The sequence below is a fragment of the Macaca fascicularis genome, chromosome 6 (genome assembly GCF_037993035.2).
Source record: "Macaca fascicularis isolate 582-1 chromosome 6, T2T-MFA8v1.1".
Classification (NCBI taxonomy): domain Eukaryota; kingdom Metazoa; phylum Chordata; class Mammalia; order Primates; family Cercopithecidae; genus Macaca; species Macaca fascicularis.
This window is the reverse complement of record NC_088380.1, coordinates 157,991,672-158,100,000: the sequence shown is the minus strand read 5'-3', so window position 1 is coordinate 158,100,000 and position 108,329 is coordinate 157,991,672. Positions and strand designations below refer to the sequence as shown.

Sequence of the window (108,329 nt, the reverse complement as noted above, 5' to 3'; positions counted from 1 at the left end):
GCTGTATTACATAGATACTACAAACATTGGTTCTGAGCCTGGGCAAGAGTCAAGCACTTATTGAGCACCTACTGTGTACCAAGTTATTTCTTACACATGAGAGACAGCATAGTAGAGTGAAAAGGACCTTAGATTGGGCATCCCAGTGGATTCTCATCTCAGCTCTGTGTGACCTTGAATAAGTCCTGTTCCTTTTAGAGCTCCAGATTTCCCCATCTCTACAGTAAAGAGGTTATAACAGATGAGTGGTAGAGGAGCCCTTCCAGTAAAGATTATAGGTTAAAAAAAAAAATCCAATAGATAAAATATAAAAGGAGAGCATCTGTATTTGTAGTTAAGACAGGGGTGGGAGTTGCCTGACCTTCCAAAACCTGCAGTAGGCTCCCTCTCACCTCTCCAAAGCGGTCGCTTAGGTATCTGTGAAATTCTAGGACTCCAAAGCAATGGCTTGTTTCTGAGCTGCCTTTTTGCAGGCACATTCAGTGATTCTAAATTTCTCCTTTCGTTGCAGGTGTCTCAGCCATCCTCATCCCCCGCCTCGACCTGGTCATCTCCTTGGTGGGCTCCGTGAGCAGCAGCGCCCTGGCCCTCATCATCCCAGCCCTCCTGGAGATCGTCATCTTTTACTCTGAGGACATGAGCTGTGTCACCCTTGCCAAGGACATCATGATTAGCATCCTGGGCCTTTTAGGGTGTATATTTGGGACATACCAAGCCCTCTATGAGTTGACCCAACCCATCAACCATTCCATGGCCAACTCCACAGGTGTCTATGCATAATTATCTGTTTTTAGTCTAATAGCTCTCCCTTCTTCCCATCCCCAGTTTGACTTCCATGTGGATGTTATATACCTTCATCAAATCCCAACATCTCTATATTAATTAGTGTCTTCTTTATCTTTCCAAGAGAAATGCAGAGAAAAGTTAGCATTGATGTCTCTCAGGTTACACCTTTTTTGGTTTTATATTTTTTGGATGGCCTTTTGTACCTCTGAACCAAAATTAGATTCAACTATTCGTATTATCAGCCTCATTTTATGGAAAAGGGATGCCACTTACCCCAAGAGCCCTTGAAACAGAGACCAAGCATAAATACAAAAGTAATGTTTTCTCCACACTGCAGTAGCTGCCCTTAAAGCATCAGATTTAGAAAAGTGTGGCTGGGCACCGTGGCTCACGCCTGTAATCCCAACACTTTGGGAGGCTGACGTGGGCGGATCACAATGTCAGGAGATCCAGACCATCCTGGCCAACATGGTGAAACCCCGTCTCTATTAAAAATACAAAAATTGGTTGGACGTGGTGGCAGGTGCCTGTAATCCCAGCTACTCAGGAGGCTGAGGCAGGAGAAATCATTTGAACCAGGAAGTCGGAGGTTTCCATGAGCCGAGATCGCACCACTGCACTACAGTCTGGTGACAGAGTGAGACTCTGTCTCAAAAAAAAAAAAAAAAAAAAAAAAAGAAAAGTGCATGTTGGGCAAGGGGAATTTTCTATTTACATATTCTAAGTAGAAGAGTCACAGAGAGAACACAAACAGAACTCAGCAGTAATTTTGTCCAACCACTGTCTCCACCACTGATTTCCTACTGGCCCTCAGGCAAGTTCCTCCCCATCTCTCAGTCTATGAAGTGAAGGGCTGGACTAATGGATTATTAAGGACTCTATCAAGTCTGATATTCTGAAAATGAATAAAAGAAATTAACTTATCCACCAACCACAAAAAACTGGCTGTGCTAGTGTTGGTGAGCAGGTGGAGTAACTGAAATTCCACACCCTGCTATGTGGATAGAAAGTACTACAATCAGTTTGATAAACATCTTGTAGTCTTTTTAAAACGTAAACATATACCTACCACATGATCCAACTATTCCACTCCAGAAAAAAGAAATATATATCCATAAAAAGACTGGTACAAAAATATTCACGATAACTTTACTTATAAAAGCAAAGAAGTTGGAAATACTCTAAATGTCTATAAACAGGAGAATGGATAAACAAATTGTGATGTATCCATACAATGGAATATCCCTCAGCAAGGAACAGAAACAAACTGTTGAAATACACAATAAAATGTATGAATCTTAAAATAAGTATGCTGAATGACAAAATCCATACCAAAAAAAGAATACGAACTGGATGATTCTATTCATATAAAAGCCTGGAAAATGAAAACTAATCTGTAGTAACAGAGAGCAGCTCAGTGGTCAGTGGAAGATGAGATGGGTGAGAGGGAGGGATGGATAACATGTTCACTGTCTCGATTTTGAAGATGGTTTCACAGGAGGGTACACGTGTCAAAACTTATCAGTTGGATACTTCAAATATGTGGCATTTATTATATGTCAATTATACCTCAATAAAGCTGTTAAAAATAGAATATGAAACATGATTCCATTTTTTTAAATCAGTTACATGCATACAGTCAAATAATTTTGAATACTCAGCACATTGTCATAGGAATTTTCACCAAGTGGGTTGAATTATGAGTAAAATTTTACACTTTTTCTTTTATGTATTTATATATTTTTAAAAAATAGAGACAGGGTCTCACTATGCTGCCCAGGCTAATCTCAAGCCCCTGGGCTCAAGCGATCCACCTGCCTCAGCCTCCCAAAGTGCTGGGATTACAGGCGTGAGCCACCGTGCCCAGTCAAATTTTTATATTTTTCTTTTGCTTGCCTGTGTCGTTGCATTTTTTAAACAAATAATGTATTGATTTCAGAACTAAAGAAAATTTATTTGAAGGGGGAAAGTATTAATGACGATTTGTTTCACTCTAGTAGAAATGCCACCTTCTAAAAGCTTTTCATTGTAAACTGTAACACCAATGAAAGTATAACTCTACAGTATAATGAATATTTGTAGAGTATCAATTTTCAACTTCACCTTCTATTAGATGATTGATATTATGACCTGCCTAACAGGTATTTCAGCTGGAATTAGCAGCATTCCCCCTTTGTAACATATCGTCCATTCACCAATGGTCAGAGGCCAAACAACAGCCTCTTAGAGGAGATGTGAGGTAGCTGTGTTATCATGAAGGAGAGGCAGCGAAGAATATCCTACCACTAGATAGAAAGCTATCAGCCAAGATAAAGTCTGTGCTCTTTTGGGATCCAGACCATGAACTTGGAGAAGGAAAGGCTTTGAGGAACATATGGAAACCTTACTATAGAATATGGAGCAATTATCCTCCTCATTTTCCAGATCTCAGCTAGCACTTCCTCAGGAAAACCCTTTCTGACCTCAGCCACTAACCCAGATTCTGCATAAATGTTCACCCCCTTCTCCTGTACTGCAGTTACATGACAGCAGGTTTGTGATGGTTAATACTGAGTGTCAACTTGATTGGATACAAAGTATTGATCCTGGGTGTGTCTGTGAGGGGGTTGCCGAAGGAGATTAACGTTTGAGTCAGTGGGCTGGGGAAAGGCAGACCCACTCTCAATCTGGGCAGGCACAATCTAATCAGCTGCCAGTGTGGCCAGAATATAAAGCAGGCAGAAAAATGTGAAAAGAGAGACTGGCCTAGCCTCCCGGTCTACGTCTTTCTCCCGTGCTGAATGCTTCCTGCCCTCAAACGTCAAATTCCAAGCTCTTCAGTTTTAGAACTCGGGCAGGTTCTCCTTGCTCTTCAGCCTGCGGATGGGCTATTGTGGGACCTTGTGATCAAGTGAGTTAATAAACTCCCCTTTATATTTTTGTTAGTTCCACTAGTTCTGTCCCTCTACAGAACCCTGACTAATACAAGGTTCATATCTTCTTTTTCTCAAAATGAAAACTTCAGCAATATATCTTTAAAACTTTTATTTTGAAAAACGTTAGACTTTCAAAGAGTGGCAAAAATAATAGTTTCCATGTATCCTTCACCCAGCTCTTCCTAATGTTAACATCTTACATAACCACAGTACAATGATCAAAACCAAATAACTGACATTGATGAAATCCTATTTCTGGTCCTTTTTCTAATCCAGCATCCAAATCGGGAATCTCACAATGCGTTTAGTTATATTTCTTTATTCTCTTCCAGTTCATGACTGTTCCTCAGTCTTTCCTTATTGTTCACGGCCTTGGCACTTTCAAAACGTACTGGCCAATTATTTGGTAGAGTGTCTCTCAGTTTGGGCTTGTCTGATCTTTTCTCATGATTGCACTGAGACTGCACATTTCTGACAATTCCGCAGAAGTGACATTGCGCCCTTCTCAGTGCATCATACTGGAAGGTACGTGGTATCAGTATGCCTGGAAGGTACATGGAAGGTACGTGGTATCACCATTAGTGGTGATGTTAACTTGATCACTTGGTTAAGGTGGTTTTCTGTCAGGTTTCTTCACTATAGTGACTGTTTTTCCCTTTGTAATTAGTATCTTGTGAAGAGATCTTAAAATCATGCAAAATCCTGTTTTCCATCATACTTCTATTCACTAATTTGGCATTCATAGGTGTTTGTCTGCAACAACTATTCCTAGGGTGTTTGCCTAATGGTGTTTTTTTGTTTGTTTTTGAGATGGAGTCTCACTCTGTCACCCAGGCTAGAGGTCAGCGGCACGGTCTCGGCTCACTGCAACCTCCACCTCCCGAGTTCAAGTGATTCTCCTTCCTCCGGAGTAGCTGGGATTACAGACGCGCACCACCACACCTGGCTAATTTTGTGTATTTTTAGTAGAGACAGGGGTTTCGTCATGTTGGCCAGGCTGGTCTTGAACTCTTGACCCCAGACGATCCACCTGGCTTGGCCTCCCAAAGTGCTGGGATTACAGGTGTGAGCCACCGCACCCAGCCATTTCTTCTATTTCTATCGTTCCTTCTACATTTGTGATTCCATTGTGTATGGGATTCTATAGTGTATTTTTAGCCAGTGGACTATAACCCATTATTGTCATTATTTTATTGCTCAAATTGCCCAAGATTTGGCCACTGAGGGAGGTTCAATTTGGTTCCTGTGTCCTTTCAATATGTCCCCCATGTTGTCGTTACCTACCATATATTTATTTTCCCAATTCTAATATACACGTAAAGGACTTCCTGAGTTGCTAATTTTTGCTTCTGTGAAAAATTTGCTAACTAGACGCTGGTATTTGTGTACTGTTTCTTTTCTCTTTCAAGTATCCCATCAAAATGCTATAACTTCTTATTTTCCTTGCCCACCTCCTTCAATGTGGTTGTATTCTGCATTTGAAATACAGTTAAGTTCATCTGTTACTGTTTGTATTTCATTTTGAACTCTCCTCATATCCTGGTTGACTTTAATTACTTTTGGGGGCATGAGAAACATTACTATGGCTCTAAGAGTCACAGTTAAACAAAATATACTCAGATACACTCGGCAGTGTTCCATCCCTACCTCCTTTATACCATTATGATTTCTCCTTTCTTTCTACTCTACACCCACCTACCATCCACACAGCTCATTACTTTCTGGCCAATCTTTCCTTATTTACTTTGCATAAACAAGCAGATACATGTTCTTACATCTCCTTCTTTCTTACATAAAAAGTACCACATTCTATTTTTTGTACTTTGCTTTTTGCATTTAATGTATCTTGAAAATAACTCTATACCGATTCATAAAGATCTTCATTTTTTTTTTACAGCTCAGTAATATTCCATGTGAGTATGCCATGGTGCCATGGTTTACTCAGCCTTTCTCGTGTATATGAACATGACTTTGCTTCCAATATTTGCAGTCACAGTGCTGCAATGAGTAATCTTGTGCATCCGTATGTTTGTACTGTTGGAGGTGCATCTTCAAGGGAAATTCCCACAGTGGAAATTGTTGTGTCAAAGGGTAAATGCTTCTGCAATTTATTAAGCACTGACAAATTCCCCTCCAGAAAAGTCATACTAGTTTGCATTCCCACCAACAGTGATGACAGTGTGTTTCCCTATAGCCTTGCCTAACAGAATGTGTTGTTCTTTCTTTCATCAGTCTGAGAGATGATAAATGGTATCTCAGTATTATCTCAATTTACATTTCTCTAATGAGTTAGTTCGAATATTTCATTTTAAAGAGCCATTTTATATCTTTACATGAGTATGTGTGTTCATGTCTTTTCCCAGTTTTTCTATCAAGTTTTTGGTCCTTTGTCCCTTAATTTTTAATTCCTTATATAGTAAGAATACTAACTATTCATCTATGATATAGGCTGGATAAATTTAGTCATTTGATTTTATTGTGTTTTTACCAAGCATTTTTTTTTTCTCTTTATGTAGTCAAATGTGTCAATATTTTGTTGCCACTGGATATTTCCACCACGTTTCCTTCTGTATTTATATGGCTTCATTTTCTTTCATTTGGATCCTGGACCCACTTGGAGTTCATTCTTGCATATGGTGTGAAGTATAGGTCTAACCTCAGCTTTCTCCAAGTGGCTTTCCAGTTGGCTCAGCACCATTTATTAAAAAGTCTGCTTTGACCTGCGCTTGAAGATGCCACCTTTAACTCCTCATCCCCCACCCCTAAGAAACCTCAAGGAACATATGACTCAAGAGCAGAGCAGACATAAAAAGATTAACTGAGCTACTGAGATTCGGTGAAGAATGTGAACTAAAAAGCAACTGTTGAGAATAAGGCTGGAAGATCCAACAGAGAGAAACAGCTGTGAAGGTCATTGCCAGGCGAAGTGTCAGAGCCCCAGCATTGAGAAGTGGTCAACTCGTGGGTGGGTAAAAATAATTCACCAACAACAGTATAGGTTTGAAAAAGGAAAGGTATTAGAAAGGAAGAATGCTGCAGAAGACTGCGGTGGGGCGCCCTGGTGAGAGGACTGAGCATACCACGGTGGATTTTTCCTTAGGGATATTTATGGACCTTAAAGCAGGACCTTAGGGTTGCACAGTCAGTTTCAGCATCGCATTCCGGAGATGTACAGAAATTTTAGTTACTTTTTTTTTTTTTTTTTGAGACAGAGTCTCCGTCACCCAGGCTGGAATGCAGTGGCGCGATCTCGGCTCACTGCAAGCTCCACCTCCCGGGTTCACGCCATTCTCCTGCCTCAGCCTCCAGAGTAGCTGGGACTACAGGCACCTGCCACCATGCCCAGCTAATTTTTTTTTTTTTTTTTTTTTTTTTGTATTTTTAGTAGAGACGGGGTTTCACCGTGTTAGCCAGGATGGTCTCGATCTCCTGACCTCATGATCCACTCGCCTCGGCCTCCCAAAGTGTTGGGATTACAGGCATGAGCCACGGCACCCGGCCAGAAATTTTAGTTACTTGTAAGGTTTTTTTCGGGGAAAAGAAATCTGGAACCAGATGCCTGCTTTAGATAATAGGAAAGTCTAATTACTTCTTATTTTCCCCAGATAAGGAGTTTTGCCTCTGCATGGCCTGTTTGATAGTCACCAGGTGGTCTTTGCTCCCTTTTAAATTCCTCAGATAAAAAGATTTTGTCTCTGGGGCCTGTTCAATGGTCACCAGGTGATTTTCACTCTCCGCAGTCATGATGTGATGGAAAGCAAAATAGCAAACGAGGGAACTGGATGGCGATGAAGCAGAGACAACAAGCAAGCTCCTGCGACATAAGTAGAAGGGTCCGTCCCTGGAATCGCCTCGGCTCACCTGTACCGTTCCAACAAACCCTTCCAACCAAAAGAGCCCCACCCCAAAAACACTTTTGAAATGTGATCAGTGAAATCTGGAACCAAAGCAAGGGAGAAACTGTCAGCAAGTTAAAAAGATTTATTGCTATTCCAGGCTTCAGATGAGCCCAGAACTCAGGGCTGGTGTGTGGTTCAGAAGTTGTTATGGTGTAACAGGGTGGTAGAAAAATCCAGGCAGTTTGATGTCGAGGCCACCCTCTCTTCCTTGGACCCCTGCTCCAAAAGCAGCTGCTGGTGAAGCTAACTCTTGCCCATCTGCCTCATTCACCCGACAGGACTCTGAGACTGAGGCAGCCACAGCTCACAGGTGAGAGGCTGTCCATACCTCTCCTAGCACTGGAAGTGCCTTCTCCTTGGGACCGGACTCTATGGCTTTGGCCCTGTGGAGGGAGAAATGGTGCCACAGGAGTTGTCTTAAGAAGACAAAGCATGCACGGTCTGAGATCAGAGGTTGTGAAGTGGCCACCCATGAGCCAGTCCATTTGGGATACATCACACCGCACAGCTTTTTAAAAAAATCATTAGCTGCCAATCTTTTAAAATGGTAAGATTTCATATACAAATCTGGATTTTTGGCTTCTCTAGGAGTAAACAATGAAACTTTTTTTTTGAGACAAGAGTCTCACTCTGTCACCAGGCTGGAATATTGCCAGTATCTGGCAATACTGGGCCCACACCATTCTTATGTGGCACTGACTGGTCATAGCTAGGTAGCAGTTGTCTTCACAGACTCGCTATGCACTCTCCAACTTACTCCAGTCCTTGTCACCCTTAATTATATTTCCAACTGGAGACCAGGCCTCAGAGGCCTTGTATCAATGGGCACATGTGCTGTGACTTTCTGTATAAGAAATATTTACATTGTAATAGTATCTTTACTCAAAAAGGAAAAATCAGCTGGGTGTAGTGGCTCACAACTGTAATTCAGCACTTTCCAAGGCCAAGTGAGCAGACCACGAGGTCAAGAGATCGAGACCATCCTGACCAACACGGTGACACCCCATCTCTACTAAAAATACAAAAATTAGCCAGGCGTGATGGTGGGCGCCTGTAGTCCAAGCTACTTGGGAGGCTGAGGCAGGAGAATCGCTTGAACCCAGGAGGCGGAGGTTGCAGTGAGCCGAGATTACACCACTGCACTCCAGCCTGGTGACAAAGTGAGATTCTGTCTCCAAAAAAAAAGGGAAAAGTCGAAATCAAGCCTGGAAGCAACTTGTTTCTCATGGTTCTTGTCACTCATTTAAGTCTCTTGCTAAGCCCTGCGGGAACCTGAGTTTGTAAACAACGGAGCACCCCTAATATCTCCCCCAAGGGATTCCTCCCCCCGACCCTACCTCTCCAGGATACACTGCACCCTAGTATTAATTGGGCAAATCTAGAAAGGAAATTAAAATTAGTCACAGAAGTTAAGGGAGGAATAAACTAAGAGCAAATACTTTCGCCCCTTCATTGTAACAGGGGGTTGGAGGAGAACAAAAACGTTAATACTCTCACTTTGCTTTTAACTTAGTGACAAAAAAAAAAAGAGTGAGAGAGAGAAAGTCATAAAGATTCTTCAGGTCCTAAAACACTCTGGTTCCCATTCCTTAACTGCTTTGGAAATGAACGAGGCTCTTTAGAGAGAAAGAGCGAATGTTAACCGGGATGAGTAACGTGGTCAGCCCAGCAGATGCCCCGGGCTATCAAGAACTGCCCAACTCATCCTCCCTTAGGTCAGGGCTGCTTGTCCCAGCCTAAAATGTAAGTGGCACAAAATGATTTTCAGTGAGCGTAGCGGACTCATTGTAGAAAGAGGATTAAAGGGGGGCAGAGAGGGGGAGTTTGGCCTTGGCAAACACAAAACAGAGGAAAAGTGACCTTCCTCACACTGCTCCATTCTGCTGTGGCAGATGCCACGTTATACGCCCTTTAGAGAGGCAGCGATCTTGATGCAGCCCAGACGCTTCCCACGGTTGCTCAGGATGCTCTCTATGCGGTAGTTCCCAGTGGTGAGCCAACTGGGCAGCTCCAGGTGAGGCACAACGAATTCGCTCTTGGGCAGTGAGTAGGTTCCCTGTGGGAAAGCCAGTGGACAGCCAGTCAGTGGGAGCCTACTGATGGGGTCTTTCTCCTAGAGCCACTGCTAGGATTGTAGCCATGAACTACCACCCCTCTTCCCATTCTCGAAACCACCACATAAGATTAGAGACTGCCATAGCACTGTACAGCATGGATTATTATGGGAAAAGGGCCCTGAAGATCATGTCTAAGTTCAAGTCTCCCATTTCATAGATGGATAACTGAGGCTCCCGAAAGATAAGTGATTCCTGATAGGTCACACTGGCTTACAAATCCAGAGACATGCAGATCTGAAGGAGGAGAATGCAAAGACCCTTCTCTCCAAACCCCATCTCTTTAGCCACAGGGGTAACGCTCTCTCCTCCCTAAGTACTTACTTCTTTGAAGGGACAGTGGCAAGGAAGCCCATAGGTACGCAGGGGCTCTGGGCAGGGCTCCCCAGTAGGAATTAACATGTCAAGTACATCACAGAAGTCTTCAAAGGTACAGCTGCCAATGTAGTCTGTGCATGGGATCTTGATCCAGAGGCCAGCCACTTCCTTCTCCAGAACTAACTCCACCTGGTAAAAAAAAAAAAAAAAAAAAAAGGTTTGAAAAAGGTTATAAGTATAAATTCCAGGGCAAACATACCAGCTCTTCTGTCTCTTCAAAAAAGCAGCAATATAGTTTAATCAAAGAATTTTTAACTGGATGAGATCTTAGAGACAGTCTGTTCCAGGAATGGCAACACTGTGGCCCATGTGTGAGTATAGTGTATTATTGTGCCCATGGCAGACATTAATAATCAAATGTGAATTTTCCCCCTACACTGAACTATACATAGACTTAGAATTCTTTTTTTTTTGTATCATGGCTCACTGCACTCACTGCAGCCTCAACCTCCTAGGCTCAGCTGATCCTCCTGCCTCAGCCTCCCATGTAGTTGGGAAACACAGGCAGGCACATGCCACCATACCCAGCTCACTCTGTATTTTTTGTAGAGATGGGCTCTCACTTTGTTGCCCAGGCTGGTCTGGAACTCCTGGCCTCAAGCAATCCTTCCGCCTCGCCTCCCAAAGTGCTGGGATTACAGGCCTCCCAAAGTGCTGGGATTACAGGCCTCCCAAAGTGCTGGGATTATAGGTGTAAGCCATCATGACCAGTCCATAGTCTTAGAATTATTTAGGTGGTCACTACCCATTGATTGACTCTAACACTTGCATTGAAATGCACTTGTCATCTAACTGCTAATTGGTTAACTGTGGCATTGTTTCCTGGGCTTTCCTTCTGAGCCCAGTCTCCGCCCCAGAATCCTTTTCTGCATAGGACTTCAGGTAGTTACTACCAACTGATGAGCTGGTTACCAAAATGAACCCAACTGGCTGCTCCTGGGTCACATTTTCTCTCTACAGCCACAGAAGACAGAATGAAGAACAACAGGAATGTATAGAAAGATCACCTTGGGACTGGTATAAAATCATAGCTAGGTTACAACAGATGGAGCTACCGCAAGGAGTAGGGGGCTCCCTGACTCAGCTGGGAAAGCTACAAAAGACTTGTGCCTGGAGTCGAGCTGGGTGAGAAGCTCTAGAGCACACTTCACACCTCCATGCTGTCGTGACTTTGCTCCCGTTTTGGAGGTTGAAGCTGACCAGGAGGAAGTGGCCAGAATTTCATGGCAAATGTCCCAGTTGTGCCGGGCACGTGCTGAACAGTCACCATGTATTAGTTGCCTCTAGTGTCAAATGAGTTGTCCTTTAGAACCATGTCCATCACCCACCAAAGGTATCAAGGTAAAATTCTAAGGAAAGAGTACTAGGAAATTAGCTTTCTCAAATATCTGATTCCTTATCGGCGTTATGGCAAGAAATCACATTTTTAGGATCCCTTTCAGCTCTGACATTCTAATATTCTAGGAATCCCAGCCTCTAGGCTCACTTTATTTGGGGCTCTGTTTCTAAGAGATAAATCCTGGATGGGCACTTATATCCTCAGAGGCTGCTGGGCTCAGGCTGGTTCCCAGGCCACAGACTCAAGTCTTCCAGATGCCCCAGATGTCGAGATACTAGCTGCCTTCCTGCCTTCCTCCAGGCCCAGAAAGAACAAAGAAGTCAGCACATCCTGTGTTCTGAGTGGACAAATTCAAATTGCTCCTCTCACTGGCCTCATCTGCTGCTAAGACATACCCATTATCTCCACCACTGGCCACACAGCACCCTCTCAGCCCTCCTCTCTCTCATCAAACCTGCTTCTACCCCGCTGCCTAGGAAAAGTCAGAGGGCCTAGGTTGGAATGCTAGTTCTGCCACTTCCTAGTTTTATTGTCCCCTTGGGTGAGTTGCTTAATCTCTCTCAGTGGCCATCCCCTTACCTTTTTTTTTTTTTTTTGAGACAGAGTTTCACTCTGTCACCCAGGCTGGAGTATAGTGGTGCGATTTTGGCTCACTCTAAACTCTGCTTCCTGGGTTCAAGTGATTCTCCTGTCTTAGCCTCCTGAGTAGCTGAGATTACAGGCATGAGCTACCACGCCTAGTTAATGTTTTTGTATTTTTAGTAGAGATGGGGTTTCAACATGTTGGTCAGGCTGGTCGCAAACTCCTGACTTCAAATGATCCACCTGCCTCGGCCTCCCAAGGTGCTGGGATTATAGGCGTGAACCTCAGCCTCACCTCATCTTCAAAAATGGGATATTTTAGAGTGCCCACCTCTCTCACAGGTCCCATTGAGAGGGAAATACAAGCACTTCGCACAGTGCCTGAAATCAAAAGCTTCCTCCTCCGTGATTTCTGCCCTGCCTTTTTCCTTAGCCAATACTCTCTCCTTGTGTCGCCAATACCGTAATGAGAATGTTTGAACCAGTTATGCCCTGAGCGAGAGCACGCAGCAGAGGAGGACAAGTCCTGCCAGCGATCCTCCCACCAGGCTGGAACCTGTAGGGCTGCATCTACCAGAAGGGGTAGTGCCTCCCTCATCTCTACTTCTACCCCCAGCACAGGACCAGCACGACACAAGAAGTGTACTGAACTGAAGTCAACAGAGGGTTCTAAGGCAGCAGCCACGCCTACCATTCGGAAATTACAAATGATGGCTCATTTCTGATTCTCAATCTATTTGCTACTATGACTCAGAAAAGGAAGCGAGGCGGAGTAACGAGCCCAGGCATGTATATGACTTTGGGTGCTGGGGGAGCCAAGTTATCAGGCCTGAAAGGCTGGAATAAGACAAATACAGTGACAATTTACAATTCTCAAGGATGGGAAAACCAGGGTCCCACAGGCTGGAACTTGAGGGAGGGCTGGGCAGTGGCTATGCCGGATCCCATGGAGCAAGTCAAAAGAGAAAAGGGAGCTCCTGAGCAGGCTCCAGTCTTACCCATGGCCATGGAATTTGGGATATCTAACTTTTAAAAATTGCGGCTGGGGTCAAATCCACCCAGGTCGCAGATTTGACTTTTGATTAAAGAAATTTCACTACAGCAAGATCAGAGGAAGAGAGGATGGCAGCTGCTTTCTTGGGTTTGGGCAGTCACTCTCCTCTGGGCCTCAGTGTAACAAGGGGTCGAAGCCCCACGGACCCCAAGAGTGCTCCAGGCTCATCTAGAGCTTAGTTCTGGGCAGCTCTCATAAGCGGGTCTGCTGGGCAAGGGGAGAGTTCTGGAACTGAATCTGCAGCACTCCTCTCCCCTCCCCTGCAAATACACCAAGCACTAAATCTACCTCCCTGCCAGTAAAAGCTCAGGAACCAAACCCCAAGATAAACACACCAGCTTTGTCCATGCTAACAACTAGCTTTGTGACCTGGGGCAAGTTGCAACCTTTCCTGAGACCCTTTGTGCCTCATCGTCTCTTCTCCCCAGCAAGTGGTCAGAAGAGCTTTCATCTAATAGTTGATATGCACATATCTGAAAAAAGAACTGAACCAAATATATATATATATATATATATATAGAATAGAAATATTGGGGGCTGGGCGTGGTGGCTCACTCCTGTAATCCCAGCACTTTGGGACGCCAAGGCAGGCGGATCACCTGAGGTCAGAAGTTCGAGACCAGCCTGGCCAATGTGATGAAACCCCATCTCTACTAAAAATACAAAAATTAGCCAGGCGTGGTAGCGCACACCTATAATCCCAGTTACTCTGGAGGCTGACGCAGGAGAATCCCTTGAACCCAGGAGGTGGAGGTTGCAATGAGCCAAGATTGTGCCACTACACGCCAGTCTAGGCAACAGAGTGAAACTCCATCTCAAATAAAATAAAATAAATAAATAAATAAATAAATTGGGGAAAGAGAAGGAGCAGAGGGGATCTGAGGCCAATTTTTACTAAGCACAAGTGACAGTAAAGACAGAGGAGGTTATGTAGGCCCAAATTTATGACAGGTAAGGAGGCAATGGAAAAGAAGAGTAGCAAGTAAAACCCATTTTAATGATTTGTGAAGAAGCCAGGAAAAGCAGGCTGAGGGCAGAAGAGGGGGTTTGCCAGCTGCTTGTTTCCAAGTCAGTTGCATAGCCCTGTCCCTGGAAACGCCATTAGTGGTTGCATGGTGATGGCAGCAGAGGGAGCATGGCGGATGGCCTACCAGGAGAGCCCACACTCTAGATTCAGTAGAGGGAGCACACAAATAAATGTGTGTGACCCTGGCAGAGAAACAGTCCAGTGTCCATACATAGGGAATGATTCCATCCTTTGGCCCAGATCCAAGGGTACAGGGCTTGACCCCCTATCGCTTGAGGAACCGTAATGGAAATACAATGACTCTGCTAGGAAAAGACTTGGTAGGAGGTGCAGGGGAGCTGAAAGCCGCCACATATCCGGGACTTGTGTCTGGGTCAAGAGGCTGCAGGATAAGACAGATACTAATCGAAATGTTCACAAGATCTAACATGTACTGAGCACGTCCTGGGTGCCAGGCCCTGTGCAAAGCACTCTCTACATTATTTTCTTTTTTTTTTTTTTTTTTTTTTTTTTTTTTTTTTTGAGACGGAGTCTCGCTCTGTCGCCCAGCCCAGGCTGGAGTGCAGTGGCGCGATCTCGGCTCACTGCAAGCTCCGCCTCCCGGGTTCACGCCATTCTCCTGCCTCAGCCTCCCGAGTAGCTGGGACTACAGGCGCCCACAACCGCGCCCGGCTAATTTTTTATATTTTTAGTAGAGACGGGGTTTCACCGTGGTCTCGATCTCCTGACCTTGTGATCCGCCCGCCTCGGCCTCCCAAAGTGCTGGGATTACAGGCGTGAGCCACCGCGCCCGGCCACATTATTTTCTAACTCAGGTACTGCTCAAGGAAAGCCCATAAGGTAGGAGCTGTGATTAAGACAGGTCTAAGGGTAATGACAGAAACACAGATTCCAAATCAGGAATCTTCTAAATAATTAAGACAAAACTGGTACCAGAATAGATCTGGATCAGGAACAGACTGAAGGGCATAGAGGAACAGCATATAAAGGTAGCAATTTTAGCTAGAGAGGAAAGGACCATAATAAATGGTGTTGCAATGGATATATGAAAAGTCTTCATTGTTTTCTAAGAAAATATAAAAATATACACCCCTAAAATAGTCAATGGATGGAAACAAACAGGTCATTCCCAAAGTAAATACAAAAGGCAAATAAACTTATGAATAGACATCTGCGCTCACTAGGAATGATGCAAGTTGGTTCAAACATTGGGAGGCACTTTGGCAATAAGTATCAAAAGACCTAAAAACTGTGTATCTAGATAATCAGAAAATTATAAAAAGATGTACTGTAAGAATAATTTCTACAAAGGTGGTTATTATAGCAAAACAAAAAACAAACAAAAAATACTCTGGCCAGGTACAGTGGCTCAAGCCTATAATCCTAGCACTTTGGGAGGCCGAGGCACGCAGATTGCCTGAGATCAGGAGTTCAAGACCAGCCTAGCCAACATGGTGAAACCCCATCTCTACTAAAAATACAAAATTAGTGGGATGCAATGGCAGGTGCCTGTAATCCTAGCACTTTGGGAGGCTGAGGCAGGAGAATCGCTTGAACCCGGGAAGCAGAGATTGCAGGGAGCTGAGATCACACTACTACACTCCAGCCTAGGCGACAGAGTAAGACCCTGTCTCAAAACAAACAAAGAAAGAAACAAAACTTACCCTGGAAACAAACTAAATGTTCAACAATAGATTGTTATACAAATTATGAAAGATCCACATCAGAATATTTCTGCCATTAAAAATGATTGGGTGGACTGAGCGAGGTGGCTCACGCCTATAATCCCAACATTTTGAGAGTCTGAGGCAGAAGGATTGCTTGAGTCCAGGAGTTTGAGACCAGCCTGGGCAACACAAGGAGGCTCTGTCTCCATATAAAAAATTTAAAAATTAGGTAAGCATGGTGACATGCGCCTGTGGTCCCAGCTACTCAGGAGGCTGAGGTGGGAGGATCCCTTAAGCCCAAGGCTGCAGTAAGCCATGATCACACTACTGCACTCCAGCCTGAGCAACAGAGTGAGACATTGTTCTAAAATTACAATAAATTAAAATAATTAAATAATGATTGGGTTATATACAACTCAAAAAATTGACTAAGTAGAGTTACCTAATCCTTGGAAACAGATATGGAACATATAGTATGATGAAAAAAAAAAAAAAGCAAGTATAATAGCACATCTCATATAATCCCATGAGTATAAGTGTATATATATTTACAAACACATAAAAATTCTGACTGGATATTTAAAGAGCAAACACTGACTATCTCTAGGATTTAGATTACTGGAGGACATTTACAATGAGCACTGCCTATTATACACATCCATTAAAAATAAATATGTATGTCATATATGTAATTGTATGGGGGAAAGTTGCAAAGAATATCCTGTAAGATGTTAAAAGTGCTTACCCCTTATCACTAGGTAGTGAGATTTCAAGTGATATTTATTTATTTATTTAGAGACAGAATTTCACTCTGTCACCCAAGTTGGAGTGCAGTGGTGCGATCTTGGCTTACTGCAACCTCTGCCTCTTGGGTTCAAGCAATTCTCCTACCTCAACTTCCTGAGTAGTTGGGATTACAGGCACATGCCACCACGTCCAGCTAATTTTTATATTTTTAGTAGAGATGGGGTTTCACCATGTTGGCCAGGCTGATCTCAAACTCCTGAGCCTCAGCCTCCCAAAGTGTTGGGATTACAGGCATGAGCCACCACACCTGGCCTATTTTATTTTATTTTTTGATGACTTCTGTTTTCTAAAGTAACTACATATTACTGGCTAATTGGTATATCGATTTTATAATTAACAACAAAACCGAATTGGCCAACCAGAGTAGTCAGACAATAACGAGCCATTGGCCATCAGGCCCAGAGAAGGCCAGGACGCTCCTGCCAGGCAAGGTATCCATCACTCCTGCCCTCACCAGGAAGTTGCTGGCGCTGACATCAGAGATTCCTTTCAATCCCATGATCCTGAGATTCCATGAACCTGTGAAAGAGTGTCTGAATCTACATGTCCTGTACTATTCTCTGGGAATCCAGGATTCTGAAATTCTTCACCGTTCCCCAAGCATACATGCCACAGTGCCCCTGCTGGCCAGACCTGCACCTCCCCTTCCCTACCCACCCCCAGGCTCACCTTCAGAGGAGAACTCAGAGGAACACTGGTGCTGCCCACGACACTGACAGTCACATTCCCAGGAATGAGGATGGGGTCAGGCTCCAGAGTCAGGCTTCTGATCACCGCAGGGTCCTTTCCTTCATCACAGTTATCCCAGGAGAAGCTACCAAGCTGGGATGGCCGGGGACAATCAGGCAGCAAGGAAGGAGGAGAAGAAAAAGGTTGAAAAGAAACTATCACAGATCACAGGAAAAACGAGCTCCTGGCAGCGTGACCTTGGGTGAGGCACCCCCGTCCCTGAGCCTCCTCTATGAGGTTCCATACCTATGAACCTGGGATAACACTTGTCCTACTCATTTCATAGGCAGGACTAAACTAAAATTCTTAAAAGACATAATATCCCAAAAGTATACTGTAAATTATAAGGCAGGATATGACAGACCTGGAACTTCAAAACCGGAGACTGACCTAATCGTCCTTTGGTGGGCACCTTCTCTGACTTCCCTCCTCCCTGCTGCCCGCTCCTCTCCAGCCAGCCTTGGGATCCCAGCAGAGGGCAAGCTCCTGGAGGATTCAGCTCTGCAGCCCACACCCAGGACCTTGTTCATGTCACACCCCATGCCCAACCCAGAGCCAGGAACAATGGGAAACACAAAACACAATGGGAAATCTAACGGCATCTGAAATCCCACTCTCAAGGGGCAGGTGATTAACTCAGGAAGGAATAGGACACTCATGAAAACATCCCCAGTGGATCACTTGCTGATGAATAATCCCCAGTGAATGGACTTCCCCAGTCCTAACCAGTGTCTTCTTCCCATCCCACTTCTCAGGTCATGTGCCCACGAGGGTCACCCGCCACCCCTCTGCTGAGCTGCTCCTCCTGTTCCTCCTCCACATCCCCCAGGTCTCCTGATTCCACCACCACTACATCTGCATGTGACTGCATGTGACCACCAATCTGCACTCCAACAGGACCCTGTGTAATTTTTTTTTTTTTTTTGAGACGGAGTCTCACTCTGTCACCCAGGCTGGAGTGCAGTGGCCGGATCTCAGCTCACTGCAACCTCCGCCTCCCGGGTTCACGCCATTCTCCTGCCTCAGCCTCCCAGTAGCTGGGACTACAGGCGCCCACCACCATGCCCGACTATTTTTTTGTATTTTGTTTAGTAGAGACTGAGTTTCACTGTGTTAGCCAGGCCTGTCTCGAACTCCTGACCTCATGATCCCCCCGCCTCGGCCTCCCAAAGTGCTGGGATTACAGGCATGAGCCACCGCTCCCGGCCTGTCTGATGATCTTGAACACCTCCCACACCGTGAAGACTCTCTGCCCACCCACTCGCACCTCTCCCAGCCCCCTGGAGGCCACCTATGAGAGACTGTTGGCATTCCCTCCATCCACACCCTGTCTCAGAGAGAAAACCTGCCAGTCCCACACCCCCAAGTTGATGCCCACCTTCAATACTCCCATCACTGACTGGATCAAGATGGATCACTTAACCCCAGCTAGGCTGACAGATTCTCTCTGCCCAATTTTGGAATTAAGGCATAAAAGGCTGGGGATACAGGGTTTTTGTGCTGTCACTGGATCCTAAGTTTTGGGTTGAGGCCAGACCATCTAGATCTGTGATCCATGACCAAGCAGAAGTTAATGAAGGGATAAGAGCTACAGGCTCTGTTGGTCTGTGGAAAACGGAACAGATGAAGTCCCACTTCCCTATCTATAAAAGCAGTATGGAGTAGCAGTGAAGGGCACAGCTTTGGAGAGACATGGGTGAATGACAACTTTAGCCAAACAGCCCGGGGTGGAAATCATATTTCTGCCACACTTACCATGTGATTTTATAGGCCAATTTCACCTTTGGAGTCTAAATTTCCACATCTTTTAACTGGAGGCATTTCTACCTTCCTCTCCAGGATGTTGCAAGGGCTACAGTATGTATGTAAAGCTCATAACCCAATGCCAGGCACAACGCACGCGAGCCGGCTCACTAAATGGGAGCCATCAGCATCCTAGCCTCCGCTTCCTGCCGGCAGCTCCATGAGATGTCTTGTAGCTCTGTAATAAACTTCCCCTTTAGCTGAGCTTTTAGGAATGGGTTCCTACCCCTTGGAATGAAAGGTCATGTCATGACTAAGAAAGGCAGGACAGGATAGTTGCCAATAAATGTTTCCTTCAACAATCATTTCACAAATATTTATGGAGCAATGATGATAGGCCCTGGGCTAAGTACTGTGGCAAGAGTGGTAAACAATCACACCTGGCTCCTGCCCTGCCTTGAGGAGCTTACCGTCTAATATAAATAAATATCACCCACTGTGATTTGTGAGTGCCACAAAGGAAAAGAGCAGAAGGTAATGCTGACAGCAACAAAGGACTCACTTAGATAGGGTGGTGGGGAAGTGATACTTAAGCTGGACGCTTGGGGGATGAGGAGTCAGACATGTAAGTGCAGGCCAGGCTGAGGGAACTCAGGCAAAGGCCCCGAGGCACAAAGAAGCTTGACTGCTCTAGGAACTGGGAGAAGGCCATGGGCTAAATGTAGTGGATGAGGGACCCAGATGAGGTTGGAGGGGTGGCAGGGTCATTTAATGCAGGACCCCACAAGCCATAATCGGGAGGTTGCTTTTACTATAGGTGCGTGGAACCCCACTGAAGGCCAGTGCTACACTGTGATTTGTGGTTGTGAACAGACTGAAAGTGGTCAAGGGAAAGAATGCCTGGAATTAAGAGTCAGGCTGGAGGGCAACATGGGAGCAGGACTAGTTTTCTGGGTGGGGCTGCTTCACAGATTCTAAGGCAGTCTGATCCACACAGAGGATTGATTCCGGGCTGGGGATGGGGGTAGGGTATCCAGAGTCCAGAGTACCTATTGGAGAAGAATCCCTTCCCCTCTCCTAAGCTCTCCTTTCCCCAGGTCCTGGGGGAGACGTAACAAGATGGCTTCCTAAGGGTAGTGCCCGGCTAGCTGTCTCTGTAGTGACAAATTCTGCTGCTGAGTCCAGGCTCATAGGGAAAGGGAGGTGTCATGGATTAGCAGTGCCCACCAAGGCCAGGCTGGTCACCAGATATCTGTCATCCCAGCCTAGGCCAACAAGTGGGAAGGGGTGGCACAAGACGGAGGGGAAAGGCACAGCTCTGGAGGCAGAGATATGGGTACTACAGGTATGAGTTAAAACCCAGCTCAGCCAGTCTCACTAGCTGAGACCATGGCTAAGTTAACCCCTTAGAGGTTCAAAATTTCCTCATTTATTACGTGGACATAATGGTATCTTCTCACGGGACTATTGTGAGGGCAAGATGTTTGTATACAGAAAGCACAGGGCACAACTACTCAAGACTGTCAGGCTCATGAATAAACAAGGAAAGACTAAGAAGCTGTCATAGGCCAGAGAAGAGTGGGGACTACAATGATACGTGTCATGAAATGGCAATGCAGTACCCTGGATTGGATCCTGGCTCAGAAAGAGGGCATTAATGGGAAAACTGGTGAAATCCAAACAAAGTCTAGAATTCAGTTAACAGTAATGTACTAACGTTGGTTTCTTAGTTTTGGAGATATGTACATGTAAGATGCTAACAGGAGAAACTGAGTCAGGATTATATAGAAATTCTATATTATCTCTGTAACTTTTCTTTCTCTCTTTCTTTTTTTCTTGAGACAGGGTCTCACTCTGTTACCCAGGCTAGAGAGCAGCAGCCACAATCTCAGATCACTGCAACCTCTGCCTCCTAGGTTCAAGTGATTCTCCTGCATCAGCCTCCCAAGTAGCTGGGACTACAGGTGTATGCCTGGCTAATTTTTGTATTTTTAGTAGAGACAGGGTTTCATCATGTTGGCCAGGTTGAGGATGGTCTCGATCTCCTGGCCTCAAGTGATTTGCCTGCCTCGGTCTCCCACAGTGCTGGATTATAGAGGTGAACCACCACGCACCGCTGCAACTTTTCCATAAACCTAAAATTATTCCAAATCTTTTTTTTTTTAGGAAAAAAGCACATAGCTCAATACATAGCACATAGTATGTGTACAACAAATGACAGCCACTATATAGCACTATAGTCTATTAAGCATCTACTATATGACTAGCATGGGGCTAGATATCCTCCCCTGTTATCTAACACTCATCACAGCCCGTAGTCACAAGATCAGTTATGCTAGAAGAGGAACTGAAATTCAGGTTTCCTGATGTTCACTCACTGTCACCCCCCGCTCCCCCAGTTTTTATCTGGCCCAGGGACTCAAGGTCAGGCCTCTGAATCACATGAGCCCTGAGATGTAGGTGCTGTGTGATTTTGAGTGACCTTTATAATGTCTCAGAGCCTCTTCAAAACTGCCAATCTAAGACCTAGTCTGAGATGGCATCCATACCCACAGCATAAATGAGAACAAGTTTGTAGGGTAAGCTAGCAGCCTCTAGCCAGACTCCACCTCATAGCGGCCAGCCCTGGAGCCAAGAGAAACATTCCCAGCCAATATTCAGGAACAAGGTATAAATTCTCCAGGCAAATGAAAGGAATCAAAAGTTCCACATTCCTTCATTCAACAAGCAAAACAGACTTTCTGCCTCGGGGGCACAGTGAGGCCAAGCCCACAGATTTATATGGCTTTATTTGTTTCTGATTTTAGAACTTTTCCATCAATGAATGCATTTCCCTTCACTGACGAGATTCAGGTTAGCACCATCTCACCCATCGTACAAGATGAGGAGACCAAGACTCAGGGAATCCAGGGATTGAGACAGGGGAGGGATCAGAAGCCAAGCCTCCCTGCTTTCAGTACCACACACTTTCCCCTACACAGCACTGTTCCTCACTCTCAAACACTTCCAAGATGGTAGGAGGGAGGGGATCAGGGGTGGACCTATCCCTTTGCTACCAGAAATGTTTGATGTCTTGGCTAGCAGCCAAGAGGCAATGGAATTGGTTTTTTGTTTTTGGGGTTTTTTTGTGAGATAAGGTCTCACTCCGTCACCCAGGCCGGAATGCAGTGGTACAATCTCAGCTGTGGCCACGACCTCCCAGGCTCAGGCGATCCTCTTACCTTAGTCTCCCGAGTAGCTGGGACTACTGGTGCACACCACCACACCTAGCTAATTTTTGTATGTTTTGCAGAGATGGGGCTTTGCCATGTTGCCCAGGCTGGTCTTGAACTCCTGAGCTCAAGCAATCTGCCCACCTCAGCCTCCCAAAATGCTGGGATTACAGGTGTGCACCACTGCACCTGGTCTTGGGTTTTTTTTTTTTTAATTGACAAACCACAGTTGTATACATTTACGGGGTGCAATGTGAAATGTATTCTCTTGGTTGTTTTGAAATGCACACAGTTCCTGACTTACTGTGGTTTGACATACCATTTTTCCACTTTACAATCATGCCTAAGTGACAAATATTCAGCGGAAACTGTACTTTAAGTATCCATACTGTTTTTCACTTTCAGTACAGTCTTCAATAAATCACATGAGACACATTCAACACTTTATTATGAAACGGGCTTTGTGTTAGATGATGTTGCCCAACTGTAGGCTAATGTAAATGTTCTGAGCATGTTTAAGGTAGGCTAGGCTAAGCTATGATGCTCAGGTTAGTTGTATTAAATCCATTTTCAACTTAATGGTATTTTCAACTTACGATGGGTTTATCAGAACGTAACCCCATGGAAAGTTAAGGAGCTTCTGTACGTAATACATTACTAACTATAGTCACCCTGGTGTGCAATAAATCTCAAAGCCTACTGCTTAGCAGAACTCAGTGGCCCCACACCTGTAGTCCCAGCTACTCAGGAGGCTGAGGTGGGAGGACTGTTTGAGCCCAGGAGTTCAAGGCTGCAGTGAGCTATAATCGCCCCACTGCACTCCAGCCTGGGTGACAGAGTGAGACCCCATCTCTACTCTCAACTTCTGTAAGTTCAACTTGGTTAGAATCCGCATATAAGTGAGATAATAAAACAAAACTACCATATGAACCATTATCCCACTTCTGGGCATATACCCAAAGGAACTGAAATTTCTGGGTATGTATCCAAACGAACTGAAATTTCGAAGGGCTATCTGCACTCCCATATTCACTGCAGCATTACTCACAATAGCTAAGATATGGAAATAACCTAAGTGTCCATCAACAGACACTTGATGGATAAAGAAATTATCCATCAAATTGAATGCATAAAGAAAATGTGGCATATATGCACAACAGAATACTATTCAGCCTTTAAAAGGGGGAACATCTTGTCATTTGCAACAACATAGACTGAATCTATGAAGCTAGTTGCAATAAGCCAGGAACTAGGCTTTTTCAGGTCAAGGGATTACAGAACTTCCCTTTCCCAGGGATCTGCAGCACGGTGTGAATGAGAAGTGAAGGAGGAAGCTTGGAGGGTAGGGGGACTGTTGTCTCAGTGGCTCACAACCAAGGGCAGCGGGGTCACAGGCCTGGTCATTTGTCACCAGATTGGGCAAATCTGGATCCTCTGGCCTGGAGAAGCTCTCAAGTCCTCCTACGTCTAAGGAAGAGCTCAGGGCATTCGAGCAGGGGAAGAGATGAGGCAACAGGCCTTATCATGGGGACATAAGGAGTGGCAGTCAGGAGTAAGGTGCAGGGTAACAGGACTGAATCTCTGGGGGCAATGCCTTAGTTTTAAGGCTCTCTGCATTTTCACTCCGGCGCTTGGAGAGAGGGCAGCAGAGTGCAGACGTGAGATGAATCTCTCCAAAAAGGGCCTGGAGCACAAGTCTTTACAGGCCACCCTCATTGTACAGACCAGAATCCCATAATTAGTTACTTTGGAAGGCTCTAGTGCAGAGAGCCAACTCTAGATAACGCACTGGCCACCCCCATATCTCAGCCAGACCCGCATACCCGTAGCTGGGCCAGGAGGCTGCAAACAGCCTCTTAAAGGAGGGTGCACTCACCTTTTTCAGGTGGGCTTGCGCAGGGGCCGCGAAAAGCAAGCCCAGGGCGATCAGGACGGGAGCCTGCATCAGGGACTGCATTGAGAAGCCTGAGTCAGGGCGGAGTTAACTGCAAGGTCTGTGGCGGCAGAGGCGCCTTTAAATGCCTTCCTGTATTGGTTACGCAAAGCTGTGTATTGCTATGCAAAGCTGAGTCCAGTCACTGGCAGGTTCGCCCTGCCCCGCCCCGGCCAGAGTTTTCCCGGCCGAGAGTTGGACCGATTCCTCCCGGCTCCGCCCCCTCGCTCTTTTCATTGGAGTCTATCTCTCTAGCGTAGGTGTTAAGGCCTTCCCTCTGTGGGGCGTAGGCGGAGTTGGAGGAGAAAGGGGCGGAGCTGACTGCAAAGGAATGAATGCTTCTGAAACTGAAGGGAGCTTAGCACAAGGTTGGGACGGGATCCCGAGGGCGGGGCGAAGCTGCGCGCACGGGAGGGGCGGGGCCATGGCGCGAGAAGGGGCCAAGCGGAGTCGGGGGCGGGGCGGAGCCGAGCTTCTGGGAAGAGCGGCGCCGGGCCGGGGATGGAGCGGACCTGCGGTTTGTGCACTCGTGCCGGGACCATCACCTCCTTCCTAAAGGAAGGACCTTTGGGAAACCGCGGATTCAGTGTTTTCATCCCCAAATCTTTCTTGACAAAAATGTCAGGCTCTCTGCAGTGTTACGCTTCCCCATATCCGTGTTTTTTTTTTTTTTTTTTTTCTTGCTTTGACACGGAGTCTCGCTCTGTTGCCCGAGCTGGAGTGCAGTAGCGCGATCTCGGCTCACTGCAACCTCCGCCTCCCGGATTCAAACGATTCTTCCGCCTCAGCCCCCCGAGTAGCTGGGACTACAGGCACGCGCCACCACGCCCAGCTAATTTTTCTGTTTTTAGTAGACACAGGGTTTCACCATGTTGTCCAGGATGGTCTTGATCTCTTGACTTCATGAATCCGTGTTTTTTTAATAATTATAGCTGTTTTGCAAACTAACATTTAGTAACTGCTTGAAAGCATGCTAAGGACTCACGAGGGAATGCTTTTTTTCTTCCCCAATTTTAGGACTGAGGAAACTGATACACAGTGAGGTTAGCTCGCCAAGGTCACACAGCTAGGAAGGGATAGAGCAAGACTTCTTTTTAGACACCCCAACAGCCAAGATTTCGTCAGGTTAATACACGAGTTGGAGATTTGCTTTTAGATAAAACAGGGTTACTGTTACCACCAACTTACCACAAGATTGTGAACTCCACACGGGGTGGCATCATGACTGAGGCACTCATACCCAGTGCCTGATGCATAATAGACAATTTGTTGAGTACATGAATGCATGTGTAGAATTTAAAACTCACCTGATCATCTTTTTTAAAGTAAACTTTTTATTTTGGAATTAATTTTAGGTTTACAGAAAAGTTGCAAAAATAGTACAAAGTTCTCTTCGTTTCTTCTGTTGTTGGGTATGACTCCTGTGGCCTGGCCGGGGGTTCAGGCTGCAGACCCAGAGCTTCTGATTGTGCATAACTGGGACCCCCAGGCGTGGGGGTCCTTTCAACTGCCAGCGACAAGTAGGTGGCAAAAGAATAAAAAATTAAATTTTTAAAAAAAAATCTGAGAGCATGACATTGGTACACTATTATTAACTAAGCTCCACACTTTACCTAATGATCCTCCCATTCTGATCAACTCTTCCCTTTCATCTAGCCCAACTGAGGTAGGAGAATAGAGTCTGGAGGCAGGGAACCTAAGACCATTTCACGCTGACTTCCTAGAACTAAATTGAAAGGAAAACCCTAACTTTCCACAGCTAAGTAACAAGAGGACCAGAGGCTACTCTCTCTTTGCAAACCCCCACCTTTTCTGTGCAGCAGATGGGAAATTGAAAGCACATTTCAATTGCTATGCTACATTTCAATTTCTATGTTAAAATTGCATAGAAGTGCAACTTTGTAACTTCACTTCAGCCTGATTGGTTGCTTTCCACAACCAATCAGATGTTTGCACAGGAGTGTGACCTTTGTAACTTCACTTCGTCCTCTAGTTAACCAATCAGACTGATTGTGGGCCACCATGTCATTTACATGAGGTGAACACCAAGTGGCCAACGGGAAACCTCTATGGCGTATTTGGACCCAAGAAGATTCCGTATCTGGGCCCTTGAGCTGCTGCTTGGCCCGCCCCGACACTGTGGAGTGTACTTTCATTTTTAATAAACCCTTGCTTTTGTTCTTTCATCGCTCCATTTTTTCCTTGCTTTTCTGTGTGTTTTCTCCAACTCTTTGTTCAAAAACCCCAAGAACCTAGACAACTTTCAGTCAAAACCCTCTACAGGAAACATATTTTGGCAAGCCAGCCAGGAGAGAAGGTAGGCCCAAAGCTTGGAATTGATTTTTCTCCTTTTCCCTTTTAATGCAGGGGAATCTTTCTCTCCCTCCCTCTCTTCCTTTCCAACTCGGAACCCTCAGTGGGCAGCGCCTAAGCACAGAGGAAATTGCAAGTTTCTGGCCAGGGCCACTGTCTGGTGAAACTGAAAGGCTTCCATGTTGAAGCACTTGACCACCACTGCCTGTTTAGGGTGAGGAGTCTTTTTCCTTGTTTTCATTTGTCTGAGTCCTATTCCTTTTCTTTCTTTCTCTCTCTCTCTTTCTTTCTTTCTTTCTTTCTTTCTTTCTTTCTTTCTTTCTTTCTTTCTTTCTTTCTTTCTTTCTTTCTTTCTTTCTTTCTTTTCGGAGTTCTTTTCCTTTTTTGCTTTTTCAGTCTTTCACTGGTTGTTTCCTAGTAACTCCTTGGTAATTGAGGGGAACTGGTCAGGGCCACTCTCCAGTGTTCTCTGAAGGCCAACGAGGGAACAGGGATGGCTGCCCTGCCCAGAAGGGTGAAAGACTCTTTTCTATCCTTTCTGATTATAGTCCCTGATCCCTACCTGTGTCTCGGTTGGCAGCAGCAGCTCATTCAGGGCAAACTCACACATGTTTCAGGTGACTTAAACTTTCTTATGCTAAATTCTTCCCTTCCCTTCCCTTCCCCTACTCGACTGGCTAAGGACAGAAAACCCACCCAGCTATGCAAAAAGGTTATATGAGTCAGAGGGGCCAGGCATATCATAGGTGGTCTGTGTGGTGCATGGGGAGTGGGGGTAATTCATGAAAGGGAATTTATTGTTGCCTAAATTGAAAGAGTTAAAGGGTTGGTTTAAGTGGCATGGGAAAACCTTAAGGAAAGTTCATAGTAGGAATGTCCCAGGTAAAATTTGGGTCACCTGGTGAGCCTTCCACTTTTCAAAGTCCTCTTCTCTTTTCCAGACCACTATGGGCAATTTTCCACCTATTCCACCTGATTGCCCGCTTGGCTACATCCTCCACCATTGGAATCAATTTGACCCTGACAATCTAAAGAGAAAGCATATAATTTTTTTCTGCAGTACTGTCTGGCTCCATTATGAGCTGCCCAGCCTGGAAAAAATGGGTAGTCAATGGTAGCCTTAATTATGACATCATCCTGCAATTAGACCTATTTTGCAAGAGGCAGGGCAAATGGCCAGAAATCTTGTATGTACAGACTTTCATGACCCTATACCAAAACCTAAGAATCTGTGAAACTCCCAGAACCCACCCCACAAAGGAAAGTTCTAAGGGAGAACTACATATTATAGATGACCCCCGCTTACAAGGGCCACCTGTCTCTCAGAGTGAACAGTGACCACTCCCATACAGCCCAGAAGCAAACACCAGAGACCCTACTAAGTCCCCCTCACATTCGGAGGGGAACCCTGTATTCAACTCTCCTTCCAGCCCTGCTACACCTTAGGGAAGTAGCAGGAGTTGAGGGACCAGTCCTAGTGCAGGCCCCCTTCTCTACAACTAATATACAACAATGTAAGGAAAGGCTAGGAAGCTGTTCTGAGAATCCTAGGAAATTTGCAGATGGGTTCCAAACTTTGACCTTAGCCTTTCATCTCTCATGGAGAGATGGTCAATTCATTCTAGCAATGAATTGACCTGTTGACACTCCCTCAGAAAAGGAACACATCTTTGAGGCTGCCAGCAAGGAAGTGGATGAATTATCCGCCTGAAACCCTCAGGGCAATTACCGAGGCCCAGACACAGTTCCCACTACTGATCCTAATTGAGACTATAACGCCCCCATGGGAATGAACCACTGGGCTAAATTTCTTGAGACTGTCCTTGGAAGAATGAGAAAGGGATTAACTAAGGGAGTAAATTATGATAAAGTATGGGAGGTTACACAAGGCAAGAAGGAAAATCCAGCCATGTTTTATGGTAGGCTGGAGGAAGCCTTTAAATATATACTAATCTGGACCCTTCCTCTCCCAAAGGCAAAATATTAATGGCACAGCATTTCATTAGCCAGTCTGCCCCAGACATTAGACGTGAACTCCAAAAGCTACAGATGGGGCCGCAAACTAATCAAAATCAACTTCTTGATACTGCCTTTATGGTGTATAACAATCATGACCTGGAGGAAGGAAAAAGAGAACAGAGTAAAGAAAGATGCAAGCCAAAATTATGGCAGCCATCATTGGTGATGCCCTGAACGCCCAAAGAGTGTCTAAGGGAAACCCGGAGGACCGTAAAGATAATGCCAGCAAAGGCAAGTCTTCCTTCAAATGCAAGAAAAGCAGGCATTGGGCAAAGGAACGTACTAAGTACCCCCCCTCCCCGCCCAAGGCCCCTGCTGTCAGTGCAAAGGCACCAGTCATGAACCCTAGCACTGGAGAATTGACTGCCTTTGCTCCCACGGAGGGGCTGGGTTAGGCAAAACTCTAGCAGTGCGAAAGGAGGAATCAGGTGAAGACTGAAGGGGCCCGGGATCTTCCTCACTGCCCCTGTCCAGGAACATTACAATTACCTCTGGGGAGCCCCGAGTAACTCTGGATGTCGTGGGCACCCAAATTCAGTTTCATTTTGATGCAGGGGCAAATTACTCTGTCCTTACTGCTTATGCAGGGAAACTTTCCTCCTGGTCCATGAGTGTTACAGGACTGGAAGGGAAACCACAAACCAGATTTTTTACTCATCCTTTGATTTGTCAATTTAAGAAACAAATCTTCCAACAGGAATGCCTAGTAGTATCAAGCTACCCAACCCCCTGCTGGGAAGAGAGATTATGGTTAAAATAAGGGCACTACTACAATTTAAACATCATCCAGTGAAATTGCTAATAGCCAAAAATACAGACAATGTCCAAGACCACATTAATAAACAGGTTAACCTGCTGGCATTGTATACTAGAAAACCGGGGAAGGCTAAAACAGCAGTGCCAGTCAAAATACAGCTTGAAGACCCCAGCTATTTTCCTAATCAAAAATAATACCCGATTAAGCAGGAAGTGAGAAATGACCCAGCACCCATAGTTGAGGTATTACTTACCCATGGGCTCTTAAAACCCTGTAATTCTCCCTGCAATATCCCCATCTTACCTATTCTAAAGCCTTTAGGGGAATACTGGTTAGTAAGAACAGTTAATAAAGAAACAAGGGGAACAAAAAGAAGGATCCTGGTGGTATATGGGGTCAAAAATATATCTCCCTCAGACAGCCCAGTAGAAAGTTATAAAAGCCCTGCATGACTCTTTCCATATTGGGAGGGATGCAACTCTGATTATGGTAAACAAGCTCTTTACTGGGTCTAACTTCAGTGGCTAGGCAGGTCTGCGAAGCCTGCTCACTCTGTGCACTTAACAACCCGGGAAACAAAATGCCCCCTCTAATAGAACCAATCCAGAGGAGAGGAAAGTTTCCAGGGGGAGACTGGCAATTAGACTTCACCTATATGCCAGCTTGCAGAGGATACAAGTTTTTGTTAGTACTAGTAGATACCTTTACTGGTTGGGTTGAAGTTTATCCTACCAGAACACAGAAGGCTAATGAGATTATAAAGGTTGTCTTAAAAGAAATAATCCCCTAGTTTGGGTTACCTCAGAGCCTCCAAAGTGATAATGTCCTGTCCTTTATCTCCAAATAACTTGAGCTGTTGCTAAGGCTCTTGGAATCAAATACCATTTATATTCAGCATGGAGGCCTCAATCCTCCAGGAAAGTAGAAACGGGTAACCAAACTCTAAAACAGGTGTTAGCTAAGCTATGTCAGGAAACATCAGAAACTCGGGTCAGCTTACTGTCCATCGCCCTCTTAAGGATCCATAATACCTCTAGAGCAAAAATTAATATAAGCGAATATAATGAAATGTTATACAGAAGGCCATTCTTAACTAATAATTACTGATCCAGAAATAGCCAGTTTAAAATACCTAGTCAACCTAGGACAATTTCAGCAGGCTTTAGAAAAGTGTGGAATTCAAAGGCTCCCCTTACTGGGAACTAACCAGCAACCCCAAATCAGGCCAGGAGATAAGGTACTTGTTAAAACACAGAAGGAGGGATCAACTCTTCAACAATTACAACCCAAATGGAAGGGACCATGTCCAGTAATACTGGCTATGCCTTCTGCCATCAAAGTACAAGGATTAGATGCAAGGATTAGATTGGGTACACCTTTCAAGGATCAAACCAGCAATACCAGAAGCTCCGGACCAGGAACCTGAAGCTTCCATCAGCCACTACACCTGTGAACTTGTGGAAGCCCTGAAGTACCTGTTTAGAAGACAGCCAAAAGATGAGTAAATGCCTACCAATTTTCCTTGGTGTCTTTGTTGCATAATTACTGTAGGCTGGATAATAGTAGTCATTGATTTTATTTTTGCAGTTTAATTGCCTTCTTCCAAATGGATGGAATCATTTCGTTTGTAGTAATTAAGCTGAATGTTTTAATTCATTTTTATAACAAACATTCCTGACAGCATAGGTATCCACACCCAAAGTTCCCATTAAGTCTTTTAACTGAATTCATTTTCTCTTGCATAGAGACTATCAAGCCTCAGATGATCACGTAACAAGGTTTCCAGCCAGTTCCAAGTTAAGACACCACTCCTGGCCGTCAAGAAGCCACCCTGTCTCCACCAGACAGAGTAGGGAGAGAGTTCTGTGATCTCCAACAGATAGGGACTACGCCCAAGTCAGCATGAAGCAGTTACAGAAGAAAGTCCATTAGTCCCTCTGCCTTCCATAAAGATTTATGGGGATCACGTCTCTCAGGGATGAGATGAGGCAGCAGAACAGGGTCTGGAGGCAGGGAACCTAAGGTTGTTTCACACTGACTTCCTAGAACTAAATTGAAATGAAAACCCTAACTTTCCACAGTTAAGTAACAAAAGGACCAGAGGCTACTCCCTTTGCAAACCCTCACCTTGTCTGTACAGCAGATGGGAAATTGAAAGTACCTCTGATTGGTTGCCTTTTTTTTTTTTTTTTTTTTTTCTGAGATGGAGTCTTGCTCTGTTACCTAGGCTGGAGTGCAATGGCACGATCTCAGCTCACTGTAGCCTCTGCCTCCCGGTTTCAAGCAATTCTCCTGCCTCAGCCTCCCGAGTGGCTGGAATCACAGGTGCCTGCCACCACACCTGGCTAATTTTAAAAGTATTTTCAGTAGAGAAATGGCCAGGCTGGTCTCGAACTCCTGGCCTCTGGTGATCTGCCTGTCTCCAGCCTCCCAAAGTGCGTTAGTCACTGTGTCCTTCTTTATGCAACCAATCAGATGTTTGCACAGGAGGGCGACCTTTGACATTTCAGCCTCCTATTGGTTGCTTCAGCAACCAATCAGACTGATTGTGGGCCAACACTTTATTTACATGAAGAGAGCACCAAGTAGCCAATGGGAGACCTCTAGAGGGTGTCTGGACCCCAGAAGATTCTGTATTGGGGGGCCCTTGAGCTGCTGCTCAGGCTGCTCCCATACTGTGGAGTGTACTTTCATTTTCAATAAATCCCCACTTTCATGCTCTTTTTTTTTTTTTTGAGATGGAGTCTCTCTCTGTTGCCCAGGCTGGAGTGCAGTGGCGCCATCTCCGCTCACTGCAACCTCCACTTCCTGGGTTCAAGTGATTCTCCTGCCTCAGCTTCCCGAGTCGCTGGGATTACAGGCACTCACCACCACGCCCCACTAATTTTTTGTAAATTTTTTGTAGAGACGGGGTTTCGCCAAGTTGGCCAGGCTGGTCTTGAGTCTTGAACTCATGACCTCAGGTGATCCACCCGCCTCAGCCTCCCAAAGTGCTGGGATTACAGACTTGAGCCACTGCACCCAGCTGCATTCTTTCATTGCTTCTTTCTTTCCTCGCTTTGTTGTGCGTTTTGTTCATTTCTTTGTTCAAAATGCCAAGAATCTGGACAAGTTGCAGTCAAGACCCTCTACCGGTAACACAACCTCTTCATGAGATCCATGAGAAAGAGGACTTGCCCAGTGGTACATAGAAGAAGTGAAACTAGACATCACTTCTCCTAAGGCTGAACCTACAGATTATATGAGAGATGGCCATGTGGCTCTGCTCCAGGTGGATATGGGTGACAGACGCCGCTGTGGCTCTGCTCCTTGGTGGATGTGGGTGAGAGATGCCCATGTAGCTCTGCTCCTTGGTATATGTGTAGATGAGAGATTCCCACGTGGCTCTGGTCCTTGGTGGGCGTGTAGGTGATGGATGCCCCTGTAGCTCCGCTCCTTGGTACATGCGGGTGAGAGACACCCCTGTGGTTCTGCTTCTTGGTGGAGGTTTGGGTGGTTGCTCAGGGTAACCACAATGCCAGCATGGTATGCCCTGCAGAGTCACTGGGAAATAGGAAGGGGCTGCACAGACCCTTCCAGCATCATTCCTTGTCTGTCAAGTCCCCTCAACCCAGTTACCCGCTTCCTCTCAACTCCTAAATACAGACACACTCCACTATCATACAAGAGGTCAACACCCTCAGGCAGTGGAAGGTTAACTCTCCCAGCCACCTCGGTGGCATATTCCTTTCAGATGAGAGTACCTGGCATCTCCACATAAAGGAATTTGGATGAAATTTTGGAAGGTCACAGACACAGTGACTGGAAACCAAGCCATAAACAAGATGGAAGAAGGGAAGGGACATGTTCCCAGTCAGGTAGACCCCAGGTTGCACCCTGGCCCTGCCACCTCCTGCTGAGAGAACTTGGGCAGGGTCTTAACCTCTCCGACCTCAGTTTTCTCATTTGTAAAATGAAGATTCAAGATGATAATAATGAAACTACCTCTCAGTGATAAACTATTCACTCACTGACTCATCGATTCAACTACTGAACAAGATAAAGGCCCTGCCACTACCCCCACAGGCACACCCCATCCCCCTACGATTAGAATCTTAGTAAAGCGCAATCAGCAAAGAAAGAAAGAAGCAAGATGATAGCATCAAGTAATAATACTAGATAACAAAAAAAATCAGATTAAAGTAACACAAATTGGGGTGGGTTGCCTTTTGGGGTCTGATAAGAGCTCTCCGAGGAGGTGGGCTTTGACTGTCCCTGGGAGAAATGAGGAACACTTGGGAAAAGAGCCAATGGAAAAATTAAACATGGTCAAGACCATCAGGCCATGCTTCCCAGCCAGAGCCTCACATTGCAGTCCTCTGGGAGCTTTTAAAAATTCCAACCCCCAGGCCACACTCTAGACATCTAAATCTCTCAAGATGGCACCTAACCATTGATACTTTTAAAAAAAACAAAAAACAGGTGACTACAATGTGCAGCCAAGGTTGACATACAGTGATGTAAAGTATCTGACATACATATAATAAGTGCACACATACATAGAAGCGGCAATTATTAAAAGCAAGGCCTCTGTCCCTGAAGAACTCACCTTCTAAGAGTGATTGATTAGGAAACTGGAAATTAGGCTGGGTGCAGTGGCTCATGCCTGTGATCCCAGCACTTTAGGAGGCAGAGGTGGGTGCTTGTGTACTTGAGCCCAGGAGTTTGAGACCAGCCTGGGCAACACGGTGAGACCCTGTCTCTACAAAAAATACAAAAAATTATCCGCGCACATCTGTAGTTCAAGTTACTCAGGAGGCTGAGATGAGAGGATTGCCATAGCCCAGGAGGTGGAGGTTGCAGTGAGCTGCGATCGCGCCACTGCACTTCACCCTGGGCAACAGAGCGAGACCCTGTCTCAAAAAAAAAAACGTAAAATAAAAACTGGAAATTATTGCCAGCTTACTATTCATGGCAAGGATCTGGGCCTTGAAATAATATGGCCCAGTGTACAACCTACAAGCCATGCTTGTGTATGGTGGGTATGGGTGTTGTTGAGGACCAGCCAATATCTAAAGGCTGGGGGGTGTGTGTGTGTGTGTGTGTGTGTGTGTGTGTGTGCCCTGAGTGTTAAAAGTGCATAGGAGGCAGGAGAAAAGGGCCCCGAGGCAGTGAACCTAAAGACTTCCTAGAACTAAATCAAACTGAAACACTTTAGCTATGACAAGAAATATCCTATTTACATGGAAAATGACTTTGTAACTTTACTTCATCCTCTTCATTTACATAGGGTGTATACCAAGTAAATAACTTTATAACTTCAGTTTAGCCTCTTCATTCTAGCCATACACCACATAACCAATGGAAACCTCTAGAAGGCATTTAAACCCCAGAAAATTCTGTAACCGGGCCCTTGAGCCACTTGCTTGGGCCCCCTCCCACCCTGTGGAGTGTGCTTTCATTTTCAATAAATCTCTGCTTTTGTTGCTTCATTCTTTCCATGCTTTGTTTGTGCATTTTGTCCAATTCTTTGTTCAAAACGCCAAAAACCTGGACACCCTCAATCAGTAACATTTACACCTCAACTATGTGTGTGGCAGTCATGTGCGTCAGATGTAGAGGTCACAGATAGGTGATGCCAGCCTCAAACATGATTTGTTTGTCTGCATGGTGTTTCTTAGAAAATATCACTTAATTGCTAATGTACAATTTTAAAAGATTATTTCAGCTGGCGTGGTGGTTCACGCCTATAATCCCAGCACTTTGGGAGGCCAAGGAGGGTGAATCAGGAGGTCAGGAGTTCGAGACCAGCCTCGCTAATACGGTAAAATCCCGTCTCTACTAAAACATACAAAAATTAGTTGGGCATGGTGGCAGGAACCTGTAATCCCAGCTACTCGGGAGGCTGAAGCAGGAGAATCGTTTGAATCAGGGAGGTGGAGGTTGCGGTGAGCCAAGATTGCACCAGTGCATTCCAGTCCGGGAGACAGAGTGAGACTCCATCTCAAAAAAAAAAAAAAAAAATGATTTCTCATTAAACCGTAGATTTCCAGCTTTTTCTGAAAAATCAGACAATTTGGAAACACCAGCTTTTTTCCCCAGGGCAACGGTTCATTGAAGCTGTGCTGCCACCACCCTCTAGGTGGGGCCAGGCCCTGCAGCCTCCACAGCCCCTACAGCATATGCAGCTCCCATTTTTGATATCACCTGGTCTCTGTGAGGGTTCGACCCCAAATTTAGTCAGGACATCTTGTTTTAAATCTTGCCTATTCTTGTTATTAAAAGATAATTTTCAAAAAGAAGATATCATAACTCTCACACACATATAAAATGAACAGGTGTTAAAGATTGTATTTAACTCACTAAGGGAGGGAACCTGTAAGACGTTATAAACAGTTCAAGGAAAATCCAAACAACATTCGTTTATAGATCAGGAATAGTGGAATAAATGTGCAAATTGGAGGGAAAATTGGCCTCTGCGAGTCAAACTGGGAACTGCTTAGGGCCAACCTGCCTCCCATTCTATTCAAAGTCACCCTCCGCTCACTGAGATAAATGCATATCTGACTGCCTCCTTTGGAAACTCAGAAGAATGCAACCATTTGTCTGTCACCTGCCTGTGACCTGGAAGTTCCCTCCCCACTTCAGATTGTCCCCACCTTTCTGGATGGAACTAATGTACTTCTTAAATACTTTGATTGATGTCTCATGTCTCCCTAAAATGTATAAAACCAAACTATGCTCTGACCACCTTGGGCAAATGTTGTCAGGACTTCCTGAGGCTATATCATGGGCACTCGTCCACAACCTTGGCAAAATAAACTTTCTAAATTAACTGAGACCTCAGATTTTCAGGGTTCACAGGAATGTAGAAGGGTATGTTCTAGACAATGAATAATTTTTCATTGGTCAAAATTTCTCTCTAAATGGTGATGTTGTTTCTGACTATAGGCAGTCTTTAATCTTATTGTGCCTCAGTTTCCCCATTTGTAAGAAGGTAAGTTCAAACTAGAAAATCCATTCAACTTTGAGAGTCTCTGTACATATATGTGTATACAAATGAAAGGAACACTAGATGTTATTTTAGTGGAAAAGAAACTGAAGCTTAGTGAGAGACAGAAATTACCTTTGCCCAAGACCACACAGCAGAGCTAGGGTAAGTATTCAGGTTTCCAGTCTCCCAGCTCAGGGCCACACCTCTGGGCAAGATTGCAGAGCTGATAAGAGAACCACCCCCTTCTCACCTCACCAGTCTGAATCTGGAGAGCACTTAGAGGCTGGACAAGGGGGAACAGGGATGTCAAGCAGGCTGGGCAGGGCTATGGAAGGCAGGCTTGGGAGCAGCATCCTCACCAGCCTCAGTCTGAGGGCCCAAGATGGGTGGCTTTTGTGTAGGCAGGCATCATTTTGATTTCCAAAGATTTTCATCTCATTAGAGCTTTTTTCTAGAGCTGTGATGATCAATGCTGGCTACACATTGGGGTCATCAAGGTGCTTGAAACCCTCCCCAGGCCTAGGTTGCACACCAGGTTGGGACCTATGTACTAACATTTTTTAAAGTCCCCCAGAGGATTCCAATATGCTGCTGATATTGAGAACCACTGTTCTAAAGGCCTCCCTAACAGTAACATGCATGCAAAATACCTGAGATCTCACTAAAACGCAGATTATGATTCAGCAAGTCTGGAGTGGAGTCTGAGAATTTGCATTTCTAACTAGCTCCCCATGACACCAAAGCAGCTGGTCTGAGTCCCAGGGTTTGAATAGCTAGGGTCTAGATTAGACTGGCTTTCTCCACCATTGGGTGGTAGGAGTGGGATACAAATAGAGTCAACTATTTATCCCTAAGGAAGGTGCCTGGAGAACTTTCCCCGCCCCTTCTCCTGACTGAAACAGGACAGGAAGGACAGAGCCTCTGTTCTTCCTAGATTCTCTTCCCTATGCCCTATCACTCAACACTGTATGTTGAAATCAGTTGATTCTGTGATGTCTGAGGACCAGTCCAAATTCAGTACTCTTTTTTTGTTGTTGGTTTGAGACAGAGTTTTGCTCTTTTGCCCAGGCTGGAGTGAAGTGGCGTGATCTCAGCTCACTGCAACCTCTGCCCTCGTGCCCCCTCCCCCCATTCAAGCGATTCTCCTGCCTCAGCCTCCCTGGTAGCTGGGATTACAGGTGCCCACCACCATGCCCAGATAATTTTTGTATTTTTAGTGGAGAAGGGGATAACAAGCGTGAGCCACAGTACCCCGCCCAAATTCAGTACTCTTTAATTCAGTGAAGTGTTTATCTCAGATGAGTTGCCCAAAAGAAGGTGGGTGAATCCAAGCAGGCTGACCAGAAATCTGTTCTTTAAACAGTTCTGCTCTACTATTCCTACCTCTCCTCCTACCCTCTTCCTTTTGTCCCTCCAAAGTGGCTGTCAAGGATTATTTGAGTTTAGCAGACCCTGGCTGTTTGTGCCAGCAGTTTTCCAATGAAGGATAATCCCACCGATGTCTTGGAAGGCCCAGGCAGTACCCAAAAGAGTCTTAATTGTCTAATGCCTCCCAAGGAGGGATGGGGTTGGGTTTGGGGTGAGGGTATGAGGACCTTTTCCCTTAGGGCTTGGGACCTAGATTCCAGTACAGGGAATAGCAGTGCTCCAGCACCAAATCAGGCAGGGGGCACCATCATCATGGGTCCTTTACAGTTTCCAAAGCATTCCATTAGCTGGCTAATTCAGCAAACATTTGCCAGGCAGAGCAATACCAGTGTCCCGGGCTCTGGGATGCAAACAGAATCTGCCTGAACTCAGGATACTCACTGCAATCACTCCCGACGCCTCACACACCATTGACTGCAGGGCTGGAAGAAACGTTAAGAATGCCTCCAACCACCTGTAGTACACCCATGTCGCCAAGAGGGGGCGGCCGCTATCCAACTCAGGCTCGTTGTTGGTCACACGCTGGCCAAATGTGGCCAGATTTTTCAAGACAAGCTGGAAATCCACTTTCATGTGAACTCTCCAAATATTTAATAGAGGGCAGATAATTCCGATATTTATGAAAACAAAAACAAACAAACAAACAAAAAACTCTGCTTGGAGCTGGGTGTGGTGGCTCCCACCTGTAATCCAGCACTTTGGGAGGCCGAGGCGGGTGGATCACTTGAGGTCAGGAGTTTGAGACCAGCCTGGCCAAAATGGCGAAACCCCGTCTCTACCAAAAAGTATAAAAAATCAGCTGGGCGTGGTGGCGGGCACCTGTACTCCCAGATACTCGGGAGGCTGAAGCAGGAGAATTGCTTGAACCTGGGAGGTGGAGGTTGCAGTGCGCCGAGATCGTGCCACTGCACTCCAGCCTGGGCGACAGAGAGAGACTCCGTCTAAAACAAAAACAAAAAACCTCTGCATGGATCTGCCGAACCGACAAAACTCCTGTGGGCAAACTCTGGTGAAATGTGACCCCAGAGTGTGGCATCTTGGCTTCATTCAAAAATGCTAGAGGTTTACGTCACTATTCTAATGCCTTCATTTTACGTGTGGGGAGACTGAGGTCCAGAGAAGAAAAGAGATTTGCCCAGGTTTGTCAATGCAGAGCCAAGTGAGACCCACGCCCCCCGCCTTCTGGTCCAGATGTTCTTGCAGTCGGGGTTCTGGGGAGATGATTCTATAGCTCGGGCGAGGGCTTGCCTCGGGGCCAAGGGGGAGCCGGTCGGGCCCAGGGAGAGCCCCGATTGGGCTGGGGAGGTCGCCAGAGCCCAAGGGCAGGAGGGGAAGCAGAAGTTTATTTTTAGCTGCTGGGAGTGTGCCTCTGCGCCTTATTTAGACATCAGGCGACAGGGTGAGCTGGAGGCAGCAGGGCCCGTGGGAGGAGATTGCACCCTCCCGCTCCCTGGCTCCTCTTACAACGGCTCTTCCCAGTCCGCCCCCTTATCATCCTCTCTGGGGGCTCTGGGGCTACTGTAAATAGCAGCCCTTACTGGCTCCGGCTCTGCCCTCCTGTGCTCCTGCTTACTTGCTTTCTCCTCCATTCCCGCCCCAGCAACTACCCGACCCTTCCCCCAAAGTCTGTCGGATGATTAGAATCTAGGGCAGTAGGGCATTTTCTCTTCACCCTTCTGGGGTCACAGATCTCTTTGAGAAGCTGAAGTAATTTACCACTGGGCTTTAGAGCTCCGGTGTGGAGTCTGGTAGACCTACGTTCGAATCCCAGAGTAGGACCCTAAGCAAGAGACTTGCCCTCCCCAAACCTGAGCTTCCTCATTAATACAGTGGAAGTGGTAGCCCGTCTGGTCTCCCTTCTGGGTTCTGATGATTAAATGTGATAAGTATATGAAGCCCTTAGCATATCATAGTAATTTCTCAATAAATAATGGTGATGGCAATTCAAGATATAGACATTTACCCCCCCCCCCAAAAAAACCCAAAATTACTCGTACATGCACAATTGTGAATGTAAACTTCATACTCAGTCCAACTAATTCACTCATTCACCCATTTGTTCAACAATCCTTTGCAGTGCTTACTGGAAGCCAGGCATTGAGCAAAGAGTGGGGTGGGGAATGTGAATGGATGTGAATTATTCAGAGTAACAGTGCAAGTCAATAGCAAACCAAGCATCAGAATGGAAGTCTCTGTTTTTTTAAAAAACAGCTTTATTGAGGTATAATCAAAACACAAAAACACTGCACATAGTTAATATGAACAATTTGATGAGTTTGGACATATGCATACACCCATGAAACCATCACCACAATGAAGGTCATAGACATATCCATCACTTCCAAAAGTTTCCTGTGCCCCTTTGTTTTTTTGTTTGTTTTCATTTTGTTTTTTATGGTAAGAACACTTAACATGAGATCTACCATCTTAAATTCTTAAGTGTGTAATAAAGTATTATTAACCACAGGCACTCTCTTGTACAGCAGATGTCTAGCACTTATTCATCTTGCATAACAGAAACTTTATACCCACTGAGCAACAGCTCCCCAGTACCCTCCCCAATCAGCTCCTGACAACCACCACCACCATCCGATTCTCTGCTTCTATGAGTTTGATGATTTCAGATATTTCTTATAAATGGCATCATGACTGGCTCATTTCACTTAGCATAATGTCCTCCAGGTTCATCCGTGTTGTCACAAAAGGCAGGATTTCCTTCTTTTTAAGGCTGAATACTCTTTCTTTTTTTTTTTAATCTTTTCTTTTTTCTCTCTCTCTCTCTTTTTTTTTTTTTTTTTTTTTTTTTGAGACAGAGTCTTGCTCTGTCACCCAGGCTCGAGTGCAGTGGTGTAATCTCAGCTCACTACAGCCTCCACCTCCCAGTTTCCAGCAATTCTCCTGCCTCAGCCTCCTGGGTAGCTGGGATTACAGGCCCATGCCACCACACCCGGTTAATTTTTGTATTTTTAGTAGAGATGAGGTTTCACCATGTTGACCAGGCTGGTCTCAAACTGTTGACCTCAGGTAATCCACCTGCCTCGGCCTCCCAAAATGCTGGAATTATAGGTATGAGCCACTGCGCCTGGCTTGAGGGTGTTATATGTGTACACCATATTCTCTTTACCCATTCCTCTGTTGACGGCCATTGTTTCCATATTTTGGCTTTAGTGAATAATGCTGTAATTAACACAGGAGAGCAGACCTCTTTTCATGGGATAACTGGATCATACAGCAATTCTGTTTTTAATTTTTTCAGAAATCTCCATACTGTTTTCCACAGTGGCTGCACCATTTACATTCTCACCAACACTGCACAAGAGTGAAAGTCTCTTGAATCCCTACCTAATCTTGACTCCTTTAAAGAATAACTTTTGGTCAGACACAGTGGCTCACGCCTATAATCCTAGCACTTTGGGAGGCTGAGGCGGGAGGATCATGAGGTCAGGAGATTGAGACCATCCTGGCCAACATGGTGAAACCCTGTTTCTACTAAAAATATAAAAATTAGCCTGGTATGGTAGTGCCCACCTATAGTTCCAGCTACTGGGGAGGCTGAGGCTGGAGAATCGCTTGAACCCAGGGGGCAGAGGCTGCCGTAAGCCGAGATCACACTACTGCACTCCAGCCTGGCAACAGAGCAAGACTCCATCTCAAAAAAAAAAAAAAAAAAAGAAAGAAAAAGAAAGAAAAGAATAACTTTTGCCTCTGAAAAGGGACTACAACGAAGATCTCTTCCAGTCTCAATCAAATCTGACTCTATTCCCTCCAGACCCCTCCTCCAGCAGACCCTTGTATGCTTTCTCCAACACACTTGACCAATGTTAGCTTCTGCTTGAATACCTCCCGCAATTAGGCACTCACTCCTTGTCAAGCCAGACTCCTGAATCTTTGACCAGTTGGAAGGCCTTCCCTCCCTTCCTTCCCTCCTTCCTTCTTCCTTCTTTCTTTCCTTCCTTCCTTCCTTCCTTCCTTCCTTCCTTCCTTCCTTCCTTCCTTCCTTCCTTCCTTCCCTCCCTCCCTCCTTCCTTCCTTCCCTTCCTTCCTTCTTTCCTTCCTTCCTTCCTTCTTTTCTTTTCTTTTTCAGACAGAGTCTTGCTCTGTCACGCAGACTAGAGTACAGTGGCACGATCTCAGCTCACTGCAACCTCTGCCACCCAGGTTCAAGCAATTCTCCTGCCTCAACCTCCTGAGTAGCCAGGATTACAGGCGCCTGCCACCGCACCCAGCTAATTTTTGTAGTTTTAGTAGAGACGGGGTTTCACCATCTTGGCTAGGCTGGTCCTGAACTCCTGACGTCGTGATCCACCTGCCTCGGCCTCCCAAAGTGCTGGGATTACAGGTGTGAGCCACCACACCCGGCCTGGTCTTCCTTTCTTTCGAGGAGCTGGACTCTATATTCCTGGAAAGCTACCACTCATAGCTTTCCAAGACAGCTTGGAAGACTGTTCATCTTCTCCAAGTGCTCCTGACCCAAAAGCGACTTGAGGAAGAAAGAGGAGGCATGGGGTGAACTGGAGGCTGCGTCCAGCCTTGTCCAGCTTCCAAGCCCTGCCTGAACTTGGGCTCCCCCAGAAATCCAGGTTCCCAAGGTTCCCTCCCTCTCTCTGCAGCTGCTTCTTTAAGAAGCACCATGGGGGCTGGTCCTTGCTACTGTCCTTGGATCCTGTCCAGGGCTCTGATTTAAAAGGTATCACAACGTTTTTAAAAAACAAACATGTGTTGTAACCCAAGGCCCTGGTAACCACAACACTGCCGGCTGACGCTAGCTGCCGCCTCCCAGGCTAAGACTAAAGGAAACTGCTCTCTGCCTACCCGAAGGCGCCCCACACTACTGTGCACCGTAGTTACCTTATTATATCAGTCCAGGAGCTCTGTGAGAACAGGGCCCAAGCTGGACCTCAAGGCTGCAATCATTTTGCACCAAAGTGCCTTTGGGATCCTTACCCACACTTTCATGAACCATTCCAGTAGATGCTCGACTGCTCCAGGACAGCATTTCCTCTCCATTCTCCACGTGAGCCGCAGAGTGACCTTGGATACCACCAATCTGACCACACCACTCCCACTCCTACAGGATAAAGGAAAAATGTCTTGGCCAGGCCTTCAAGGCCTCTGCCTATCTGTATCTTCCTCACTCCCTGCATTCCCCCAGCATTCCAGCTGCACTCAGCCTCTGAGGCCCCCCCTGAGAGTGCCATACTGGGCATAAAATGTTCTTCCCACTTTGTGGACAAGCAGAACCCCTGCTTAATCTACACAGCTCAGCTCAGACATCACATCCTTGGAGAAGCCTGCCCCGACCTTCACTCTCCCAGACAGAGTTAATCACTGCTTTTGCTTCCATGGTATTTTTCCATAACCCTTATTGCATTATTTGTCTACCTGGAATACAGGCAATGTAACCTCCTGCAAATATTTTGTTTAGCTTGCATGGTGATTTGTGTGCATGTGTTTGTGTAAAAGAGAAAGACAGATTTTACATTAAAAAGGGGCGCGGTGCTGGACACAGTAGCTCACACGTGTAATTCCAGCACTTTAGGAGGCTGAGACAGGAGGATCGTTTGAGCCCAGGAGTTCGAGACCAGCCTGTCCAACATGGCGAAACCATATCTCTACAAAAAATACAAAAATTATCTGGGCGTGGTAGCATGCACCTGTAGTTCCAGCTACTCAGGAAGCTGAGATGAGAGGATCGCTTGAGCCTAGCAGGTTGAGATTGCAGTGAGCCATGATTGTGCCACTGCACTCCAGCTTGGGCAACAAAGCGAGACCTTGCCAAAAATAAAAATAAAAAGATTGAGCCGGGCATGGTGGTATGTAGTTAGAGTCCCAGCTACTTGAGAGGCTGAGGCAGAAGATCACTTGAGCCCTGGAGTTTGAGGCTGCAGTACACCAAGATCGTGCCTGTGAATAACCACTGCACTCTAGCCTGGGCAACACATCAAAACCCTATCTCTTAAAAAAAAAGAAAAGATTTTCAGTTTCACTTAGAAAATTAGAAGGTCAGGCCCATCAGGGCCTCCATTTCCTTCTAACACCAATCCACTGCAGTGCAGCCACCTGTGCTCCTTTTGGATGGGTATATGGCCCCCAGTTTGCACCTGTCCCCAACTTATACTAGCCTTTTCTAACTTAGGTACCTACCTAGCCCTATAGACATTTGGGTTTTAACCTGCAGACCTAGGTACATCTCCCATATGTTCTGGGCCACTCCCATTTATAAATATTATTCTATCTCCTTATCCCTCTAAATGTCCCAGAAATTCCAATATTTTGGCAAACAGTAATGCATGAATAGAATCGGATCAATAAAAATATACGTAAGTCACAAAATTTCTTTGCTAACTCAAGTGGTCCAGTTTTCAGTTTGGAAAGCCCAGTTGCTGACCTCACCATCCTCCAACTCTCATTCCCATTGTTTTATGTGGGTAAGACCCTCCCACTAGGGTAGGACAAGGAAGATGCATCAGGACCCAGGACCAGTAAATGCCAGGTTTTCCAGAAGGAGGAGTCAAGGCATAGTTGTCTGTTGGAAAAGGGTTGCTTAAGTTATGATTAAATAGCAGGTTATATAGGTTGAAAAATATTCACTTTTCAAATCAAAGAATGAAGTGGGCTGCTGGAAATGAGGATCCACTGAACAAGCCTATACAGTTAATGTGTTTGCAATTGGATAGAATTGAGAGCATGGCGTCAGTGGGAATATGCAGAAGGTGCAGACAGTCCCCTGATGAGATGTATATCGGGGGAGGCAAGGTAGAGGGGTAGGGAGTTTACTGACTGTGCAGCCAGACAAGTGAATACCCAGCTCTGCTATGAGCCTGGAAAGACCCAAGCTAATGTTGGAGTCTTGCTCACTCAATTACATGTAAATCAACATGCTGCTCATCAGAAGACTGTATCTAAAAGGGAGCCTCAGAATCTCCAAAGCAAGGAAGGATTCTCCTATGGTCTCTAGATGTGGGGTGGCTCAGGGCCTGGCTCATGAAACAGTCCACCATGTTTCATACGAAGGATGCAGGTAGGGGTGGTCTAGACACTAGATACCCAGTGTTGCCAAGGATGTCTCAACCCTAGAAAATAGTGCTTACCCCTCAACTCACTGAGCCCTGGACCCTACTTTGCCCCTCATCCCTGTGTGCGTTTTCTTTAAGTCTATCAGACATCTATCAGACATGAGGAGGACATGAAGGTCTAAAGCAGTGGTTCTCAAACATAAGCACACATCACAATTATGGGGAGAAGATGTTAAAACACAGATTGCTGAGGCTCACACCCAGGGTGTCTGATGCTTTTGTAACAATTTCCCGAGAGATGCTGATGCTGTTAAACCCTGGTCCACATTTTGAGAGTCACTGATGTAATGAAATCTTCACTCCTGTTCATTCCTAGTGGCCTCCAGACCCTACAGCTCACTTAAGGAGGGCATGTGCAGTTTCCTCTAGAGAATATTCCCAGGCAGCTGGACATGGTGGCTCACACCTGTAATCCTAGCACTTTGGGAGGCCAAGACGAGAGGATCACTTGAGCCCAGGAATTTGGGACAATCCTGGGCAACATGGCAAAACCCTGTCTCTACAAAAATATACAAAAATTAGCCAAGCATGGTGGCACATGCCCACAGTCCCAGCTACTCAGGAGGCTGAGGTGGGAGGATCACCTGAGCCCCGGAGGTCCAGGCTGCAGTGAACCACGATTGCACCACTGCACTCCAGCCTGGGCAACAGGGCGAGACTTTGTCTCAAAAAAAAAAAAAAAAAAAAAGAGAGAGAGAGTATTTCTAGGTAATGTTCTGTGCTCCTCCTACTCTTACCATCCAAGCTCCTTAAGGATCTTTATCTGAACTTCACTGAACAGAGAAAGCACTGGCCGACCATGATTTACATGAATTGACTCTTGGTAAAGAAAGTGGTAAAGTGAATCTTTTGATGCCTCTCCCAAGGCAGCCCAAATCCCAAACCACAGCTCTCCTGGGAAAATAGGCAGGGATGGCTTCTTGCTAAATAGTGTTACTCAGATTCAATTCTCCTTTCAAAGGACTTGCCCTTTTATTTAATTCAACACAATCCAATCCAATCAATGTAGCAATTCAGTTCCCTGGCAAGGAGACCCACACCAGCACTGGGGCAGTAAAGCTCAACCTTGAGTGTGAAGATTCCTCTGACTCTGTCCTCAGTCCTGATTCAGTGGATGGGGAAGAGAGAGAGAATTCCAGAGAAACTGCACTTTAACCAATCCCTGATGCTTCTGAAGCAAATGAGCTCGCCCATACCTTGAGAAATACTCCAATAGAACTCCAAGGACTCAACAATTTTAGGTGTTCTCATTCTTCAAGTATATTCCAAGAGGAGCCTGCCAAAATCAACCTTTCTTTTTAGGCTGGGGTGCAGTAGTACAATCTTAGTCCCTGCAACCTCCGCCTCCTGGGTTCAAGAGATTCTCATGCCTCAGCCTCCCGAGTAGCTGGGATTACAGGCGCATGCCACCATGCCTGGCTAATTTTTGTATTTTTGGTAGAGACAGGGTTTTGCCATGTTGGCCAGGCTGGTCTTGAACTCCTAACCTCTAGTGATCCACTTGCCTCAGCCTCCCAAAGGGCTGGGATTACAAGCATGAGCCACCGTGCCTGGCCAAAACCAACCTTTCTATCCAGAGTCCAGAAAACCCAGGAAACCTTAATCAACACAGCTTTATTTCCCATCTCCAGAACTGAAGCTGGGGCTTTACAGAGTGTCCCAAAGAGTAAATTATTCTAATTAAATTTAATATAACCAACCTTAATTAGTGACCTATGTATTGGTTAAAAATTGCACTCTGCTGCAAGTAACAAAATCTCAACAGCACTGGCTAAAACAAATTTCAAAAAATTTTTGTAAGTTGATATATAATAGTTGTACATATCCGGGGTATACATGTGATACATGTGCTATTTCATACATGTACACAATGTGCAATGATCAAATCAGGGTAAGTGGGATATTCATCCCCTCAAACATCTATCTTTTCTTTGTGTTGGGAACATTACAATTCTCTTCCAGCTATTTTGAAAAATATAATTAATTATTGTTAACTATAATTTCCCTACTGGCTTAAACTAATTTGTTGTTTATTATGTGAAAAGGTTTGGAAGTAGTTGATCAAGGCTGGTATTGGGGCACCATAAGTTAATCAGAGATCAAGACTCCTTCCTTATTTTGGCACTGGGTAATAAGATGGCTGCCAGGATTCAGCCATCCGGTCTGTATTCCAGGCAGGAAAAGGGGGAGCACAAAACAGGGGAGCCCTGCTTCCAGCTGAGTCATCCTCCCATTAAAAGTTTTCCTGGAAGCCTCAACCCATAATTTCCCCTTCCATATCCCCAGCCACCCCTAGGTGCAAGGAAAGCTGCGTAAGTAGCCTGTTAGCCCAGTACTTTGCCGGCCCAAAGAATGATCAGGATTCTGTAATTACGGAAGAGAGAAGAATGGAAGTTGAGTAAGGCAACTGGCAATCTCTCAGTGGGATGGGATGGGGTGAGGATGGAGGAGACAGAGCTGTATAGCCCTTCATTCATTAGGGAGTAAACCCAGAGCACAGAAACAAGTACAACTCAGAGGAAAACTGCCACGTGTGCTCATAGAGCCACAGAACAAGTGCTGCCAGGCTCTTGGAAGGAGAGAGCATTGGAGCCGCTCCTCGATGTATGGATAGAACTATAACCCACAGAGGTGGATTGTGAAGAAAGTCACTCTGGGCAGAGGATATGTGCTTGGGGAATATTTGGGCCCAATCAGAAGAACCTACACAGAAAAAGCTTTAGAGCTAGAAAGACCTTTAATAATTGTGCATATTTTGGGCATACATGTGATATATCATACATGTACACAATGTGTAATGATCAAATCAGGGTAATTGGGACCACCGAGCCGACCACTCAGTGACCACTGAGCCGAGAGGTTCTTCACCTGGGATCCAAGCACAGCCCCACTGCATGGGCTGCGTGGGTTCCCTGAACTGCCTGAAATTCTATGCAAAATTTTTTACATATGGGTATATTATATTTTTCTCATGAAAGATGCTGAGAATAATCCTCGTATTATTTCCAATATGCCCCCCCAAGAGCCCACACCACCAACTTTTTTTCTTTTATACACAACATGAATCCCTCATTGCCTAACTCACCAGCCTCCGTGCCCCAACCCAACTTGACTCATGCTGTTCTTCCCTCTTATAATCACTCCTCCTTCCTTCTCCCCTCCCCCAAGATATGAAAAGATGGGTAGTGATTTCCCCATCACTGAAAGTATTAAGCATAGGCTGCATAAGCACCTAGAAAGGAAATTATAACAAGAGATTTATATTAGTCAGTGTTCTTAATTGCAAGCAGTAGAAGCCAAGCATCAAATTCCAATCCAACCTGATATTCTAGAATTCCTTTTGGTATGAATATCCTTTGGCTGTAGCATTCCCCCATGAAGTCCTCCTTGACTATCCCCACCCACCTTGGTATCTTGTCTCCCTTTAATGCCAATACCTCCTGCACATGACTTGGTATTAGCTTTATAAAACCTATTTCGTATTGTTTCCCATTTTTTCTTATGTATAGATCAAATGTCAAACGAAAGCACCCCAGATTATAACTCATTCAAGAACAAGAACTGAGTCTTCTCTTGCACCTTGACTATGCCTTGGCCATAGGGTGACCAACCATCCCAACATGCCTGGGACTGAAGAGTCTCTGAAGACATGGGACTTCCCGGGCTAAGAGTAGGAAAATCCTAGGCAAATCAGAATGAGTCACCCAACTTGTCCAAGAAGTAGTAACTGCTTGTTAATTGCTAACTATGGTAGACATTATGCTATTTGCCAATATTTCTGATTCTCCTCTCCTTCTGCACACACATTGCACTTTCCCATCCTCTTAAAGTTGGGCATGATTGTGTGACTTGCTTTGGCCAATGAAATGTGAGTGGACCTAATGTGTGTCCCCTCCAAGTGGAAGCAGTTAAGGCCCTATGCACTATTCTCTGTACACTCCCTTTTCTTTGCGCAGCATATCCTAAAGCCATCATGTTGAGAAGACTGTGTTGTACGATGATGTGGAACTTCTCTATGAAGCAGAGCCCTCTGCCTGCCCATTCTGGGCATGTAGTGTGAGCAAAAACTTAGCTTCTCTTGTGCTAAGTCACTGAGATTTTTGACTGGTATGCCAACCATCAAAAATCTCATTGGCAACTTTGTCAGACTCATGCTACTCAAGTTTCTCAGGCATGAACTTCAAAACACATAACCAAAAATCCAGCAGTGGGAAAATGTGAAATCTGAACCTGCTCTCCCAGGAGGCTTAAAGAGGCTGGAGGCAAGACGTCTTGAGAGCAGAGGCTCCAGGGAAAGGACTTGCCTCCTAGTTCCCACCCACCACTCCAAGCTCTTCATTTTATTTTCTTCTACTTTATTTATTTTTAGAGACAGTGTCTTGCTCTGTCACCCAGGCTGGAGTGCAGTGGCATGATCGTAGCTCACTGTAATGACAAACTCCTGGGCTCAAACAATCCTTCTGCCTCTGCCTCCTGAGTAGCTGGGACAACAGGCTCGCGCTACCATGCCCAGCTAATTAAAAAAAAAATTTCTTTTTTACAAGGTCTCATTGTGTTGTCCAGGCTGGTCTCAAACTCCTTGCCTCAAATGTTCCGCCTGCCTAGGCCTCTCAAAATGCTGGGATTACAAGTGTGAGCCACCACGCCTGGCCCCAGGTTACTAATTTCAATTGTTGACATTAAAATTTGGGGTCAATTTTGGAGAGTTCGACTCTTCAACATATGGACGAGAAACTCTCAGAAAGGAGAAATGACTGGTTCAGGATCACTTTACAGGTTTGGATCTCATGCTCACAGTTCAGCCATCTTTGCCCTTTATGTTGCTTTCCTACCCAATTAATCACAGTCATTGTCCATTTCTTTAGGATTTCACGGAACTGCCCATGGCTTGATGATGAAAAACTAATGATAGTTTCATGCATGGGTTTAAAAACATATTAAAAGTGAAGTTTTTCATATTAAAATAGTATTTTTTATTATAACAGTAATAAGTGCATACTCTTTTTTTTTTTTTTTTTTTTTTTTTTTTGAGATGCTCTGTTGCCCAGGCTGGAGTGCAGTGGCGCTATCTTGGCACTGCAAGCTCCGCCTCCCAGGTTATTGCCATTTTCCTGCCTCAGCCTCCCGAGTAGCTGGGACTGCAAGCACCCGGCCACCATGCCCAGGCAAATTTTCTGTATTTTTAGTAGGAAAGGGGTTTCACCGTGTTAACCAGGATGGTCTCCATCTCCTGACCTCATGATCCACCTGCCTCGACCTCCCAAAGTGCTGGGATTACAGGCGTCCTGAGCCACTGCGCCTGGCCCTCATTTTTTAATACAAGGAAATGAAGCCAGTCTCAATGGTTCATGCATGTAATCCCAGCACTTTGGGAGGCTGAGGTGGGAGAATTGCTTGAGGCTAGGAGTTCAAGACCAGCCTGGGCAATATAGTGATACCCTCTATAAATTTTGTTTGTTTGTTTGTTTGTTTGTTTGAGACGGAATCTCCCTCTGTTGCCCAGGCTGGAGTACAGTGGCATGATCTCAGCTCACTGCAACCTCTGCCTCCCGGGTTCAAGTGATTCTCTTGCCTCAGCCTCCCTAGTAGCTGGGATCCCAGGCATGTACCACCAGGCTTGGCTAATTTTTGTATTTTTAGTACAGACAGCGTTTCACCATGTTGGCCAGGCTAGTCTTGAACTTCTGACCTCAGGTGATCCACCTGCCTCAGCCTCCCAAGGTGCTGGGATTACAGGCATGAGCCACTGAGCCTGGCCTACAAAAACGTTTTTGGTTTTTTTTGTTTTGTTTTTTTGAGAGGGAGTCTCGTTCTGTTGCCCAGGCTAGAGTGCAATGGCACAATCTAGGCTCACTGCAACCTCCGCCTCCCAGGTTCAAGCAATTATCCTGTCTCAGCCTCCCGAGTAGCTGAAACTACAGGTGCCTGCCACCACACCCGGCTAATTTTTGTATTTTTAGTAGAGACAGGGTTTCACCAGATTGGTCAGGCTGGTCTCGAACTCCTGACCTCAGGTGATCCATCCACCTCGGCCTCCCAAGGTACTGGGATTACAGGCATGAGCCACTGTGCCTGGCCTACACATTTTGTTTTTTTTTTAATTAGCCGGGCTTGGTGGCATGCACTTGTGGTCCCAGCTACTCGGGAGGCTGAGGTGGGAGGATCACTTAAGCCTGGAAGATTGAGGCTGCAGTGAGCCATGATCACTCCACCGTGCTCCAGCCTGGGCGATATTGCAAGATTCTGTCTCAAAAAACAAACAAACAAACAAAAAACAGTTTTAAAATTTCAAAATCTCACCAATACAGTGGTAGTCACTCAATACTTCTTTTTAATGAAAATGAATTTGTTACGTTTTGTAACACAAAAAAATTCATCTTCGGTATTTTTGCTGGTTATGTGGCATCCTATTTTTATGGATATAGCATAAGATATTTAACCAAGCTTCTTTTCTTGGCTGTTTAGGTTGCTTTGTGTTCTTTGTTTTTAATCACAAGCACTGCTCCAATAAACATTGTGAATTTAGGTATAATTTAAGTATACCCTGTTTCTTCAGGACCTGTGGAGCACGTCTTATGGCAGGGGTTCTCAAATGTAGCCCGGGCCAGACATGCCTGGAGTGCTCATGAAGCTATAGATTCCTAAGCCCCATCCCCAGACTTTAGGCCAGGGGTTGGGCCTGAGAATTTGCATTTCCAACAAAGGCAGCTGGTAGTGCTGACACTGCTGATTTGGGAATCACACTTTGTGAGCCGCCATTCTCTATTATACCTGCTTTTGAGAACCTAATATCACATTTCCTTAGTTTCCTTTCTCACACACTTTTGCAATTGGTTTTGTACTCTATGGAGGGAGCAATTTTTTTGAGGTCTCATATTCTTTCCCCATTCATGAGTCTAAGCACTTTTCGCAGCACACCTTTCCAAGAGTTTTGGCCCTGACTCTAATATTCCAATATACACACAAATAGGCATACACACTGGTTTTCAAAATTAGTTATCTTTTTCCTGCATTGCCCTTCCAGAAACCTCAGCTAATAACAAAGTGAAGATAAACAAAAGCTCCTTTTCCTAGACACTGACATTTTATGTCTCATAGTCTCACCATACCTGGCCTGCCTCAAGAGGTTGTTGTGATGAATAACATCCATCCAAGATGCATATTACAGATGCTTGTGAGGTGGAAAAAAACTATCAGCCCAGAAGTAAGGAGGCATTAAAATTAAACTTAGTATTATTGGCCTGGCATGGGATCCTAGGACTTTGGGAGGCCAAAGCGGGCGGATTACCTGAGGTCAGGAGTTTGAGATCAGCCTGGTCAAAATGGTGAAACCCTGTCTCTACTAAAAATACAAAAATTAGTTGGGTGTTGTGGTGTTTGCCTGTAATTCCAGCTACTTGGGAGGCTGAGGCAGGAGAATCACTTGAACCTGTGAGGCAGAGGTTGCAGTGAGCCAAGATTGTGTCACTGCACTCTAGCCTGGGCAACAGAGCGAGACTCTGTCTCAAAAATAAATAAATAAATAAATAAATAAATAAATAAATAAATAAAATAAACTTATTATTATTTATTTGTAGGCCATTGAGTCAAAGCTTAGGTTCTGGAGTTAGAACTGTATTCTGTGCAGTGGCTCAAGCCTGTAATCCCGACGCTTTGGGAGGCCAGGGTGGGAGGATCGCTTGAGGGCAGTCGTTCAAAATCAGACTGGAAAAAAGAAAAGAAATTAGTTGGGTATGATGGTGTGCCTCTGTAGTCCCAGCTACTCAGGAGGCTTAGCTGGGAGGCTCGCTTGAGCCCAGGAGTTTGAGGCTGCGGTGAGCTATGATAGCGCCAGAAAAAAAAAAAAAAAAAGGAACTGGATTATCTCTGGGCTGTGGTAACTTACTAGCCATGTGACCTTAGGCAAATCATTTTGCATCTCTGAACACCATTTTCCTCACCTGTAAAATGGAGGAAGTAATACCTTTGTTGCACGGATATGGCAAGAAATATAAATAAAATGTATAAAACAACTGGGACAAAAACAGCCCTCAATAAATGATAGCTGTTAGTTTATCAAATAATTGTTTCAATTATTTTTTCCCATGGCCCTTTCTTAGCTGAGGGTTTGGAAAAGCATCTGTTGCTCCTCAAGGTTTTTGTTTCTGCCCTGACCAGAGCTTCCTATTATTTAGAAAGATTCTGGTCACCTGCCTCTAGGGTGGCCGCGCCGCTGGCCCTGCAGGCTACGCGGAGGCCCCGCTCTTCGGGTATTTACGGCGCGCGGCCGCCCCAGCTCAGGCTCAATACAGCGCTTCCAGGTTCAGTTTCAGGGTCTCGCCGGCAGCCGCAGCCGGCGGGCGCGGAGCGGGCAGCGGGGCCCGGACCGCAGGCTCCTCTGGGGGCCCCGGAGTTGGGAAGCGGCGTCCGGGAGCCCCCGGAGGAGGATGGGCTGCAGACATAGCAGGCTGAGCAGCTGCAAACCCCCGAAAAAGGTAAAGGGCGCCGGCGGAGAAGTTTGCTTTCCGAGGAGAGGGGAGTGCGGAATCGCTCTGCCTAGGGGACTCGGCGCCCCGGGTTCTCTCTGGTCGGCCCGGGGTACCGGACTGAGAACCTGGAGAGGCCGGCTCAGAGACGAGGGAGGCTCTGCTGGGAGGCGCCCTTTACCCCGACCGGAGCCGCACCAAGCAGCCGAGTTTACAAACACGGCACCCGGGCCAGGCAACGGCAGCTGATTCCCGCTGCCTCGGGTGGGGAGATGTCGTGTGTCTGTGGCAGGTGCCCTCTGCTTTCGGTCTGGGGCTGTTCGCTGTGTGGCCATGGACAAGTGACTTGACCTCTCTGGGCCTTCGGCTTCCTTCCCGCGGGGTTAGAGGCTGATAATCTCAGGGCTGCTCGAAGAGTGTGCCACAGACTCGCAGTATCGGCATCACTTGGGACCTGTTACAAATGCAGAATCTCAGGCTCTGGCCCAGTCTTGCCAGGAGAGAAGCTGCGTTTTAACAATATGCCCAGGTGATGACGCTTTAAAGTTTGAGGCGCTGGTCTTAGGGCTCTTGCAGGCCCCGGAGCTGGTGAGTGTGGGCTGCCCTTGGGGTAACTGGGAGGGGCCAAAGAGGGAGGAGATCTACTGCCTTCTGTGGCCCTCTCCTCCCTTCCTGTCCTTCCCCCAAGGGGCCTTGGAGCTGGGTTAGGGCCCAGGGGACAATTCTCAGGTTTCTTGTAGTGAGACCAGCTGCCCCTTGGGGTCTGCCAAGCCCAGAAGGTCGGAACCTGGAGCTAGAAGGATAGCCTCCTGGGGAGACACTGTGAAGCAGAGGGGAAGGAGGACCCTCAAATTCTGGCCCCTTTTCCTACCACTGCCTGCCCCCTAGCCGGGTGGGATTAGATAATCCCATAAGCATTATTATCATTCCCCCTTGAGACCCAGAGAGGTCCCAAACTGTGACAATATTTAATAGTTTTGCAGTGAACTTTAGTCCTCCCTCTGCTCCTGCTTTGCTTGTGCCCTGAGTACAGGTTTTTCTGCCTAACAGTACTGTCCTAGCCTGGAGGATTCTACTCCCTGCTCTGTCTGATACCTCCTGGCTTTCCTTGCTCTCCCTTTATTACCAGATCGAAAATCCTCACCAACCCCCGACCTAGAAACCCTCATGTCTTTCCTCACTCCAACAGGGAAACTGAGGCTTGGCTCTATCAGTAGAAGGAAGGGGCTGGCTGACAGGGATAACAGGGTGGAGAGACCTGAGCCTCAGCTGAGACTTGTAACTGAGCAAGTGGTAGGCAGACGTTAGTCCTGGGTGTAAGTCCTAGTGGTGCCACAAACATACTGGGTGACCCCAAGCAAGCCCTTGTGGCTCCCTGGGTCTCAGTTTCTCCCTGTATGGGAAGTGATGAGCAGGATGATCCCTAAGCATCTGAGAGTCTGTGTTCTCTGCACCTGTGTCAACCTTGTACCTTGCAAAGTGGACCAAGGGTGAATTCCGTCTACCCAGAGGTAGAGGAAGCAGGGAAGAGCTTGACCCTTCCACAAGCTGGAAGAGGAGGTCACAGTAAGCACAGCTTCTTTGGCTCCTGCTTCTTCTGAGAGACTTACCAGCTGTTCCTGCCTGTCCCTGGCACAGCCAAAGCTCTGAAGGGCAAGTAAAGCTGGCACAGCCTGTCTGAGTTTGAAAGGGCCTTTAGGTACCACCTGGGCTGATGCATCCACTATACAGATAGGAGGTTAAGGCCTAGAAAAGGGAAGGGACATGACTGAGGTCACAGAGCAACGCAGAGCAGAACGCAGGTATCTAGTCCCCTGGCCCCGTGTTCTTTGTCTCCACCTCATCCCGCTGTGCTTCCAGTGGCTTCTTGATGACTTTAGCATCAAATCTTTTACTTTTGTTGCCTCAGAACAGCCTGGCATGCATTCTTGGCCCCAGCCATGCCAGGCCCCTGCCCCTATATGGCAAGATTTATGGGCTGGTTTTGTTTAAAGTTGCCATCCCTGTAGGCTGTGCTCCTGCCCAGTTTCTCACCCAGGTGCTAACCCCTTGGAAGGCATGAGCTCCCAAGTTCATCCCCAACAGGCTGTCAGCCCCCTGGGAGAGAGGGGGACTCCAGGGATGGGATGGACGAAAATGAGCTCAGGCTACAGAGGAGTTAGGTTCTGATAATCATGACTCACCCTGCATGTTTGCAGAATGCTTTCACATCCTGCCCAGTCTCACAGAAGCCCTGAAAGCTAGGCTGAGCTGCAGAATCTTTCCCACTTTACCGAGGAAACTGAGGCTCAGTGAGGAATGATGGGTCCAAAGTCACACAGCCAGTTGGTGGCAAAGCTGTGCAGTTGAGCCTGGCTTTCTGCACTCCCCATCTGGTGCTCATTGCCTTATGCAGACCGCGGAACAGGTGCTAAGTAGATATTTGAGTGAATGAGGGACAAATAAGAGCCATGCTAGGGGTTGGCCCAGGGAGCAGCAGGAGCATCACATTCAGCCTTGAGAGATGCAGGAAGGGTTTTTGGAGGGAGGGTGGTTTGGAAAGTATGGCAGGAATTACCCACTCATAGCCAAGGCCTAAGCAAAGGCCAAGCCACTGAAAGCACAGCGTGAGGGGGTTCTTTGTGGAGAATGGAGGTGGCAGGCAGCAAGGAATGAGGCTGGTGCTTTTAGCAAGGATTGTCCTGGCTAGGGACAGGAGCTTGACTGTGATGCCTTCTCATGTCCCTCCAGGTTCAAGGATCTGGGGGTCTGCTGAGTTCTGTGGTCTATGGTGCCTGTTGGGCTTGGCTGACTAGATGTTCTAGACCACCCTGAGAGGCCTGGCCTGGGACTAGGTCACTGCCTTATTGGGACAAGTTGAAATGCTGGGAATGAATAAATGGGGTTCCCAGCAGACTGAGAGTGGGTGCTGAGGAACCATCTGGATCATGTGGTCCTGCCTAAACCCTTCTTCTTGGCAAAGACCATGGCTAATGTGGTCACATGCCCCAGGAGGACTCAGGAGAAGGCCAGGCAGAATGGGTAGCGGTCAAGGAAACAAGCCTTCTGGGGGCTTGCCGGCCATGGTGGTAAGGAGAGGCCTTCCTATCCCCAACAGGGTACCAGCCTCCCTTGGGCAATAGGGTAGAACGGGGGCGGGGAGGGGCCAGGGGAGCGGTTCAGGAGGCACCTCGCGGCTGACTGCCTTTGTGTGACTCTGCAGAGTACCAGGAATGATGTTTGAACTCTCCAGTCCCAAAGGCTGTGGCTACGGCTCCATAGTTCCAAGCAGGGCCTCTGAGAAGGGGCTCAGCACAGCTGCCAAAGCTGGGCCTCAGGTGACAGGTACTCGGTGGATCAGTCATTCAGCAGCCCTTCATGAGCACGTCCATGTAGCAAGCCAGGTGACAGAAGTGAATGGTATGGAAGAGGCTGGTGCAGGCATGGGTAATTCTGAAATCAACCAGTAGACACCAAGGGCCTGGCCTTTAAAATTGAGTTCACCTATTCGTTTACTAACTTGGCAAACATTTGTGGGTCGACCACACTGGGCTGTGGGTTGGATGCTGGTTCAATCGTGACTACATGCATGGAAGATCCACTAAGTGAATTAAGAGTGGCCTGGCTTCTCCATGCCTCAGTTTCCTCATCTGTAAGACAGGCGTGGTATTAGCTCCTGTGCCATAGGGTTGTTCTAAAGGTTAGATGAAAGACTGTATGTGACAGAGTCCCTAATACCCTGACTAGCAGGAAGGATGCCTCTGAAAGAGATAAGGAGGCATAGGCTTAATGTTATGTTTTAAGGACATCACTGCCTAGAGTGTACCCAAGGCAAGTACCTTGGGACGTGGGAGGTAAAGGATATCAGTGTCCTTGGAAGGCTGATGTGGGCAGGGTGGGAGGATGCAGCCTAACGTCTGGCCTCTGCCTTCAAATCTCTGAAGTCTTATCAAGGGGCATGGAAAGCAGCTTTGTTCTTGTTGTTCCAGAAGGCAGCCCTGTGGCCAGTGGGTGAGGCTAAAGCCAGCAGGTTTCTACTCATGAGGAAGAAGTGGCCAAAAAAAGGCCTCAAAGGGTAGTGAGTTCCCATCACTGGAGGGTTCGAGCAGGGGTCAGGTGGCATTTTGGCAAGAATATTAGAGGGGATGCAAGCTTACAACTAGCAAATATTTACGATTCCATTAAAAAATGGAATTGTTTTGATTATTAGGTTTTGAGTCAAAATTTCAAAATTTGGGCAAGTATAAGAAATTTAAAAATCTTTTAATCTCACCATTAAGAGAGAGCCACTGTGTACATTTCAGTGTCATTCTTTGTACTATTTTTTCCTATGTATATTATAGATGTGAGTATGACTATCTGTATAAAGCTAAGAATATGTTTTATATGGTTATATTCCAGTTACTTAATATTCTTCCGGGGGCATTTTCGCATGTTAAGTAGTCCATGGAAACATGGACGTTTTAATGGCTACCTAATGTCCTGTGGCTGTTCCGTGGCTTATTTAACCGGTTTGGACACATGGTCTGCTCTCCTACCCTGGTAATCGATGAACATCCCTTGTGTTTTCCTCCTACCTGGGGCCAGTGTGGCTTTGGACTCAGAGGGGGTCAAGGAAGGCCTGTTAGAGAGACGGCATCTTGGCTGAGTTTTGAAGATGGGCGGGGGTTAGGCAGTTGTGGGGCAGGTGGGTTATACAGGAGGGCATCCTAGGCAGAAGGAATTTGGGAGCAGCCCTTGACCCCTGGTCAGGAGGAGTGGGCAGATCTGATCTTCTAGCATCGTTGGTAAGGGCAGGACAGTCGAGGAATGTGCAGGAAGGCTGCCTGTGCAGCACTCAGCGCCCTGCCCCAATCATCATGGAGATATTGGCATGTACATGGCCCCCAAGCCGGTGATTTTGCCCAACCTAGAAACGAATGCCCACCAATCTTCCTAGCTAAAGCCAGTACAGGCCTCCATGCACGGGGCACTCTGGAAGACCTGTGAGATTAAATACCAGATTTTTGTGTTTGGCAACCTAAAACACATTAGAATCATTCCCAATACTCTCTGCCTTTTGAGATACGACCTTTGGTGATATATTTTCTGCACATGTACATATTTTTCATTCTTTTCCTCTACTGAATTCACGGGTGGCTAATATAGGTCCCCTGAGAGCCTGACGAGTTCCTAGACCCCTAAGGACTCCCATTTTTGCTTCAGTTGGCTGTTAGGCTTGGGACCTATGCTTCATGTCAGCACTGTGTTTCTTTTTATCATAAAAAGGGCATAAAAGATGAAGTTTTAAATTAATTGCACAGAAGCAGGCTATATAAATCAAGACAGGGAAACTCTGGGTAGGAGGGGCTGCCCTGACATCTCAGGGTGCATAGATCAGCCAGTGAACAAGAGTCTGAGACCTGCCCGGAAAAGCAGCTCTAAGGGGTCTCAGTATGAAATTCATGAATGTTCATATTCAAAAAATAAACTTGAAGAGTGTAAGGACCCTCCCAGCGAAAGGAAGAGCCTCTCAGATGACCCTAGTTCTGGCTCTGACACCTCAGGGTGTGCTTGGGCTTCCATCTGCACAGCTGGCACTCTGTCCCCTGCATCCTCCACCCTCAGCAGTGTGAGCTGTCCCCAGTGACCAGGGGAGAGGGCCAGCCTGGGAGCCCCACTGCAGCAGGACTGGCAGTGGGGAGGGAGCTCCTGCTGCCCCACCTTGGCAGAGAGAAGGAGCAAGAGAAGATCCATCCATCTTCAGCAGATCTAAACCCATCCATTACCTGAAGACAGGCCATCCTATTTGTCTTGCCAGGTGAATCTTAATCCCTAAAAATAGTTTATCTTGTGTCACTTTATTTTCAAATCTGAACCTTCCAGAACATCTAGGCCAAACACTGTACTATACCTAAAACAGCCATCCACGTCCATGCATCCCCCCCAAGACAGGTGACATGCAGTCTGACCTACTTCCAGATTTCCTCCTCTCTCTGCAATGGAGTTTTTTTTTCACTGAGTGTACAATGACCTTTGTGGCCTTCCTCGCCATTTTCTACTGCTCCATGTGACCCTGCCCCTGTCCCTTCCTAGTGGGCTGGACATCAGAAAAGCTGTTACCTTTACTGGATTCAGCAGTGTCCCCTCCTACATTTATGTTCACTCAGAACCTGTAAATGTGACATTATTTGAAATAAGGTCTTTGCAGAGGCAATCAAGTTAAAATGAAGTCACACTGGACAGGCCCTAATCCAGTGACTAGTGTCCCAACAAGAAGAGGGAAATTGGGACACAGACACACAGGGAGAAGAGCAGGGAGTGGAGTGACGCATCTTCCAAGCCGGAGAACTGAGGATTGCCAGCACCCACCAGGAGCTGCGAGAGAGGGAGGGAACAGATCCTCCCTCAGAGCCTCCAGAAGAGACAGCTCGGCTGACACCTTGAATCTGGACTTCTAACTTCCAGAACCGTGAGAGAATACATTTCTGTTGTTTTCAGCCACCAAGTGTGTGGTAATTTGTTACAGCAGCTTTAAGAAACTTTCATATCACAAGGTTAACTGCTCCTTACCCACCCTCTCACCCCCTATCCCCATCTTGCCAGCAATCAAAAACAGCAGCAAGAACCCAGTGCCTCCCCTTTGGAACCCAGCTTGGCAGCAGAAGAGGCAGCACTGTAAACAAGGAGGTGCTTAGACAGGGCCCATTGCTTTTGGACACCAGCAGCTGCTTCTGTAGAGGAAAGAGCACTGGACTGGGAGTCAAGAATGGGGCCTGCTTCTTTATATTTTTTATTGATATATAGTATTTTACATACTGACAGGTACAAATGATATTTTGTTAGGTGTATAGACTGTGTAAGGATTAAGTCAGGGTGTTTGGAGTTTCATCACCTCGAGTATTTATCATTTCTATGTGTTGGGAACGTTTCAAGTCCTCTCTTCTAGCTATTTTGAAGTATACAGTTCATAGTTGCTATGGAACATTAGAATGTAGTCATTCTTCTGGCTGTATGTTTGTACCCTTTGACCAGCCTTTCTTTATTCCCCGCACCCCACACACGTCCTTCCCAACCTCTGGTATTCGTCATTCTAAGAATGGGTCCACTTCTGCCTCTTTTGCTAACTGTTCTCTTCCCCAGCCTTGATTTCCCTGTCTGTACCATGACTCTGTTGGAGGCTTTCAGGTTCCAAGAGAGGTATCTTTTTCTTGTTGTTGTTAATTTCTTTGTATACAAGTAATTCTTGAATGCATTATTGCTTTAAAAATCCTAAGAATTGGCCAGGCGTGGTGGCTCACACCTATAATCCCTGCACTTGGGGAGGCTGAGGCGGGCAGATCACCTGAGGTCAGGAGTTCAAGACCAGCCTGGTCAACATGGTAATACCCTGTCTCTACTGAAAATACAAAAATTAGCTGGGCATGGTGGCACGTGCCTATAGTCCCAGTTACTGGGGAGGCTGAGGCAGGAGAATTGCTTGAACCTGGGAGGTAGAGGTTGCAGTGAGCCAAGAATACGCCACTGCACTCCAGCCTGGGTGACAGAAAAGAAATAGTTTAATTTGGATATTGGTATTCTACCAAATGCCTTTCTGTGTTTGTATGTAAAGGTCTACTTCACTCTCTCAAACATATGAATGAAATGACAGAGTATTATGTCCCTGAGTGTATCCAGCCAGTCCCCAGTTTACAGCGTTTCCCTACTGCAAACAGTCCTGCCCTGAGCATCCTGTGCATCCTCTTCGTCCTCACTAATGGGTACTTATTTCTGCTGACAGTGCCACTGTAGAATTGGGAGCATGCTGCATGCAACTTGGGAGGTGGCTGAGCTCTGTCATTCTCTGCTTTCAGGCAATCCTGCCCTCTCTTTTGCAACCACCCTTACACTGGCTGCTGAAGAACAGGGGATGGTGTGGAGGGCTGAGGGCTCCAGGTTCTCACCCAGGCCTCCTGAGCAAGGGCCCCTCCTTTCCTGCTCTCCAGAGAAGCCCCCTCCATGACCAAAGCTAACAGCTGAGTGTGTCAAACTGCCCCTGCCCTGCCCAGAGCAAACAAGCAGGACAGGATCGACAGAAGATGAGATAGCAAGATGGCCTCACTATGCCCCTTCTTCCCCATCCACAGCATGTCAAAACCAGAAGGGCTCTTACATATCCCATTGCACAATTCCATGCCATGCAGGGAAGGGAACAGAAGCACAGAAAAGGAAGGGTGCCCACCGGAGGTCGCACAGCAAGCAGATGGCAAGCTAGGACCTTGGCTCTGGACTCCCAATTTGCCATCGGACTGGGAGACAGGTATCTGGGCCCTTAGCCTGTCTCTTCCCCCACCCCCATCCAGCTACTGACACCATTTTCTGTCCAGCTCCTTCAGGGTCCTGCCTGCCAGGCTGACCCAAATGCTAGAAATAATGTCTAGTGTTTTTGCCAGCTCCAGGCCCTCTGAGGCAACCAGAACTAGCAGACACTCTGGGAAGCTGATACGGAACAAGAAAATGGGAGCTCTAGGGAGGAAGAAAATAAATGAGAGGTGTATTAGAAAGGCTTTCTCTAGGCCTCAGTGTCACTGTCTGCGAAGTGAGGCCTTGCACTCAAGGCCTTTCTGACGCTTGTCTGCTGTGGTCTGGCTCAGCAGGTGCAGGGGTGTTTAAGAAGGAAGTGGTCCTTTCCTCCCCTGAGACACCGCATCAATCGGTCAGACAGCAGCAGTGGAGACCACATCCGCCCCTGACTTGTGTGCTCTGGGGGTCCTGCGGGCGTTCAGAGCGTAGACTGTGTCCCTGGTGCAGCTGAGTAGTGCAGCCTGGCACTTCTAACCTTAAGTCGGTTGTACAGTCACATTGGACTGTCCTCCAGCCAGTGAGGAAATGTTGACCACACACTGTATGATATGAAGGGGATGAATTAAATCTTTAATGTCCCTGCCAGTGTTTGATTTTCAATGAAATCAAATTCAGGCATTACTTTGGCAGAATATCTCTGCCCATCTTAGAGATGGGGAGGCTGAGGCCTGTATTTATGGTGTTCTTCCTTCTGAGAGCTTCTGTAATTCGCGTGTGAACACTAACATTTCTCAACAGCCCTGAACATTTAGGCCCCGCCCTTCCTCCCCGAAGGCCCCGGAGTGGGGCCCCTTGGGCCTCCACCCCCACCTCCTTCCTGCCTCTACCCTTGGCCAATGGGCTCTGACTGTGGTTACTTAGATCCCAAAACTAGTGGTACTGGGTCAGATACCGGAAAGGCAGCTCTGATACTGAGGAGGGTGTGACCAGAGCCCCTTAAGACTCAGAATCACCTCTCTCCTACAGGCTTAGCTACTCAGATAAAGCTGGCCCTGGCATCAGGGGGCTGGAAAGGACTCCAGCCTCAGCTGTGAGTCTGGATTCTCCCCAGGGCTCTGCTTCCCTGCTTTGCAGCTTCCGACAAGGCATCTGCCCACTCTCCGCTGGGCCTCAGCTTTTCCATCTGGTAAAAGGAGGTGGGGATTGGAGTCAGCTGCCCCCTGGGGCCCTTCCAATCCTGCTCTGGGTCCAAGTAAACCTTCCTCAGCCAGGATAGGTGTGATAGAACTACACGCCAGAGGAAGCCAGGCCTGTGATGTATGGGACAAGGAGGAGCTGGGTGAACGGGTCTTCTTTAATTACTAAATTCTCTAAGTTAAGCAGGAACAATGAGGACACAAAGCACTTAATCCGAAATACACAAGCCTTGAAGGCTGACAAACAGAATGGAGTGATGGTTCCCAAAGAGGGCTAGCTCAAGTGTCTGCAGGACAGGCTGAACCTCCCTTGGGGCTGCTCTTGCCTTCTATCCTACTAGGATTCCCAAGGTAGGGAATAGCTGGGCGGCTTCTATCCAAGTTGCTTCTGCCTAATTCACTCTTGCCTGACGAGGCTCAGGATTTGAAGGAAGTTTAGGAGTCTATTCCAAAGGCTTGAGTATGTGACTACAGCCATTTACCCCAAAATACTGCTCCCTGAATAGCATTCAACAGAGCTCCCTGAGGTGCCATTAATGCTGGTGGTCTTTACATACCACCTGTAGTAGATAAATTCTTTATGCTTACCAGAGGCCTTCACCTGCCGAACATCAGTGATGCTTTTTAGAATTACAGACTGTTAGAGTTCAGGGTTCTCAAAGATCACTTAGTCCAATCTCCAGCATGAAGTTGGACTCTCCAACCTCTTCTTGCCTGCTTCTAGTGATGGAGTGCTCACTTCCGCCACCATGCCCCATCCTCTAGTGAGGCAGCCTACCTGTTTGTGATGGTTCTGAAATTTTTCTTCATACTGAACTGAAACTTCTGGAACCTCCTCGTGCCTAACCACAATTCTGTCCTCCAAGGCTGTAGATGACACACCAGCAGTTTCTACCCGTGACAGTCCTGCTGAGATTTGAAGACAGTAGTCAGGTCTTCCTGCCTGTTCTCAAGGCTGACCAACCCTTGTTCTGTTAACAGCCCCTCCAATAATTTGGTTTTGAGTCACCTCCTACATCCTGTCGGTTTCTTTGGGACATCTTCCAATGTATCAGTTTACCCTCTAAAAGGAGAGCATACTCTAGAGCATCTCACGAGTCCCAATCTCAGCTCGTGTGACTCTCCACGGCTCTGGACCCCTGTCTTCTCATTCTACCTTGACTGTGTCTGCTTTGACAGCTGTGTCCTACTATTTCAGGTTTGCTTCAGGTTGAATCTACGGCAGGGCTCTGGTCTGCTTGACAGCAAGGATCTGGGCCCCAGAGTTGTGAGCGTCACCTGGGTATAGGGGCTCTATTTCCAGACTTCTTAGGAGAAGGGCTGCCCTGGAGCTCAGGAGGACTGAAGAGAGCATCTGTTCCAGCCCTGACCCTTCACAGACGGGGCAACTGAGAAGGAACATGACTTACCTAAACTCACACAGTAAAGCTGGAATTGCGTCTCCTGGCCTCAACCCCAGGCCTGGGTTCTCCCTGCATCCTGTACTGCCGGCAGCCTCCGCTGCAGCTTTCTTGCTCCCAAGTTTCCGTTGACTCAGGAAGCTGTCATCCCTCTTGCAGAGTATAGTCCGGATACCCCACTCCAGCCCTATGCTCCCCACCCCTCTTTTGGAAGGGAAAATTCTTATGTCCCCCTCCTAACTCCCCCCACAACCACCACCCACGCACACACACTGCAGGTGCCCTTTGCTCCATGACCTCTGAGGAGGAAGTGGTCAGGGCCGCAACCTGGGGATTTTCCACTCAGTAATTGCTTGTTGAGACCTACCCAGCTCAGGGTCACGTGTCCTCAGGCTTCTGTGGGCACTAGGATCACCTGGCTAGAATGCCAAAGATGGAGATTCTGGCCAGGTGCGGTGGCTCATGCCTGTAATCTGAGGACTTTGGAAGGCTGAAGTGGGTGGATCAGTTGAAGTCAGGAGTTTGAGACCTGCCTGGCCAACATGGTGAAACCCCATCTCTACTAAAAATACAAAAATTAGCCTGATGTGGTGGCATGCGCCTGTAATCTCAGCTACTCTGGAGGCTGAGGCAGAAGAATTGCTTGAGCCCCAGAGGCAGAGGTTGCAACTGAGCTAAGATCGTGCCACTGCACTCCAGCCTGGGCAACAGAGCCAGACTCCATCTCAAACAAACGAACGAACAAAAAGATGTAAATTCCCAGCACACATACTGTAGGTCTAGAATGCAGCCTGGACATTTGTGTTAAGCGGGCTTTCCAGGTGATTCTAGTACAGGAGGTCCATAGACCACATGCCTAAGAAATACTGTTCCGGGCATCATAACATACTGGGGCAAGTCCAATATAGATTTCAAAATCCTGTCCTCAAGGAGCCCCCTGGGCTAACAGGAGAGACAGATAGCCAGCCAGATGTGGATACTCTCAGGGGTGCCTGGAACATGGAGGAGACAGGAACTAACTCCGCCCCGGGGCAGGCCAGGAGAGAAGCAGAGAAATGGTGAGTGCACTGAGCCTGGGGGCCCGAGGTAGACCTGACCATGTGTCACAGTAGGATGGTCTTGAGCAGTGCAGGATGTCTCGAACACACAGATGTCTGTGTTGGGGGCAGGCATGTAATAGGTAGCACTAGGTTATTTTGGTTTGGTTTTGACCTAGCAAATTTGCCAACGTTTTTTTAAAAAGTGATAATATTCCACGTTGGCAAGGTTGCAGTGAAACTGGGCTTTCTTCTTCTTCTTCTTCTTGAGACAGAGTCTTGCTCTGTTGCCCAGGCTGGAGTGCAGTGGCCCAATCTCGGTTCACTGTAATCTCCACTTCCCAGGTTCAAACAATTCTCATGCCTCAGCCTCTCAAGTAGCTGGGATTACAGGCATGCGCCACTACACCTGGCTAATTTTGTATTTTTAGTAGAGATGGGGTTTTGCCACGTTGGCCAGGCTGGTCTCGAACTCCTGGCTTCAAGTGATCCTCCCGCCTCAGCCTCCTAAAGTGCTGGGATTACAGGTGTGAGCTACCACACCCTGCTGAAACTGGTCTTCTTGTGTGCCATTTGAAGGTGAGTTAATTGGTCGAAACTTCCAATATTAGACATGTGATATTAGATGTATATAAAATTTTATAAAACAATATGTTTATTTTTTAATTTAAATTTAAATTTTTTATTTTTTGGGTCTCACTCTCGCCCAGACTGGAGTGCAGTGGTGCGATCTTGGCTCACTGCAACCTCTGCCTCCTGGGTTCAAACGATTCTCCTGCCTTAGCTTCCCAAGTAGCTGGGATTACCGGTGCATGCCATTACCACCTGGTTAATTTTTGTATTTTTAGTAGAGACGGGGTTTCAGCAGGTTGGCCAGGCTAGTCTTGAACTCCTGATCTCAAATGATCCACCCACCTCTGCCTCCCAAAGTGCTAGGATTATAGGCGTGAGCCACCACCGCACCTGGCCTAAATTAATATGTTTATTAAAGCATAATCTGCAAATTAAAAAGTGGAAACAATTTAAACACTCAACAGTGAATGACTAAATTCATCCATAGGGATGTTCTGCTCATCATTACAATTAACACATTTGCAGAATAGTTAATGCTGTGTAGTAAATTCTCATAATGTATTTGAAAAAGTAAGATATGAGGCAGTATATGTAATATCATTGAATATGTGTATGTAGATGAACAATATATGCCACCAGGTTATGGGGTTCTCTCTGGGTCGTGAGATTTTCTTTCTGTATATTCATGTATTTTCTGTATTTTCTACAACAAATGCCTACTACTGGTGTAACTGGAAGAAGATGTTTATAAATATTTAAGTATTAAGAAATTGGGGCTGGGTGTCATGGCTCACGCCTGTAATCCCAGTACTTTGGAAGGCTGAGGCAGACAAATCACTTGAGCCTTGGAGTTCGAGACCATCCTGAGTAGCATGGCAAAATTCCGTCTCTACCAACAATACAAAAATTAGCCAGGTGTGGTAGCACATGCCTGTAGTCCCAGCTACTTGGGAGGCTAAGGCAGGAGAATTGCTTGAGCTTGGGAGGCGGGGGTTGCAGTGAGCCCTGATGACACCACTGCACTCCAGCCTGGGCAACAGAGCAAGACTCCATCTCAAAAAAAAAAAAAAAAAAAGCCAGAAAAAAAAAAAAGAAATTGGAGTGGAGGTAGACTGGGGACAGATGGTGATAGCCTTGACTGCCATTCTGAAGGAGTTATCTTGTTTTGTCAAGAGCTGGGGACTCAAGTACAAGGCCACGTGCTGCCTGTGGTCTGAAAGCTGTTTGTGGAGAAGAGTTCTCCACCATTCTCTGGTGGTGGTTATCTGAAAGAAGGCAGCATTTCATGAGCTTATGACCTTATTTCAGATGATAAAACCTGAGACCCAGGGGCCGCCCAAGAGGTCTGCCAAAGCAGATCATGTGGGATCTTTGTTCTTGCCATGTCTCTGAAACGTGGCAATCGTCTTATGCAATATTTGAGCTCTTAATATGTGCCAGACACTGCAATTGCGTTATTTCATCTCATCCTAAAAGAGCCTCATGAGAAATCCGAGGCATGGAGAGGTCAGTCACACGGTGTTGGATTTAGTATTTGAACCCAGACCTATGTGATTCTAGAATTCTAGAGTTCTTAACCACTCTGCTCTGCAGTCTCTAATATTCTGACACCTAGTTCTAATGCTGATTTGAACATTAAGGCACAGTGTGACAGTGTCTTAAACCTGCTTGAGCCTCAGTTTCCTCGCCTGCAGTGACCTTTGCCTCACAGTGCTGTTGAGAGGAGCTGAGATGAGAGCTTAGAGTTTGAACACCATGGGATCCTCATCCCCACCTCACAGAGGAGGAAGCAGAGGACAGAGCGTGAAGGGATTTGCCCAAGTTTGTAACAGAGCTGGAACTAGAATCTAGGCCTTCTGGCTCCCATAAAAACATTGTCTGAGTTCAGCTAATCAGTGGTGGCATCAAGGAAGAGACAACCATTTGTGTTTATCTCCCTCCTTCCCCCAGCCCAGGGTGGGGAGGCTGGCTGCTATCACTTCCCCAGATTCTGGCATTGACAGCTTCTCTGAGTCGTGCCTGGACCAGGCTTCCTCCTCTCCCCTGAAAGGGAGGATTGAGTCTTCACCAGGGTGGTGGGGGAGCTAAATTGTCAGGTCCGCCCAGTTACTCACAGATTTGGGGCACGAGGACCTGGGGGAGGCCCCATGCCTCACTCAGTCTTCCAGGGGCTTACATATGCCAGGCTCTGTGCCCAGCACCATGGGGGAGAAGCAGACTATTCTAGAAGACTTCCCTTGATACCCACCCCAGTGAGAAGCATGCTTTCTAGAAGTATTTCAGTGGTTCTTCAGTTTAGGACATTTAAAATAATTTTTGTCGAACATTTTCATAGCATCTTCATAGTTTGACTTGTGTTTTTGTTTGTTTGTTTTTTGAGACAGAGTCTCACTCTATTGCCCAGGCTGGAGTGCGAGATCTCGGCTCACTGCAACCTCCACCTCCTGGGTTCAAGCAATTCTCATGCCTCAGACTCCCAAGTAGTTTGGATTACAAGTGTGCGCCACCACACCCGCCTGATTTTTGTATTTTTATTAGAGAGGAGTTTTTGCCTTGTTGGTCAGGTTGATCTCGAACTACTGACTGCAAATGATCTGCCCACCTCGGCCTCCCAGAGTGCCAAGATTACAGTCATGAGCCACTGCGCCCAGGCCTGACTTGTTTTTCGAAAGTGTTTCTTAAAATTGAGTCTAGAACATCTTCCTTCCTTCCTTTTTTCCTTCCTTTCTGTCCTTTCCCTTCCTTCGTCCCTCTCTCTTTCTTTCTCTTCTTTGTGAGAGCATCTTGAAAAGCATACAAAAGGGCTTACATTTTTTTTACCCAAATCCTGGTCCAGTGACCACCGCCAGACTTCAACCAACTTTTTACCTCTCCAGCATGAAATGAGAAAATGATGGTGTGAGCGAGTGTGTAATGTTCAGTAAGCATGTCAGTTCTCCTTTCCTGGAAGACTGTTCTTAAGCTTTTCCTTACTATATTTTGGAAGATTAAAATGTCCTTTATTTTATAAAATGATGGTAATAATCTACAAATAATCTACAAATCTAAAAAAAATAGATTTTAGATGGTAAAAATCTAAAATGGTAATAATCTACAAATAATCTACAAATACAAAGTTAGGCCAGGTGCAGTGGCTCACACCCGTAATCCCAGCACTTTGGGAGGCCGAGGCAGGCGGATCACGAGGTCAGGAGATCGAGACCATCCTGGCTAACATGGTGAAACCCCGTCTGTACTAAAAATACAAAAAATTAGCTGGGCGTGGTGGCAGGTGCCTGTAGTCCCAGCTACTCAAGAGGCTGAGACCGGAGAATGGTGTAAACCCGGGAGGTGGAGCTTGCAGTGAGCTGAGATCAAGCCACAGCACTCCAGCCTGGGCGACAGAGTGAGACTCTGTCTAAAAATAATAATAATCTACAAATAGGTTTTTTCAGCATCCTCGTTTATCAGCCCATATCAACTCTCCCATTAAAAAATATTACTCATTTGGCCAGGCACAGTGGCTCATGCCTGTAATCCCAGCACTTTGGGATGCTTAGGTGGGCAGACCAGTTGAGGCCAGGATTTCAAGACCAGCCTGGCCAACATGGCGAAACCCCGTCTCTACTAAAAATACAAAACTTAGCCAGGTGTGGTGGCACATGCCTGTAGTCTCAGTCACTCTGGAGGCTGAGGATCACTTGAACCCAGGAGGCGGAGGTTTCAGTGAGCCGAAATCATGCAATTGCACTCCAACTGGGCAACAGAGCAAGACTCTCTCAAAAACAAAAAAGAAAAGGTTGGGCGCGGTGGTTCACGGCTGTAATCCCAGCACTTTGGGAGGCTGAGGTGGGCAGATCAAAAGGTCAGGAGATCGAGACCATCCTGGCTAACACAGTAAAACCCCATCTCTACTAAAAATACAAGAAATTAGCCAGGCAAGGTGGCAGGTGCCTGTAGTCCCAGCTACTTGGGAGGCTGAGGCAGGAGAATCACTTGAACCCAGGAGATGGAGGTTGCAGTGAGCTGAGATTGCACATCTGCACTCCAGCCTGGGCGACAGAGCAAGACTCAGTCTCAAAATTAATTAATTAATTAATTAAATTTTTAAAAAAATTACTCATTTATGAAATCTGGGAGCCACTGACACTGCTTTGTGATGCAGAAAGCCCTTTTGTATTAGTTATTCCTCTTAGAGGTTTGGGACTTTCAGCCCCACCCGACAACCTCTGGGGAGGGGAGAGGGACTAGAATGTCAAGTTGATCACCAATGGCCAATGGTTCAATCAATCATGCCTACGTAATGAAGCCTCCATGAAAAACGCAAGAGGATTGGGTTTGGAGAGCTTCCGCATAGCTGAACACATGGAGGTTCCTGGATGGTGGCCCCCAAGGAGGGCATGGAAGCTCCCGCCCTTTCTCCCATACCTTGTCCTATGCATCTCATCATCTGCATCCTTTGTACTATCCTTTATAATAAACCAGTCACTGTAAGTGTCTTCCCAAGTTCTGTGAGCCACTCCAGCAAATTAATCAAACCCAAAGAGGAGGTCAAGGAAACCTCAACTTGAAGCCCATCTGTCAAAAGTTCTGGAGGCCCAGACTTGTGACACTGTCTCTGGGTAGGTAGTGTCAGAACTGATGTCCGCTGCAGAGCTGATTGTTTGTTTGGCGGTGGTGAGAGCCCCTCCCACACACACGGAAGTCTTGCATGTGGATGCTTATTGTGGTGTGAGAGCAGAAGAAAAATGGTGTGAGTTTTCTCCAAACAAAACTCATCTCTGAATTGAGGGTCGGGAGGTTTTTAGGGCACCTCAAGTGCATAGCTGGAGTGAGAATAATAGCAGGTCTGGCCAGATCCTGGGAGAAGAAAGAGGTGGTCTGGGAGGCCCCCAGGGATGGCAACAGGAGCCAGACTGCAAGGATCTAGGGACAGGTCAAGCAGTGTCAAACTCCCCCTTGGGTTTCCCTGACAGGGATGAGAAGTCCTGTTCTAGGGCCCCTCCCCTGGTAGAGGGTCTGCTGCCTGGGGCTGCAAGGCAGCCCTAATGCACAGGGCATGGGGCAGGGTCTAGTGTAACTGAAGGTCCTGCCTTGCCTTTGGAAGAATCGCATTGTAGCAGCCCATCCTCGCATTGACCTCCCACCCTCTACCCACACCTCACTGTTATCTCATTTCTTCCAGAAGCGCCAAGAACCAGAACCAGACCAGCCACCCAGACCAGAGCCCCAGGAATTAGGTCCCCTCAATGGGGACACAGGTGAGTAGCCAGCCCCACAAAGGCCCCAACCGCCATCTATGAGGTTTCCTACCTTATAATCAACACAGATGATATAGCTACTGAAATATCTCATGAGATCTTAGATAGGTTACCTTAATAGGAGTATTGTGTCTAAAATCAGGGAAGTAATAGTCCTGACCTGTGCTTCCCTATTCTGGGCTGTTGATACCACACCTAGAGTGCTATATATGTTTCTAGAAAGTACATTTTTAAAGGGATCTAGAAAAAAATTGGAGGGAGTGCAATGGAGCAAGATCAGACTGGTGAAGAATCTGGAAAACATGTCCTATAAGGAACAGTTAAAGGAACAGAGAATGTTCATCTGGAAAGAAGATGTGGCCATAGGGAGGGAGGGATGGGAACAAGGGTTGAAAAACTGTTGGGTACTATTCTTAGTACCTGGTGACAGGATCATTTGTATCCCAAAACTCAGCATCACCCAATATACCCAGGTAATGAATCTGCATGCGTACCCCTAAATCTAAACAAAAGGTGAAAAAGAAAAAAATATATGTATAAAATAAGTTAAAATCAATTTTAATTTGTAATGGATTGTCTGGGAACCTTCTAATTTAAATATGTAATTTTCTTTTTCAAATGAATACAGCTAAATACAATGAAATAGTATTTATTTTGTTTTGTTTTCTTTTCTTTGAAATTTGCGTGGTGTGAAAATAAAAATTACTACATCCAGAAAAACATATATGTTGCCATAAAACAACAGTTTTCTCCACGTGTCTGAAGTGCCCTAATGGAGAAGAAAGATGAGCCTTGTTTAGTGTGATACAGAGGTCAGTATTAAGGCCTCAGGGTAGCAGCAACATGCAGGCAGAATTCAGCTCATTCTCAAAGAATGTTTTGTGTGGTTGCTGATTTAAAACCGTCAGAGCTACCTGGTAATAGGAGGAGCTCCCTATCTCTGAAGGTGTTTAGTTACAGCCTAGAGGCTTTTGGGAATATTGTAGGTGAAGTTCAAGTACCGCGTAAGTAATTGAACCACAAAATCCAATCTGATTGTATATAAGAATTATCCAGGCCAGGTGCAGTGGCTCTTGCCTAAAATCCCAGCACTTTGAGAGGCCAAGGTGGATGGAATGCTTGAGCCCAAGAGTTCAAGACCAGCCTGGGCAACATGGTGAAACCCTGTCTCTACCAAAAATACACACACAAAAAATTAGCTGGGCATGGTGGCGTGCCTGTAGTCCCAGCTACTTGAGAAACTGAGGTGGGAGGATCATCTGAGCCAGGGAGGTTGAGACTGCAGTGAGCTGTGATTGCACCACTGCACTCCAACCTGGACAACAGAGCAAGACCCTGTCTCAAAAAAAGAAAAATTACCTGGAGAACTTCAAAGATGCAGATTCTAGGGACCTACCACAGACCAAATAAATAAAAATCTCAGTGGGGCTGAAGAAGCTGCATTTTTAATAAAATATATATATATGCTATACATATATTCATTTTTTATCTTTATTTTTATATTTTTGAGACAGAGTTTCGCTCTTGTTACTAGGCTGGAGTGCAGTGGCAGGATCTCAGCTCACTGCAACCTCCAACTCCCAGGTTCAAGCAATTCTCCTTCCTCAGCCTCCCAAGTAGCTGGGATTACAGGCACCTGCCACCACGCCCAGTTAAATTTTTTGTATTTTTGGTAGAGATGGGGCTTCACCATGGCCAGGCTAGTCTCGAACTCCTGACCTCAAGTGATTCACTCACCTCGGCTTCCCAAAGTGCTGGGATTACAGGTGTGAGCCACTGCACAAGGCAAAGAAAGAAAGATAGATAGATAGATAGATAGATAGATAGATAGATAGATAGATAGATTGATTGATTGATTTCTAATAAGCTTCTCTTCAGTTGGGCTCAATCTGGTACTAATCTTGTGGACCAAAATTTGAGCCAAATGAATTGTGAGAATTCAGGGCTCTCTGATCTTAACTGTTGCCATCACCTGACCTCTGTCTATCTGCTCATGGCCTCTGGGACTCAGTGGCACCAGCTCACTCCTCCTGTCCTGACAGGATTGACCAGCATTGGGGTCGTCCTCATCCTCACATTTCTTCCATATCCATTGCCAGACCTTGCTTATGGAATTTTCTTTTTTTTTTTTTTTTTTGAGACAGAGTCTTGCTCTGCCGCCCAGGCTGGAGTGCAGTGGCCGGATCTCAGCTCACTGCAGGCTCCGCCTCCCGGGTTCACGCAATTCTCCTGCCTCAGCCTCCCCAGTAGCTGGGACTACAGGCGCCCGCCACCTCGCCCGGCTAGTTTTTTGTATTTTTTAGTAGAGACGGGGTTTCACCGTGTCAGCCAGGATGGTCTCGATCTCCTGACCTCGTGATCCGCCCGCCTCGGCCTCCCAAAGTGCTGGGATTACAGGCTTGAGCCACCGCGCCCGGCCGCTTATGGAATTTTCTAATAATAATCCTAACATTAATAATAATGCCAACAACACTAGTATTAGGCTCTAATGCTTGTCGTGAGCACTGATAAATATTTAGAGAACATTTCCTGAATAATAAGGAACATTTATTGAGTACTTCCAAAGTGCCTGGGCAACCACCATGTTGCCCAGGCCGGTCTCAAACTCCTAGGCTCAAGCAATGCAGACTCGTTGGCTTCCCAAAGTGCTAGGATTACAGGCGTGAGCCACTGCAACCCGCCTGCACCAAGTATTTTTGTTTTTTGAAACGGAGTCTCTGTGGCCCAGGCTGGAGTGCAGTGGTGCCATCTTGGCTCACTGCAACCTCTGCCTCCCGGGTTCAAGTGATTCTCCTGCCTCGGCCTTCCGAGTAGCTGGGATTTTTTTGTATTTTTAGTAGAGACAGGGTTTCACTATGCTGTCCAGGCTGGTCTTGAACTCCTGGGCTCAAGTGATCCACTCACCTCGGCCTTCCAAAGTGCTGGGATTACAAGTGTGAGCCACTGTGGCTGGCCTACATTTCGTTTTGTGCACAAGCAAGCAGGATAAGGTGGTAGTTAGGAGTATTTGCCGTGGAAACAGATTGTGTAGGTTCATATCCCTGCTTCCTTAATTTTGAACTGGGTGACCTTGAACAAGTAGCATGACTCCTCTGAGCCTCAGCTTCCTCGTCTGTAGGTTGGGGGTAATAACATTACTCACGACTATTGGGTAGCTGTGAGGAGCAGGTGAGTCAGTCATCCCTCTGAGGTACTTGGAACAGTGCTGGCCATGTTGCAGGCATGGTAAGTTCTCAGTCCTCCTACCCTGCTTTTGTTATTTTTATTGCCATTGTTTCCTGATTTAATCATCTCAGCCTCACTCATGTGGTAGGTGCCATAATTATCCTGATCCCATGTATTAGGTAACTGAGGCACAGAGAGGATGGCCACTGCCTTAGGTCCTACCTAGCATCTGATAGACTCGGTGGTGTGGCATTGGCGGAGCCTGTTTTGGAGTTTCCTTAAGCATGGACTAGACTTCCTGGTTGTGTTTGCTTCCTGCTCTCAAGTAGCACCCTCTACTACCAGCTGAGGAGATGATAAAGGTGAGGGGCCACACGCTCAGATGCTCATGGACCCCAGCAGGTAAAGCAAATGACACATGGCCCTTTGTATACATTTTTAATAATAGCAGGAGGTGAAGACTGTAGCCAACTGCAGAGCCACATCTTGGCCAGCCAAAGAGGAGGCAGCTGCTTCTGGGTCCAGCCCATGGTTGACATGAAGGCATACATTGCCAGTTCTTCTTTGGATTCTTCAAGAAAAATTGGAAATCAGAATTCTTAAGTAAAAACTCCCCAGTTGTTAATCATCAACAACCAATTTTTAAATTATTATTATTATTTTAGAGACAGGGTCTTGCTCTGTTGCTCAGACTGGAGTGCAGTGGTGTAGTCATAACTTACTGCAGCCTCGAACTCCTGTGCTCAAGCCATCCTCCTGCTTTGGTCTCCCTAGTAGCTGGGACTGCAGGTGTATGACATCATGCCCAGCGTTTTTTTGTTTGTTTGTTTGTTTGTTTTTTTAAGAGATAGGGTCTCACTATGTTGCCCAGTCTAGTCTCCAACTCTTGGTCTCAAGTGATCCTCCCACCTCAGCCTCCCAAAGTGCTGGGACTACAGATGTGAGCCACCATATCTGGCCAGCAACTGATTTTTTTAAAAATGGGATAGAACATGGAGACCTGGGACAAAATGAGACCATTGGTTTATTCCTTGAAAGAGGATCTCCAAATCCAAAGAGACTTGAGGGGCTGTTTCTGGAGACTGGTCCCACCTGAGATCATTCTTGAGGCAGAGACCAGAGTTCTCATTCCTTAGCCCCATTTCCCACACGCTCTCTGCCAGCTCTGACTGTACTTCCACTCTGTGAGATTTTTTTTTGCTTTTTCATCTCTAGCTGTAACTGTCCAGCTCTGTGCATCAGAGGAGGCTGAGCGGCACCAGAAGGATGTAACCAGAATTCTCCAGCAACATGAGGAGGAAAAGAAGAAATGGGCACAACAGGTAAGTCCAGGTGCCCCAACCCCCTGTCTTTCTCCTGCTCAGCTAACTTTGGTGAATCCCAGAGTGAGTGCCTACCTTAGGTTTTTGTTGCTGTTCTAAGAGTCCCTTACTCATTTTGCCAAGAATGGAGTCCTTTATCTGTTGAACACATACTTTTATCAGGGCACTGTGTGCTGGGCACATTAGTTAAAACAAGCAGAGCTGGCAGCTGCTTTCATGAAGCCAAGAGTTTATTTGGAAAGAGTAAAAGCTGTTGATGCTGCTAGATTAATTGCCTTTCTGGGCCCACCTCATGGTTGGGCAGGACCACGGAACTCATTCTGGCTGATGCATTGTAGAAAGAATAACCAGTGTCACTTCTAGGGCAAGCATTTAGTTGCCAGTTCAAGACCCTCAAGGTCTTTCCATCTAGCTAAGTGACAGGACTGTTAGAATGGCCGTTCCATCGGCCTCATCTCTGGATGATTATCCCTGGATAATTCCTGGGCAGCAGAGCTCCCTGCCACACAAAATGGGTAGGTAGTGAGGGCAGAATAAACCTTTTGTCTTAAGCCACTGAGACTTTGCCATTGTTTGTTATGGCCGCATGATTTAGCCTATCCTGACTGAGATAGGACATCAGACGCTAAACACAATTACACAGAACTACTTATTGCAATTATAAGTGCTATGAAAAGTTTACAGTGCCATGAAAGGACACAATAGAACCAAGGCTGTGGGATCAGAGAAGCCTTGACCTTAGCCAAGGCTGTGGGATCAGAGAAGGCTTCTCTAAAGGGATGATACTGAGGCTTTAAAATTACCCAGAAATGAAAATTGAGGGACATTCTATAGAATTTCCCGCCTATATTAGTCAAATGTCAAGGCCATGAGACATGAGGAAAGACAGGGGAACAATTCTAGATTGAAGGACACTAAGCGATGGGATGACTGAATGTAACCTGCAGTCCGGGATTTCCTTTTCCTCATTCTAACTTGGTCACTCACCCTTCACCTCTCTTTGCCTCCATTTCTTCCTTTACCAGAGGGAGTGGGTAGAGCAGCAGGAAAGATTTGGTGGTGTACACAAGTTTTCTCTAAATTTTCTTTAGTTTAAATTATAAATATGAAATATGTTCAGGTAAATATTCAAAATTCTGAAATTTAAAGTCACTTCTTTCAAATGGATCTGGGCCAGGCACGCCTATAATCCCAGCACTTTGGGAGGCCGAGGCAGGCAGATCACCTGAGGTCAGGAGTTCGAGACCAGCCTGGGCAACATGGTGAGACCGTCTCCACAAAAATACAAACATTAGCCAGGCGTGGTAGCGCGTGCCTGTAATCCCAGCTACTTGGGAGCCTGAGGCAGGAGAATCACTTGAACCCGGGAGGCAGAGGTTACAGTGAGCTGAGATCACACTACTGCATTCTAGCCTGGGTGGCAGAGCAAGAATCTATCTCAAAAAAAAAAAAAAAAAAAAAAAAGGCTCTGTAGTTATAAACTAATTGCTCTATTAAATTGCATGGTTATTTATTACTAAAAGATTTTCTGCTAGATTTTATTCACTCTGTCGACTTGCTGGGGGAGATTACTGTGTGCAGGGAGGCTGCGGCCTCGGCACTGCTAGGGGTACAGGGAGAAATCGGGTCCAGACCCCGCCCTCAGGTGTTCGCTGGGTGGAAGACTGCAGGGAGTGCCCCCATACACATTAAAATGGTCTTAGCTTAGACGCGTTTTTCAGAAACACACCTTTTATGAAAGGTAGGTTAACTGTATGCATCTGCCGGTCTTTAGTTTGTTTTGGTAGAGTTACCATGGTGATGTCATTTGGCCCTGACCATTACCTGTGGAATCCTTAACCTTGAGACTTGAAGGGCCCTAGGAATTGTCAAGTTGAGTCCCTTCATTATATAGGGGAGGGAGCTCATTACACAGGAACTTAGTGGTATGCCAGGGCTAGAACCCCTTTAAGTCATGCCTTGCCTCTGGACATGCCCCATCAGCTGGACCTTCCAGGTGGCAAAGGGACTGGAAAACATCTCAAGTGCAGGACAGTGAGAATGGCTGGCAGGGTTCAGCCTGGAGAATAGAAACGTTGGGAACACGGGCCACTGTGCTCAGATCTCTGAGGGGCTGCCTGGGTTGAGGGAACAGTCTGGCTCTGTGTGACCCCCAGAGGGAAGATCTGGGACCTGATGGTAGAAGTTGGAGGTGACTTGCAACAGTAAGCCTTATGCGAGCAGAGAAACACCATAGAAGGCTTCCTGCCTTGAGTAAGCATCAGGATTAGAATACTCCCAAATCCGGCCGGGCGCAGTGGCTCACACCTGTAATCCCAGCACTCTGGGAGGCCGAGGCGGGTGGACCACGAGGTCAGGAGATCGAGACCATCCTGGTTAACACGGTGAAACCCCGTCTCTACTAAAAATACAAAAAATTAGCCGGGCGTGGTGGCGGGTGCCTGTAGTCCCAGCTACTCGAGAGGCTGAGGCAGGAGAATGGCGTGAACCCGGGAGGCGGAGCTTGCAGTGAGCCGAGATCGCGCCACTGCACTCCAGTCTGGGCGACAGAGTGAGACTCCATCTCAAAAAAAAAAAAAAAAAGAATACTCCTAAATCGTTTTCCATGTAGATAATTCTGTGGGAACCCCTTGCTAAACCCTAAAGAAGGCAAATTCTGCCATGCCTGCTGTGTCTTGGAAGTCTCGTGTCCTCTCTGGGCATGGCATTCCCATCCCTCAGAGGAAGGGTTAAGACTCCAGTCACCAAGTTCCACACAGGCCCAGGTGAGTAGATAAGAGATGCTGTGCTGATCCTGCTCAACTTCAGTCCTGCCCGGGACTCTCTGCCCCCAGGTGGAGAAGGAAAGGGAGCTAGAACTTCGAGACAGACTGGATGAGCAGCAAAGGGTCCTGGAAGGAAAGAATGAAGAGTCCCTGCAAGGTAAGGGTAGAGATGTTCCACTGGCCAAGGGGTGGGAGGCGCTTCCTTCTGGCCCCACTTGACGAGTTCACCTGGGCACTCCCACTGGTCCCTCCCTCTCTGTCTGGTCCACAAGCAATTGACTCAAATCAACAGGATCCTTGGCCCGAGAGGGATGATAGACTTTTCCTTTGGGGCATGGCTTTAAGAGGCTGGCATCAAGCTTTCTTTTTCCTTATTTGAGAGGTGTTTTTTCTTTCCATTTAAAAAGCAATGCATATTTATTAAGGGAAATTTGGAAAACTCAGACAAATAGAAGAATTTTTAAATACACATATTCCATCCTCACAATGATGGTAGCTCTATTTATTGTTAGATTGATTATTTTGAAAAATAACTTTCTTTCCTCTTATATCACCAAATGTGATCATCATAGAAAATTTGGAAACTCTAGATTAGACAAAAAGATCTTACAGCACAGTGGTTAAGATCTCATTCTTGGCTGGACATGGTGGCTCACGCCTGTATTCCCAGCACTTTGAGAGTCCAAGGTGGATAGATTGCTTGAGCCCAGGAGTTCAAGGCCAACCTGGGCAACATAGCTGGATAGCAACATGCTGTCACTATGAAAAATAAATAGATTGATTGATTGATTGATTGATTGATAGATCTCATTCTCTAGAACTCCAGTCCCTGGGTCTAAACTTCAGCTCCACTGCTAACCAGCTCTGTAAACTTGAAGAAGTTACTTTACCACCCCAATAGGTTCTTTGTAAGAATTAAACAATTTAATGATAGATAGACAGAGATAGAATTTAGAACAGTGCGAGATACTTAGCAATAACTTTTAGCACTGATTTTATTATTGAGAAAATTTAAATCATAATTCCACCCAGAGTTAACCACTGTTATCCCTTTGCTATAGATTCTTTCCGTTTCTTTTTCTGTGTATATACATAGAATATACATCTATACACACACGCTTTGGGGAGGGGAGGTAAATTATTTTTTTCACTTTGTGTTGCATTAGCATCTTCTCATTAAGCTCTTCTATACCAAGAGTTTTAGTAACTACATAGCATTCCAATGTGCACCCTTGTTCATTTAACTGAGTCCCTTTGTTAGGCATTTAGGTAATTACAAGATTTTTGTCATTGTTTATAACAGTAATGATACTTACATAATGAACCCCGCTTTGTAAAATCTTTGTCACATTCATTATTTCAGCTTTAGAATAACATCCTAGTAGAATTGGTGTGGCAAAGTTTATGTGTATATATATATTTTTATTTTGGTAAAGTAGGCATAAGATTTACCATTAGTGACATTTAGTACATTCACAGTGCCATCACTCCAAAAGGAAACTCCCACCCACCAAGCAGTCACTTTTTTTTTTTTTTTTTTTGAGACAGGGTCTCACTCTGTTGTCTAGGCTGGAGTACAGTGGCGCAATCCGACTCACTTCAACCTCCGCCTCTTGGGCTCAAGCAATCCTCCCACCTCAGCCTTCTGAGTAGCTACAGGTGCATGCCACTATGCCTGGCTAATTTTTATGTTTTTTTGTAGAGATGGGGTTTGCCATGTTTCCCAGGCTGGTCTCAAACTCCTGGGCTTAAATGATCCACCACTTCAGCCTCCCAAAGTGCTGGGATTACAGGCATGAGCCGCAGTGTCTGGCCTAAGCTGTCACTTACCTTACCACTAGCCCCTGGCAACCACCAATTCACTGTCTTTCTCTATGGCCTTGTCCATTCTGGACACTCATATAAATGGGATTGTATAAACCATATGATCACCCACATGTGACTTCTTTCACCTTGGAATGTTTCCAAGACTTATCTGTGTTGCAGCATGCATCTATACTTTGTTTCTTTTTATGGCTGGGTAATTTGCTGTTGCACAGACACACCACACTCTACCCATTCATCATTAGTTGATGGACACCTAGGCTGTCTCCACCATTTAGCCACTGTGAATAGTGCCACTGGTACAAGCACCTGCTTGAACAGCTGTTTTCAGTTCCCCCTGGGTGTACACCCAGGAGAATTGCTGGGTCATACGATCATTCTGTGCTTAACTTTTTGAGCAACTGCCAAACTGTTTTCCACAAGAGCTGTACCACTTGTGTTCCCATCAGCAACCCACAAGAGTTCCAATGGTGGCACATCCTTGTCAACACTTGTTATTTTCTGCAACACTTGTTGCTATCCTAGTGCAAGTAAAGTGGTATGGCATTGTGGTTGTGATTTGCGTTTCCCTAATGCCTAATTCTGTTGAACATCTTTTCATGTGCTTCTTGGTGACTTGTGTATCTTCTTTGGAGAAGGTCATGTATGTTACTGATGTTATTGAAATTGACCTTGAAAATGCTCTACTGATTTTTCCTTTCATCATCAGTATTCGCATGACCTTTCCTCAGAATAATTTATCTACTTAAAACATGGCTGTGGCTGGGTGCGGTGGCTCATGCCTGTAGTGTCAGCACTTTGGGAGGCCGAGGCGGGCGGATCACAAGGTCATGAGTTCGAGATCAGCCTGGCCAACATGATGAAACCCTGTCTCTACTAAAAATAAAAAAAAAAATTAGCCTGGTGTGGTGGTGTGCACCTGTAATCCCAGCTACTCGGGATACTGAGGAGGCTGAGGCAGAATTGCTTGAACCTGGGAGGCAGAGGTTGCAGTGAGCCAAGATCTCACCACTGTACTCCAGCCTGGGGGACAGAGCAAGACTCCATCTAAAAAACAAAACAAAACAAAACAAAACAAAACAAAACATGGTTGTGATTATTTTATACATCAAAGTTTATATCCTATTCTTTTCATTTAACATTGTATCAAATATGTTTCCAAGTAATTATGCTACTAAAATTTTTATAAAGGCAAGACCATAAAGTACATGGCTTTCCTTATTTCTTGTGTCTAGACCTCTAGATCTCAAAACAGCTTTTGCATAATGTTGCCCATATTTCACATTGTGTCCTTTGATTTACCCAAATGGAATAACTAGAACAGAGGTCTGAATGATTTTAAGAATCTCGAAACATATTGCAACATTAGCGCACATTATTGCAAACATTGCGAAATGGAATTCAAGTCCTTGCCTGGAAATTGAAGAATTGTGGTTCTGTGTGTGTGTGGGTGTGTGTGTGTGTGTGTGTGTGTGTGTGTGTTTGCTTTTGTTGTTTTTGTTTTTGTTTTGAGATGGAGTCTCGCTCTGTCGCCCAGGCTGGAGTGCAGTGGTGTCATCTCGGTTCACAGCAATCTCCGCCTCCCGGATTCAAGTGATTCTTCTGCCTCAGCCTCCCGAGTAGCTGGGATTACAGGTGCCCGCAACCACGCCTGGCTAATTTTTGTATTTTTAGTTGAGACAGGGTTTCACCATGTTGGCCAGGCTGGTCCCGAACTCCTGACCTCATAATCCGCCTGCCTCGGCCTCCTAAAGTGCTGGGATTACAGGGTGAGCCACCTCGCCCAGCCAAAGAATTGTGTTTTAATAATACCATACCCTGTTGAACTGGGGCTATCACTCAACCTCCTTGAATCTCAGTGCAGTTTCTCTCTCTCTAAAATCTACCTTCTGTACCTCACAAGACTTTATGGGAAAACAACTTTATTATCCAAGCATTGCTTTGATATTATTTTTAGTGTTATAAGAAGAATTTCCTACTGTAAAACCCAGGGGAGAAGAGATTGCCTGTCTTGAATTCTTCCCATCAGTCATAATTCTTCTGTAGTTATTTTTAAATTGCTTGGCACATATTAAGTGCTACATAAGTCTATAATGAATGAATGAAAGCATAGCATGGTGGAAATATATGAGATTTTATACGTATGGGGAGAGGTACACAGATAAGAGACTAGTGGTGGTTTTCCACATTCGATGACCCTTTGTTGTCTTTTTAAAATTATCACATAGTAAAATTGACTGTTTTTGAGGGGGTGTGCATTTTCATAAATTCTAATGCATGTATCAATTCTTTTTTTTTTTTTTTTTGAGACAGAGGCTCGCTCTGTCGCCCAGGCTGGAGTGCAGTAGCGCGATCTCGGCTCGCTGCAACCTCTGCCTCTTGGGTTCAAGCAATTCTTTGCCTGAGCCTTCCAAGTAGCTGGGATTACAGGCACGTGCCACTATGCCCGGCTAATTTTTGTATTTTTAGTAGAGACAGTGTTTCACCATCTTGGCCAGGCTGGTCTTCAACTCCTGACCTCGTGATCCACCCACCTCGGCCTCCCAAAGTGCTGGGATTACAGGCGTGAGCCATTGCGCCCAGCCACATGTATAGATTCTTGTAACCATCACCACAATCAGGATACAAAACAGTTTTATCACCCCCAAAAAGCTATCTCAAACTACCCTTGCATTCACATCCTCCTCCCACCCTAAACCCTGGCAATTATTGATCTGTTCTCCATCTCTGTAGCTTTGTCTTTTCTAGGCTATTACATAAATGAAATAATACGATACGATTTTTTTATATTGGCTTCCTTCACTCGTCACGATGCCTTTGACATTCATTCCAATTGTTGCATATCTCAGTAATTCATACTTTTTCATTGTGGAGTTATATTCCATTGTTTACTCATTCACTGTTCCAGGACATTTGAGGCAATTATGAATACAGCTGTTGTAACATTCTTGTGCAGGCTTTGTGTGGACATAGGTTTTCATTTATCTTGGGTGAATACACAGGAGTGGGATAGGTCATATGATGAATGTATGTTTAGCTTTATGAGAAACAGCTAAACTGTCTTCCAGAGTGACCACTATTTTGTATTACCATCTGTGATGTATGAGTTATACTGTTCCTACTCCATGCCAATACTTGTTGTCACTGGTTTTTTATTTTAGCTGTTCTAATAAGTGTGCAGTAATCTTCATGATAGGTTTAATTTACATTTCAGTAACGATTCATGTGCTTATTTGCTGTCTACATATCCTCTTTGATCAAATGTGTGTCCAGGTGTCTTTCCCATTTAAATTAACTTGCTTGTCCTTACTGTAGAGTTTTGAGAGATCTTTATATATTTTGGACAAGAGTTCTTTGTATTTGCAAATACTTTCTCTTAGCCAGTGGGGTTATTTTTTCATTCTCTTAATAATGTCTTTCACAAAGCCAAGCTTTTAATTTTGATAAAGTCCAATTTTTTTTTCTTTGATTATACTTCTTATGTCATGTCTATGAACTCTTTGCTAAACCCCAGGTAACAAAGATTTTTTCAATGTTTTCTTCCAAAGACTTATGGTTTTATATTTAGATCTAAGATGCATATAATCATGTGGTCTTTCTTTCTTTCTTTCTTTCTCTCTTTCTTCTTTCTTCCTCTTTCTTTCCCTCTCCTCTCCTGTCTTCTTTTTTTTTTTTCTTTTCTTTTCTTTCTGATGCCCAGGCTAGAGTGCAGTGGTGCTATCTTGGTTCACTGCAGCCTTGACCTCCGGGGCTCAGGTGATCCTCCCACCACAGCCTCCCAAGTAGTTGGGACTATAGTGCACATCACCATGCCTAGCTAATTTTTTTTTTTTTTTTTGTAGAAATGGATTTTTGCCATGTTGCCCAGCCTGGTCTCTAACTCCTGAGCTCAAATAAACCACTGGACTTACCCTCCCAAAGTACTGGGATTGCAGGTGTGAGCCACCACACCTGGCCTGGTTTTTCTTTAAATAGTTAATATAGTGGATCACATTGGTTTGAGTTTTCAAATATAGTTATCCCTAGGTATCCATGGGGAATTGATTCTAGGACCCACTTTGGATACCAAAATCTGCAAATGCTCCAGTCCCTTATATAAAATGGTGTATTATTTGCATATAACCTGTGTACATCCTTCCATACATTTTAAATCATCTCTAGATTCCTTATAATGCCTAATACAATGTAAAAGTAAAGTGAATAGTTGTTAGACTGTTTATTTGTATTATCTTTTGTTGTTATTTGGCATTTTTTATTTTTATTTTTTCAAATATTTTTTTATCCACGCTTGGTTGAATCTAAGGATGAGAAACCTGCAAATACAGAAGGCTGCCTGCATTGAACTAGCCTTGCATTCCTGGCATAAGCTCCACTTGGTTGTGTTATATTACTCTTTTTATGTATTGATGAATTTGATTTGCTAATGTTTTACTGAGGATGTTTGTGTCTATGTTCATGAGGAATGTTGGCCTGTAGTTTTCTTACACTATCTGGTTTTAGTATCACGATAAAGCTTGTGCCATGTAGTAATGTCCTCTCATCTTCTCTTTCTGGGAGAGATTATATAGAATGGGTGTTCTATCATTTTTAAATGTTTAATAGAATTTTTCAATGAAATAATCTGTGCTTGGGCATATCTTTCAAAGTGTTTAACTACAAATTCAATTTCTTTTTAATAGTTATAGGAATTTCAGGTTATGTACTTCACTTTGGGTGAGTTTTGGTCATTTTTTTTTTTTTTTTTGAAGAATTGGTACATTCATCTAAGTTGTTGAATCTAGGTGCATAGGATTGTTCAGCATATTTCCTTAATATCATTTCATATATCTGCTGTGTCTGTAGTGATATTTCATTCCTGATATTGGTCATGTGTGTATTCTCCTTTTTCTTTGTCAGTCTTGCTTGAGGTTATCCATTTTATTAATTATTTCAAAGAATGAGCTTTTTGGTTTCATTGATTTCCCCACCCCACCCACCTTATTTTATCATTTTCCATCTCACTGGTTTCTGTTATTTTTATTTCCTTCCTTCTGTGTGCTTGCTTTATGTTTGGTTAGCTCTTCTTTTTTTTCTTTCTTTTCATTCTTCTTCTTCTTTTTTTTTTTTTTTTTTCCCCCTGAGACAGGGTTTTGCTCTCTCCCAGGCTGGAGTACAGTGTCATGATCATTGCTCAGTGCAGCCTCAAACTCCTCGACTCAAGCAATCTTCCTGCCTCAGCCTCCTGAGTGGTTGAGACTATAGATACCCCACCACACCTAGCCAGCTAATTTTTAAATTTTCAATAGAGGCAGGTCTCTCTATGTTAACCAGACTGGTCTCAAATTCCCGGCTTTAGCAGTCCTCCTGACTCAGCCTCTCAAAGTGATGGGATTACAGGTGTGAGTCACTGGGCCTGATCCTTTTTCCTGATTTCTTCAGCTTAGAATATTGATTTGAGACCTTTCTCCTTTTCTAATATAAACAGTTAAAACTATAAATTTTTGCCTAAACTCTGCTTTACCTGAATCCCACAAATTGATGTTTTTATTTTCATTTCTTTGAGTTCAAAATATTTTCAATCTTATTTTCCTTGAGACTTCCTCTCTGGCATTGAATATGTAGAAGTGTATTTCTAAGTGTTGGGAGATTTTCTGGTTCTCTTTCTATTATTTGATTTCCAGTTTGATTGCATTACAGTCAGAGAACATAGTTTGTATTTTGCTGCTTTTATAGTTTGTTAAGGTTTGTTTTATGACTCAGGGTATGGTCTATCTTGTTTCATGTATACTTGAAAGGAATGTGTTTTCTGCTATTGTTGGGTTGAGTATTTTAAAAATAAATCAATTAGATAAAGTTTGGTTGATGGTAGTATTGAGTTCTGTATTCTTGCTGATTTTCTCACTGTTTTATGTGGAATGCTGAGGAGTGTTGAAGTCTCTAATTATAATGCATATTTGTCTATTTCTCCTTTCAGTTCTTTATCTGAAAATAATATAGCTACTATGACTTTCTTTTGATTAGTGTTTCTTTTTCCACCCTTTTACTTATGACCTACCTATAGCATATATTTAAACTGAGTTTCTTGTAAATAGCACATAGTTGGTGGGTGTTTTTTTGTTTTTTTTTTTAATTTTGACTTTAATTTTAGATTCAGGGCACACATGCAGGTTTGTTACATGGGTATAGTACATGATGCTGAGGTTTGGGGTATGAATGATACCATTAGGTGGGTTTTTAAAAACCCATTCTAACATCCTCTTTTATTTGGTATGTTTAAGCCATTTAATTTACTGTTGTTATTGATAATGCTGATGTTCATAATGCTGGGTTGAGGTCTACCATTTTAGGATGTGTTTTCTGTTTGTTCTCACTGATCTTTATCCTGTTTTCCCTTTCCTGCTTTCTTTCAGAGTATTTAAACATTTTTTAGTATTCCATTTTAACTTATTTATTGTCTTACTGTATCTCTGTATTTTTTTTTTAGTGGTTACTCTAAGAATTACGATATACTTAACAATCTACTTAGAGTTGCTTTTTTTTTTTTTTTTTTGAGACAGAGTTTCGCTCAGTCACCCAGGCTGGAGTGCAATGGCATGAGCTGGGCTCATTGCAAACTCCGCCTCCTGGGTTCAAGTGATTCTCCTGCCTCAGCCACCCAAGTAACTAGGATTGCAGCCACCCACCACCAGGCCCAGCTAATTTTTGTATTTTTAGTAGAGACCATGTTTCACCATGTTGGCCATGAACTCCTGACCTCAGATGATCCACCCATCTCGGCCTCCCAGAGTGCTGGGATTACAGGTGTGAGCCACTATGCCCAGCCTAGAATTGCTATTTTATCACATCTAATGGAATGTAGAAAGCTTACCGTCGTGTAGGTTCCTCTGTTCTCTCCCGTTTTTGTTACATTTTTCTTATGTATTACATCTACATACATCTAATGCCCCATCAGACAAGGTTATAATTTTTGCATTTAATCATCAATCATATTTTAAAGAGCTCAAGAGAAGAGGAATAGTCTTTTGTATTTACTTAGTTCTTTACCAGTTCTGTTACTCTTCCTACATTCTTGAAGTTTCAAGTTTCCCTCTGGTTTCACTTGAAGAATTTCCTGTAGCAATTCTTTTAGAGCAGGTTTGCTGGTGATGAATTCTAAGTTTCCTTCATCTGAGGATATCTCAATTTAATCTTCTTTCCTGAAGGATATTTTCACTGCATATGGGATTCTGGGCTTATTGTTTTGGTTTTGTACTCCAGAAGAAAGCAGGAAAGGGAAAATAGAGGATAAAGGTCAGCAAGAACAAACAGAAAACACATCCTAAAATGGTAGACCTCAACCCAACATTATGAACATCAACATTTTCCAGCAATTTTTAAATTTTTTTCTTCTGGCCTCTAAGGTTTCTGATGAGAAACATACAGTTATTCAAGCTGTTGTTCCCTATATGTAGTGTACCATTTTTGTCTGGTTCCATTCCACACCTTTTCTGTGTCATTCGCTTTTGGAAAAGATGTGTTTGGGTGCGGATTTCTTTGGGCTTACTTTGGAGTTCAGTGATCTTTAATTTGTAGGTTTATGTTTTCGAAAATTTGTGGAATATTCAATCATTCTTTTATTTTTTTGGACTGCACCCTTTTTCCTCCGATTCTTTGACTGTGATGATAGAAATGTTAGATATTTGGGCATTATCTTACAGGTCTCTGAAGCTCTGTTCATTTTTTTTTTTCTAATCTTTGTTTCCTCTCTACTGTCCATATTGGATAATTTCTATTGATCTATTTTGAAGTTCACTGGCTCTTTCTTATCTCATCTCCATTCTGCCATTGATTCCACCTAGTGAGTTTTTATTTCACTTATTGTACTTTTTTGTTCTAAAATTTCCTTTTGGTTCTTCTTAATAACTCTATTTATTTCCTAAGACTTTCTATTTTTCTATAATTTCTAAAAGTATGTTCACTCTTACTTTCCTTTTCTCTTTTTCCTTCTTGCCATCAGTGGCAGGACACCCATACTTCTTGGAGTCTTTTTCTACTGGTTACCGTAAAAATTCTGTTAATAATTCCTACATTATAGGATCTCAGTGTAGGCATCTGTTGAATATCTTTTCTCAAGGGAGTTTTTTCCTGCTTCTTTTTAGGCTGAGTAATTTTTTGTATTGTATGCTGAGAAATTTGGGGTTGTATCCTAGACATTTTAAATGTTTAAATACATGAGATTCTGGGTTTGTTTAAATCTGTCAGGTCAGTGGTATTTCAAATTCTGGTCTTCTTGCTCAGTCTGCTGCTACCATTTACTTTTCAGTCTGCAAATAACTGCAGAATTCATTCTGTCCAGGTTTTGTAGCTAATTCGGTAGGAAAAACTGGATGAAGTGTGCTTCCTTCATCTTACCTAAAACCAGAACCTGTCTTGATAGGCAAATTAACAAATTAGGCCAATATTTTTTAAAAGTTAAGGCTATAATTTTTATATGACTATTCTTATCAATTTTTTACTACTCTATCACCATTATATTACTGAACATTATTTTTTTCTTTTTTTTCTTTCTTTTTTTTTTTGGAGACAGAGTCTCTGTTGCCCAGGCTGGAGTGCAGTGGTATGATCTCAGCTTGCTGCAACTTCTGCCTCCCAAGTTTAAGCCATTCTCCTGCCTCAGCCTCCTGAGTAGCTGGACTTGTGCCACCACGCCTGGCTAATTTTTGTGTTTTTAGTAGAGACAGAGGTTCGCCATGTCGGCCAGGCTGGTCTCAAACTCCTGACCTCAAGTAATCCTTCCACCTCAGCCTCCCAAAGTGCTGGGATAATAGGCATGAGCCACCGCTCCCGGCCTTGAACATTATTTTTTTCATCACTGCCATACACCTGGCTCTTTGGCTGTATTAAACTTTCCTGTCTCCTCTGTTCTATTTCCCATTCTGCCCATTGATTGCCATTTGCCTATTGTCTTTTTTCAGTTGAGACAAGGTTGGAATTTTCCAAAAGGAACTTTATGAAGGAGGTGGCATGATACATACAACTGTATTGATTTGGGGAATGACGATAATTTCAGCTGTGTACAGCACCGCCCTGTCTGTAAAGCCCTTGCACGTCCTTCTCATGTTATCCTCAAATGACCCCTTTGAGACAGTCCAACCCAGTTTATTGATCCCATTTCACAGTTGAGATAACAGGACTTTTAGATGTCTGATGTGATCTTCTCAAGGTCTCTCAGTTTTGGAAAGGCAGAGCCAGGACCAAGTGGATTTCCTAGCCACAAATCTAATGTACCTACCGCAGTTTTGTGCTTTAGTTTGACAACTAAGGATTTAATGATTTTGTGATTTGGCTAGTCCAGTTTACAAAGCATTGTCCTCTGCATTTTCCATGGCCTGAGGTGGTCTTAGATGAACATGCTTGCTGCAAGATGTTTGGATCTTAGCCTTAGTGAGGTGTGGATGGCACCCGCAATCTGGTAGGCTTCCTTCCAGGCTATAGTTTATTTCAATTTCCATGAGGTTTTATTAAATACCTAGTACATTTCTGGCACAGCCCCCAAGCAAGCCTAGGAGATAGAAGGATAAATAAGACCATTCCCAGACTCCTGGCCTCTATGGGCCCCAGGTAATCATCTGGACCTTTCTGACCATCAAGGGGCCTGCCAGAAGGCTTTGGGGAGAAGTGTCTGAGCTTATGGAGTTCTCCTTTCCCTACAGTCCTCCGGGCCTCATATGAACAGGAGAAAGAAGCGCTTACCCACTCTTTCCAGGAGGCCAGTGCTGCCCAGCAGGTGAGAGGGGCTGGGTCATGTCAGTCTTGGGTGAGGGTGGGGGAGAACCAGTGGGAAAGCAGCATGGAGCCCCAAGGCAGCCAAAACTGATTATGTGTGCCTAGGAGTGAGGGGCTGAGGTGATTGTCTTCTGTGTATCCAGGCCCCTACATGTGGTAACCAGGCTATTAGCTCAAGAAGGCTGGGTTTGAAATTGAGTTGGGCCTATTTTTCCAGGGACTATCAGGAAGATCTTGGAGAGGCATGGGCCAGGTGCCACAGTGTGATAGATTCATGGGTGGATGCACATAGACCTGTGGAAGGATGCAGGGAAGCATCTGACTCAATGTGGCTGTGCAGGAAAGATTTTCTAGAGGGAGTGAGATCTAAGCTGGAGTCTGAAGGATGGGTTGGAATTCTTTGGTAAAGAAGGATAGGAAGGGTGCCCCAGGCAGAAAAAAAGCAATGTGTTCAAAGACATGGAGGAAAAAGGGAAAATGTGGGATACCTGAGGAACTGAAAGATGTCCAGGATGCCTGGGGTATGAGTTTCAGTGGCAGAGGGGACTAAGGCTAAGGAAGTGAGCAAGGGTCAGAGTGGGAGCTGGCTAGCCATCTTAAGGAGTTGTGCTCTATCCTAATGGTAATGGTCACAGTTGGTTCAAGTAGAGGAAGTTCTTGGCAGTGAAACAGTTTGGAGATAAGAATGTACCCTGAAGCTGGGGGAGTATTGTGATGTTTGGCTGCAGTAGAGGATGTATAGGAGGAGCAGTAAGAGGTGAGCCTGGAAAAATTCATTGAGCCTCATTTGGATGGGTTTTGAATGCCAGGCTAACAATGATCTTTTATACCAGGACATTGTGCCCTACAGTATGGGGAGCCATTAGAGGCATTAAAGCAAGAGATGGGGTTGGTGTGTTCCTTTCGTCTCCTCTCCTTCTCCTTCTCCCTCCGCCTCCCTTTATGCATCCCCCTCCCCCTTCCCCTCCCCTCTCCCTCCCTCTCCTTCTCCTCTTCCCCCCCTTCTCCCCTTCCCTCTCCCTCTCCCTCCCCTTCCCTCCCCCACCCCTCCCTTCCCCTCTTCTTTTCTTTCCTCTTTTCTTTTCTCTTCTTTCTTTCTCTTTCCAGCATGCAATTCTGCACTGTAAGGGCTGATAGATCTCAAGCAGTGGTCAAAGTATGTTGATCTTGCATTGTCTTGTAGGGTAGAACAAAGACAGATAGAAGAACCCAAAACTGTTCTCCCTCTGGGATGTGGCGAAGTTCACCTATAGCCTTTATGAGGCAGGCTTTGATTGTCTCCATCCCACTCCCTGCTCCAGGAGACCATAGACAGACTGACCTCACAGCTGGAGGCTTTCCAGGCCAAAATGAAGAGGGTGGAGGAGTCCATTATGAGCCGAAACTATAAGAAGCATATCCAGGTAGGTGGCAGCACCCTGGGGGCTTTTCCTCCTTGAACCTCCAGGGAGGTCAGGGCCAGGCAACAGGAAACACCAGCCCCTCTTCAAGGACAAGATTCAGACCTGACACTCTTACCTACACAAGGGCCTGGAAATAAAAGAGTTCCCATTTCACTGATGGGAAAATTAAGGCCCAGAGAGCAGCGTCTGGAATAGTCAAGTGCTCACGTTCTGGATTCAGAGAGAACTAGGTGCACATAGCAAACCTTCCACTTAGCACAAGTGACTCAACCTATCCAAACCACAGTCTCCTCATCTGTGGGGCTAGTACATGTCTCAAAAGGTGTTATTCGGATCCAGAGAGAGAAAGCATATTAAGCACTTAACATAGGCTGAGAGAAGAAGGTGGGTGACTTGTGAAAGTCCAGCTGAGTTGGCCGGGAGCGGTGGCTCAAGCCTGTAATCCCAGCACTTTGGGAGGCCGAGGCGGGTGGATCACGAGGTTAGGAGATCGAGACTATCCTGGCTAACATGGTGAAACCCCGTCTCTACTAAAAATACAAAAAACTAGCCGGGCGTGGTGGCAGGCGCCTGTAGTCTCAGCTACTTGGGAGGCTGAGGCAGGAGAATGGCGTGAACCCGGGAGGCGGAGCTTGCAGTGAGCCGAGATCACGCCACTGCACTCCAGCCCGGGAGACACAGCGAGACTCCGTCTCAAAAAAAAAAAAGAAAGAAAGAAAGTCCAGCTGAGTTTCTGGCAGAATGGGGAGGAGGGAGGTAGCCTACTGGCCTAATGAGGTCACTCTCTCCCTGTCTAGGATTATGGGAGCCCCAGCCAGTTCTGGGAGCAGGAGCTGGAGAGCTTACACTTTGTCATTGAGATGAAGAATGAGCGTATTCATGAGCTGGACAAGCGGCTGATCCTCATGGAAACAGTGGTCTGTGGCTGGGAGCGGCTGGGGGATGCAGCCTCAGGCTCCCGCTTTCTGGGTGTTTCCTTTGTAAAGCATGCAGAGGGGCGGTGGTTTAAGGAGGTCTCAGCCTGGTTCACTCCAGCTTTGACCTGCCACCTGTGCTGACCACTGAGCATGGTCTGTGGCCAGGCTGGGTCAAGCAGTGGCTTCTTATCATCTGAGTCCTGTGCCTTTCAAGGCTACTGATGTTGCTGTAGCTTGGGTGACACTAGGGCAGGTAGCATTGAGAACACAGGAGGACAGAAGCCTCAGAAACCCTAGGGTTGAATCTAAGCAGAGATGATGTTGCTCTGGAAGAGTCTCCCTGGCCTCCTGTGTGCCATACAACTTATAATTAAAAAAATAAAACTAAGCAATTAACAGAAAGCTGCTGGCTTTTAATTTTGCCACAGGAGAATGTTAAAAAAGAAAAAAAATCTTCCAGGCACTACCATCTCATATCACCATCAGTTCTTTTCTCAGGAAGGAAACAGGGTGGGAGTGAGATGAGCCAGGGTGCGTGCCCAGTGAGCCCTGGGGGCTTGAGTCACATGACATGGAATCACCCACAGGGCTTTATTTTAATCAGATCGTCTCAAACATTCCCTATAGATTTTGTTCACCCATTTTGTGGAAACACATAACAGACAAACTTAATTTTATTTATATAGATCATATCCTTCTGACTTTTGGAGAACAAAAACTATTCTTTCTTCCATGAACTCATGGTGATATGAGATGGTAGGGCCTGTAATTTTTTTTAACATTCTCCTGTGGCAAAAAGTCAGCAGCCCTTTGTTAACTTTTTAGTTTTATTTTTTTCTAAGTTACCTTATTGCTCCATGAAATGTAACATATAGTCTAGAAGGAATCAGCGCTTTCAGTGACCACAGATAAGAGGGAGGTGTCAGCACACATCGTGCAGCGTGAGTTTGGCAGCTTTCTGAGCTCATTCTGATGTGTTACAGAAAGAGAAAAATCTGATATTGGAGGAAAAAATCACGACCCTGCAGCAGGAGAATGAGGACCTCCACGTCCGAAGCCACAACCAGGTGGTCCTGTCAAGGTAGCTGTCTTCCTGCCTCCTTTCCTCCCGTCCCCACCCTTTGTGCCAAAATTTCCAGTTGGGAGAGTCTTAGAGGGACCTGAGGAATGGACTGACAGGTGGGCCCAGGGCCTCTTTAGGGAATGTGGCTACTCTTTCCCTGGGAGTCAGGAAACCCAAGGGGGCAGCTTTGCCCGGAAACCAAAGTTCCAGTGCCTTGATGAGTATCTGTGGGTCTCCGTCCTGGCTGAGTGTACTCCATGGGAAAGCCCGATATAGGGAAGAGGAAACAGGAAATTGATAGTGCACCAGGCCTAAGTGGAATGAATCAGTTCTTAGGACTTAGTAAATAAGAGCTAGTATCATGTGTCAGACATAATTTATTGAATACTGTACATATTTTCTCATCTAATCCTCATAATTACTCTAAAAGCTGGGTCCTATTCTTCTTCTTCTTCCCGTTTTACAAATGAGGAGCCTGAAATTGAAGAAGAATGAATAACTTGTTTAAGATTATATAGCTAAGTGGTGGAGCAGAGATTTGGAGCAGCTCAGAACTGCCTGCCTGTCTGTGAGGCCCACGCTCCTTGGTCAAGAGATTGAATTGCCTCTTGTATACAGGCCAACAAGGAGGGCGGTGGAGACCCTGCAGCAGGCTGCTGGTCCATCTGAGGAAGGCTCCCTGGGGGAATGGGTCGGTCTCTGTGGTACCCGCTCCCAGTAGGCAACCCTGGGCTCTGTGTGCATCCACAGGCAGCTCTCAGAAGACCTGCTTCTCACGCGTGAGGCCCTGGAGAAGGAGGTGCAGCTGCGGCGACAGCTCCAGCAGGAGAAGGAGGAGCTGTTGTACCGGGTCCTCGGGGCCAATGCCTCGCCCGCCTTCCCCCTGGCCCCTGTCACTCCCACTGAGGTCTCCTTCCTCGCCACATAGGGTGCAAGGCCTGGGCCTACCACGACGCCTGAAGTCACAGCTCCTTCCAAGGTTTTTCTGGAGAAGACAGCAGGAGCCTCTCAGTTCTTTTCCAGGAAGGAACGAGAGTGGGAGCGAGATGGGGAGCCAGGGTGTGTGCCCAGTGAGCCCTGGGTTCTTGGGCTACATGGAATCACCCAGAGGGCTTTGGAGGCCCCGAGAAGCGTCTTCCCTTGAGTTGGCCTAGGGAATAAGCAAGAGGAGACATTTCCTCCCTCCCCCGGCACTCTGTCCCAATCCGAGAAGTTCCGAGGCTTTCCCAGGGGCAGCCTGTGTCGCGTTGGCCATCTGACATAAAGGAGACAGCCCCGGGTCCCAGCTTGTCAGCTCTGCTGCCAACTTGCTGACTTGTCAACTTCCTCTAGGTGTTCCCACTCCACCCTGGCCTGCTCACAGCCTCAGTTTATCCCCTGCACTAAAATGGTGGGGGGACTACTCAAATGACTCTTCTGTCACTGCAGTGTCCCATTCTAGGATTGTCTGAAGGCCAGAGTAGGGGTTGGGGAGGAGTGTGGACAAACACTGCAAATCAGAGTGGGAAAGGTGAGTGGCAGGGTGGGGGTCTTTGAAGGCCCTTGGGGCTGACAGGGCCAGGCAGCCTCCCCAGCTGAGACTCCGTTCCTGGGCCAGAGTTGGGTCTACTAAGGGACAGTAGCCAGAGCTCCTCTTTCTTTACCAGGCAAGGCACATCCCTTCAGCGCTCCTGGCCCTTCAGTCTTGGTGCCACCTGGCCACAGCGGCCAGCTTGGTGGTTCTGAGTCCATTGATCTGTCAGAGCTGGAACCTCATCCCTGCACAGATGAGGAAACCGAGGCATGGAGCAGTTCCCAGAGTCAAATCTAGATCTCATCTGTCATCCAGGTCTTATCCTTTGCTCTGTTTTTCTGTTCAGGCTTTGGAAGATCAGATCTGTAACTTAATCTTCCTGACTTAATCTTCCTCTCCCTGACCCTCACCCACTTAGTTTCTTTTTCACTCCTGCTCTCTGCCTTAACTCTTCCTCCCACTGCCCCTGATCCCAGGCCCAGGCTTTTACAACCTGGCGCTCAGCTTCCCCATCAGTGACAAGGGGTGGCTAGAGTAACTAACCTCAGCAGGCCGACCAGTCCTGATAGTCTGTGGATTTCAGATCCTTCTCAGGAAGCTTCAGGTCTACTGGAGACTATAATTATAACTCCTGTTCTGCATAGAGCATTTGCATCAAATACTTTCCATACGCCTCCCTCCCCTGGTCCTCATAAGATCCTTGAAGCAGGTTCCTGTTTCTCATTGGCAACAGGGCAAGCAGATCACAGGAGTCAAAGGGTCTTGCTCAAGGTCCCCAGCTTCAGCCCCAGGCCCTAAGCCAGCATCAGAACAGTCAATCTGCATTTTTCATCAGTCATTCTGTAGTGACATTATCCCAGACTGCCTTCTGTATTCCCCTGTGTACAGTCTCCTTCTGTTTCTAGGTTTAGAAGTTCAGAGGTGACTGTGTTTCTCCATTTCCCCAGCCAAATGGGGGAAGAGGTGAGGCTAGGGGAGTGTTGTGCCGATTTTCCAGCCTTGGTCAGACAGGTCACCCGGGAGCCTCGAGGAAAGCTCTGGAGGGAATCACGTGTACTTTTTCATGAAGCTTTTCGCAAAGTACATCTAAGATACACTAGTTTATTGGACTAATGTCCAGGAGTAGACACGATTGGTGGCCAAGTTGTCTGGGGACACCTAAACAGGTCACCGATCTACATGACTTCTCAGAACCTTTAATATGCCAATGTGTGTGACAGACTTACAAGAAGGGAGCTGAGTATCCAGCCTCTCCCAAACCTCTTTGAGCAAAGCTTCCGTCCCTCCCACACCTCTGACCTCACAGGCACATCAGGCCGCAGAATGTGCTTTAGAAAGCATTGTTGTAATTGAGAGGGGCAGGGCTGGAGAAGGAGCAGGTAGTGGGGAGTCAGGCTTCCCTCATGCAGCCTGTGGTGGATGTGGGAAGGAGATCAACTTCTCCTCACTCTGGGACAGACAATGTATGGAAACTAAAAAGAACATACAGCACCTTATTCACGTGGCTTCTGTGTTTTTCTGGGAGAGTGGGGAGGTCGGTCTTCGCTGAGGACTTCTGCCAGGGGCAGGGATCTCTGAAGAAGAAATCCTGGGGCCTGGGTAGCCCACTCATGGTTCTGGGCACCCTCCTCAAGTACCAAAGCCCCACTGGCCCTTGCTTTGCCCTAACTGTGGATCTGGGGCTAGGGTGAAGCCTGGATTAAAGGATGACCTTCAAAATAGACCAAGGCTTGGAGTGAGGCTGAGGTTGAAGTGAGCAGTGAAAACAGAGTGATGGGGTGGGAGAGTGTGAGGAATGAATGAGAAGCCACTTTCTGCACTGCGGGGCCCCTCTTTGGCATCAGAAACACTGAGGTTCCCACAGGTACCTACCCTGATTCTGCCTATTGCTCCACATCCAGATGCCTGTGGCCAGGGAGGGAGCTAGGAAGGGGTAGAGGAGACACCAGGACCTCGAGTCATGTGGATATGGGTGGTGGCCAAACCAGTGCCCTGAAGGTTGGTGGCCCAGCAGGTTTAGACGTCAGCATCCCTGGCCCAGGTCTCCTCCACATACAGGGTGCCCTCTGCCTCCTGCTGCCTCCTGCTGTACCTGGCCCTCCCAGTGTACCACGTGAGCCTGTTCATTGATGTAGAGTGGTCAGCCTGATGGTAGGGGATAAAAATGGACGCACATTAGCTGTCCCTGGTGCTTCTCTGACTCACACACCAGTCAGGTAAGAGGCACTATCCCTTTGGGGAAAGGAGAAGTGACTTGCCCAAGGTCACACTTCGGCTTGGTGTCAGAGCATCTTAAAGGCCAGGTTCTTTGTGAAAAACGTTAAGCTTCTCAAGTCTGCAGAGAGAAGCTGGGGTTCCCTCCCCTACTCAAAGAATGTCCAGAGGTAACTGAGTCCAGGGAAGCACTTCCCAATGTGGGTTTTGTGGCCCTCTGCTTCTGTAGGGATGCTACCTCCTCAAAGGGGAGGAAGGGGAAGAATTTTGTTAACACAAGTGTTTGAGAAACATTAAGAAAAGCAAAGTGAAATTGGGTAGACTCCAACCACTGAGTCTGTTACATGTACACATGTATTTTGAATCTCCAAGACAGGTAATCGTTATAAAAGGAAGTGGGGTAGGGTGGGAGGGAACTTTCTGGTATTCCACCCTTCTAAAGAACATGTTGGGGAAATCCTGGTGGAGGCAAGCCAATGTCTCCCGACCATCTGTGTGCTCCTTTCCCCTTCTTGGGTCTCAGTTTCCTCTTCTGACAAGTAGGAGAATGATCCCTTACCCTTTCCAACTCCTAAGCCTTCTGTGGAGTTCACCTTTATCACATCTTTGCAGCCACTGCAGGGAATGGAGAGATGAACTCGAGAAGTAGCCATGTGCTAGCTCAGGCTACACAAATGACTGGAGCGAGGTGGAGCCAGAGCATTTTAAGTTCAGGGGGAACAGGGTACCCTCACTGGGTTCTACTGGCCTCCTTTTCAGGGCTGCTGAAAGTGGTGATCCTATCAAGTCACAGCTTGCAGAGCACCTTGTTTCTCTATCCTATACTTTTCTTAAATGGCCTCCAGCTAGGTGATAGCCCCTCATGGGTCTTTCTGACCACTCTTTCCCTGGGACCCATACAAGATCAGCTCACTGCTCAGGCGTCATTGATGGCTCCCGGGAGTCTCAAGAATGATGCTTGAGTTCCTGGGCCCACATGCTCCCTGCATTCTCCACAGGTGGCAGTGGTGGGACAGATGAGTCTCTGGGTCTCACGTGGGTGTGACCTGTTTGCCCTTATTCTTTCTCCTAGTATCACAGGTCTGGATCTTCCCCCTCTGCCTCCACAAGGCTCCTATCAAATTCCAGCGCTTCCGGGAAGTCCTTTTACAAATTCCTCAGGTCCTGGATGTTGGTAACATACCTTTTAGCACAGCTGTTCTCCAGATGTTTGAATTTCATGGGAGTAAGTTCTTTGAGAAGAAAGAACCACTACCTCTCCAAAACCACTTGGGAAGGTCTGATCTCACAGCAGATGTCAAGGAAACAGTTGCTAACGTTCATCTCCTGGTACACGTACACACCCAGCCACAGAACCTGAGCATTTGCTCCAGCCCCATGTTGGTGTGACTGAGGCCAGTCTGGTCTCGGCTTGAATGTCACCTCGGAGATGACTCCCTAACCACCATATCTTAGGTAGACCCTAACACATTGCCCTGTTTTATGCTCAATGTAGCATTTGGCATTGTCTACATGGTCACTTTTGTCCATATTTCACTTCCTCCTTCCTGCTTAGATGATAAGCTTGCAGATAGCAGAAGCCATCTCTTTTAGACTCATCCTCATAACCTTAGTATCTAATCCAGTGTCTGGCATGTGGCAAGTGCTCATCTTTGGTTAAATTAAGAAAGGAACAAATTGCCGGGCGCGGTGGCTCAAGCCTGTAATCCCAGCACTTTGGGAGGCCAAGATGGGCGGATCACAAGGTCAGGAGATCGAGAGACGATCCCGGCTAACACGGTGAAACCCCGTCTCTACTAAAAAAAATACAAAAAACTAGCCAGGCAAGGTGGCGGGCGCCTGTAGTCCCAGCTACTCAGGAGGCTGAGGCAGGAGAATGGCGTAAACCCGGGAGGCGGAGCTTGCAGTGAGCTGAGATCCGGCCACTGCACTCCAGCCTGGGCGACAGAGCGAGACTACGTCTCAAAAAAAAAAAAAAAAAAAAAAGAAAGGAACAAATTATGCATTCTTACACAGTAACCTGAGAAGTTACTACTTGACAGATGAGGAAACTGGGGCCCAGAGAAGGGAAATGATTTACCCCAGGTCACTCAGAGAAGCAGCATCAGAGCTGGGACCAGAATCCAGGTTCATCAGATTCCCAGTCAAGCAGTAGCTCCATCCCACCATGATTGCTCTTGGTCCTAACTAATCCTTCACTCATAACTCCCTGCCCCAACACTCCGCCACCATGTACACACATACACATAGCCTCCATTACCCGCTGCTTACCTTCTGCCCTGGATATCACCAGCTAAAGTTCACAGCAATTTCTGGCTCGCTTAGAACCATGCAGGTCACACTGAAGTTTTCTCCTAATTATACTGATGTTGCTGAAGTTTGGATGGTGGGTTTGAGGGAGGAGGATGTGTCTGCCACGGTTAAGAGGGTAGAGAAGTTAGAGACAAACATGTTGACTTGATTGTTAAAATTGTTGAACTGATGGTTCCCTTAGTATTTATTGATAATTATCTTTATCATCTTAAAGATAAGGGAGTGGCTGGACAATAGGATCATTGTAGGGAGGAAATCAGCAGTAAGACATATGAACAAAAATCTCTGTGACATGAATAAGTTTAAAGGAAAATGCTGTGCCTTGAGATGCATATGCAAACATCTCCATAAACCTTTTAGCAGCATTGTTTCAGTCTATCACATGGGGAGAAACCTTGGACAATACCTAGCTTTCCTAGGCAGAGGTCCCTGCGACCTTTGACGGTGTACCTGTCCCTGGGTAGTTGAAATTAGGAGAATGGTGATGACTTTTAACCAGCAAGCTGCCTTCAGGCACTTGTTTAACAAAGACACATCCTGCACAGCCCAAAATCCATTAAACCTTGAGTCACCACAGCACATGTCTCTTGCAAGAACAAAGTTGGGGGTAGGGTCACAGATTAACAGCATCTCAAATACAGAACAAAATGGAGTCTCATGTCTACTTCTTTCTATATAGACACAGTAACAGGCTGATCTCTTTCTTTTCCCCACAGATGGTAGATAGGGGGATGGAGAGACGGATGAATAGAATGAATGGGCAGAATGGCTAAATGGGTAGAGGGTGAATGATGGAGGTGGTTGAATTGATAGAGGGTGTGTAGATGTATGAATGGGTAAAATGAATTAAGGGAGTATGGGTAGGTGATGGAATGATTGAGTGACGGAGGATTCATGCATGGAACAGTTTGACTTGATAGTGAATAGGTCAATGGACAGAAAGGCTGAGCTGATACCAGCTGGTTCCATGGCTGACCAGCTGGCTGGACAAAATGACTGACTACATGGAGCATTATTGAAAGCTGATGTTATTTAGGGCTCCATGATCCACAGAGCCGACATCAGAGGTTCCTGAAGAAGGTATATCTCCCCATATCCTCCCCTTCCCTGCCCACCCAGAGCCCCAGACCCATGTGCAATTGATACAGACCAGCATGTACTTGGTAGAGATTTGTCTCATGCCGCCTAGGCTGGCCAAGCCGAAGAGGGAGCCAGCCAAGGAAGCCTGGGCCTGGTGGATAGTGAAGCCCTTCTTCACATCAAAGGAGATGCCTGTCCCCCACTGGGACCTCCTGGGGGGAACTCCCTGTATAGTGTCATCTGGGCCAGGGGATTTTTAACTTGGAAGGGAAGCAGGGCTGGATGATACGTGCGCAGCTGTACCACCTCATAGTAGTTATCTGTAGGGACAAAGAGCTCCCCAGGGTCTGGGAATGTGGGGGAAAGATGTGTTGCTTCCCAGTGAGTCTACCACCACCCAGGAACATGAGGTCTTTCTTGGGGACCTGAAACCTCCCTTTCTCTTCCCATCCCCATTCTCTGTGCTCTTTTCTATCTCATAAGGAAGGGGTCCTGGACTGAGGATGCTGAAGACAAGCCTCCTAGTTCTAGCTCTGTCATTAGTTTGCTGTGTGTATTAAAGAAATCTTTCCCTCTCTGCACATGCAATCATGCACAATTCAAGGATTCAGACTGCTTGATCTTTAAGGGCCCTGCAATGTAAAAAATGCAAAATGATTATAGGACGGCTGGGCACAGTGGCTCATGCCTGTAATCCTAGCACTTTCGGAGGCCGAAGCAGGCGGATCACAAGGTCAGGAGTTCAAGACTAGCCTGGACAACATAGTGAAACCCTGTTCCTACTAAAAATACAAAAATTTTCCAGGCATGGTGGCGTGCGCCTGTAGTCCCAGCTACTTGGGAGGCTGAAGCAGGAGAATCGCTTGAACCCAGGAGGCAGAAGTTGTGGTGAACTGAGATCACACCACTGCACTCCAGTCTGGGCAACAGAGTGAGACTCCGTCTGAAAAAAAACGATTCCAGGAAATACTGAACTTCTTGAAGTCAAGGTTTGATTCCCAATCCTGCCACTTGCTAGCTGTAGGACCTTGGTTCTCAATGTCACTTGGGAGCAAGAATCCCATCCCAGCCTACTTTGTAGAACTGATAAGAAGCAAATGAGATACTGGCTATGAGCATGAGGTCCATGGGACAAAAACATTCATTAAACTCTATCAAGAGACTTTTTATTTTATTTTTTTGAGAAAGAGTCTCACTCTGTCACACAGGCTGGAATGCAGTGGTGCCATCTCGGCTCACTGCAACCTCTGCCTCCCAGGTTCAAGTGATTCTTGTGCTTCAGCCACCCGAGCAGATGGGATTATAGGCGAAAGCCACCACGCCTAGCTACTTTTGTATTTTTGGTAGAGATGGGGCTTCACCATGTTGGACAGCCTGGTCTCGAACTCTTGACCTCAGGTGGTCCGCCCACCTTGGCCTCCCAGAGTGCTGGGATTACAGGCATAAGCCACCACACCCGGCCTTCAAGGTACTTTTTAACAACACAATCTCAGGTCAGATTCTTGGGTACACTATGATATAATGAGCAGGATTGGTCTGGGGACCAGCTTTTTAGAGTGGAGCTATCCAATGGAACTTTTTGTGTTGATGAAAATGTCCTGTATTTATGTTGCCCAATATGTAACTACTCAGCATATGTGGCTCCTGGGCACTTGACATACAGTTAGTGCAGCTGGGGAACTGAACAATTAATTTTCTTTAACTCTAATTAACTTAAATAGCCACATCTGTTTAGTGGCTTCTGTATTGTGTGAAGTTGGAATCACCTGACGTGCTTTTAAAATGACCAGTTTGTGACCCCCAGACCAAGTGAATTAGAACTTGCCTTGGAGGAAAGGGGATTGGTGTCTGTGCTTTTAAAGTTCTACACATGACCCTAATGTGCAGCCAGCGTTGAGAAGCACTGACCACGGGTTCCCACAGCTGTCTGAAGATTAGAATCACCTGTAGGGTTTTTTTGACATGACAGGTGCCCAGACTCCACACAGTCTTAATGGGAGTGAGGTCCAGGAATCTGTGTTTTCAACAGGCTCCCAGGTGATGCTTGGTCGTAGGGGATCATGAACCTCTAGATAGGGCCAGGCACAGTGGCTCATGACTGTAATCCTAGCACTTTGGGAGGCCAAGGCAGGAAGACAGCTTGAGCCCAGGAGTTCAAGACAAACCTGGGCAACATAGTGAAATGCCATCTCTACAAAAAATACAAAAATTAACTAGGTATAGTGGTATATACCTGTAGTCCCACTTACTTGGGAGGCTGAAGTGGGAGAATTACCTGTTCTCAGGAGGTCAAGGCTGCAGTGAGCTGTGATCATGCCACTGCACTCCAGCCTGGGCAGCAGAGTAAGACCCAGTCTCAAAAAAAAAAACAAAAGCAACAGCATCTAGATTGGATAATTATTACCGTTTTGGTTGCATTTGAGTAAGAGACATTGCTGACTGTGAAAAGTGCTGTGTTTTCTCTGTTGGACAAAGCTGGACTCTGTGACTACTCGGTTCTCCATGGAACTAGCCATAGAATCTTAGAATGTCCACGAAGGATCTTGGAGGACTACTACACTCCCCTCATTTTACAGGTGAGTCTAAAGAGAAAGCCTGAAGAAGGTTATGTTTGGAGGACTTTCCTGGACGCAGGTTCTTGGAGACCCTGACTCCAGGGCACCTGTAAAGAAGATGAAGGTCTTTCCCTGGTGGGCCTGGCACTCAGCACATGCGCCATCCTGGCAGTGCGGAGTCCAGCAGCTGTATTCCCCAGTGTCCACGCCAGTGGAGTTCACCAGCAGCAGCTGGCTGCACTGGCTGAAGTGCTTGATTCTGAAGACAGATGGTAGGGGCGGGCTGGGCAGGCAATGGGGATGGCCCGAGACTCCTAGTGGGCAGCATTTGGTCTACTGATAGTCCTCCCTCCCATCACTGACTCTCATCACCCACCCACCCAATCTTTCCCCCTTTCTCAATGGATCTGTTAGGATTTGCATTGGCTCCACCCCTAGTTTCTGGTTGGCTCACCTAACCTGCTGGCCTCATGCACAACTTTTAATTGGTCCACCTACTCCTTCCCTTTGACTTTGCACTTCCCGAATGGAATGCCACAAGCGCCATTGTGCTCCTCGGCACCTTCCTTATGTCTCTTAGTGCAAGCCAGCAAATGCTTTCCATGCACCTCCACCCACAAAGGAGGCAGAGTTCCAGGAGATCCCATCTTAAGAGGCTGGAGTGAGAGAAGATAGGCGAATATTTGGAACCCAGTTTTCTACCCCAGCCTCTGCCTGGTTTCCTTCTGGATTGGCAGAGGGAAATGCTGGTGGGGTCAACTTTGCTTTCATTTTTGGCCCCCCTGTTATGGTGTCCTTGGCAGAAGAGTGGTATCCAACCTGCCATCTACCACAGATACGTCAGATAGACAGGCAACCTCTTGCCTTTCCATTGGCACCTCTCTGCCTAGGGGCACTATTTGTGGCCCACCCCCTACCCCAATTTAAGTAGCCCAGGATTGTGGGAAGGTTGCTTGTTTCCTACTCTGTTCAATCACTATGCATCTGATGGGGCTCGCGGGCCCATCTTACTATTTCTTTTAGGTGCCTATGGTTGTACATAACAGGATGGCCAGCGTGGGTCCTGAGCCATCTTAATCCCTGTAAACTGTTGTCACTGTGCTTGTGAACTGCTGCCCAGCATTCTCTGACACACTTCTGGACCCATTAAAATTTTGCCAGAGTTCTTCCACCCCATACCTCAGGCGTCCCTCACCCTCCTCCTCCAGATACACAGGCACCCTCCAGCAGACCACCTTCCCCCTGCAGTGCAGTTCCAGGGGCTCGCAGGCCCGCAGGCTCACAGAGTCCCCCATCTTTGGGAAAGGGCCCTTCCCTAACACCTGGGTCAGGATGGAGGGGCGTTGGGGGCTTGGGATTGCAGAGGCCATAGCCTCCATGGGGGTCTTCATCTGCATAGACTTCTGGCTCCCGTCTGCTTTGTGTTTTCTCTGGCGGGTGGCTCCTGAAAGCTTCACCTCACTGGGGCCAGCTGCTTTGGAGCCCCTCATTTTCTGAGCCTTTGGAGTTCTGCCATGCTCCGGGATTTCACCTGCAGAGAAGACAGAGTGGGTCTGGGATCACCAGCCTTCACTTACCTCAGTGGAACCTCAGAGTTCTGTCATCTTTTACATTTATTACTACCACAAATAATTCTTACTCAGAGAAAAAATTATACAGTCAACCGGCGCGGTGGCTCACGCCTGTATCCCAGCACTTTGGGAAGCCGAGGCGGATGGATCATGAGGTCAGGAGTTCGAGACCAGCCTGGCCAACATGGTGAAACCCCATTTCTACTAAAAATACAAAAATTAACCGGGTGTGTTGGCTCATGCCTGTAATCCCAGCTACTCGGGAGGCTGAGGTAGTTGAATCACTTGAACCCAGGAGGCAGAGGTTGCAGTGAGCTGAGATCGTGCCACTGCATGATCTAGCCTGAGTGACAGAGAAAGACTCCATCTCAGAAAAAATAATAAATAAATAAATAACAAATTATACAGCCAAACCAAGACAAAGGATTAAATTTCCTCGGAAGCTTACCATCTAGAGATAACCACTGTTAATATTTTGAAGCATATTTTTCCAAGGCTTTCAAATGCAAATATTTTAAATATTTGCCCCACCCCTAGTTTCTGATTGGCTCACCTAACCTGCTGGCCTCATGCACAACTTTTAATTGGTCCACCTACTCCTTTGACTTTGCACTTCCTGAGTGGAATGCCACAAGCGCCTTTTGACCTAAACAAAAAATATTTTGTTAAAACATAAAATGGAAAAATGTAAGACATATTGTTAATCTGCATTTTCACTTAGGAATATGTTATGATTGTCATTCTATGTCAGGAAATACACGTGCACCAAATTTTTATTTTATTTTATTTATTTTATTTTTTGAGACAGAATCTCACTCTGTTGCCTAGGCTGGAGTGCAGTGGCACTATCTCGGCTCACTGCAACCTCTGCCTCATGGGTTCAAGTGAGTCTCATGCCTCAGCCTCCCAAGCAGCTGGAATTACAGGCTCATGCCACCACACCCTGCTAATTTTTGTATTTTTTATAGAGATGGGATTTCACCAGGCTGGTCTCGAACTCCTGACCTTAAGTGATCCGCCCACCTCAGCCTTCGAAAGTGCTGGGATTACAGGTGTGAGCCACCGCACCCTGCCTACACCAACTTTTTTTTTTCTTTTTTTTTTTTTTTGAGACAGAGTTTCACTCTGTCACCCAGGTTGGAGTGCAGTGGTACGATCTTGGCTCACTGCAACCCCTGCCCTTCAGGTTCAAACAATTTTCATGCCTCAACCTCCCAAGTAGCTGGGACTACAGGTGTGCACCACCACGCCCAGCTAATTTTTGTATTTTTAGTAGAAACGGGGTTTTGCCATGTTGGTCAGGCTGGTCTCAAACTCCTGACCTCAGGTGATCCGCCCACCTCAGCCTCCCAAAGTGCTGGGATTACAGGCATGAGCCACCACGCCTGGCCCTGCACCAACATTTTAAATGACCTGCATGGTATTTTATGGTAGGGATGTATCATGTTTTATTTCTTCATTGTTGAGTATTTAGGTTATTTCATATTCTAACTGAAATAAACGATTATGGAATAAACATCTTGTGCATGCACCTTTGAACAGATCAATTCCTTAGAATGAATTCCTTAGAAGGAGAACTACTGGTGGGTCCTGGAAGGGATTTTACACATTGTTTTTTCCAAGTTTCTACCAAGATTTCAAAACCTTCTAGAACATGCTACAAAAGAGGTCATTCAACATGAGGTTAAATATGTCTAATGATAGGGAACTCAGCACTTAACAATATCAAGACCTATCACTGGCAAAGCCTACAGTATTTCTGGAACAGTACTAGCCCCTTAAAATACATTTTCTTATTCCACTCTCTTAATGACTGCAAAGAAGGTATTATTCTGATTTTACAGGTGAGGCACCTGAGGCTTGTAGAGACTAACTTTTCCAGAGTCTCTTGTACTGTGCCAAGAAGGAGACCCAGAACTCAAACCCAGGCCAGCCTAACTCCAGAGCCCATGGCAGTCCCATCTGTGGCCTTAGTGCAGAATGGGGCCAACTGCTGGGAAGCCCTTTTAGATATTGACCTAGTGATCTCATTTTTCTTCCTTGTGAAAGAGGAGGAAAAATTGTCCTTAACTTTTACCCACTGATCTCATTTTTCTTCCTCATGGAGGAGGAAGCAATACTGTTCCATATGCCTCTCTGCCACCCCAGCCCCAAATCATCTCTGCATACAGAAAAGGTTGCACAATTTGTGCCAAGTCCTGAGGCTCTTTCTTGTCCTTCCTAATAGTTCACAGAGGCATCCTTTTCTCTCCATCATTACTGCTAACACCATCTGTGCAAGCCCTGGTCAGATTGCATCTGGACTATTACATTAGCCCCCTATTTGTCACCTGGCCTCTAATCTGCCTTACACACAATATCACATACATCTTCTTCTTTTTTTTTTGTTTTTGAGACGGGGTTTCACTCTTGTCGCCCAGGCTGGAGTGCAATGGTACGATCTCAGCTCACTGCAACCTCCCCATCCCTGGTTCAAGCATTTCTCCTGCCTCAGCCTCCTGAGTACCTGGGGTTACAGGCACCCGCCATCTTGCCTGGCTAATTCTTATATTTTTAGTAGAGACAGGGTTTCACCACATTGGCCAGGCTGGTCTCAAACTCCTGACCTCAGACGATCCGCCGGTCTTGGCCTCCCGAAGTGTGTTGGGATTACAGGTGTGAGCTACTGTGCCCAGTGTTTTTTTTGTTTGTTTGTTTGTTTGTTTGTTTTAAATAGAGACAGGGCCCTGCTCTTTTGTCTAGGCTGGTCTCAACCTCCTGGCCTCAAATGATCCTCCCGTCTTGGCCTCCCAAAGCACTAGGATTACAGGCATGAGCCACCATACCCAGCCCTCATCTTTGAAAAAAAGAGATGAACAAACCAGTCAAGAGGTTGATTATAGATAGCAGAACAATTCCTTGAAATAGTGAATGGTCAATGTTAAAAGAGAAATAATAGGGTTATTCTGATTGGAGAGGGTGGGAGCTGGCGACCTACCCATCAGCTTCTCGGTCACCACCCACCCTTACCCTAAGGCAGGCAGTAGGGCAGCCGAATTCCTCAGAACATAGTTTTAAATCCTTGGACTACATGAACTCTCAGGGCTCCTTCTCACTACTCATGACCTATCTGTCTAAGATCACCTCACTCCCAGCACCCCCATTCTCCAGTTCCTTCTCCTTCCAACAAACCCACCAACCCCAACCATCAGCCCTTTGCTAAACTACTTTCTTACCATGAAGGTGCCTGCCCCTTTCCTTCCATGTGAGGCTCCCTGAGGAGCATCTGACAGCCAGGCAATATCTGGAAGAGGAAATCTGGGATGACGACATCTCTCTAACTCCTGTTCTGAGCACAGCCACGCTTTTGCAGAGATTGGTGTGGCCCCAACCTCTTCCTAGAATGTCTGGAAACTGAGAGACAGAGGTGATAGCTCTCTGGGGCCTCAGCCTCTCGTGGAGATCTATCTGCTATCAAGTTCTGGGCTACAGATTCTTCAGGCCCTGCCCCTGATAAAGCCCTACAACTGTTGATTTTTGTGAACAAAATTATAGATGCTTAGATTCAAAGAAGCTAGGAGTAAACACTTAGGATCGTAAGATTATATAATCTCAGTATGATGAACTCAGGGTGTTTTTTGTTTCACTTGTTTGCTTGTTTTGTTTTGTTTTTTTAGCGACAGGGTCTCTCTCTGTCACCCAAGCTGGAGTGCAGTAGCACAACCAAAGCTCACTGCAGCCTCGAACCTCTGGGCTCAAGTGATCTTCCTGCCTCAACCTCCTGAGTAGCTAGGACCGCAGGTGCATAGCACTATGCCTGGCTAGACTCAGGGTATTTAAAATTAAAATAATATTGCTATTATTTATTGAGTGTTTATGTACTAGGCTGTAGGCTAAGCATTTATATACACCATTTAAAACCACCCTATAATTTTGAGGTTGTTGTTATTCCCATTATATTCCTAAGTAAACTGAGTCTTAAGACTTGGTCTCATTAA

General features: G+C 46.0%; 3 protein-coding genes, 1 long non-coding RNA gene and 1 other non-coding gene across 9 annotated transcripts in view; 3 read left to right on the top strand and 2 right to left on the bottom strand.

Annotated features, from left to right (window-relative positions):
• Window positions 1-810, top strand: part of SLC36A3 (solute carrier family 36 member 3) — a 26,013-nt gene extending 25,203 nt beyond the window's left edge. Inside the window, exon 10 of the mRNA XM_005558306.4 lies at window positions 512-810. Within this exon, the coding sequence (XP_005558363.2) occupies window positions 512-780 (269 nt within the window). The 3' untranslated portion in view covers window positions 781-810. The remainder of the gene's footprint in view (window positions 1-511) is intronic.
• Window positions 811-7,667: 6,857 nt separating this feature from the next.
• Window positions 7,668-24,241, bottom strand: GM2A (ganglioside GM2 activator). Of its 2 annotated transcripts, XM_045394417.2 has the most exons (5): window positions 24,129-24,241; window positions 17,238-17,390; window positions 10,039-10,221; window positions 9,461-9,656; window positions 7,668-7,983 (listed from the first exon to the last, which is right to left on the bottom strand). In XM_045394417.2, the coding sequence occupies exons 1-4, from the start codon at window positions 24,207-24,209 to the stop codon at window positions 9,501-9,503; spliced, it is 573 nt and encodes a 190-aa protein (XP_045250352.2). In that variant the 5' UTR covers window positions 24,210-24,241; the 3' UTR covers window positions 7,668-7,983; window positions 9,461-9,500. The 2 variants fall into 2 exon arrangements, with proteins under 2 accessions (XP_045250352.2, XP_045250351.2); XM_045394416.2 differs by having other exon boundaries at window positions 7,668-9,656.
• Window positions 24,242-25,596: 1,355 nt separating this feature from the next.
• On the top strand, window positions 25,597-25,707 carry LOC123574285 (small nucleolar RNA SNORA76). Its single transcript, XR_006699169.2, has one exon. It is a non-coding gene; the product is annotated as a small nucleolar RNA SNORA76 (small nucleolar RNA).
• Window positions 25,708-53,061: 27,354 nt separating this feature from the next.
• On the top strand, window positions 53,062-96,115 carry CCDC69 (coiled-coil domain containing 69). Of its 4 annotated transcripts, none has more exons than XM_005558302.5 (9): window positions 53,062-53,225; window positions 70,831-70,903; window positions 75,284-75,390; window positions 78,225-78,312; window positions 89,651-89,724; window positions 91,025-91,126; window positions 91,924-92,043; window positions 93,027-93,124; window positions 93,857-96,115. In XM_005558302.5, the coding sequence occupies exons 1-9, from the start codon at window positions 53,178-53,180 to the stop codon at window positions 94,032-94,034; spliced, it is 888 nt and encodes a 295-aa protein (XP_005558359.3). In that variant the 5' UTR covers window positions 53,062-53,177; the 3' UTR covers window positions 94,035-96,115. The 4 variants fall into 4 exon arrangements, with proteins under 4 accessions (XP_005558359.3, XP_005558358.3, XP_073850719.1 ...); XM_005558301.5 differs by having other exon boundaries at window positions 70,828-70,903; XM_073994618.1 differs by lacking the exon at window positions 78,225-78,312.
• Window positions 59,945-64,251, bottom strand: LOC141407088 (uncharacterized). The gene is made up of 2 exons (XR_012414295.1): window positions 64,063-64,251; window positions 59,945-63,562 (listed from the first exon to the last, which is right to left on the bottom strand). It is a non-coding gene; the product is annotated as an uncharacterized lncRNA (long non-coding RNA).
• Window positions 96,116-108,329: the final 12,214 nt, after the last annotated feature.

Coding starts and splice junctions, on each gene's coding strand:
- GM2A (XM_045394416.2), bottom strand. CDS start 24,209: ATGCAGTCCCTGATGCAGGCTCCCGTCCTGATCGCCCTGGGCTTGCTT. Junction 17,391..24,128: donor CGCAAGCCCACCTGAAAAAG/GTGAGTGCACCC, acceptor CGGCCATCCCAG/CTTGGTAGCTTCTCCTGGGA. Junction 10,222..17,237: donor CTCTGAGTTCTCCTCTGAAG/GTGAGCCTGGGG, acceptor TTTTTTTACCAG/GTGGAGTTAGTTCTGGAGAA.
- CCDC69 (XM_005558301.5), top strand. CDS start 53,178: ATGGGCTGCAGACATAGCAGGCTGAGCAGCTGCAAACCCCCGAAAAAG. Junction 78,313..89,650: donor GAATGAAGAGTCCCTGCAAG/GTAAGGGTAGAG, acceptor CTTTCCCTACAG/TCCTCCGGGCCTCATATGAA. Junction 89,725..91,024: donor AGGCCAGTGCTGCCCAGCAG/GTGAGAGGGGCT, acceptor TCCCTGCTCCAG/GAGACCATAGACAGACTGAC.